Source organism: Gobio gobio, assembly GCF_949357685.1.
Source record: "Gobio gobio genome assembly, chromosome: 5".
Classification (NCBI taxonomy): Eukaryota; Metazoa; Chordata; class Actinopteri; order Cypriniformes; family Gobionidae; genus Gobio; species Gobio gobio.
Window position 1 is genome coordinate 7,548,104 of NC_137101.1, and position 144,179 is coordinate 7,692,282.

General features: G+C 38.5%; 8 protein-coding genes across 21 annotated transcripts in view; 2 read left to right on the top strand and 6 right to left on the bottom strand.

Annotated features, from left to right (window-relative positions):
* Positions 1 to 2,693, bottom strand: part of dgki (diacylglycerol kinase, iota) — a 90,310-nt gene extending 87,617 nt beyond the window's left edge. For 3 of the 10 annotated variants that reach the window (XM_079817981.1, XM_079817985.1, XM_079817980.1), the window contains exon 1: positions 2,018 to 2,375. In XM_079817981.1, coding sequence (XP_079674107.1) covers positions 2,018 to 2,229 — 212 coding nt within the window. In that variant the 5' untranslated portion in view covers positions 2,230 to 2,375. Of the gene's footprint in view, positions 1 to 2,017 lie in introns of all 10 variants that reach the window. The other 7 variants (XM_079817988.1, XM_079817984.1, XM_079817982.1 and 4 more) reach the window with 7 other exon arrangements.
* A 1,881-nt stretch (positions 2,694 to 4,574) lies between these two features.
* Positions 4,575 to 38,768, bottom strand: creb3l2 (cAMP responsive element binding protein 3-like 2). Its single transcript, XM_079817450.1, has 12 exons — positions 38,236 to 38,768; positions 19,346 to 19,574; positions 17,262 to 17,467; positions 17,098 to 17,182; positions 13,837 to 14,018; positions 13,599 to 13,745; positions 13,455 to 13,513; positions 12,344 to 12,412; positions 12,075 to 12,174; positions 11,788 to 11,911; positions 9,007 to 9,250; positions 4,575 to 5,822 (listed from the first exon to the last, which is right to left on the bottom strand). Exons 1-12 carry the CDS (start codon positions 38,329 to 38,331, stop codon positions 5,753 to 5,755), a joined length of 1,611 nt encoding a protein of 536 aa, XP_079673576.1. The 5' UTR covers positions 38,332 to 38,768; the 3' UTR covers positions 4,575 to 5,752.
* Positions 38,769 to 39,280: 512 nt separating this feature from the next.
* Positions 39,281 to 52,988, bottom strand: ssbp1 (single-stranded DNA binding protein 1). Its single transcript, XM_079816997.1, has 7 exons — positions 52,936 to 52,988; positions 52,476 to 52,550; positions 52,337 to 52,394; positions 46,274 to 46,414; positions 40,738 to 40,825; positions 40,573 to 40,661; positions 39,281 to 40,466 (listed from the first exon to the last, which is right to left on the bottom strand). Exons 2-7 carry the CDS (start codon positions 52,497 to 52,499, stop codon positions 40,426 to 40,428), a joined length of 441 nt encoding a protein of 146 aa, XP_079673123.1. The 5' UTR covers positions 52,500 to 52,550; positions 52,936 to 52,988; the 3' UTR covers positions 39,281 to 40,425.
* An 884-nt stretch (positions 52,989 to 53,872) lies between these two features.
* On the bottom strand, positions 53,873 to 76,776 carry cUnh12orf56 (chromosome Un C12orf56 homolog). The gene is made up of 13 exons (XM_079817991.1): positions 76,326 to 76,776; positions 71,945 to 72,119; positions 67,844 to 67,922; positions 61,612 to 61,945; positions 59,007 to 59,095; positions 58,775 to 58,919; positions 58,595 to 58,683; positions 58,268 to 58,357; positions 58,090 to 58,186; positions 57,887 to 57,961; positions 56,071 to 56,148; positions 55,752 to 55,930; positions 53,873 to 55,667 (listed from the first exon to the last, which is right to left on the bottom strand). The coding sequence occupies exons 1-13, from the start codon at positions 76,620 to 76,622 to the stop codon at positions 55,553 to 55,555; spliced, it is 1,842 nt and encodes a 613-aa protein (XP_079674117.1). The 5' UTR covers positions 76,623 to 76,776; the 3' UTR covers positions 53,873 to 55,552.
* Positions 76,777 to 78,999: 2,223 nt separating this feature from the next.
* LOC307127047 (uncharacterized protein) lies at positions 79,000 to 89,473 on the bottom strand. Of its 2 annotated transcripts, none has more exons than XM_079817992.1 (6): positions 88,805 to 89,473; positions 86,641 to 86,827; positions 81,642 to 81,833; positions 81,372 to 81,528; positions 81,112 to 81,291; positions 79,000 to 79,729 (listed from the first exon to the last, which is right to left on the bottom strand). In XM_079817992.1, exons 1-6 carry the CDS (start codon positions 88,844 to 88,846, stop codon positions 79,501 to 79,503), a joined length of 987 nt encoding a protein of 328 aa, XP_079674118.1. In that variant the 5' UTR covers positions 88,847 to 89,473; the 3' UTR covers positions 79,000 to 79,500. The 2 variants fall into 2 exon arrangements, with proteins under 2 accessions (XP_079674118.1, XP_079674119.1); XM_079817993.1 differs by having other exon boundaries at positions 79,000 to 79,726; positions 88,805 to 89,470.
* A 2,216-nt stretch (positions 89,474 to 91,689) lies between these two features.
* slc13a4 (solute carrier family 13 member 4) lies at positions 91,690 to 114,645 on the top strand. 4 transcript variants are annotated; one of them, XR_013816476.1, is made up of 17 exons: positions 91,697 to 92,484; positions 98,389 to 98,517; positions 99,455 to 99,591; positions 99,680 to 99,855; positions 99,950 to 100,010; positions 102,474 to 102,504; positions 103,059 to 103,133; positions 103,214 to 103,398; positions 106,583 to 106,702; positions 106,790 to 106,891; positions 107,760 to 107,861; positions 107,976 to 108,082; positions 108,289 to 108,425; positions 109,531 to 109,692; positions 109,843 to 109,980; positions 113,515 to 114,309; positions 114,359 to 114,642. XR_013816476.1 is itself a non-coding variant. In XM_079816849.1 (16 exons), exons 1-16 carry the CDS (start codon positions 92,365 to 92,367, stop codon positions 113,650 to 113,652), a joined length of 1,920 nt encoding a protein of 639 aa, XP_079672975.1. In that variant the 5' UTR covers positions 91,690 to 92,364; the 3' UTR covers positions 113,653 to 114,645. The 4 variants fall into 4 exon arrangements, 1 of the variants encoding a protein (XP_079672975.1); XR_013816477.1 differs by having other exon boundaries at positions 91,700 to 92,484; positions 113,515 to 114,294; positions 114,344 to 114,643; XR_013816478.1 differs by having other exon boundaries at positions 91,700 to 92,484; positions 113,515 to 114,298.
* coa6 (cytochrome c oxidase assembly factor 6) lies at positions 114,645 to 117,024 on the bottom strand. The gene is made up of 3 exons (XM_079816850.1): positions 116,890 to 117,024; positions 116,586 to 116,744; positions 114,645 to 114,879 (listed from the first exon to the last, which is right to left on the bottom strand). Exons 2-3 carry the CDS (start codon positions 116,727 to 116,729, stop codon positions 114,784 to 114,786), a joined length of 240 nt encoding a protein of 79 aa, XP_079672976.1. The 5' UTR covers positions 116,730 to 116,744; positions 116,890 to 117,024; the 3' UTR covers positions 114,645 to 114,783.
* Positions 117,025 to 127,332: 10,308 nt separating this feature from the next.
* ptprz1b (protein tyrosine phosphatase receptor type Z1b) overlaps positions 127,333 to 144,179 on the top strand; it is a 65,560-nt gene continuing 48,713 nt past the window's right edge. The window contains exon 1 of the mRNA XM_079816848.1: positions 127,333 to 127,532. Coding sequence (XP_079672974.1) covers positions 127,466 to 127,532 — 67 coding nt within the window. The 5' untranslated portion in view covers positions 127,333 to 127,465. The remainder of the gene's footprint in view (positions 127,533 to 144,179) is intronic.

Below are 144,179 nucleotides of genomic sequence, written 5' to 3' on the forward strand. Positions count from 1 at the left end.
TTTATTGTCTCTTATCACAAAAATATATATTTGAACCCATGAAACTGCAGATCCTGTTGTAAATAACAGAAAGAAAAAAAAAATCACTTTTTAAAACTGTTGTTCCATTTTAACCCCTAAGCAGATTTTGGCTCAAATCCCAATATATAAAGAGCTGGCCGATACTTACATTCTGGGAAGAAATAATCAAGCAGTTGAGATTTGCTATAAAGCCATTTGCTATAAACTCAACTGAAATCACATTGAAATCAATTGTGAGTTGAGTTTCCTGTGCGTTTCGTGTGAGGAACGCTATTTGTGTGATGCACAAAGTTGCTGTCCATAAATCACCTATGAGGTTCATTACAGCTAGGATGCCGCCTATGTAGACGGTAAACCCCAAGGCAGCTCACTAGGTCTTGGAACAGTGCCCGTTTGTGTCTTTGGCAACTTCAAAGCTTCCGTTTTTAGAGCATTTGCTTAAAAAAGCTGAACAAGACACATTTATCTAAGACACATCGCATTTTAGGCCACGTTTGTTTGTTTTACTGATGGTGTGGCTGGGTTTCATGGGACTTATCTGAATTGGAGATTGATATAGATCGCTTCTACCAAAGAAAGGACAGCTTTGATCATTTCTTCAGAGACTTGTCTTAATTGTGAGCGGAGGATTGATCTGCTCGCAGGAGGTTGACCTTAAGTCTCTGAAGGAGCAGTGACCCTCCTCCACTGACAGGTGGAAAACAGAGGAGGGGGAGGTCAAATCTGGGGTCCCTGAGGAGAGACGAACAGGCAAGTTCTCATGTCCCTGCTTAAATCACATCAGTTACAACCCTTCGGGTATCAAAAGGTATCAGGTACATTACAAAGTGAGGATGATGAGGCCAGATCAGCTGATGTGTTGTCGATACTCAATCCTTACACGGTTCAGGAATGTCCAATCTTGTCAAACATGATCAATGCATCCAATAAAAGATTAAATTGAGATGTTTTCAACAGCTTCACAAGGTCTAGAACAGTTTCAAGGAAGATAAAACAAGATAAGCACCATTGCACAAGCAAAAGTAACGGATCAATTCCAATAAGGGGGCTTTGGGATGCACTAGATAGTGTCGAAATGACCTTTAAAGGGTTAGTTCAACCAAAAATGAAAAAAGTCAATTACTCACCCTCATGTCCTTTCTATATCTACAAAACACAAATCAAGATTTCTCTCCCTTCATTGACAGTCTACGCAACTACCTTGTCACTTCAGAATATTTGAATACCATATAGATTTGTTTTATGATCTCTTTATGACCCCTTTGAGGCTTCAATGTGGTATTTGCATAGCTGTCAATGGAGAGACAGAAATCTCTCAGATTTCATTTAAAATATCTTCATCTGTGTTCCGAAGATGAACGAAGTCTTATGGGTTTGGAACGGCATGAGGGTGAGGAAATGATTTTTGGGTGAACTAGCCCTTTAATATGACTATGGATATGCACCTGAAATTGGGGGATCTGTCTCTCTACCATGGCGGATGTCAAATGCATCACCAGACAGCTATGCATCGCTCTGTTCGTTTCATTTTTAATGTGGTCAAATGTCAAGTAAATAATCCAATACAAGTGCCTGTCTGATTGCCCAAGGGTGCAAGAGGAAAACACAATTTAATCATGCTAGCAAATCAATAACAGGCCAAACGACAACATACAGTTATCATGTGCAACAAAACGTTTACCACATACTGATACTGCAATTCATTTGCCAACACTACCCCTAATGCACGTACTGTTCTCATACTAATGCACAAAATCTCCAGTGGTGTTCCTTTCACAGAGACATCCTATAGCACAAACCGCGATGTATAGGCTATTTATTATTTTCTGTTATTTAGCTGGGTGGGTGTTGCGTTGCACAACAAATGGGGTTTGCATTGTTAAACACAAACGCACAACACAAACAAACCCATCTGACATGTTTACCGCTCCATATGGTGGACAAATACATGCACAAATATGCAAACGCGTAGGTATGAATTAAACTGCATATTTACCTATAGGAGATCTGTTTCCTGAACGCCAGACCTTTGAGCTTCTCCTCCAGCGAGTCTTCCATGTCGGCGAAGCTGTTCAGACTGTCGCTGCCGCCTATCGCCGCGTTTCTCCCGCAGCCGCGTGTCTGATCGTCCGCTGATTCCCCACCGGCAGCTCCTCTGCTGCTGCGCTCCGCCTGTGAAGCGCGTATGCTGGACAGGGGGTCCATCATGCTCCGGTCGGCACTGAGTGGACCCCCTCTCTCCTCCGGTGCTTATAAGTCCTTCCAAATGTGTCCTTCGATGTCCCTCATGGGATGAATAATATCTATCTGTCTATCAATAATCTATATATCTGTCTATATTTCTATCTATCTATCTATCTATCTATCTATCTATCTATCTATCTATCTATCTATCTATAGATTCACTCACGCGCACTCACGCACGACTCTATACAGCGGAACTACAACAACAGCTGCATCCATCCGCGAGGACATTCTGGGATTTGCCTCCTCATCCTCCACGCGCAGCAGCATCAGGCATTAAAAGTAGGACAGAGGGTCTCCGACTGGACACACTCAGGCGCGCACACGCGTGTAAATGCGCGGTGATCTCTGACGTGTCCACTGTGACTGTGATAGAGTCTGAGAGCCCAACCGACTGAGACGAGGTTGATTTTCACGAGGTTGATTGTGATTACAAACCTCTTTGTTCAGGCAGGAAGAGACACCGCGGAAAAAAATCAATTTTAAAATATATTTTTAAATATATATAGATAATTTAGATTTCTGGGGCTTGTATTTTTTACTTAAAAAAAACTTCAATAAACAATTATTATTCATATTATTATAATATTATATTATCACATTGACCACGCCCCCTTACATTTGTTCCGACGGGAAAGCTAATATTACCACATTAATTCCTATATTAATATTATATCGGTCAGGCCCTAAGTATTTGATTAGACAGAAAAGCTAGTGTTATTATAATATTATTACATTAAATCAAAGGCTATAAATATTATCATAGTGGCCACGCCCTCTAACTTTTGTTACAATGGCAAATGTATCACAACAATTCGTTTATTAAACTTATATTGGTCAGGCCCTACGTATTTGATTTGACAGAAAAGCACTGGATGCTATTGTTATTATAATATTATCACAACAAATCATAGGCTACCGGTTTACATATTATCATAGTGGCCACGCCCCCTGACATTTGTTACAACGGCAAATTTATCACATTCATTTGTTTATTAATATTATCCTATATTGGCCTGGCCCTACGTATTTGATTTGACAGGAAAACACTGGATGCTAGTGTTCTTATAATATTATCACATTAAATCATAGGCTACCGGTTTACATATTATCATAGTGGCCACGCCCACTGACATTTGTTACAACGGCAAATTTATCACATTCATTTGTTTATTAATATTATATTGGTCAGGCCCCAAGAATTTGATTAGACAGAAAAGCACTGGATGCTAGTGTTATTATAATATTATCACATTAATTCATAGGCTATACATATTATCATAGTGGCCACGCCCCCTGACATTTGTTACAACGGCAAATTTATCACATTCATTTGTTTATTAATTTTAGCCTATATTGGCAAGGCCCCAAGTATTTGATTTGACAGAGAAGCACTGGATGATAGTGTTATTATAATATAATCACATTAAATCATAGGATATAAATATGATCATATTGGCCACGCCCCCTAAAATGTGTATAACGGTAAATTTATCACATTAATTTGTTTATTAATATTATATTGGTCAGGCCCCAAGTATTTGATTTGACAGAAAATCACTGGATGCTAGTGTTATTATAATATAATCACATTAAATCATATGGCCACACATTTCATATGACTGAAGAACGCAAGGCGTTACATTTTTAACTCCATTTGAGGTTGATTTTGGTAAAATAAAAAAAGGATAATACAATGATACACGAAAGTGTCTGACCATATAAAGCCACAATATTTTTTTTTACAATGCGGTGTTAAATTATTAAAAAACAAACAAAAAATTCAGGTTTTTTCTATTTCCTGAAAAGAGTTTCTGCCTGACAGCGACAATATGTTCAGTACACAGGACAGCACATGATTTATGTAAAGGTTAACACAATTTTTGATTCTAAAAAGACTCCAAACCAGACACTACAGACCTTCAGCGCTCTGTAAATGGAGCAACATGAGTTTCACGGCAAGATATGAAATAAGAAGTCACGAGAGTGCATGCATTTTTCTTCTAATACAATTTGGCTAATGTGATTTAAGGTATGAAGAGGATCATCTGAACTCTCTGATGTGGAGAAAACACCTTTCTTTTGCATTAAACCCTCAAGGACAGGAAAATTGTAGAGCAGATCCAGTCTTAATAAAAAATAATTAATAGTCAAGCATCAGAGTAGTCATATGATGACATAAAATCATCTCTCTAGAGATACTTTATTCCACTCAATGTCCTAGCAAGACACCAATAAATCTGGCTAATTTAATATTTTAATTTAGACATGGATAAAAGCAGCAAAATGACGGCTCAGACACGTGATTTATAATGCGTTTACTAAGGAAAATATTTATTTGCTTTGCAAAAAACAGGACAGAAACAAGGCAGTGATTTCAGAAAGATCATTTTAAGAGCCTGAAATTGTATTGTGATGCAAAGAAAGTGTAACATAATTAAGACTGCAGTCATATAACACTCATTACACCAAATACAGGGGAAACGCACCAAGCATCTGAATGCATCACATCAGGACCAAACAATCTCCTTCAAAATGCTCTTGTTTCCAGGATAAAAGGATCACAGGCATGCTAAAAAAAAAACAATAAATAAGAGATCGATTCAACAGGGGACACAGTGCAAGGGAGTCCACCACATGCCCGGATGCAGATCGCTCAGGACTCAGGTTGTCACAACCGTTCATATCTGGGCATGAGAACGCTAGAATTGCAGACGAGCATCCTTTACTCCCAGAAGAGCGCAGATGGGATTTGGATGGTGGCCAGCCAGAGACAAAAAGAGCCATCTGTCCTTTAAAGACCTTAAACCAAATAAAAGAGGGCAACGTCATACGAGAGAGCGTCCGTCCTTTTCACGTCATGTCCATATTGTCCCTCTTTTATTGCCCTCGATGACAAACATTTCCACTGATATCAATCACATTAATTCATATCTCTCCCAACATACTTCCTCCATATTACAATAGAGGATACTGCAAATATTTACATATTCAGACAGAGCGTTTTTTTCTTCTTTAAATGCTTTGGAAATTTGCCATCTTCATACTGTAAACACCGCCTATTATTTTAATTCAATGGAATTCAATTATTATTTATGAATCTTTGGATGCCTGAAGAGAACGTGGTTTTGTAAATCTTTGATTGCCATGCTACATGATGCATCGTCGTGTGAATATGCAAAAAGACGCAAATTCAATATATTATTACTACACAATTTTCAGTAGCATGGGGCAAGTAGGCAAAAAAGGTAAAAAATATCACAACCAAAATTCAAAGCATATTCAAAAATATAATGCGAAACAGTGTACTTGAAGTATCAAAATTTGATATACTGCTGGAATGGAATAAAAATACATTTTTGGGTTTTTTCGTAGTTATTTAAAAAAAAAAAAAGGACATCTAAGTAAAACAATACTTAAAGTATATCTATATAAATACAGAGCCTATCGCCCCGTCACTGCAGGGGAGAGGAGGACCAGCCGGATCTCACGACGTCTCGTTGACGGTCCTCTCCAACTGTATGACTTTAGCGGTCTCGTTTGACCACTTATCGGACCTGCAGAAACAAAACAGATGCTTTACATCCGCACCAAAGATGTACAAAGATCTCTGCCCTCGGCATTACTGGGAGCGCCCACAAAACGTCATATCCACCATATGCCGTGGGGGAAACAAGCCATTAGAATGAATGCACGTAGACCTTGTTAGACGCTTTATCTTTATTCTTTGTAATGATTATGGTTTATTTTTTAAATAAGTTGCCATGTGGCGTTCTGCACCTCTAGTAAGTTAAAAAACCCTGATCTGAAGTTTTATACTGACAAATAAACAGACGGAGCCGTTCGTCAATTCCGAAAGCCTGCAATACATCCATTACAATGAAACATTTGCACTACATGATGCTGGTATTATTGTAAAGATGAAAAAAAAAAAGAGATTTCATTAATTGCAATGGCAAATGTTTGTTGAATAAAACGCCAATAAAGTCATACTTGTTGTCACGGGACTCGTAATAGGGTTAGTTCACCCAAAAATGAAAATTCTGTCATTAATTACTTACCCTCATGTCGTTCGACAGCCGTAAGACCTCCGTTCATCTTCGGAACAGAAATGAAGATATTTTAGTGTAAATCTGATGGCTCTGAAAGGCCTCCATTGGCTCAATGCACGGTTCACTCTCAAGACCCATAAAAGGTACTAAAGACGTCGTTACAAAGTCCATCTCACTACAGTGGTTCTACAATAACTTTATGAATTGGCGAGAATAATTTTTGTGCGCAAAAAACCCCTAAATAACGACTTATATAGTGATGCCGATTTCAAAACACGGAATCATGAAGCTTCGAAGCGTTATGAATCAGTGAGTCGAATCAGCGGTTTGAATCGCCAAATTTCAGCAGTTTGGCGGTTTGACACCCGATCCGAATCATGATTCGACTCACTGATTCACAACGCTTCGAAGCTTCATGAGGCCGTGTTTTGAAATCGTCATCACTATGTATATCGTTATTTAGGGTTTTTTTGTGCACAAAAACTATTCTCGCCGATTCATAAAGTTATTGTAGAACCACTGTAGTGAGATGGACTTTGTAACGACGTCTTTAGTACCTTTTATGGGTCTTGAGAGTGTAAAGTGCCATTGTGCCAATGGAGGCCTTTCTGAGCCATCGGATTTCAACTAAAATATCTTCATTTCTGTTCCGAAGATGAACGGAGGTCTTACGGGTGTCGAACGACATGAGGGTAAGTAATTAATGACAGAATTTTCATTTTTGGGTGAACTAACCCTTTAAAGCAGTTTTTCACGATGCCACATAATGCGTGAGGTTATTAATGTACAAAACATTGAAAAATATTCTTTATTTCATGATGGGAAGGGCTGGGCTCATGCTTGTGCTTCAACACTTGTACATTTTCTCGTCAAAATGCAGCTGCTCCCACAAATATTACACGACATAATAGCTAGGCGACTTTATAAATCACTCAGTCTTAATTCTGATAATATTGTGACACTGACATGTCAATTTCATAGCACAAGACATGTTTTATGATCATTTTAAAACGTTAAATGTATGTAATACATACTTTTAATCCATTAAAGTCAGAAACACTGAATTAACGTCTTCATGGAAAGACTGGGTGATTAATAAAGTAGGCATGTCATACCTATATGGGGGTTGGCGGAGCAGCATGTATTTTGATGAGAAAATTACACCTCTGGCCATTGATTCCGTTGGGTCGTTTATCAGTCAGATACAGTACGGACAATCGGACCCAATGCGGCTCAGTTTTTATATATATCTTGCTCTGTCGAGCGGCAAAAGTGATTCTACACCGGCTGTACTGGGTTAACCCATAGACTGTAAAAAAAATGTTAACATAGTGTCCGTGACGTCACCCATAGGATTCTGATGAGCAGTTTTGAAGCGTGAAATAGCGTCAAGCACCCCCGGATAACAGAAAATGGGCAAAAAGGCGGGACGTGGGCAGAGCTGAAGTGATGCGATGACAGACAGACAGCAGATAAATGGGTATCCACCTGTCACCCGAAGTGGCCACGCCACTAATTATGCAGAACTCTAATGCTTTATATAATGTAAACGAATGAGTTATAAAAAAATTCACCCCCCTCACAGTTGTCATGAAGGGCAAAATAAGCCGTATAGACCAAAACCACAATTTGTACCAGACTGTAAACATGTTTTATTCTCTTGTAAAGTTGGGCATTTTCACATGGGGCTAAATGAGGTTCTGCTCCCTTCTGGAGCCCCTAGTGGCCAGTCTATAAATTGCAGTTTATGTCACTTCCGTATTGGCTTCAAGAGAAACTGCGGGAGGTTGCTGCTTGGGGTTAACCCCATTCGTTTACATTGAGGGAGAATGGACTGTTTTCCCCCACGTCGACTCCACACCCACGCCACGCCCCCAGCTATGACACGACGCAGACCAAGTCTATATTAGCCTACTATTGCTGCGTTCCAGTTCATTTTTATTATGCCCTTCACTCGTTAACTTCCCTCCGTCTCGTTCACTCGGATGTGCGTCATTGCTTACGTTGCATGAGTACCCACTACTGGAGGAACATTTGCAATGGGCTGAACTGAAGCCCTTGATCACTTCGAATCCACAATGGAGTTGATTTATTATTCTTTTTTTTTCCTTGACGAAATTGTTTAATGCAGCATTATATATGTATACAGGTATATTTGGGTTGTTTGAAACATTTTTTTAAATAATAAAAATATCATAGAGTTGTTTGTGGTGGGGTAAATTAAACGCAATATGCGGTGACGTCACAATCGTGTTGCATTGTGGTATATAAAGCTGCCTGAAGTGTACATATGAAGTAGACTCGCCCTTGCTCCCTCGGTCAAAATCGAGGGAGCAAGGGTCTGGCCATATAAACTTCCCTTGTCCACTTCACGAAGTGAAATGCACTTCAAAATGGTGGCGGGGATTCCCCCAAGGGGAAGTGCTTAGGGAAGTTCACAAGTGCGTATATAAAACTGGAGTGGAACGCAGCACTAGAATGGGAGAAAGTGCAACGTGCAATATGGCGAAATAAGTCCCGCCTTCTAAATAAAAGAGCCAATTGCCATTCATTGGAGAATTCAATATTTCCCCATTTAAATAGATACGACCTGAGAGGCGTATCAAAGATGGCCGCCGAGCGAAATATCTTGCTTTACAGGGACTTCATAGCTCATCAAATCAAGCGGCCATAAAGGGAAGTGCATTACCTGTGAGAATGCAGGTCTATAAGAATCGCCTTTTGCGAGTGTGTTTCATTAGTGTTGAGTAAAAGTGGGAGGGGCTCCGCTTCACTCAGCTCCGCCTGTTCCTGTTTGTGCTGCTGTTCTAAGCGCCAAGCCGCCATGACATCAGCCTGTTGGTCCCATTCAGGATATTCCCCGCCCAATCCGATAAGATGGGGGTCGTCCAGACCGCCGTGCTCCTGAATGCTCAGCAGGTTCCGGGATTTCACTGTGGAAATGAACAAACATTCTCATGTTTCACAAATGGAGGTGCATTTCACAAAGGCCATGCACTGGTCCGATACGTTTTGTGGTCCGCGCCGACTCGCGCATATGATCCGCTATGATTACACTGTCTGTTCCCTATCCCCTATATAGTGTCAGAAAATAGTAAATATGTGAACAAGTGACCGATTTTAGCCGCAACTTCTGCAACTCGTTGTTCTTAGTCTGTTTATAATGTAGGGGGCGGAGCTTCAGATTCTAGAGAGCATTTGATTGGACAGAAAATCTGAGAGTGCAGCGTGATCAAAATCATTCATCCATAATGGCGGAAGTGAGAGACTGTAGGTTTTGAATGCTTACATCTTCTAAATGCGAATTTTGTCATTGTTTTGGAGCACAATATTTTTGATTTCATGGGGACTTTAATACCAGACGCGAATGCTAAAGTGTCTCAAGCTGAGCATTTGTGATCGGATCACCTGAGATGGATATTAATATCAAGGCTTGAAATCAAAAGAGGACATCTCTTTTATTAGTGCTGGTCTTTAGACAGTGGCGTTTTGTTCGAGCGGTGCATTAACTGAATAACATGCGTGGGAGAAACTTGATGGAGAGAGATCAGAGATCAGCGATGATGAACCGATCGCTCTGCTTTTAAAGGCATGATAATTACTGCCCCACTCAACCACTGATAATGACTCTCAGAAGCTCAAGAGTGGGGCGCAGCCGACTATAGCCTCTTAATATGGATCCGAATACAGTCATTCCTCCATTCATTAGTCAGCAGAGACAGAGAATAATGAGCAAATTACAGGAGGGATTGCAATGGACACAAGCGGCGCGTGCGTATTAGGGCTGGATCGATTTGAAACTGTTGGCTTCGGTATAATATCAGCTGTAGTACCTCAGGAATGAAGCGAACGAAACTTTAGTCAACAAATTAACAGCTTTAGACAACTGATATGTTGATAAGATTTGTATATCATTGTACATTTTAAAAAACTTGAAATGTTCAGATGATTATTGATTTTTATTGATAATAAATAACAATTTAATATAATAAAACCAGAGCTTTCCCTATCCGATCCGGAATATCTGCGTACACACGAGAGCAATGAAAACGACTCAAAACGATGTAGTATACACAACGGGGCCAGTATTTGGCGCTGTAATTCTGCCACAGAAATACACTAAAAACTGAGAAGAGTTGTGGCTAGGGGTACAGCAATGGTAGTAAATACACTACTTACCAGATGTGTTTTATTAACGCCTACACCCTAATTCCCACCCTTACAAAAATGCAAATACAGTGATTTAAATGACACAATATTGATGTGCGCATGCCCAGTGCCCGTAGTTGTATCCCACGCGCGGGACGTGGTGTGATGACATCGCCGTTTCACAAAATACACGGATTGGCTGTACAGACGAGAACGCAAGGGTGTCGTTTTCAGATTTATCCACTCTGGGACCCGGTTTCAAAAAAATATCGGTTTCATGCTCCCAAAACGCCGGATCCGTGTGGACGACACGCTGATATGGAACCAAATTTTAACGTATGCAGCTAAACGTTTCTCCGTGCGGACGGGGCCTCAGTGTGTGTACTGTGTATAATTATTATGTATATTTCAATACACACACATGCATGTATATATTTAAGAAATATTTGCATGATATATATATATAATTAAATAATGTATCATATATAAATATGATACATTTTCCTAAATATATACATGCATGTGTGTGCATTTATACTGTATATACATAATAATTATACACAGTACACACACACATATATTATGTAAACACAAACTTTTATTTTGGATTTATTTTGGAAACTTTTATTATCACGATTAATTAGATTTATATATAAAATATTAATAATTATTAGGGCTGTCAAAAGATTAATTGCGATTAATCGCATCCAAAATAAAAGTTTGTGTTTACATAATATATGTGTGTGTACTCTGTTAATTATTATTTATATATAAATACACACACAAGCATGTATATATTTAAGTAAAAATATTATTTTTATATATAAAACATTTATATTTATATATATTATAGATTATATAAATGTATATACAGTATATACATGCAAATATTTCTTAAATATATACATGAATGTGTGTGTATTTATATATAAATAATAATTAACAGAGTACACACACATATATTATGTAAACACAAACTTTTATTTTGGATGCGATTAATCGCGATTAATCTTTTGACAGCCCTAATAATTATATATAATATATATTATATTATACATATATCATGTTCATTTGTGTAATAAGTCTCAAATTAATACAATTTTGTTTGAATTAAATTATTTAAATTATTATTCAAATTAAATGACTGTAGGCAACAAATGAACAGCCTCAACTGTGTATGCGTAAACGTTTTGCATATCATTATACATCAAAAAAGTTGAAATGTTCAGGCAAAAGGCACATTTTTATTTTATTTATATTAAATAAGTTAATGTAGTTTGTTAATTTATTTAAAATATTGGCACAATCCTAGCATGCGCACCTGTAGCAGTGTATGACTCCTGTATGGAGATCTCTCTGGTCAGGCCTGTTTTGGTGATGGAGGAGCAGGGGCTCAGGCCTTGGTAGAAACTCCCCAAGAACACAGAGAAACACAGAACCACCACCTGCACAAGAACAAAAACCAACACTTCATTTAAACATAGCAATGTTTCTGTTTGTGTTCGCACACACACCCACACACATCTATAATAAGGTGCATCAGTCCACTGAGCAGAGGATCTGAGCGTCCAGCAGGGCGGTGACAGAGGAGGGGCAGGAAGCTCTCACCATGAGGCACGTGGAGGTCTGGGTGCCCGTCACCCGGCAGGACCGCGGGACCTTTCCTGCCACCACCGCCTGCAGCGAGTGCAGCTGCTGCAGCAGAGACCTGAGAGACGCACATTTACATAATCAATACAAATCAGTTTGCATAAGATGTATAATTAATCACTGAAAAGTCCACCAGCAAATGAAACAATGTGCGAGAATAAAGTACTAGGGAATCATTTCATTATCACCTTGTAGTGTGTATAAATGGAAAGGTTCGAGGGTCTTACTTGTTGGTGCACTCGAGTGTTTCAACTTTCCTGCGCAACTCGTTGTTCTCGCTGGAGCATGTCTCCACCCTGTGGACGAAGAGGGTATTGCAATGTCACATGAGTTTCATCAAAGTCCCTTTCAAGGAAAGCCGAAAGCCATTTTTGCAACATCTACTGGAAGCTATTTCAAGCATCCAAGACCAAGTCCAGAATCCTGAAATCTCAAAAACCACTTGCTGAACTCACAATTAAATAACATATTTTATATCAGCAACAAAATCTGACATAAACTGCTAAAATAGCGTTAAAAAGCATACTTTTTAGGCTAGACCAGCCTATGCACATGTGCACGTGTCTCACAACACTGACTGTTTCTATAGCAAAACGTTCCAATGGCAGATGCAGTGATGCGATGACTTTACCAATCAGCGATTGGCTGTTTTATTTAGAAGGCGGGACTTATTCCGCCATGTTGCATCATGTTGCACTTTCTCCCATTCATGGTAATATGAGTGCACCATCTTTTTATATCTATATATTAAGTCTTTTTCATTTCATGCAGCTACTAAAAATATTTCACTTGTTAATCCCTGTAACATGAAACTAGATTTGCAACCCATTTTACTTTTTTTATTTTTGTTGGTTTCAGAAGTGGAGCGAGATATACTTTATACTTTCATTAATAGAAATAGGAGGTATATTGAGGTATATTTATATATGCTTATATGCATATGTGAGAATGCACGCGTACTGTATTTATGCATATACAGTACATATATATTGTATGGTATTTACTTGTCTTGTTATGTATGTTTTTATGGGGACAAATATGATTTATGTGCTTTCTTATGTGATATTGTGGATATATAGTGTTGCCAGCATCAAAGATGAATTTCTGTCAGACAATAAAGTTAAACATAAACATAGGAATAATGTGCACAGATGAATAATTTACAATAGTATATTCATTATGTATTTTTTTCATTTCACGTCACTGAGCGACATCAAAGCCTTTTACGCTTGATCAGCTCGATATTTAAACAGGATGAGGGCGGAAAGTGATAATTTGTACTTCATAAATGCCACAATTATGTGACGATGATCAAACCATTATATTTATCGGACTTACTTCTTTTCTAAAGCATCCATGTACTCTTTCTTTTTCCTGCGGCTCTCTTGTGCTGAAATCTGACGGGGAAATTCACGAGTATTAGTGTATCGGACATTAAACTCAGTACTCGTATTTACATATTTACACAAGTTTGACACCAACCTTGTTCTTGATCTTTCTGCGAATCTTCTTCAACGCTTTCTCCTCGGCCTTGGACAGCGGCAGCTTGTTGGGCACCGGGTATCCTTCAGCAATGAGCGTGCGTTTCTCCTCCTCAGTGAGCAGGAGAGGACCTGAGCCCTGCAGTTTCTGTCAGAAGACACAAGAGGAGGTCACTTGACCATCTTCTTTCAGAAATTCGAACACATATGGTGAATTAGCCAGATTTCTTGGTACTCACATGGGGTGCCGTCAGCAGAGGAGAGTTGGAGAGGGAAGAAGGGGCTCTTGGCGCCACCTTGAGGACAGCGGGTGTCTGTGTGGGGCTGGCGGGGGCGCAGGGGTGCACAGGACTCTGACTTCCCTCCGAATCGCTGCCATGAGAGCTGGGAGGAGTGGGTGGCATGTGCAGAGACTCCAGGCCTGGCGAAAAGCATCACAGATCGATTCTCATTGGTCAATCATAGCATTCTGAGGGCAAATATTTGTAATATCCAAATTTTCTGTATAGCTGTGCTACATTTGTGTCTCTTGTATCACTTTCTTCTCAAATAATATAATCATAAAATAAATTATTTCATGTCCAATGTTTATTGGAAAGTACATGTTTAATAAGTATTTTTCTACTCAAATGATAAGATAAACTATTTAAATTATTAAATGATTAAATTATCATTTAAATAAAAATATTAAATTATTAAAATGTAATTATATTAAAAAAAATCTGTAAGTACACATGCAATGTCTTGTTATTCTCAAATAAATAAAAGTAAAATTGAATCATTTAAAATTATGAAATACATTTAAATCATTTAAAATTAAAATCACTTAATTATTTTTGTCAAGCATATATGTAATGTATTTCTTCATAACTAAATTATTAATAAATACATTATTTAAATTATTAAATGATTTAACTTAAATGATTTTAAATTAGTACAATTAAATTATTTGAAACTAAAATCAATATTTCATGTTTATTGTTTTGGTAAGTATGTGTAATACATTTTTCTTATCAAATAAATCAATTATTTAAATTATTAAAATTAATTTAAAACGGAAATCAAAAACCTTTTTGGAAGTGTGATAATGTGTGATAATGTAAAGTCAGCTGGTCATTATTGAAAAATATCACTTTGTTTATGATAATGACCATGTGACTGTACACTTTAAAAATAAAAATAAATCAGACCTCTCGAGCTTAGTGTCTCCAATGACTTTTTTAGTGACTGGTCACATCAACAACCAAAAAAAAAAAAATTAGCCTAATTAAATATCTATGAATTGAATTTTATCAATTGTGGCGATAATCTGTTAACATGGGCTCAATGTCCCAAAAGAAAAAATTTATGGAAAAGCATAAACACAAAAGTAAAACACAGAACACAGACAGGGTTGACAGTTTATTACATCACTTTATTAACAAGTCAATTCCAACACATGATATTTGGTGAAAATATCTTATTTTAAATAAGGGAAAACAATGAATACATTATAGAAGTCTTCTGCATAACAGGATGTCTTGATGTGGTGAAGAAAACTTTCCAAAGCGGCACTGCAGATGTTAAACACCTGCGAATAAAAATAAAAACTAACATTAATGACAAAGTTCCCCTGCATCACATCTGGCAAGTGACAGAACAGAAGTTACTTATAGAATGAGGATGAGACTCTTGTCAGTCGATGTAGATTTTGCTTTATCGTTTATTTCATGGTATGTAAATATTCCCAGATTTCCCAGACAAGCGTAAAAAAATGAATGGATGAATAAGGAAATCACAAGCTTGACGTGTTTGATGTATAAAGGCTTATTGCCTCAAAAGAGGTTGATGGCAACTGCAATCTAACGGCACTGTGTTCGGATGGCGCACATATCACACAAATGACAACTCACAAGTCCATTAAACAGTATTTGAACACAGCAGTAGCATGAGATAATAATTACGAGGTACTCGCGATTGTACAAAATGCCTTTTAAACTTCATACCGAGAATCATTTCAGTGTTCAATACTCACCATAACGTCTTGAAACTTGTGACGATGAATATTTGTATCCTCTTGGGAATGTTTGCTTCGGTCTTCAGCACCGGCTGGTTCGGCTCCTCCCGTTCGGCTCCGGCTCGGCTCGGCTCCTCCCGTGCATCCGTATTTGAATTCTCGGTTACACTTTATTTTAAGGTGCCATTGTTACAGTGCAATTACATATTTAAGCACTGAGTAATATTTAGTAAGTACATGTACTTACTATAGGGTTAGGGAAGGATTAGGGTTTGGTTGAGGGTTAGTTATGCCTAAGTCACTGTTATTACTATGTTAAGTACATGTAACAAGGACACTGTAAAATAAAGTGTTACCGAATTCTGCAAATTAACAGTTTTCCTCAGGCGCATTTTGCACATGCGTATGCAGTTTTTTGGATGTAGGACTTCACTTCGACTTGACTGAGCACAATTAAATATGTATTGGTGATCAGTGTTGGGAAAAGTTACTGTAAGTAAGTAAAGTAATGCATTACAATATTGCGTTACTCCCTTAAAAAGTAACTAATTGAGTTACTTAGTTACTTTTTAAGAAAAGTAATGAGTTACATTACTTTTGCGTTTCCTTTGCGTTACTTTTTCTCACCTGGGCTGGGCTTGTTTTGTTTGTTTTCTTTACAACAAAAAAAGTTATATTTTTGTGCAAATGTAAAGACCTCTTCATACCAAAATTGAAATAATAAGCCTCAGGATGAGGTAAAAATGCAAATTCATGCATTAACAGTAGAGGACACAGCTCTGCTGTGCTTCCATAATGGAAAAATAGGACGCAGAAGAAAAAAAGTTTTACCAATAAAAACAAAAAAATCTAGTAATTTTTGCTCATGGCATTGGTCAATAAAGATAGATTAAATGCATACAAATATTTGTTTTATTTAACATTTCATTATTGGAGGTTTGCATAGTAGGCTACTCTGATTTTTGCATTTGACTGATTTGATTCATTTTGAGGAGTACTGAATCTTTATTGTGCAAGTGAGATGAATAAATTCTCACATTTAGTCAAGAACTACAATAGCCATCATGTTTACACACAACGCCTCTGCACTTACTCTCAACATGGGGACAAGAGAGCTGTCAGTCAAATAAATGTAAAAAAGTAACTCAGATATTTTGTTGTAAATGTGAAAAGTAATCTGTTATTTTACTAGTTACTTGAAAAAGTAATCTGATTACGTAACTCAAGTTACTTGTAATGCGTTACGCCCAAAACTTTGACAATTTAATTGAATATAAATATTACATTTTAAGTTCAGACCTCAAGCTATGATTAGTACAATGCATATTTTTGCATGGGGGTAATTATTTGGAAGTCATTTATTGAGCCAATATGTAATTGTCAGTTTTCAAACTTTTGTATTTTACAGGGTACATTATTTCTTGTGCTTAAATGGACTTGATACTATTAACAGTGATCTTTATTTTCTGTGCAACAGCACAAAATGGCTGAAACGGTGTTTTACCTTTGGGTGAGAGGTTTAAGAACTGATCCACCTCGTGTGGCTCCAGCTTAATCTGAGGACTGAAACTCTCACTGTCCTTCTTCACCTGCAACAACGCACGTCAATCAGCACTTCAATCAATCCCACTCATTCAAGCACTGATATACGGGTGTTATCATGCTCACATTGATGGGCTTGACCTGTGCGGCCTGAGGGAGGGTCCGAGAGATGGTGGGGTCACTGGTCTTAGTCACAGGCTCAGTGGCGGGGCCCTCGGGGGTCAGAGCCAGGGTCAGGGTGGGCAGCAGGACGGGCGGGTCACACAGGAGAGGTTCCATCTTCAGCCCTTTATCTTCCTGCTCCATGGGCCACTCGTCATTGTCTGAATCACCTAATAAAACAGGAGTTCAATTACAGATGCAATACATTTGAAATGATTTGCATTTAAAGGGATAGTTCAGCCAAAAATGAAAATTGCGTCATCATTTACTCACCCTGAAGTTGTTCCAACCCTGTATGAGTTTATTTGTTCTACTGAACACAAAAGAAGATATTTTGAAGAATGTTTGTAACCAAGCAGATAGAGCAACCATTGACTACCATAGTAGGGGAAAAAAATACTATGGTAGTCAATGGTTGCTCTCTCTGCTTGGTTACAAACATTCTTCTAAATATCTTCTTTTGTGTTCAGCAGAACAAAGAAACTCATACAGGTTTGGAACATCATGAGGGTGAGTAAATGATGACAGAACTATCCCTTTAAAGCATCACTATGCAACTTTTGGCGCTCTAGCGGTTAATGAACAAAACTGCACGCATCTTGCGGAAGAACATTGTAGTCGGAGCTACTTCTCTCTGTTTATGTCTATGTCGAGTCACGCAGGTACTGGATTACTCCGCAGCGGTGCCGACCTGTACCAGACTAAAATAGTCTGAATATAAACCCTTATTATAAGTGTACCATAATGATTCAGGATAAGACCAAAACCCGGTTTGAAAAACGGATTCATTATATACTCACTCAAATTGAGCAGAAGAAAGCTACATAGTGCAGCTTTAAAGGGCACCTATTGCACTGTTATTTGATTTGACCTGAGTAGTATAAGCTGTTTGTGCATGTGATCGATCTGCAAAGTTACAAAGCACAAAGTCCACGCCATCTCTCCAACAGAAAACACTTGAAATGCCTCGTTTGTAGTTTGTAGCATTATTTCGGAGACTTCATCATGTTACACATTTGCACAACTGGTTTTAGTTTTTTGGTTACACCTTATTTGGACCCACTTTATATTAGGTGGCCTTAACTACTATGTACTAACATTTTAATTAATCATTTGATACAATGCACTTATTGTGTACATACATGTTTTTACATTGTACTTACAGACCTGCATGTAATTACGTCTGTAATTAATTTCTGTAGTTACATTTGTAATTACACAGTTGGGACTTCCCTTACACCTAACCCTACCCTTAAACTTACCCATCCCACCACACCTGTCCCTAACCCTACCCGTATCCCACCTCAATATCAGCCAAGGTGTTTTGCATTACAATGTGAACACAGTAAGTACATTGTACTTATTTTTTTTATGTAAGTACATAGTACTTAAGGCCACCTAATATAAAGTGGGGCCCTATAGGGTTAGGATTAGGTTTGGTTTCGGGTTAGTTGCATGTAATTATGCTTTTTTTTTATTAATAACTAAAGAAACTACATGTACCGTGTAACAAAGACACTAAATAAAAGTGTACTTACCCAAAAATTTAATAAACGGATATGAAATATGAATTTTAGTTTTAATAATTGGCCCTCCCTCATTGAACAGCAAGCGATTTCGTTGATTTCGCTGTTTTTTTTTCCCGCTGCGAAGGACTTTTATTCGTTGTATAAACTTCCAATACCGATGCGATTTACCATATATATAATATTGTTTACAGCTGCTCATGAGCCGATTATGATAAGGGGTGTTACATTTCCGACACACGCTCCAAGTAGTTGACCAATCACAACAGACTGGGCCAGCTGACCAATCAGAAAGTTGGGCTTTAAAGAGACATGAACTAAAACAGAGCATTTCAGGCAGAGGGTGAAAAGAGGTGCTGCAGAAAAGTACAGTATGAGAAACATAATGCGTTTTTTGAACTTTAAAATCGTGTATATGTATTCCAACAGATGCCAAAAATAAAATTATGAACTTGTAAATGAGCATAATATGGGCCCTTTAAGACTAAATTAAACTAGTTTCTCATTTTGGCCAAAGATTACCTGCATCACTGCCAGGTTCCCCGGGCAGATGGGAAAGGGGCGACTGCGGGCGTGAGTCTCCACACAGCGAGTAACTGTGTTCGGCTTGAATGTGTGGCGGCACTGGAGATGCAGGGGTCAGTTCCTCCTCGGTGTCCATAGCATCTCCACGCCCGGACAGGAACGGGTCGCTTAACAACTGCCCCAGCAAAGCCTCTTGGGACAGATCATCTAGAAGCTCGGTGAAGTGCTGCACAGGAAGAACAGGAATCTGAGTTGAAACGAAGTGCTCATTAAACCACAGCTTGTTAAATAGACCTTAATTGCAAGAAAACATAAAACATCAGCAAGTTTCTTTGAACATTAGACCCCATAGCCTGAAGAAACAGACTAAACATGAGAACAAGAGCCCACAGGGTAACCCGCTCCACCAATCAGAGGGGATCACGCCTTCTCCCGTCCAATCAGACGGCTCGTTCCTTGGCATTCTTTTCGGTGCATTCCAGCCCATCTTACCGCACCTCAACATGGTCCCCAACTCCTCAAACAGGTTTGGACAGGCTGAAACCCTTCCAGACATTCACTTTATCGCTTAAAATCGCTTAAAATGCAGCACTTGTGCTAACTCGTGCCATTTCCTCCATATTCTAACAGCACCAGAACTTCTCATATTCTCTCCTCAGGGGCTGTTTGAAGGAATGTTCTGAATTCAACACATTCTGCATTTTTGACTCGCTGTAGATCACCACAACAAACAAACAAAAACATGTTTAATGCACTTACAATGAACCACAGATAAGCGTTCAAATTCACAATGGTTTCAAAAGTCTAGCCACAAGACAAGAATTGCTTACAAATCAATCGTGTCTGTGCAAAGTTATAGCAATTGAATTTGAAGCTATTCTATCACAACAGACTCGTCTCCATCTGCATAGATGAGTCAGAGTCCCGGCTGCTCATCCACAGGATGAAGAGGGTCAATGCAGCTCTGAGATGCAGATATTCAAACAACTGCTGCCTCCTTTATGTGCATCTGTTCATGTGAACGACCAGCAGGATCCATAGTACAGTCACGCATGGTGCAATATGCAGGTCTTTGGGTTCAGCCAACAAAGGCAGATTATAAGATCAAACAATGCTGCTTTGACTAGCACAAACTTATACAGCAGGATATGATGCTTGGTGCTGCTGACTGATAGTAATACAGCACACAACAGACCGACACCGTGTGAAATTGCATACTTTTATAGTCGGTACATTTGGTTTGAAACTTGCTTTGCGACTGTTAGAAAAGTATCATCTTGTATATAGTATGAATGTGTTGCCTGGCTATCACCAGACCAAGCTCAATTTAAGATTGAACATTGGTCTGGGGATATGCATTTTCTACTGCACAAGAGGCGTGATAAACGAGCATAATTCAAATGACTTTGTATGCAATTGGATAGTCCTCCAACCAATTAGACCACAAGAGGCGTGATCAACGAGCATAATTCAAATGACTATGCAATTGGATAGTCCTTCAACCAATCAGACCACAAGAAGCGTGATCAACGAGCATAGTTGAAATGACTCTGTACGCAATTGGATAGTCCTTCAACCAATCAGAACACAAGAGGCGTGAACAACGGGCATAGTTCAAATGACTATGTATGCAATTTGATAGTCCTTCAAACAATCAGACAACAAGAGGCGTGATCAACGGGCATCAACCCATCGCTTCTCTATCCGTCATCGCGTTAAACCCGCCAATAGCGTGCCAGGTGGATAAGCCAGTCTGTGATTGGTTCCCGCAAAAGTGTAACAGAAGCAATAGAAATGAATGTACAGGTTTCCAGGGCGAAATCAAATCGCCGGCAGATCAGGCTGGGTTTACCCAGGCTAATGAATGTGTTTAGTATGAATGAAATTTGAACGTACTACATCCGCCATGTTGTCATTGTCATGTGACCAACGGGTCAGTTGCGTCGCTTCACTGCCATTCACAAATCCTCTCCCGTCCCCTCATGGGAAAGTAAAGTGTCCATCAAATGCAAACTTCAGAATCTTGTCTTTAGTAGGTGGTCATTCGGGTACTTTCGACGTTTTTTTTCAAAAAACTGTGTATTCCGTCATATATTCTTTTGCTGTGCTGTTTTTCGCATACTTGTTTTTGCATTTTTTGGGGGTTATTCGATTTTTGGATGCAGCGCAAGTCTCTGAATGTTTCCGGCACAGATTAGTATATGTCCAAGAATGCATTACAGTAGATGCCTACAATTAGTTTTTTTTTTTGGCAGAATCTAGTAGTAGCTGAAATGCATACATGTTGAAGTGCATAGTGCACAGTGTACTTTTCAAGGTCGCCTAGCAGATAGATCCGTTTGGCTAACACTAAATATAAACAGAACGGCCTGTCAACATTATGTCTATTGAGGGGTCATGTCCATAGTGGGACAAAACAAAACTAAGGATCTTTTCAAGAAAGAAAAAAAAGCAGAGTTGCTTTGCAAAACCTAGCCTGATGTCTCAATATGCAACTTCCTTTAAACCCTAACTGAAAAAGAAGACATTAGTGATTATTTGTAATGCTCTTCATAGAAATGTGCAGTTAATTGCACAATAAGTGCCCCACACAAAGTGTTTGTATGAATCTAATAAGCATAAAAATGTGATGTCTGCCCAAGCAAGGTGCACAGTTATGGAAATACATACACTGACAGGCAGTCGGACCGAATGCAATGATTGGATGAGCATTTTTTGGTCCTACACCTTCCACAGATGCTTTCAGGATGTGAAGAGACACTCAACAAGCATAACAAAAAAAAAATACCCTGCCTTTAAGCCCAAAGCATACTTCGGTTTTTACGCGAATGCGAAGGTCCACGTACAGTGCATGTGATGCAAATTTCATCACCAGAATAATACGCACACCGTCCGATTTTTTTCTTTATACGCGCAGGATGCATATGTGCATTACTTTTGCACTAATCAGTTGTTCCACAAGGTGGTAACACTGGCCTGGGCCGTTGTTTCACAGTACAAAACAAAACTAAAGACACTAAACAACAAAATACCAGAGACTGCAACAACAACAGATGCGAGCATTGACAAGCGTTTTTATTGGTCATAACGTCTGGAGAAAAATAGCTTAGACACCGGAGAAACATTCTAGAGAGCTTGTGTCGAACGCCTGCCTTCACACATGCTATCTGATGGAGTGCATTACATGTTCAACTATATAGTTGATTCTTTACTGTTGTTTGTGAATTCCCAAGAGCGAAATCCAGTCATTTTAATAGGAATCAACACTGGAATCTGCATGATTTCCACATGCAGATTTCACAATGGCTCAAGTTGGTCTTTGCCACATTCACCAACAGCAAGCTGCTTTGAAAGTGACTTCTGTGCTTCATACATCGCACACTATTGACAACAGAAAATGGGCCTGTGAAATGCAAAGGCTTTGAGTGACGCCTAAAAATGCTGTCTAGGGGCAGCTCACAAGGTTTAGGAAAAGAGCCTCCAGCAAACATGTTAGAGAAATGAGCTAAACAGGCAAACTGAGCAAACTAGGAAGGAAAGCCGTGGAGTTGGGGATCAAAATGGAGAGAAGCCAGCGTATGGGATCAATTACAGACTGACTCAGATCCAGAGGTTAGCCAAGTCAAAAAACAGACAAACACACAGAGAGAAAAGAAAACAGCTAAATATGCACACAAGGAGAAGGAGAGAACAAGAGAAAGCATGGGTGTCAGGACTGACAAAGTCGTTCTGGAATGCCTTGTGTCCTACATTTTCCACTTTTGTTACTCAACAGCAGCTCTGTCTGGACAGCCGACCTGGGTGAGAAAACGTCTGGACGTGCATGAGAATTGCATGCAGGTGTTCCTACAGAGCCTGCCGCCCACCCCAAACACACATTAAGTATGTGTTCATATAAGCAGTTCTCTTTTGAACTTGCTTGAACTCCATATTTGGCAAAGAACCGCTTTTGTGGAATGTCTTCTTAGACCCAAAAATATCTAAAGCAAGCGTTTCCAAAGTCACTTAAGGTGAATGCACCATGCAGAATACAGCAGAGCGCCATTGAGCAGCAGTTCAAATCAGGCCAAGAGTGGGTGAAGTTATCAAGATGTGATCTAACAAAGTTGTCATCTTCTAGATGCATTAGCAGCAGTCATTTCCATTTCAATGCAAAATTGATGAATTCACACATGGTGGAGTTATGACTGTACACCGTCACCATATTATTATGCCATTCCTGCATCCGTCACGGGCATCTGACACTCTTGAGTGTGTGATAAGATGATTATGATGATTGCTGAAAATTGCTGGGTGTCGACTGCTCTATAAGAGGAATATAAGAGACCGCTCGCTCTGTCTCTGAAGAGGACAGACGTGAGGTTTCAAAAGGTTCAAGAATAGAAATAATCACTTCTAAGTGCCTGTTTGGGATCAGTTCATTCACCATATGGAGTGCACGGTCTATACTTAATTTAAATACCATCACTGTAAACCCTAACGCTCAAAAATAATTCATTGGTTTGAGTAGAGCCAACTCAAATTAAACAAATTAGAATACACTCTAAAAAATGCTGGGTTAAAAATAACCCAAGTTGGTTTGAAAATGGACTAACCCAGCGATTGGGTTGTTTAACATTTAACCCAACCGCTGGGTTAGTCCATTTTCACTCCAACTTGGGTTATTTTTAACCCAGCATTTTTTAGAGTATAGTATTTAAAACTTTCTTTTTCTTTTGAGTTCACAAAACTGACGCATTTTAAGTAATCTGAATTGTTTCATTGTTTTGAGTTTTATGAACTTATTTTAATTTAGACAAACTTCAATTGAACTGAAACTGGGCCGGGATTTCCATTTCCCAGCATGCTTTGCCATGACATTCAAAAGGGAGAGTAAACGCTAAAATTAAGTGTTATCTAATTATAATTTTTTTGCAAGATTAAATGTTAAGTGGGATATTTAGTAGTTTAATGTTTTGCTATGTTAGTTATGGAAAAAAAATGTTATGTTTGGTTTTTGGGAGGTTTCCATCATGGAGTGGAGCAAGAGCTTAGTTTGAGAACAGGTTGAGAACAGGAGAACAGTGTCAAATGTTTTATTTTGCTGTACTCATTCATTGCTAATGCTATTAAAGCATTGTGTTACCAATTAGCAAGGTAGCATTTATTGAATTATCTAGTTAAAAGCTAGCCGTTTCCACTACTAAAAATATTTAAGTTGAGATTACATAATACTTTTAAGTTATATGTATGAATTAGCTTACTCAAATATTTCATGTTAGGCACTACACTGAAAAAAATTATTATGGCCCGATTAAATTAATTATAATTAATTTGTGCTCGTTTAAATAATTTAAATTTAGTTTTTTGATTTTAATTTAAAAAAAATTATTGGTTTTATGGGAATTGCATGTGTTTTTGTTTAAACTGAGATAAAATAAATTGATTGCGACCACTTACGATACAATTTTTTTGGTAAATTCAACGAATAATTTTTTTCAGTGTATGCACGATACTGGATTTTTGCCGATATTTTTCAACAAATTTTGGCCGATGCACTTTTTTTTTTTTTTTTTTTGAAAACACCATTTTGAGCAAAAACTATATTTTTTCATTCTGGTATAAATTTTCTGAGGTCTCCTTACTAAAAGGATACTTGTTAAAAATAAATAAATGTTAATTAAGTTCTTTTTTATAATGAGTATATTAAAAGATCTGAAAATAACTAATAAAGTCAGTGATTTTTCATCATTTTATAACATCCGATGGCGATTTTTATATTTTAAGCAGAAATCAACCAATTCCGATGTCGTACCAATAATATTGTGTATCCCTATTAAGCGCTTTAAAATGTATGAGTACTGCTTCTAAACTTAAATGTAACTGATTACCTCAATTTTTTTGAGTTTTGCCAACTTATTCAGGTTTAGTGTCTAATTGTGAGATGGTCAATTAGTGGTGTGAGATGGTGGTCCAGTGGGTTAAACCATGGAACTGAAGGTTGCTGGTTTGATCCCAGCGGTCACCACCAGTGTGTCCTTGAGCAAGGCCCTTTACTCCATGTTGCTCCAGGGGGATTGTCTCTGTAATAAGGGCACTGTTAGTCGCTTTGGATAAAAGTGTCTGCCAAATGCATGAATGTAATTGAGCAGTTTATATTTCAATCACTTTTGTGCACAATACACATACAGCATACTTATGAAATAGTTGGCAGTATGCTGTTTGAGTAAGACACACCCTGTTTCATCATTATATATGCCTGCATCCAGTTGGGTGGATTCTAGGAGTGAAGGCTTCTTTGTCCGTAGTTTGGATGGGTGTAGTAGTACATGTGGTTTCAGTTGGGGGCAGGGAGACGCAATTTGACCATTTCTGAGTTTTTGCCCAGCTGGAGAGTCGAATAGTGGTTGAAGCCGCTCCTCCAGTGATGACAGAGACATCGGGGGTGGATTCAGACAGCGGTCTGTAATTTTTTCCTCCTTAAGGGGGTCGTGAATATCCGTGCAGGAAGAGGAAGTTTACTAGCCAACCCTTCAAGCAGCAAAACAGATGTGCGGAAAGCTGAACCTGCAGGAGACAAAGATCAGCGCTCGCGAGGCTGGACCTTGTCCTTTACACACAGTTGGATCTGACTCACTGATATTAGCCACTAAAAATCAATTTACTTTGGACTGAAGGGCTTCAGACTTATCTCAGGCTTGAGGAAAGTCAAAATGTCCTCTTAAACAAAACACTCCAGGACGGTTGGAAAGTCTCTTTGAATGCTGTTATACAAGTAGGACAAGAGCCAATGTCGAGTGACATTAAACTGGTGGCCTTGTTTGACTGGATGGGACTTTTTGACTCAAGTTCAGAGTTAACCTGTCTTACTGGACGTTTGTTCAGAGTTTACTGACTGCCTACACTGCTGACGTGAATCAAAACAGCTCAAATCCCAGTAAAATACATCACAAAGTAGAGTAAAGTTGCATGATGAAGTTACTTTGAGGAGAAACTGGTGTTCCTGTCTTAATCAGATCATAAATAATTAATGTGAAAGAGTGAAATTCAGATTGCATAAATTGTTGTGAGAGTTGTAAAACTAATCGAAAGTGATACTAATACTGTAAAGGCACTTGCTTTAAAGCAATGTATTGTATAAAATGCTATATAAATAAATGTGACTTTTGTGGGAAAAGTTGTGTATCTTATCCTAAAGTTCACATTGCAAATCTTGTTTGTGCCAAAGACAAATCCCACCAGAAGTCCATCACTTTTTCCATGATTCACTCTTCCCTCTCTGAGAGTGTTTTGACGTCGCTTGGCTCGTGTTCAAGCTCCTTGTGTGCAACTGTTAGGGTTGAGCGTGAAATGTGTGCCGTCGCAGCTGCGGCTTCAGTTTATATAAGGGAAGAGGCCTTGATAGCGACTGTGCTGTAAATTCACAGCAAGACGAACACACCCTGCATATTCAGGGACGTCCCGTCCTCCCTTCCCCCAGGGGAGAGTGATGCGCTGGAACTGCAGCGGGTGTCGGCGACTTCTGTAACTCCAGGGGTCCAGGAAACGGCTCCTCTGCAATCAACATCTGGTCAATATTGACCTTAAAGGTCCCATGGCATGGCATTTTTCTATTATTTTATAGTGTTTCCTGAGGTGTACTTATATTGTTAGTATGATTTTTACATCATAAAATGTCATAATTTAGAAATAAAAGGCATTTTTTCTATACTGCTGTTTGCCCTGTGGCTGACTGCCCTGCTTCAAGAGGCGTGTCTGCTGTGAGACTTCAGGAAAAACGCCCACTGTTGTGATTGGCTGACATCTTTGCATTTTAAATGAGCGGAGGGGGCGTGGTTTAACGAGGCACGAGCAGGCACGAGTCTGCCAGAGACAGATGGACCTGTGTTCACTTCACATCAGTTCTCTCAGCATGTCTCAGTTCAGGGTGAACTGTTGTAGTTACTAGAATATACTTCAGGTTATTAGTTTATTTCTAGTCAGAGGGGCTGTCACTCATGTCAGAAAGTTAGTAAATTATGGATCAGCGCTGACTCGAGACGCGAACCGTTTAGAACGATTCAGTCCGATTTGGTGAACTGGTTCGGTTCACTAAAAAGAACCGATTCAAAAGAATGATTCGTTCGCGAACAGAACATCACGGAGACGGAGCGATTGCTAACAAAGTTATTTATAGTAACTACTGAGTTATGAGAGCGTTGTCTGTCAGCGCGAGTTTATTGTGTTTGTATCTGAGAGTTCTGAATAAACACGAGTCCCAGTCACACCGAGTCCTCTTCATCATTATTCTACCAACTTTGTAACACATGCAATGTACCATTACAGCGAGATGAACGAGTTAGTAAGTTTGATTAAAGCATTATTTCTAGATATGTTCCAATCATATGAATAGCGTCAGTGATGCGCATTGAGTAACTTACACAGCGCAAACAAAGACACAACAGCAGTAATCGAATGTAATCCAGTTTATTGTGGGGAAAGCTGGCTAGCCTAGCCCAGATACCCTCACGCTTACCCCCCTTCTGCTTAATCTCACGCCGCGTTTGGTGCCTCCGCTGTGGGCCAGATGCAGTACTGGGGGTCGGGGATGTTGAAGGCCGAGCTTCGGCGTGTGTGAGGTTTATCTCTAAAGATGTTACTGCTGATGTTAAACAGAAAAGACTGTATGCACATTTTAGAACAGATAGACGCGACGAGGACGTACAAAACACTGACTCACAAGATAGAAAACACGAAAACACCGTTCTGTCGGGAGAGAGAAAAGCCGCAGCGTGTGCACGAATAATAAATAATTAGCTACACATCAGAAATCAATGATCACAGATCAGAAGGAACTGAAGAAAGACTTCTGTTTTCATTTGTACATCCAAACACTGAGAAACTGCCAGTTCACTCGTTCACAAGTAACGTTAATGATCTCGAGTGTTTGCATCGGTGTGGCAGATTCTCTGGGCGGGGGAAAGGGAGGAAACCGTTCCTGCTTGGACGTCAAACCAGGAGACTTCAGGATTGGCTCGTCTGGCCTGTCATTTTCTCAAAGGCAGAGAGAGACAGCCAGAACTCGGGTTTACGCCGATCAACATTTCTATCCACTTGGGGACAATATTCAGGCTAGGGGAACTCATATTAATGTTGAAATACCTCATAAAATGAAAATTTCATGCCATGGGACCTTTAAAGCGCACTGGATGTAAACAATCAGTGACGGAGGATAACAAAAATCCAATCTGGATTGAATGGAAACACTTGATCAACCACTCTTTGCTCTTTTAGAGGAGGAACAGTAACTCAGACTGAAGCAGTGAAACATCCTGTTTGTCCAATACACAAGTAGCAACGGCGTAAACAATTTTCAACATTAAATATTTTAGGTTTAAAAGATATACATATAACAGCAAATGCCTTTTTAAATAGCTGGTCATCATATCTTTTTTTCAACCTTTTTAGAAACATATATTAATAAGTATAAACTAATATGTTTCAGCCTGTATTTTATATATATATATATTAGTTTTACTTAATTTTTGCAGTAAAATATCCAAAAACCTCTAGGCCAGTGTTATATATTTGGTTCATTTGAGTACTGTCCCAATATCCCAAATGTTCGCAACTATTTGTAAATCGTGAGAAATTGCTATTTTAACTAAGGAACCGGGACGTGTGAGGAAGTCGCCTGTCGATTGCGTCATTTCTACGTTCCCCTCGTTTTCTGGTTTTATTTTGCAGAAACGCTTTACTCTCACTGCAGTGTGAACAAGTGTCACAGCAGCCACCGAGTGAACTCACAGAGTAACGTCAGAACAATTTTCAACACTCAGGTGGATCTAATATGATAAACAGAGCTGCGTTACCTCATACTCATGACCAGAAAAGCGGAACTGTCATAATAAAAGTCCTGCTGCTCGCGAGGCGTGTGTTGCGTTCATCTTATTAACAATCGCTCCAGCGGCCTTGCTCAGCTCCACAATACTCGCTCCTGCTCTGCTTCACACTACAGTAATGTTAATAATCGTATCCATGAACATGATTTCTGCCCGAGTCCTATCCCGATTCTTTTCCACCGGCTGTGAGGTGAAGACCACATGTCCCAAGATTCTGCGCTCAAAGCTGGGGTCATCAAACGACGCCTTTGTTTTGAATAGGCGACCTCTAGCGGACTGAAAAGTTACATAGTGCACCTTTAATAATGTGAGGCATGTCAGACTTACCATTTATTTAATAATCTGAACGATTCGATTTATTTGCATCACATTAAAAATTATGAGCTTGAACCGCCTTTTATTTGTAACGCATTTTATTCACTTGATTATACAAAATAGGCTTAACTACAGGGTTGGTTTATTAAATTAAATGTTTTAAAATTGTATAAAACAACTGTTTGAATAACAATGTGGTAAAGCCTATTTTATTTATAAAATAAAAAATATATATATAATTTTTTACATTTTATTTTATATATAATATAGGCTTTACCACATTGCTATTTAAACAGTTGTTTAATGTAATTTTAATATTTGATATTATGTTTGAAATATTTTAATCTATATCTTATAAGATATAAACATTATATCATATATAAATATAATATAGTAAAATATATTTTATAATATACAATATAAAAATATTATAAATAGGCAAAAAATGTAATGCTCTGGATCTAGGAGTTGTGTACTCAATTTCAATTCCCCTTTTATTTTGCAAAACAACTGATAAAATGACTGGGGGAAGAAAAAGAAAAACACTGTGCTTACAATTACAATGGCAAACTTGCAGCTCACTAACAAAATCAGTGGCTTTGTTCTCACGGAAAATAGAGGTTCTCATGCAATGTTATACTCCCAAAGCTAATAACCTTTCCCGCATCCCAGCACCTCCATTACAACCCCCTCCACCCTCCCACCAAAATACATTGTTTGAATCAAAGCAAGATCGGACTCCAAGGGACACTTAGACAAGGCCGAGTGAAACCACAAGATCACGATGAAGAGACTGAATGTGTAATGAGTGCGCGTGCGCTCTGAGAAGGTTCAGGCTCAAGTTGCAGCTTATACAAGCCATCCATTCAGAGCAAAATAGCAAGAATGTGCATCGCAGAATGATGCAACTTGCAAGAAAGACGGACGCCAGGCCGCCTCAGAAAACTCTGCCCTCTTGGAGAACAGTCCAAGCCTGTGTCCACCCGGCCCAGAGAGAGCAGAGAGAAGGCGGCCTGCTCATGCCGGAGGACAGAGGGTTTCTCACTACAGAACGCATGCCAGCAGACTTGCTCCCCCCCCCATCCCGTCCCACACGACCACCCCACTAAAGCTTGAGTCATCAAAGAATACCACGTGACTCCTGAGTGACAAATGTTATCAAAATGTCAGAGAGCTCAGGGCTGCAAGATCAGTCTGTCCTGACATGCTATCCAATGTACACACACATTTTAAGCACCAGGATGCCGTCAATAATCTGCCCTGCCCTAAATCATCATACGGTCTATTTATGTGTACAAAAATTACACATTCAAAAAGAGTTTTGCAATTAGTTAAAAAGAAAGTCGCTGTTTGGATTTAAATAGGCAATGCTTAAGAGTCTTCGATTGGATCATTATTGCAGTGATTATTATGATTCTATGTTATATGTTTGGCAACAGTTCTTCTAACCATAATTGATGGAGTGTGTAGCTTTTCATTTCTTAAACAACCTTGCAGGAAGACACATCATGGCCATATTCCAGGATGACAATGTCAAGATTCATCAGGCTCAAATTTTTAACGAATTGTTGGGAGGGAGCATAAAGAATCATTTTCAGACAGGAATTGGCACCTCTGAGTCCAGATCTTAAATGCATTGAAAGTCTTTGGGATGTGCTGGAGGAGACTTTACAGAGTGCAGGACTCTTGCATTGTCTCTTGACCAAAAATTGATGCACCTCTTGATGGAAATAAACATTGTGATGTTAGTCACAAGTTGGCCACTGAAGCCTCTTGGTCTGTTCCAGTCACACGGGATCTTAAAGGGTTAGTTTACCCAAAAATGAAAATTAGCCCATGATTTACTCACCCTCAAGTCAACCTACGTGTGTATGACATTCTTCTTTCAGACAAATACAATCAGAGTTATATTAAAATATGTCCTGGCTCTTCCAAGCTTTATAATGGCAGCCCAAAATTTGAAGCCCCCCAAAAAAGTGTATCCATATCCATTATAAAAGTAATCAAAACGGCTCCGGGGGGTTAATAAAGGCCTTCTGAAGCGAATCAATGGGTTTGTGTAAGAAAAATGACCATATTTAAAACTTTATAAAGTAAAATATCTAGCTTCTGGCGAATCTCTTTTCGTATTCGAAAAAAAGCGCAACTGACGTGACGATGAAGTCTCAAAAAGACGCGAATAGACATTCTGTGGCGCGATTCGCGCGAATGAGGCGGCACAAATTGAACGTTTACGCAATTGAGACGCGTAACTACTCATTCACACGAATCGTGCAAGTTGAAAAATCAGAACTTCGCCGGATATTCGCGCTGCGCTAACCAATTAGGAGCTTGTAGTGACAACAATGAGGTCAAAATCATATGTGGATACCCGGAGCTGTACAATACACCTTCGTACTTTATAGAAACAGGAATAAAAAGGATCTTGCTTGGAAGAAAGTGAGTGAGGAGGTCAAGCTAGCTAAAGCCGGCAAATTGAGCTTATTCGCCGTATTTTAAAACAATCTATGTCAGCCATTTCACAACAAGACTGGAGTTGCCTGGCAGAAGCCCCTTCCATGACGCGACTTTGCGTCTGTTGTCAAGTGAATGTCACGTGCGAATGAAGCGAGTAAACTCTAAATGTTCAAGCATCCAACTACACGCGAATAGCGAGATTTATTTGCGCAAGTCGTGTCTGGTTAGACTGGGTAAACCCAGCCTGATCTGCTGGCGAATTGATTTCGCCCGGCAACTCAGTCTGGAAACCTGTACATTCATTTTTACTGCTTCTGTCACTGTGCGTTCACACCGCCGCCGGCGAGAGCGTCAAACTTCGCTCCGGCCGCCCTGCCATCGACGCTGTAGAAAGATTCGTGGACGCGCTGCCGCTCTGACGTAGATCGAAATGCTTGGTCTTTTTTAAAACTGCATTTAAAGGGGCTGCAAAGCAAACATTCATGTTGATTGGCGTTCGTGCTGACTGACCACAAGTAGGGTATAACCGTATAATATAACCTCATGAAATCATTTAAATGTGAAAGTTAAAAAAAGCAGGTCGATAGAAAGAACTTAACAATTATAGTTACATGTTTTCTAACGAAATAAACCAATTAAAAGCCATTTGTGCGGTGTATAAATAATGTTGCACATCTTCTTATCAAACCCGCCGCACCAGCAGTGATCAACCTCTCCTCTATTTTGCTTGGGAACTAATGTGGTCGGAACCAAAGTTTACAGCAATGCGTTCTGGAATCCTCTCAAGCGGAGCACTTCTACATTCCCATTGGTTGCCGCCGGCTGCCGCCGAAGCGCGTCGTAGCTCATTACCATAAAGTTGACCTGATTTCAACTCTCCTCGACGCCCAAATCGTCCAAGACGCGCCGCGCTGCTCTGGCCGGAGCTCACCGCCGGGCTCCCATTGACAATGAATGACTTCCGGCCACTTTGACGCTCTCGCCGGCGGCGGTGTGAACGCACAGTTACACTTTTGAGGGAACCAATCACAGACTGACTTATCCACCTGGCCCGCTATTGGAGAGATTATCTCGATGACGGATAGAGAAGCGATGGATCGTTGCCCGTTGATCACGCCTCTTGTGGTCTGATTGGTTGAAGGACTATCCAATTGCGTACAGAGTCATTTAATTTATGCGCGTTTATGCTCGCGTGTGCAGTTTTAATTTGAGCTTGGTCTGGTGATAGCCAGACAAGCGCCTGGTGTGAATGCACAGTAAGCGTTTTGAACTGCGAGAGCCGTTACACTTTCTTTGTAAGTTGAATATGGAAAGCGGTCCGGCGGAAGCTAGATATTTTACTTTATAATTTTATGTGTTAAATATGGATATTTTTCTAACAAAAACCCATCGATTCGCTTTAGAAGGCCTTTATTAACCCCCTGGAGCTGTGTGGAGTACGTTAGCACTTTTTCTGGTCTTCAAATTTTGGGCTGTCATTATAAAGCTTGGAAGAGCCAGGATTTTTTTTTTTTACATAACTCCTATTGTATTATTCTGAAAGAAGAATGTCATATACACCTAGAATGGCTTGAGGGTGAGTAAATCATGGGGTCATTTTCATTTTTGGCCGAACTATTCCTTTAAAAACATAACGTCAGCAGCACAAACCAGATGTGAGGCCAGACTCCTGTGCTGGTGTTTACAATCAGACACGGCCTCTACGGTCGAGACAGACAACTTATTTTCTTAAGATATCCTCGTCAGTCCAGTGTTTAACATCACAGATTGTGTGTGTGTGACCTCAGAGAGGGAGTGCTGCAATATAAATGTGTGTGTATGATGCATTTAATATCATATTAAATGTAATACTTAAATTAAAGGTACGTCATTTCATTCATAACAAAAGAAAGATAAGTGGTATTAATGCAAAAACAGCTTCACAATATGAAAGATGAAAACTACTTAAATTAAGATCTATAAAATTGATTCTGATCGCATGAGCCGGTATAACCGGTATTACAAAATCACTAACAGTTGACATTTCTATTGTATAACAAATCACCCAGTTCTAACTGGAATTAAGCCGTGCACAGATTTCACCATCTTGCTTTAATGCAGATGCTGGTTTCATATAGAAAAGAGCTTTTATAACATATCATTCTTGGTATTTAAAAAAAAATATAGATAAGGCTGAATTAAAATTCATTGCATATTCTTTCTATGGAATCCTACTTCCTTAAACAATTGAACTAATAGAGCTATCAGCAGATCAAAACATCAACACATCAGGTGAGACAGAGATCATCTGATACAGAAGTTATGCAAGTAACCAAGAACTGGGTGATTACGATTGTCATTAGTACTACTAGTAAACAGGCTAGTGCACAAGCTCTTGTTAAAGCATGCCTTTCCTCATATTTGCCGTGAACCAGGAATGGCTTTCGAGAGCGGGTCAGGAAGTACATCTGGTTGCCACAAGGCCTCAGTCTGCATAAGATAATGTGCTATCCAGGCTAATCGTGTCGGTGTGATTATCAGCACTAAGAAATGCTGAGCCTGACGCCTGAACTGCTCCCCTCAGCATCTCCTTAACCCCTGTCTTAAAGGGGGGAATGAGACATAGGTTATTTTTACTCTTTTAAATCACCTGAAATATGACAACAACTGAGTCTTTGCTTATAGAGTAGGTGACATGAAGGTAAAAACACATATCCTTTATACAACACATATCCTTTAAACCTTTATACAAGTTCTTCCCATTTGACAATGAAGACATAATCACAACCAGTGTTGGGGAAAGATACTATGAAAAGTAATGCAATACAATATTGCATTACTCCCTTTAAAAGTAACTACTGCTTTACTTAGTTACTTTTTAAGAAAAGTAATGTTACATTACTTTTTTTTTCTTTTTATAACAAAAAAGTTGTATTTTTTGGCAAATGTAAAGACCCTTACACACCAAAATTGAAATAATAAGCCTCAGGCTGAAAGAAATGCAAATTCATGTGTGTACAGTAGAGGATGCAGCTCAAACAAACCTTTCAGCTGTGCCATTCCTCTGGAGAAAAACGTTTAAAGGGTTTCTTCAGCGATTAGCATTAAGCTTTGTATCAGTAGAGACCCGGTAGTATATTCGAATGATCGTGCTCCCCCCCCCCCCCCCCCACTCATATCCCCTTGAGACGAAAGATTTGTGTATTTTATGTCTGGAAAAAAGCCTCTGATGACGCAAATATCGTCATTTTGTGTCATCTGAGGCTTTTTTTGGCCAAAGGCTAGAGACTACAGCCAGTAGAAGGAGCTAGTTCCGCATTTTTTAAACCCGCCCATAGGGGTGGGATCTCACTCACAGAATGTAAAAGTGCACGGCCGCTTGGGCATTCATAACGGAGCGGTGCCCATGCAGCCGTGAATGAATGCCCATGCCGTGCTCATTTTAGTTTCAGTTTAAAATTAGCGCCAATTCAGGGGCGGGTTGCTTGAATTGTGAGTTCATTACACTGTGTCCTAACTAGACGCGATGCGATAAGATTCCAGCGACAAGCAACTTGTCTGTCCACACCAGACGCGACTCCGAGATGCGACAAATCAATCAAAAGCCACAGCCAATCAGAAAAGCGTGTGGGCGGGCTCTCGCGGCAAGTGCACAGAGCCAGAGATGAATCTTGACGCCACTCTCAAGGAAATGGATAATTTAAAAATTACTAAAATACATACTGAGTTACCAAAACAATCTTTGTCATAGAATGTACTTGTTTGTTCACAGTTTGAACATTCTTGTTTCCATTTGTTTAATATTTCAAGATCTGAGGTGAATTATCCATTGTTGCTTTTAGTCCGACTACGTTACAAAGCTGGGAGCACTAAATTATATTCAATGACATATTACACGCTTTTAACATTAAATAAAGCACATAAACACTACCTAAGATTATCATTGCCATGTTTTATGTTGGTATTCCAGTCGCAACGTCGCAGAAATAGAAACTTAAATTCTGAAATAGAATTATTGTGTGTCGCCGTCACGGCTGGTTAGGACAAAAACTCTAATTAACATGGAAAGGATACCTTTTATTGCGCCGGCGCGGCGCGTGTAGTTACGACACGGTGTTAGCCTGCTATTCTTAATGAAAAACACAACAACAAAACGGAAACAATGACGAACTCACTTAAATAGGCGCTTTTACATTTCGCTTTGAAACTAAATCTTCCGCGATCGTCTTGTCTGTCAACTGTTTGCTCTCGTGATGAATGAGATCTGACTTCTTCTGCGTTTGTCCTGCGACTCATGCTGTATTGAGCAGACACGTTCAGTTTTTACTTGTAGTGTCTGTTCTCTAAAACTAAATTATTTTATAATTATAAAAATTAAAACGACAGTGGGGCGGTGCCGCGGTGGGCAAGTGATGTAACCGGTAGACGGGGCTTGGGAGTGACCTCGTAGGCAGTGAAGCAAGTGCATTCTGGGAGTTGTTGTCCTTCATCCATATGAGCCAAAAATACATTGTCTGGCTTTTCTCAGTCTAGAAGACATCAACTTCTAAAATAATTTCACATTTTCACTCTTAAAAATAAAGGTTATTTGGCAGAGTGTATGGTTCCATGAAGAACCTTTAATATCCAAAGAACCTTTCCATTGCACAAAAGGTTCTTTGTAGCGCAGAAAGGTTATTTAGACTATAAAACAGTTTGTAAAAATGGTTCTTTAAAGAACCTTTCACAAAACGGTTCCTCAGGGAACCAAAAATGGTTCTTATATGGCATAGCCGTGAAAACCCCTTTTTGGTTCTTCCTGGCACCTTTATTTCACTACATAAATGACCCAATTTAAAGCTGCAGTCCGTAACTTTTGACTTGGAAAAGTAATCTGATTACGTAACTCAAGTTACTTATCAATGCGTAATGGCTGTATAATGTAAAGTAATGCATTACCCCCAATACTGATTACTATCAGTAATGGTAGACAATAACTGTGCCTATTAAGTCATAAAAAGGGCATGTTTGCATTCCTCAAATATTATATTGTCAGATGATTGGCTCCAGATATGCATAAATGCAAATCAGAAAGTCAACCGGCATGCCTTGGCTTATGCAGCTGACTCATAATGCAGAAGGACACGGCGCAGATGCATAATGATACCAGACGTATGCAACCGGCCGAGTCCACAACAAAAAGGAAGCTTCAGGGGAGCCTAGAGCTCCAACTAAAACCAGTTTGAGTTGTTGTGTGGAATTCCATGTCAACAAACCCTGGGGAGCAAGAGTGAAAGTGAGGAGAACTGGCACTGAGACCCATGAGGTGGGGGAGCGTGTATGTGTTTGGAGGGGGGGGGGGGGGGGGGGGGGGGGCTTAAACAAAGACCCCGTTCTGTTCTAAAGGTGAAGGAGAATGTGAACCATTCCTCGACTTTCACAAAGCATATATAGTTCTCATGGAAGTGTATGTTACCGCCCTGATCCTGTCAGCTTCTGAATCCCAGACTGTTGCACCTCCAACGCTGGCTTTGATGCTGTCTGGAAAAGCATAACGTGCCTTGTCTGGCAATTTAATTGGGATGTGACTGCTTGTAACTTAACACATGTGCAATTAACTTCCTTCAAAGTGTTGTTATATCTATACATTTGAGTAGTAGACATGAAATGGGTTACTTTCGCAACGTAGACGTGCATATTTTTGAATTATTGTGAGTTCATAACAGTTAAAAGATGGTTATAAAATTATATGATTTTTTGTATTAATTCACACCATCAGGACTGTTTAAAATGCACTTTCCCTTATGCATTTTAACCTAAAATCTTGATGTTGAATAAAAAAAAAGTGCATGCACCAACCACCCACTGTGAACCCCCTAATTACCCCTCAAGTAGAGGCCACTTTGAGCAGAAGTTGGAACACAAAACCTATGATTACATAACCTGCAACACCTCTTTAAACAATCCAGCACTATAGTCTGACTTTATCCAAATGGGCTGAACCTATTACTTTGTGTAGCTCTGTACAATACATGATACATTCACTTGATAACTGCACCATCTGAACTTTATCCCTGGGAGCCAAGTGGAACCCATGGCACATTAGTAACCTTATAGATCTCATTTAAAGTGATCAAGTCAGAAAAAAACAATTTTTATGACAAAATTTTGTAAATGATAAGGTTTAGAGCTATTTGAATGCATTCTGGATGATCTGACACCAGTTGCAACACATCAAAACATGCGAAGTGAAAGATGGCAATCATGCCACGGCATCGTAAGAAGATTCCCACTTACAGTGCTGTACAAAATGTCGTTATCCCCGGATTCGGACAATTCGCTGAGATTTTTGTCCCATTGTAAAAACGGTTCCCCGCAATCCATTATTTCCATGCCTCGACCTGCGTCTGTAACCGTCACGGAGGCTTCAACGACTCCACAAACGACTAGTACGCGTTAGCGATAGCGTATCTATCAAATGGCTCGTCCGACCGTGATTCAAAGTGAATGTTTTACTGTCAACGGAAAGTTGAGTGTAAGTTGTACGTCTGTCTCCACTGATCACCGAACTTTCCTCTCAGCTTCCTTGAGAAATGTCGCCCCTTCACAGGCGAGCAGGAATTTGGGGCGGGGAAAATGATGATGGGAATGGCGAAATTTGTTTACAAAAGACAGTTTGTGGACTATACTACTTCCAGGGAATGTTTTGGGTGTTTCCAAACAAATAATAAAATATGGGGTTTGTATTTTGTTTCGTTGGTGGAAAACACAACGCATAAATTTGCCTTAAAACACCAAACTTTCCTATCTGAGGTCCCGCCCTTGGAATCAATGCGTCAGCCAATAAGATGAGCCGTTACGTTTAAAGCTCACCTCACACTGAGAATGCGAAAATCACGGAAGACGGACAACCCGTTTGACCAATAGGAGAGCGCTACTGTATGATTGACGTGAAATTACTCCAATTAAGGGTGACTCCGCATTATCGCTCAACAAACCGTGTAAAGCCAAGAGTACCAAACTGTGTGCACCGCCTCAACTCATATTTCTTTCAATGGATTCCTACTAAGGGGTAAATATCTTGAAATGGGAATTTACTCTTACTTTAAAGCGCACTTAAGCTCATTTTACTATATTCTGGTGGCTAAATAGAACTAAATGACGGCACATAATGGGAAAACATGCACCTAAACAAATGGAAATGTCTGAAAAACAAAAGGAAGAAATGAAACTGCTGTTCTCTCAGTTTCAGACAGCTAACTTTTTTTTATAGTTTCTGAAACCAGAAGGTGTTTTACATGTGCTTTACGTGGATGGCTTGAGTATTCACAACAAACCCTTTACTGACAAACTACATTTATTCACGAACATTAAGCAAGACAGTACAGTATAACAAATTGAAAGTGATTTTCAACATATATGTTATGTTGCAGAAGTCAGAAAGGAAAAGTTAACAGTTTTGTTTCTTTTACAAAGAGTCAAACCCAGTTCATCGGACTGGAACGTGTGTTTACATGTCAAAGTGGATCCCGCTAGCGCCCTCTGTCGGCAATAAGACAGCATGACACAATCATACCAACAACATTACTTCTTTTGCCAATGTATGACTGTTAAAGGGTTAGTTCACCCCCCCCCCCCCAAAAAAATCTGTCATTAATTACTTGCCCTCATGTCATTCCAAACCCGTAAGACCGTCGTTCACCTTCAGAACACAAGATATTTTTCGATGAAATCCGAGAGCTCTCCAACCCCTCCATAGACCAATTTAATCACACTTTCAATGTCCAGAAAGGTTAAAGGTATTGTTAAAATAGTCCATGTGACTCCAGTGGTTCAACCTTAATTATATGAAGTGACGGGAATACTTTTTGTGCGCAAAAAACAAACAAAAATAACTTTATTCAACAATTTCTTCACGTCTGTGCCAGACTCCTACACAGTTTACGTTGGCTAGCTCCTGCGTCAACATCACATGCATGTGTTGTGGTGCTCACAGCGTCGGCCAATGGTAAGCCGGCGTTCTGACGTAGCGTTTCGAAAGCGCTGCACTGTATTTACTACGTCAACGGCATAGGAGACTGGCACAGACAAGAAGAGATTTTTGAATAAAGTCGTGTTTTTGCATACAAAAAGTATTCTCGTCACTTCATAACATTAAGGTTGAGCCACTGGAGTCCCATGGACTATTTTAATGATGTCTTTCCTACCTTTCTGGACCTTAAAAGTGTTAATTACATTGCCGTCTGTGGAGGGGTCAGAGAGCTCTCGGATTTCATCAAAAAAATCTTAATTTTGTTCTGAAGAACGAAGGTCTAACAGGTTTGATACGACATGAGGGTGAATAATTAATGACAGAATTTATATTTTATGGTGAACTAACCCTTTAAGGGCAGGCACAAAGATACTCAAAGAGTTGATGTCAGTGAGCAGAATAACGCTTTACACAATATCTTCTTTTGGTTCCTAAAGTCTGGTAAGGCGTCTTCACTACTGGTCCCGCAGATTTTCACTTAAAAACACAATATTATCTGTGGAAAAAGAAAGACAAATGATGTTTGGTTAATTTTTTGGATCGTTAAAGCTAAAACAACAACAAAAAAAGTTTTAATATTTAGGGTCTGTGGTAAATCCGACCTGCGATAATAGTTGTCGCCTGTCGCCTGACGTTGTTTTTATCCATGTACTCTCCATAATCAAGCTTTCCTTCCACAAGAATTCGAGACCTGAAAATAATTGGATCCAAGGTTAATAGCAGTAGGTTTTATTTTTATATTCATAAATGCTTAAAAAAAAACACACCCTTTCTTCACATACTGATACGCCACGTCTCTGAGACCTGGTTTGAATACGGAAATTCTGTGCCATGTTGTTTTCTGGGTGACATCTCCTGCAAAAAAGATAAATAATAATAATCTTTCTTAGTTTATTAAAGGAACACGGCAACTTTTTGGGACTTTAGCTTATTCACCGTATCCCCCAGAGTTAGATAAGTCCATAGATACCATTCTCATCTCCGTGCGTGCCATAACTCTGTCTGACGCACCACCGCTAGCCTAGCTTAGCAAAAAGACTAGAGGTAAATGGCTCCAGCTAGCCTACTGCTCAACAAGTGACAAAATAACGCCAACATTTTCCTATTTACATGTTGTGATGTGTGTAGTTACATCGTGTATGAAGACCGACGGAAAATGAAAAGTTGCGATTTTCTAGACTGATGTGGCTAGGAACTATACTCTCATTCCTGTGTAATGATCAAGGAACTTTGAGCCGTACCATGAGTGCAGCGGCGCAATGATATTACACAGCGCCTGAAAATAGTCCCCAGCGCTCTCTGTGCAAGCAGATTGTCACGTTGTGTAGCGGACCCTGCCCGAATGATGGCCAGACTTTACTGATGTTTCATGGAGTTTATTGAAAACGTTTGATCTCCAACAAATCACTGTAAGAGCTGAACAAATAAAGCAAAGAAGTGCGCATTAACACCTTGTACACAAACTCTATCTCTTCATAGCATTATCTTTAACATACAGCGAAATACACAAAAATACTCATTACAGATGACAGTAAACAAGAACATACACACCTTATGCCTTTTCGGGGGGTGCTTAACAAACTGCAAACTTTAAATCTGCCTAACCACTACGATGAACCGCGAGCTCTCACTAGCTTTCCATAGACTACAACATCCGTCAAAATAAAAGTCTCTACTTATTAAGACAGATAATGCAGACCTTAAACCTATTTAAACACACAGAAATGTCCAAAATGTACACAAAAAACAAATTATAAAGATAAATCACAATGAAGTCTGTTACACGTTGGTTATGTTGATGGAAGTTAGCCTATTTTCAGGTGCTGCGTAATATCATTGCGCCGCTGCACTCATATATGACAGTAAAATTCCTTGATCATTACGCTGGAATGAGAGTATAGTTCCTAGTCATATCGGTCTAGAAAATCACAACTTTTAATTTTCCGTCGGTCTTAGTACACAATGTAACTATACAGATCACAACATGTAAATAGGAAAATGTTGGCGTTATTTTGACAATTATTGAGCAGTAGGCTAGCTGGAGCCATTTACCTCCAGTCTTTGTGCTAAGCTAGGCTAGTGGTGGGTGCGTCAGACAGAGTTATGGCACGCACAAAGATGAGAATGGTGTGTATGGACTTATCTAACTCTGGGGGATATGGGAAATAAGATAAAGTGTCAAAAAGTCGGCGTGTTCCTTTAAAGTCAGCATGAAATCAAAATGGACAATTGTTATTTTTTATGGAATATTGCAGTGTTTATTATAGACGGTTTCATCGGACACACGCGCGTTGCCACGGTTACCCGCCTGGCCCAAAGTTAACTTCCGGTCTGTGTTTGTTTATCGGTCTGGCAAGGGGATAGTATGGCGCACTACTCAGTAGAAAGACATTTTTGACGTACTATTCTTGTATAACATGATATAAATATTAACGATCAAGCAGAAAGAATATGACACCAGCTCAAAAACAGTGTGTGCGACTCACCGAAAAGCTGTTCATGTTTCATAAATATCCAGTCATACGAGAGCAGCGTCTAATGTAATTTACTTATTTATGTTGCTTGTTATCAGAAATAATCTACTCTAGAGGTAACTTATTCTGGCTGCGTTTACACTTGGCATTAACATGCGATCACCGTGATCATCAGTCAATCAGGACACGGCGAGTTTACATTTGTTCACATCAAGTGGTCGCCATCTGGATAAATGATCGGATTTATGTTTCCTGCAAAATATTTAAATGTACCTTATCACGGAGAGCAAAACAACTTTCGCTTTGTCCTCTATTAATGGCAGTGCCCATAGAGCACAGGATTTTTTGTGATGCATTCATATACAATCAATTAGAGCCCGACCGATAAAGGATTTTTAAGGCCGATACCGATACAAATATTTGGTCATTTAAAAATCCGATATTCCGTATTTCCGATATATCAGCCGATATATATTAAAAAATAAATAAATAAAATAACAGAAACGCGTAAAAAACACTTAAACAGATTTCCCTTACATTAGTTATTTGTAGTTATTCATGATAACTCAGCCTCTCTAAAATAATATGAAAATGCAGTTTAAAAATAAACTTGTTTGTTTTATTGTCACAACAGAACAGAGGAACATAAAAATATATTAAAGTTCTGATAAATAAAATGTATAAAAATACAAACTTAAGATATGAAACTTAGTCGTTCGGACGAAAACACAATAACTAACCTGGGTGAACTAACCCTTTAAGGGGGGCGTTTCCCCCACTCTATATTGCAGACAGAAATGGGAGATTATTTATAATAAACATGCTGAAACAATAAAAACATGTAAATTAAGAAAATGTTGCCCAATGAAAATTAAAGACGATAGCGCATAAGAAAGATAACGCAGCCTCTGTTATTATCAGGTTGTTATTGATTCTTTGTGGACGTCTACCGGAAGTTAAGTTTGGGCCACAAAAGCGTGCATGCGCAGTAACGTTTGTTTATGTTGTTGCCGTTGAAACAGTCTATAAATTATTCATCCTTACTGTGCGTTCACAACGCCACCGGCGAGAGCGTCAAAGTTCGCTCTGGCCGCCCTGCCAACGACGCTGTAGAAAGATTTGTGGACGCACTGCCGCTCTGACGTAGATCGAACGCTTGGTCTTTATTTAAACTTTATTGAAAGGGGCTGCAAAGCAAACAATCATGTTCTTCGGCCTTTGTGCAAACTGAGCACAGGTAGGGTATAACCGTATAAAGGGTCTTTCACACCGGACGCGTAACGAAAAAGCAAAGCGGAAAAAACGAATATTTCGTGTGCGAATAGTTCGCGTCAAAACCATTCACATCAGCCGTGACGCGAGTTCCTGTAAAAAAAGTTCCTGGTACAAATTGTTCCGGGTAATTTCGGTGGAAACGCGGCTATAGACTATTAACTTAAAGCTTTTACTCTTAAACATAAAATGCACGTCAACTTTAATAAAAAAGGAATATTTATTAAACAAGCCAGATCAAGAGCAGAAACCAAAAGTGCAACTCAAAACAGACGGGGCAATCTAACGCAGAAAAGTTAGCGTACCTATTTTAGGTGATATGACGTGTTTGTCGTCGAGCTGTGATATGCAAACTGTTGCTTGCAAAATTGGCATTTGACTTTTTTCCCATTTTCTATTTTTTAAAAAATGCTGTCACACTGCTGATGTCTTTGTTGACATGGTAGAAGAGGACTGACTAGGAAAACGCTCTCACAATTAAATAAATAATAGGCCTATACAGCAAAGTAGCGTACTTCAATCTGTCTCTTCTCCAGCGGGTTGGGCTAATCCAAAAGAAGTGAAAACAAGGTGGCTGTTCTGAAGACAGACTGTTACCTGTGAAACAGGGGTGCTCTGAAAACACCCCCATTAGCAATTAGTGCTTTCCACACGATGAATTGAACGCGGCCAAACTGATGAAATGAACGCGACAAAACTAATGAAATGAACGCTGCAAAAAAATCGAAGATCAGAATTTTGGTTGAGCCAGAACGTATCGACTAATAATCGACTGGGAGATTACAGCCCTAGTAAACACAACTACAATCTCGTGAGAAATGTGATACCTGGCAAAGGTTCACGTTGATTGAATAGCTAAAGACATCAACTGGACATTTCGTGACCTTTGTTTCCTTGTATGTGATTGGTTTAAGCCTTTTCTGTCACTGCGAGTGTTAACAAAAATCGACATCGAAGCGGAAAAAATAAACATCCGTTTTTTTTCGCCACAGCACATTCACGTTCGGTGTGGAAGCACTCATTGCACAAACAGCTGATCAAAAAATAAAACCTTTGCTGGTCAAAAAAAAAATAAAACCTTTGCTGGTCAAAATCGCGCCCAGTGTGAAAGGACCTTAAAGGGGCTATATGCAACTTTTTCCCCAAAATAAACGTAACAATAGCCTTTTTATTTTACCATTTATGACTCAAACATCTCCTGATGAGCATACTGACACCTTGTCCGCTCACAGTGGGTGCACCTATAAGCCTGTATCCTATTTTTCCTATTTTCTGGCGGGTCGTCTTTTCCCGCGCTGTCTGCGGATGTGACGTCACAACCGCTGCGAGAGCGAGCAGAAAATGAGAGCAGTTCTGTTTTTTGGCCACAGGTGTCAGTCACGAGTTTAAATTTCAGAAAAACGCATATAGCCCCTTTAAGATAACCTCATGAAATCATTTAAAATGTGAAAGTAAAAAAAAAAAAAAGATTGATTGAAAGAACAACATGTTTGCTAATGAAATAAACCAATTAAAAGCCATTTGTGTGGTGTGGCTTTTGTGTTCATGGTTAAGTGCTAGTCTAATTTCAACATGCAGTTTATAGGAGACGTTTACTAGCATTGGTCTATAATTAACTTTAATTTGTGTATAGCCTACATTACAAGAACGGTCCTGGTTGAAGTGCAGAAATCGGTGTTGTTTTTTGCAAATCAATTGTATTCCCGCTGAAAAACAAGCGTTCTAGAGAAAATGTTGCCTATAAACAGTGTCGCGCATCTTCTTATCAAACCTGCCACCGCAATGATCAACCACTCCTCCATTTTGCTTGGGAACGAATGTGGTCGGAACCAAAGTTTCCAGGACAGCGTTCTCTGGGATAATCTCAAGCGGAGCACTTCTACATTCCGATTGGTTGCCACCGAACCGCGTCATGGCTCATTACCATAAAGTTGAGAAATTTCAATTCTGCTCCACGCCCAAATCGTCTAAGACGTGCCACGCCACGGTGTGAATGCACAGTTACACATCATAACTTCACCTCCCTCTTGCACCGACATCTCTTCTCTGATGATGCGTTTATTGGCGTGAGGGCGGGGCAAACTGTCACTCACATGACATCAGCCAATAAGAAACCACAACCATCCAATCAATTCCCCATGAACAAACTCAAGCCCCGCCCTACAGTGGTTCTTGTTCGAGAAGCCGTTTCACTCACTCAGATATACATCACAATAGGGAAAAGACATTGCCAACTTCTGTTTCATGCTGACTTTAGGATCACTGACTGACTGGTGATGAATTAGGAAAATATCTTGTTTAAATAGACCACATATTTGCACCATGAAGACAATTCTCTCATATAAAGCATATCTGAAAACTAGTTAATTTGTTTGTCACACACTTACTTTAATATCTCTTCATCTAACAAAAAAATTTATCATATCTTATAGATTAAAAATGTGTATTTGTCTCATACACGTTATAGAGGATACAAACAGCAGTGAAACATCCCATAGACTGTTCATAAAATATGTTAAGAATAAACAGAGTACACAGACTCATTTTAAACTCTCACCTGTACTTGTGGGTTCTCCCTCCCCGGACCGCCACATCTCATTTGTTGCCATAGAGAAGATGGTGACGGGGTTTTTGCCCTCCACCTGTCTCATGACGGGGTCTTGCCCCACCCGCCCAAGAAGCTGCACCTTGTTAATAGCTGTTAAAAGACGAAGCAATGACGAAAGACATTGGCTTTCAGCAAAGAGAGCCAAAGGAAAATGGCTTAAATGTACACAAACAACATTTATCCTTTTATAAACAAAACGGAACCGTTTATTCTGGTAGAAGAGTTAATAGTTTTTCATTAAAATATTGCTTGCTTGCCGAATGCCTCAAACAAAACATGTCAATAATATGGCACACATTTTTGAATAATACAGTGATTAGTTCTTCCTGTAAAATTTGGAAGATATTGCATGATATAAACTTGCAATTTTGAGTTCTAAAGTAAGAATTTCAAGTTTATATCACGCAAATCAGACTTTAGAATTCGCAATTCTGGCTTTAGAACTCGCCATTCTGACTTTAGAACACGCAATTCTGACTTTAGAACACGCAATTCTGACTGTAGAACTCGCCATTCTGACTTTAGAACACGCCATTCTGACTTTAGAACACGCCATTCTGACTTTAGAACACGCCATTCTGACTGTAGAACACGCAATTCTGATTGTAGAACACGCCATACTGACTGTAGAACACGCCATTCTGACTGTAGAACACGCCATTCTGACTGTAGAACACGCCATTCTGACTGTAGAACACGCCATTCTGACTGTAGAACTCGCCATTCTGACTGTAGAACTCGCCATTCTGACTTTAGAACTCGCCATTCTGACTTTAGAACACGCAATTCTGACTGTAGAACACGCAATTCTGACTGTAGAACACGCAATTCTGACTTTACAACATGCAATTCAGACTTTAGAACACGCCATTCTGACTTTAGAACACGCCATTCTGACTTTAGAACACGCAATTCTGACTGTAGAACACGCAATTCTGACTGTAGAACACGCAATTCTGACTTTAGAACACGCAATTCTGACTTTAGAACACGCAATTCTGACTTTAGAACACGCAATTCTGACTGTAGAACACGCAATTCAGACTTTAGAACACGCAACTCTGACTGTAGAACTCGCCATTCTGACTTTAGAACACGCAATTCTGACTGTAGAACACGCAATTCTGACTTTAGAACACGCAATTCTGACTTTAGAACACGCAATTCTGACTTTAGAACACGCCATTCTGACTTTAGAACACGCAATTCTGACTTTAGAACACGCAATTCTGACTGTAGAACTCGCCATTCTGACTTTAGAACACGCAATTCTGACTGTAGAACACGCAATTCTGACTTTACAACATGCAATTCTGACTTTACAACATGCAATTCTGACTTTAGAACACAGATTTAGGACTCGCCATTCTGACTGTAGAACTCGCCATTCTGACTTTAGAACACGCAATTCTGACTTTAGAACACGCAATTCTGACTTTAGAACACGCCATTCTGACTTTAGAACACGCAATTCTGACTTTAGAACACGCCATTCTGACTTTATAACACGCAATTCTGACTGTAGAACTCGCCATTCTGACTTTAGAACACGCAATTCTGACTGTAAAACACGCAATTCTGACTTTACAACATGCAATTCTGACTTTACAACATGCAATTCTGACTTTAGAACACAGATTTAGAACACGCCATTCTGACTTTATAACACGCAATTCTGACTGTAGAACTCGCCATTCTGACTTTAGAACACGCAATTCTGACTTTAGAACACGCCATTCTTACTTTAGAACTCGCCATTCTGACTTTAGAACTCGCCATTCTGACTTTAGAACTCGCCATTCTGACTTTAGAACACGCAATTCTGACTGTAGAACACGCAATTCTGACTGTAGAACACGCAATTCTGACTTTACAACATGCAATTCAGACTTTAGAACACGCAATTCTGACTTTAGAACACGCAATTCTGACTGTAGAACACGCAATTCTGACTGTAGAACACGCAATTCTGACTTTACAACATGCAATTCAGACTTTAGAACACGCAATTCTGACTTTAGAACACGCAATTCTGACTGTAGAACACGCAATTCTGACTGTAGAACACGCAATTCTGACTTTACAACATGCAATTCAGACTTTAGAACACGCAATTCTGACTGTAGAACACGCAATTCTGACTTTAGAACACGCAATTCTGACTTTAGAACACGCAATTCTGACTGTAGAACACGCAATTCTGACTGTAGAACACGCAATTCTGACTGTAGAACACGCAATTCTGACTGTAGAACACGCAATTCAGACTTTAGAACACGCAATTCTGACTTTAGAACACGCCATTCTGACTTTAGAACACGCCATTCTGACTTTAGAACACGCAATTCTGACTGTAGAACACGCAATTCTGACTTTACAACATGCAATTCTGACTTTAGAACACGCAATTCTGACTGTAGAACTCGCCATTCTGACTGTAGAACTCGCCATTCTGACTTTAGAACACGCCATTCTGACATTAGAACACGCCATTCTGACTTTAGAACACGCCATTCTGACTGTAGAACACGCAATTCTGACTGTAGAACACGCAATTCTGACTTTACAACATGCAATTCAGACTTTAGAACACGCAATTCTGACTTTAGAACACGCAATTCTGACTGTAGAACACGCAATTCTGACTGTAGAACACGCAATTCTGACTTTACAACATGCAATTCAGACTTTAGAACACGCAATTCTGACTTTAGAACACGCCATTCTGACTTTAGAACACGCAATTCTGACTGTAGAACACGCAATTCTGACTTTACAACATGCAATTCTGACTTTAGAACACGCAATTCTGACTTTAGAACACGCAATTCTGACTTTACAACATGCAATTCTGACTTTAGAACACGCAATTCTGACTGTAGAACACGCAATTCTGACTTTACAACACGCAATTCTGACTTTAGAACACGCAATTCTGACTTTACAACACGCAATTCAGACTTTAGAACACGCAATTCTGACTTTAGAACACGCAATTCTGACTTTAGAACACGCAATTCTGACTTTAGAACACGCCATTCTGACTTTAGAACACGCAATTCTGACTGTAGAACACGCAATTCTGACTTTACAACATGCAATTCTGACTTTACAACATGCAATTCTGACTTTAGAACACGCCATTCTGACTTTAGAACACGCCATTCTGACTTTAGAACTCGCCATTCTGACTTTAGAACTCGCCATTCTGACTTTAGAACTCGCCATTCTGACTTTAGAACACGCAATTCTGACTGTAGAACACGCAATTCTGACTTTACAACATGCAATTCAGACTTTAGAACACGCAATTCTGACTTTAGAACACGCAATTCTGACTTTAGAACACGCCATTCTGACTTTAGAACTCGCCATTCTGACTTTAGAACTCGCCATTCTGACTTTAGAACTCGCCATTCTGACTTTAGAACACGCAATTCTGACTGTAGAACACGCAATTCTGACTTTACAACATGCAATTCTGACTTTAGAACACGCAATTCTGACTTTAGAACACGCCATTCTGACTTTAGAACACGCCATTCTGACTTTAGAACACGCAATTCTGACTGTAGAACACGCAGTTCTGACTTTACAACACGCAATTCTGACTTTAGAACACGCAATTCTGACTTTAGAACACGTCATTCTGACTTTAGAACACGCCATTCTGACTGTAGAACTCGCCCTTCTGACTTTAGAACACGCCATTCTGACTTTAGAACACGCAATTCTGACTGTAGAACACGCAATTTTGACTGTAGAACACGCAATTTTGACTGTAGAACTCGCCATTCTGACTTTAGAACACGCAATTCTGACTGTAGAACACGCAATTCTGACTGTAGAACACGCAATTCTGACTTTAGAACACGCAATTCTGACTTTAGAACACGCAATTCTGACTGTAGAACACGCAATTCTGACTGTAGAACACGCAATTCTGACTGTAGAACACGCAATTCTGACTGTAGAACACGCAATTCTGACTTTACAACACGCAATTCAGACTTTAGAACACGCAATTCTGACTTTAGAACACGCCATTCTGACTTTAGAACACGCAATTCTGACTGTAGAACACGCAATTCTGACTTTACAACATGCAATTCTGACTTTAGAACACGCAATTCTGACTTTAGAACACGCCATTCTGACTTTAGAACACGCCATTCTGACTGTAGAACTCGCCATTCTGACTGTAGAACTCGCCATTCTGACTGTAGAACACGCAATTCTGACTGTAGAACACGCCATTCTGACATTAGAACTCGCCATTCTGACTGTAGAACTCGCCATTCTGACTGTAGAACTCGCCATTCTGACTGTAGAACACGCCATTCTGACTTTAGAACACGCCATTCTGACTGTAGAACACGCAATTCTGACTGTAGAACACGCAATTCTGACTTTACAACATGCAATTCAGACTTTAGAACACGCAATTCTGACTTTAGAACACGCCATTCTGGATTTAGAACACGCAATTCTGACTGTAGAACACGCAATTCTGACTTTACAACATGCAATTCTGACTTTAGAACACGCAATTCTGACTTTAGAACACGCAATTCTGACTTTACAACATGCAATTCAGACTTTAGAACACGCAATTCTGACTTTAGAACACGCAATTCTGACTGTAGAACACGCAATTCTGACTTTACAACATGCAATTCAGACTTTAGAACACGCAATTCTGACTGTAGAACACGCAATTCTGACTTTACAACATGCAATTCTGACTTTAGAACACGCAATTCTGACTTTAGAACACGCAATTCTGACTTTACAACATGCAATTCTGACTTTAGAACACGCCATTCTGACTTTAGAACACGCAATTCTGACTTTAGAACACGCAATTCTGACTTTACAACATGCAATTCTGACTTTACAACATGCAATTCTGACTTTACAACATGCAATTCTGACTTTAGAACACGCAATTCTGACTTTACAACATGCAATTCTGACTTTAGAACACGCAATTCTGACTGTAGAACTCGCCATTCTGACTTTAGAACACGCCATTCTGACTTTAGAACACGCCATTCTGACTGTAGAACACGCAATTCTGACTGTAGAACACGCAATTCTGACTGTAGAACACGCAATTCTGACTGTAGAACACGCAACTCTGACTGTAGAACACGCCATTCTGACTGTAGAACACGCAATTCTGACTGTAGAACACGCAATTCTGACTTTACAACATGCAATTCTGACTTTAGAACACGCAATTTTGACTTTAGAACACAGATTTAGGACTCGCCATTCTGACTTTAGAACAAGCAATTCTGACTTTAGAGCTCGCCATTCTGGCTTAGAACGCGCAATAGAGCAAAGAGAACCTAAGCAAAATGGCTTAAATATACACAAAAACATTTATCCTTCTATACACAAAACTGTGCTGTTTATTATGGTAGAAGACTTAACGGTTTTTCATTAAAATATTGTTTGATTGCCGAATGCCTCAAACAAAACGTGTCAATAATATGGCACAAATTTTTGGTTAAAAATACAGCGATTAGTTCTACCTGTAAAATAAAAAAAGTTTAAATCTCGCACTTCAGACTTCGGGACTTGCACTTCAGACTCCGGGACTCGCAATTACGTCGGTTCTACCGAGTACCGATTCACATTCAATCAATAGGTACCAAATTTCGGTACCTGAGAATGCCTCTGGTGATATAGACTAGTGTCTGTGAATATTAAACCGCAAAAAAACGAATTTAAATACAAATCCTGCGTGTCTCTTTGCGAATGAATGCCGCAGACGTAAACTACCGTAATGTCATAAACACACAGAAACTCAAAGGTCTTGACAGCAACCCGTCAAAATAAAAGTTCGCTTTAACTTGACAAATATATTACTATTGTACAGTAGAATTTAGATACGTCTCAATGTAATAATAATACTAACAGTTATACCCAGCCATAGTATTTATATAAATAACTTTTCCACAGACCCCTGCTGTAGTGACAATACAATGATTGACAGATACTCACATCTCTCCAAGATCAGGCTTGCATCTGTGGTCCTGTGTCGGACAAACTGTTTAAGTATCTGTCAGGACAGAGTAAAAACAGTCAGCCTATAGACATCCTCATAAGCAAAACTGAACCCATATACATGTTCTTTCATTACCTGTGCAGAGGCATTTCTCAACATCTTCTCTACTAGCTGGATGGTGCTGTGATGTTTGCTGAAAGCTCATTCACTCTGTGAAGGGAAAGAAATGCCATTATCAGAGTAATAAAGGTAACGTTATAACTTAACTACGTAAGAAAGTAATGTTGAAAAATATGTAATTTGCCTTATTCACATTCCACCTATGTATGATGCAGATCAAGGTGCACATTCTTTACAGTATTACAGCTCATTATCAATTTATACTTTAATTATTTAAGATTTGTTCTGTATTCTACTTTCAGCAAATCCAATCAAGAAACACATGTTAATCTCCCGCCATTCACTTTCACCAACTAGTCACGTTTAGAAGACACATGCAATGGCGGTTGTACGCTTTATATCTGCGATGTATAATCTATATCTATGTCTTCGCAGTTTATATTAAAGACAAGTGAAAAGATAAACTTCGACTTACAAGTTCAAAAGATCTTGAGAACGCTTCAATAACCCCACGCTGTTTCCGGTGCGTCATGGAAAACATTCCCCAGCTGCAACAAGAACGAACAACGTCCGTTCCCGTTTTGTATAAATCATATTTATTTGTTATTTGTATATTATATATATTTTGTATTTGTATATGCCTTCAATTGTAATATATTTAAACTGGTTTGTTTGTGTTAAATTAATGCTACATTAAAATTAATAGTAGGACTATACAATATTTTCCTATACAAATATGAAAATCCATAATAAAAAAGTTTGAATTACATCCTTGAAATTATGATAACAAAGGAAATAAACACAAAAATTTATGTAATTTATACCAGTTTATAGCGAAATTTCAACACCCAAGAAACAATTTTGCCCCAAAATAATTTATTTTATAATTTTTTTAACTGAGGTTTGTACCATCAAGTTGGCTACAACAATATATCTTTGCATTAGAACAGTAATATCAGGTGCACTTTAAATAAAAATATTAAATCATATTTGTCTATTATTGTTATAATTTTTATTTTTCATTACCTTTAGGATTTTGTATTAGAAATACACAAAACAGGGTAAATATCACAAAATATTATAATTGTGTCATCACAGTCAAACTTAAATTGTCAATTTTTGCAAAAATATCTATAAAATAATGATTTGTTTAAATTGTATTTTTCGTACATATTATGAAATTAGTCAGCCATTTATTTTCCAAAAGAAATAATAATCATAGCATCCATTTAAATACAATACATAATTTTAAACGTGATGGAAGTGGTATTGTAGTGAACGCTTAATTTCAAAATATGACAAAAGTTACATAATCATGTTATGCATTTATATACAATATTGCAATTTATGTATTACGTCTACAGGGCCGAAAGTGCTCATATATAGTTACAGAAACACACATTCAACAATTTGGGTTTATAAAAATATTTTTTATTTGAGGCCTTGAGGTACATAGAGTTCCTGAAAATTAGTACAGTCTTATAGAGAGAGAGCATCCAAACAAAAAAGCGAACCAAAATAAAGAAGTGCATTCGTACCAGTAGCTTTACTCACAGTAAATGTATGAAGAAGATTCATATTTAGATGATAATACTGTGTCTCATATATTAGAGTGGTCTGCCAAACCTGAATTTGTTCATTAAAAAGTGCCATTAGATATCCATCTTTTTATATTTTTATATAATAAATAGTTCCATATATTAAATGTTCTGTGACGTTCGTGTATTATATGTTGACTTCCCATTAAATCTTTGATATTGTACAGATATTACAGTGATTATAATCCTGAGTGTAGACAAAGGCGATATGCTAAACAGAGTGGAATCCTGCAGTCTCTGTTCAACACACAGTAAGACACAATACAAGACTTGAGTTCAATCTTAAAGTGCAGCATATTTGTTCAAAGGCATACTCGCATATCAGAACACCTGTGCGTCTTTTTTATGGAAGCTTTTTTCCGCCACGGGATAAAAAAATACGAGAAATAAAGCCATAATTGCGAGATATAAACTCGGAATTGCAAGAAAAAAGTCAATATTGTGAGAAAAAAAGTCAGAATCGCAAGATATAAACTTGGATTTGCGAGATATAAACTCGGAATTATGAGATATAAAGTCAGAATTGTGAGATATAAACTCGGAATTGCATCATATAAAGTCAGAATTCGGAGATATAAACTTGGATTTGCGTGATATCAACTCGGAATTATGAGATATAAAGTCAAAATTCTGAGATATAAACTCGGATTTGCGTGATATCATCTCGGAATTGTGAGATATAAAATCAGAATTCTGAGATATAAACTCGGAATTGCAAGAAATAAAGTCAGAATTGCAAGATATCAACTTGGAATTGGGAGATATAAAATCAGAATTGTGAAATATCAACTCGGAATTGCGAGAAATAAAGTCAGAATTGCAAGATATTAACTCGGAATTGGGAGATATAAAATCCGAATTGTGAAATATAAACTCGAAATTGCGAGATATAAACTCGGATTTGCGAGATATCAACTCGAAATTGCGAGATATAAACTCGGATTTGTGAGATATAAAATCAGAATTGCTAGAAATAAAGTCAGAATTGTGAGATATAAACTCGGAATTGTGAATTAAAAACTCTGAATTGCGAGAAATAAAGTCAGAATTGTGAGATATAAACTCGGAATTGTGAATTAAAAACTCTGAATTGCGAGAAATAAAGTCAGAATTGTGAGATATCAACACGGAATTGCGAAATAAAAATTCTGAATTGCGAGAAATAAAGTCAGAATTGTGACAAAAACTGAATTGCGAGATATAAACTCGGATTTGCGAGAAATAAAGTCAGAATTGCAAGATATCAACTCGGAATTGCGAGATATAAACTCGGATTTGCGAGATATCAACTCGGAATTCCGAAATAAAAACTCGGAATTGTGAGATATAAAATCAGAATTGCAAGATGTCAACTCGGAATTGGGAGATATAAAATTCTGAATTGCGATTTTTTTAAATAAACGGAAACAAGCTTCCATAGTTTTTATAATGCAGAAATAATAAATTCAATCTTAGAGGGACAGAGAGAAAAAGAGAGAGCCAGATGCACAGAGCTCAGGGTTTTTGGAGAACCAGACTGAGGAGCTGAGAAAGAAGACGCTGGGCGGGCTGACTGATGGGGTAGTGATGGGGCAGTTTGTCCTCCAGCCCTGATGTCTTCACGTAGTACCTATAAAAACAGATACATTTTTTAAATATGACAGCCCTGTCTTAGCCTGGAAAAAAACTGGTCTTGATGAAGCTCATGAAGAACCTGAACTCCTCCTTGAATCCTGTCCTGATGTACTTGCTCAAACAGGTGCTGTGCTGCAGACAGGCTAACAGAACATGGAATCGCTGGTACAGAAGAACCGCCTGAGACGGGCTAACCGGATACTGCGGGCCTGAGAGAACCAGAACCACCTGCTGGGCCTGATATCCAACAAACGGGAGCTATGATAGAGATGATGGAAAGACTCAACAGGAGGCCCACATTAGTTGGGAGGTACGTTTAAATATTCCTTCTGATATGGGCATGCTAATCATGTGGATTTATGCAAATGTGCATGAAAATGAAGAGGTTCTATACTTACTAAGAATGGGTGAGGCTTAAGCAATCGAAACACCCAGCCAATAGTAAGGAAATGTCCCAGAGAAGTTGTGCGACTAGCCTTTGAAACACAAATGAGACAAGTAAAGCTGATTAGTGAGTGTGTATATATATATATATATATATATATATATATATATATATATATATATATATATATATATATATATATATATATATATATATATATATATATATATATATATACAGTATGTAGTGTATATAGAGATATTGAGCCTATGAAAAATGACATCTTCACCCTTATTTAAATATTGCTAAAATAATATCGTTGTGCTTGGAGTCAATTGTTTTTATTTGTGATAACGCAAAGAAATGTGCCAAAAAAATTGACACTTTTTGGCCAGGCTGTCTTACAAAGAAGTTATGCATTTATGTTTTAGTCAATGTATGCTTTTTCCTGTGAGCATTTTGTTTTCCTATGCATTTTTTTTGCATAGTAAATTAAAACTGTAGTTTGGCTTTTTAGGTCAAATAATTTTGTCAGATAAATACCTTAACCATGATTAATATTTTGTTCCTCACTCATATTTAAATATTTCCCTCATATTTTGATGGTTTAAACAAACATGTAGTGTCATTAAAAACAAATATCCCCTCCGGTTTTGACCGGTAGTGTGTATATACTGTACACAGATCAGACCTAACATTTTTGACCACCTTCCTAATATTGTGTTGGTCCCCCTTTTGCTGCCAAAACAGCCCTGACCCATCGAGGCATGGACTCCACTAGACCCCTGGAGGTGTGCTGTGGGATCTGGCACCAAGATGTTAGCAGCAGATCCTTTAAGTCCTGTAGGTTGTGAGGTGTGGCCTCCATGGATCGGACTTGTTTGTTCAGCACATCCCACAGATGATCGATTGGATTGAGATCTGGGGAATTTGGAGGCCAAGTCAACACCTCAAACCATTCCTGAACCATTTGTGCTTTGTGTCAGGGCGCATTATCTGCTGAAAGAGCCACAGCCACCAGGGAATACCGTTTCCATGAAAGGGTGTACATGGTCTGCTACAAAGCATAGGTAGGTGGTACGTGTCAAAGTAACATCCACATGGATGGCAGGACCCAAGGTTTCCCAGCAGAACATTGCCCAAAGCATCACTGCTTCAGCCGGCTTGCCTTCTTCCCATAGTGCATCCTGTGCCATGTGTTCCCCAGGTAAGTGACGCACACACACCCGGCCATCCACAAGATGTAAAAGAAAACGTGATTCATCAGACCAGGCCACCTTCTTCCATTGCTCCGTGGTCCAGTTCTGATGCTCACGTGCCACTGTTGGCACTTTAGACGGTGGAAAGGGGTCAGCATGGGCACCCTGACTGGCCTGCGGCTATGCCGCCCCATACACAACAAACTGTGATGCACTGTGTATTCTGACACCTTCCTATCAGAACCAGAATTAACTTCTTGAGCAATTTGAGCCTTCTCTCCCCACGTGCATCAATGACCCTGTCACCGGTTCACTACTGTTCCTTCCTTGGAGCACTTTTGATAGATCCTGACCACTGCAGACCGGGAACACCCCACAAGAGCTGCAGTTTAGGAGATGCTCTGACCCAGTCGTCTAGCCATCACAATTTGGTCCTTGTCAAACTCGCTTGCCCATTTTTCCTGCTTCTAACACATCAAACTTTGAGGACAAAATGTTCACTTCCTAATATATCCCACCCACTAACAGGAGCCGTGATGAAGAGATAATCAGTGTTATACACTTCACCTGTCATAATGTTATGCCTGATCGGTGTATAAATTTGCATATGCATGTGAAAATGCTACTCACCTCCTGACAGAGCACAACCACCTCAAACAGTAACGCAGATGCCGCGTCCAGATAGTCCGCCTGCAGACGGTGCATCTGTGATTTAATTATCATAAATTAAATGTAATTATCATAAATGAATTAATCATAAACAAATCTGTTCCTCACACTGGGAAGCCAGGAGTAAATGACGACAAAATATGACATTGTTCCGTCTTTTATACCTTAGTAATTGAAGATTTGGAGTCCTTCGTAGAGTCTGGCAGCTGAAGATCCGGATCACACACTAAAGCTAGCAGCATGTCCGCCGTAAGAGCCCCTCTGCATCAAACAGCAACCACGTCTCATTTAAATAAGCTTTAATGAGCAGTCTGATATTATTGCCAAGGTAGAATTACTTACTGTTTGGACATAAGCATGCTAAGTCTTGTCGGCTCAATCTCTGTTTCCCTGAACATCAGGCTCAATATCTGAACCACTAAAGTGCAAAGCCTGCAGAACATAAGACACATCGTCTTTATCTTAAATGTCCCCAAGAGAAGCAGCGACTTCAGGCATTACAGAAAACCCACAGCACCGATCATTAAAACATGCTTGTAAAATGCCAACCTGAGGTCATTGCAAAGTTGTTTAAATTATAAACATGGATAGTTTAGCTTGTGGCATGTACCTAAAGTTACATGTGCACGTGTTACATGACAAGTCTGCTTTTCTTATTACGAGGCTTACAGAAGTCTGTCAGCTGTGTGAACTCCTTCCTGGTCCCCCTGAGAGCTTTCAGCCAGAGTTTTCACCAGGAAAGGGTAAAGGTCAGGCGACTGAGGAGCAAATGAGAGAGGAATTTTCATTTTTGGATGAACCGTTCCTTTAAAGTGCATGTAAACACTAATGCATGGAGCGGCGTCTTACCCTCCAGAAGAGTTTTTTGATGGTGGGGTTGCGGTATGTGGCCGTGTGCAGCTCCTGCAGTAGTAAATACAGACTCTCCAGACGGATGTTCTCCTGTAGCAGCTCTCCACTCAACTGACCGAACAAGTGACATGTCCGCTCCCAGCTGCAAACACATTAGCAGACGCTTTCTTAGCCTGTGCATTTATATACACTGCATCCGTTCGGTCAGATAGATACAGCATAGCAGTACCCGATCTTGTGATATTTCTGTTTCCGAGGAGAAAAGGAGGATATGCCGCATCTCCTCCTGTACACTGGGTCCAGCATCAAAGTTGATCTCTACAAAAAACAAAAAACGACATTTCAGATGTTTTAAAAGTGGAATAAGCTGCTTAAAAAATGTAACCCTCCTATTGCATTCGGCTCCATTTTGACCTGGAAGGGGTACATAAATCCTTAGTTTTTGTATGAAAATTAAACTTTGGATATGTGTTAAGGCTGTCAAAATACACATTTATTTTATTCATATTTTTAGAAAATGTAAGAGATATAAAGTAAATTGTTACACCTTTTGTGCTCAGGTCCAGAAGTGAACTATGGCTTTACACATGAAATTCTGCTGATTTTATTTCAGTTAGATTTGTCTAAAATTACTTCTGTAGAATACATTTAGCCTATTTTCCACACACACACACACACACACACACACACACACACACACACACACACACACACACACACACACACACACACACACACACACACACACACACACACACACACACACACACGTTTGTTTTTGTGAAATGTGAGGACATTCCATAGGCGTAATGGTTTTTATACCGTACAAACCGTATTTTCTATCCCCTTACACTGCCCCTGCCCCTAAACCTAGCCCTCACAGGAGACTGTGCAGTTCACTTTCTGTGAAAAAAAACTTGTTCTGTATGATTTATAAGCATTTTGAAAAGTGAGGACATGGGTAACGTCCTCATATTTCACCCTCTTTTTGTAATACCTGTGTCATACCCATGTCATTATACACATTTGTGTCCTGATATTTCACAAAAACATGCCCACACACACACACATTTTTTCCTTCCTACTAGGGCTGAATTCTGTTTATAAACATGCTTGCGCATGCTCACACACACAATTATTCTAAAAATAAAATAAATTGACAAATTAAATGAATGTCTCTAGATCAAAAGTTCATAGACCAAATAGTATACATTTAAAAAAGGAAAGAAATGTAAAAAATAAAAAGTCAACATTTCACTCTTCTGCCATTGTTGAACCATAAAAAAGAAGATTCGGGCTGTTTATCATCTCATTTCTTCATCTGAAAGTAAAAGAGTATGCAAGTAACATGAACTTGTCGTTAGAAAAATAATTTGTGTTTATTTGGGACATTTAAGTGGCTTTTATAAACGTGCCTTAGAAAGAAAAAAAAACATTACAGCTGTGCATTCTGAAACAAAACAATGGCATTGACATATTTTAAGATATGCCAGTGCAAGTTGCTTTCCGATAAAACAGCTCGAACATGCATTTTAGTCCGGGTCTAGGCTTAAAAAGATTCAGATTTAAAAAACTAAAAAAAAAAAATGTTTTCATCATCTTATACTTCCTTATTTGTCACAGAAAATGTGTGTTATTTGATAATACTTTTTATAAAATCATCCTTTTAGCAGTACTTTTGCGCTCTACTTTCAAAATACGGGACCCACTTTATATTAGGTGGCCTTAACTACTATGTACTAACATTTTAATTAATAATTTGATACAAAGCACTTATTGTGTACATACATGTTTTTACATTGTACTTACATTTTAGTAATTACGTCTGTAATTAATTTCTGTAGTTACATTTGTAATTACACAGTTGACACTTCCCTTACACCTAACCCTACCCTTAAACCACCACACCTGTCCCTAACTCTACCCGTATCCCACCTCTATATCAGCCAAGGTGTTTTGCAATACAATATGAACACAGTAAGTACATTGTACCAAAATACGTGTGTATTTTAATCTTTGTATCATTGCAATGCCTTGCATAGACTTTCAAAAAATGCAATTATATTCTGTGAAAAATGGCCAACATACGAGATTGACTTGCATGTTGACACACACACAAACACACACACACGATGATGACTTCTTCTATGATTTGTGCGTTCTTTGATGACTGTATAGTCCGATGCGGGAAGCATGCTGTCTTTTACAGACAGGGCATTTCAAAATTTCTCCGGATTGTCTTGGGGGGGGCGGAACAAGCATGGCCTGCTTACTCTGATGTCTTTTAGACAGGCGAAGTTCAATTCTCCTGCATTCATAGCTTTGTACTTCATTCTGACAGAGCTACTTTCCAGGGATGTGGGGTTAAGAAGGGTTTTTAGTTGGTCTTTCTGTCTCTTTTTTTGACCTCCTGCAGGACGGCAACCAAGATGTAATTGACCGTACAATACCTTACGTGGAAAGCGACTTGTTTGCATTCTCACAACATGACCAAACCATCTAAGTGTGTAGAGCATTAGGGTTGCTTCTATACTCCAACAGTTAGCTTTTTGCAGGATCTAAATATGTGGCACTCGATCTTGCCATGTCACTTTGAGGATGCGCTGCAGGCATCTAATGTGGAAAGATTCCAACATTTTCAGATGTCTAGCATAAATAGCCCATGTTTCAAAGATATTTAAAGTGGCACTATGGTAAGTGGGGAAACATGAACAGGTTTTTTTGGAGGATCCGATGACCATTGACAAAGGACTTCTGTTTTCTTGATATTCACAGCTAGGCCCATCCTGCTGCATGCTCTAACAACACACACACACACACACACACGTACGTACTATGATATAGCTGTTCCAGGAGCTCTGTAGGTGAAGGAATATTCGGGACGATGGAGATACAGCATAAAGGTGCAGCTCTTCCTCTTTCTCATCTTCCTCCTTCTGCTTCTCTGTTATAGTTCGCCTCATCTCTCTTGTCAGGTCTGAACCCCTGTGACTGAAGGCTAAGGGTCGCTGGTCAGTTGTGATGCTGGGGAGAAGAGCTACACTGGGGCTGGAGCTGGAGGAGTGGGTGGGCGAGGTATTAAACAGACCCAATACATCCGGGTTTGGACAGGAAGCTGAACGTCTTTTCGGAATAACGCTGCCCTCTTCTTCCTCCAGCACACCATCACTATAACAGACAAAGATATTGTTTTTTGTTACGGCCAGTCAAAGATTTCAAGGTGATTTAAAGGGTTAGTTCACCCAAAAATGAAATTTCTTCCATTAATGACTCACCCCAATGTTGTTCCACACCCGTAAGACCACTGTTCATCCTCGGAACACAGTTTAAGATATTTTAGATTTAGTCCGAGGGCTTTCAGTCCTTTGAATGTAAGTGTATGCACACTTTGCTGTCCACGTCCAGAAAGGTAATGAAAACATCATCAAATGATGTCCATATGTGACATCATTTGGTTAGTTAGACTCTTTTGAAGCGTCGACAATACATTTTGGTCCAAAAATAACAAAAACTAAGACTTTATTAAGTATTGTCTTCTCTTCCGGTTTTGTTTGAATCCGCGTTCACGACGCCACAGTGACGCTGATGACGTAAGACGCTGTGACGTGTTATCTGGTGCGACAGAGCTTCGTTTGTAGTCTGAGGGAGACGCACGCTGTAAACAAGCTGTTCTACATTGTTTGTATTGCTTTATATTTTTTTAAAATGGTGCGTAAGTGTGCATGTCCCGGATGCCCTAATCACCAAAAAAGAACACGACGACGTAAGACTGTGACTGACGTCACTGTGGCGTCGTGAACGCGGATTCAAACTAAACCGGAAGAGAAGACACTGCTTAATAAAGTCTTAGTTTTTGTTATTTTTGGACCAAAATGTATTGTCAACGCTTCAAAAGAGTCTAACTAACCAAATGATGTCCCATATGGACTACTTTGATGATGTTTTCATTACCTTTCTGGACGTGGACAGCAAAGTGTGCATACACTTACATTCAAAGGACTGAAAGCCCTCGGACTAAATCTAAAATATCTTAAACTGTGTTCCGAGGATGAACGGAGGTCTTACGGGTGTGGAACAACATTGGGGTGAGTCATTAATGGAAGAAATTTCATTTTTGGGTGAACTAACCCTTTAAGATCTGAAGATTGTCTTTAAAAAAAAGTCTGGTCAAAAGACTTGTTTTTTTATATAACCTTTTATCTATTTTAGATAAAAAGTATGGAACTATATAATAATGATTCATATTTTAAAACCCTTATGACATGGCAAGTAGGGTTATTATAGTTAACTAAAAGTAAAACTAGAACTATAACCATCAAATAAAACACTTGTTACTTGAAATAAAATAAACAGAAATAACTGAAATAAATGATATATTATATAAAATTACATAATAAAATATATTATTATTTATATAATTAATTATATAAAATATTATAACAAACATTTCAGATATAGGAAACGTTTATCATTTTCATTTAGTTTAACTTGTATAAATAAAATAACTCTAATAAATAAATTAATAAAGACAATATAAACATTCATTTTCCTTCACTTTTATTAGTTTATATATATATATACACACACATAATATATAAAAACAAATTCAAAACTATTAATAAAAACAATTGTATCTCAGTGATATTAAAATAACACTGATGGGAAGGCATTTCAGGATGTCAGATGGTAGATGCCCAATAAAATGTTATGATATTCAAAGTTTTAAAATGATATTACATTAAAAATGTGTTTTTAAATTTTAACAAAATAAGATGGCCTAATGTGTCCAAGGAAAATATTAAACTAGACTTTTTAACCATCTTTTATTTGTCACACAGATTTGCCTAATGACAAAAAACCCTTGATAATAAGCTGATCTAAGATAGAACTTTTTATAATCAAAACAGGCCTCTTCAAAGAGGTCCTCTGAACTGTTTCATTCACAAGCGCCTTTGATAAAGCATAAAAGCTACGTGTTGCAGCGCCACTGACAGACCATATCCATGAGGAGGCGCTGGCGAGTGACATGTTCACTGGCACAGAACTTCAAGGTTTGGATGCCAGACAAGGTCCTTCACGCGCCATCATCATCCTCTCCTTTCAATCTCCTCTAATAGGATGCAGGATAAAGAGAAAATCTTTCCATGTGCCCCAACATTCACACAATTTCCTTTTTTACGAGACTTTTTTTAGGTGCACTGACCTACTTTTCGTCACAACCGCACACCACTGATTCAATAAACCCTTCAAATGATGCTTAAACTGTGGAAAAGCTGGCTTTAAATAACGCTTTTAGTACTTCCCATGTGGTTACACCGACACGTGTGTCTCTTCAGACAATGGCAAGCGCTCACAAATATGTGCTGAACGTGAACTAATGGTCTCCCTCGGGTAGGATTCGACTGGAGCTGAGAGGCACGTTACAGTGCTACTGAGAGAAGTCACACGTTCACACTGTTCTCAGAACAGTCTCAGAGAGGTTTGATGAAAGCAAACACAGTAGCAGCGAGGGCCGGCGTCTCCTGCTCTTCGTCAAACCCATAAACACGTGTTGTTAAGCTGGCATGTTTTGCTGAGACAAACAAGGTCTTTTAATTGGACATTTATTGCTTGGCGGTTTCCGTCTCATCTTGTGCCCTGGCAACAGTGTGGATGACGCCAATGGCCTCCCCCTCTGCGTCCCCTGCTCGCTGCTGTAAAGTCAGGGGCCGTCAACACTGTACAATGCATGACTTCACATCATGTTTGCAAATGATGTCAGTTTTGGAAACCATGTTAAAGTGGTTTGAGCAGCAGTGTTATCGTCAACTAAAACCATTTGTCATTTGAAAAAGGCTGAAATAAAATACGTAATGTGTAATATGCTGCGAGTGGTTTCTAATGTACAAGACCCGTCTTTCCTTTTTCTGCGCTCATTAAACATGTATATGTAATGCAACCTCTCTTCTCTCTTCTCTCTTCTCGCCTCATTTCCTGTTCAGGGGCTCATGTTGCAAATGAGAGCAACATGCTCTGCAGATTGTGACAGAAAAGTTGCCTTTAATGTTACGGAAAATAGTCCCAGATGTTCCAGTATGTTTTCAGTACGCCCCTGTTATGCTATTTTAAAGGTTTTCTAATTTTGTTTCAGAGTCTCCTACTGTAGATTTACATGCGTCCAAGGTAATAAAACACTTTAATTTTCTGATTGGTCTACTCTACTCAGATTGGTCAAATGGCCCAGTCTGTTCTGATTGGCCTACTCTACTCAGATTGGTCAGATGGCCCAGTCTGTTTTGATTGGCCTACTCTACTCGGATAGGTCAGATGGCCCAGTCTGTTTTGATTGGCCTACTCTACTCGGATAGGTCAGATGGCCCAGTCTGTTTTGATTGGCCTACTCTACTCAGATTGGTCAGATGGCCCAGTCTGTTTTGATTGGCCTACTCTACTCGGATAGGTCAGATGGCCCAGTCTGTTTTGATTGGCCTACTCTACTCGGATAGGTCAGATGGCCCAGTCTGTTGTGATTGGTCTACTCTACTCAGATTGGTCAGATGGCCCAGTCTGTTGTGATTGGTCTACTCTGCTCAGATTGGTCAGATGGCCCAGTCTGTTGTGATTGGTCTACTCTACTCAGATTGGTCAGATGGCCCAGTCTGTTGTGATTGGTCTACTCTACTCAGATTGGTCAGATGGCCCAGTCTGTTGTGATTGGTCTACTCTACTCAGATTGGTCAGATGGCCCAGTCTGTTGTGATTGGTCTACTCTGCTCAGATTGGTCAGATGGCCCAGTCTGTTGTGATTGGTCTACTCTGCTCAGATTGGTCAGATGGCCCAGTCTGTTGTGATTGGTCTACTCTACTCAGATTGGTCAGATGGCCCAGTCTGTTGTGATTGGTCTACTCTACTCAGATTGGTCAGATGGCCCAGTCTGTTGTGATTGGTCTACTCTACTCAGATTGGTCAGATGGCCCAGTCTGTTGTGATTGGTCTACTCTACTCAGATTGGTCAGATGGCCCAGTCTGTTGTGATTGGTCTACTCTACTCAGATTGGTCAAATGGCCCAGTCTGTTCTGATTGGCCTACTCTACTCGGATAGGTCAGATGGCCCAGTCTGTTGTGATTGGTCTACTCTACTCTGGTTGCTCAGACGGCCCAGTCTGTTGTGATTGGTCTACTCTACTCAGATTGGTCAGATGGCCCAGTCTGTTGTGATTGGTCTACTCTGCTCAGATTGGTCAGATGGCCCAGTCTGTTGTGATTGGTCTACTCTACTCAGATTGGTCAGATGGCCCAGTCTGTTGTGATTGGTCTACTCTACTCAGATTGGTCAGATGGCCCAGTCTGTTGTGATTGGTCTACTCTACTCTGGTTGCTCAGACGGCCCAGTCTGTTGGGATTGGTCTACTCTACTCAGATTGGTCAGATGACCCAGTCTGTTGTGATTGGTCTACTCTACTCAGATTGGTCAGATGGCCCAGTCTGTTGTGATTGGTCTACTCTACTCAGATTGGTCAGATGGCCCAGTCTGTTGTGATTGGTCTACTCTGCTCAGATTGGTCAGATGGCCCAGTCTGTTGTGATTGGTCTACTCTACTCAGATTGGTCAGATGGCCCAGTCTGTTGTGATTGGTCTACTCTTCTCAGATTGGTCAGATGGCCCAGTATGTTGTGATTGGTCTACTCTATTCAGATTGGTCAAATGGCCCTGTTTGTTGAGATTGGCCTACTCTACTCAGATTGGTCAGATGGCCCAGTCTGTTGTGATTGGTCTATTCTACTCAGATTGGTCAGATGGCCCAGTCTGTTGTGATTGGTCTACTCTACTCAGATTGGTCAGATGGCCCAGTCTGTTGTGATTGGTCTACTCTACTCAGATTGGTCAGATGGCCCAGTCTGTTGTGATTGGTCTACTCTATTCAGATTGGTCAAATGGCCCTGTTTGTTGAGATTGGCCTACTCTGCTCTGATTGGTCAGATGGCCCAGTCTGTTGTGATTGGTCTATTCTACTCAGATTGGTCAGATGGCCCAGTCTGTTGTGATTGGTCTACTCTATTCAGATTGGTCAAATGGCCCTGTTTGTTGAGATTGGCCTACTCTACTCAGATTGGTCAGATGGCCCAGTCTGTTGTGATTGGTCTACTCTACTCAGATTGGTCAGATGGCCCAGTCTGTTGTGATTGGTATACTCTACTCAGATTGGTCAGATGGCCCAGTCTGTTGTGATTGGTCTACTCTATTCAGATTGGTCAAATGGCCCTGTTTGTTGAGATTGGCCTACTCTGCTCTGATTGGTCAGATGGCCCAGTCTGTTGTGATTGGTCTATTCTACTCAGATTGGTCAGATGGCCCAGTCTGTTGTGATTGGTCTACTCTATTCAGATTGGTCAGATGACCCAGTCTGTTGGGATTGGTCTACTCTACTCAGATTGGTCAGATGGCCCAGTCTGTTGTGATTGGTCTACTCTACTCAGATTGGTCAGATGGCCTCTTCTCTAGTGAGTTTTTAGGCCAATGATCCCTCTCTGTCAGAGTTGGAGCGGGTGGAGTATGTTTCTGAGAAACCGGCCATGAGCTTAATAGTGCTAAACTATTGTGTAGTGCTAGACACTGACTACGGTGAAATAAAAAAGTCAGCTTATTATTCATTCATTTTCTACTTTTATTCCATTAAATTGCTCCAATTAATGATTTTTGTTGCAAGTCACTGGATAGTTAAACAATTTAGCTTGATAACCTTTGAACCTTTAAATCATTAATAGTTTAGCACAGACAGAAACGTAATCAATTTAGTTTCTAAGCAACAAAGCACAACACACACAGATCTTGTGCGCCCCGTGAGATATAGAGCAGTGGGATTCAGAATATCTCCACATTTATTACTGCAGTGGTTTGTTTAATATGATCGCTATAGCTCGAGTTGCTAAGCAAAGTCTGTTCGTTCTGAGCATTGTAGAGTCAGAGGCAGTAAAAAGCTGCGTGGTGGAGATAAAGCACTTTGAATGGGTCATTGTGATGGTCACAAATACACAGCAGTTGTGTTGGTTAAAAGTGAGGCCGTTAACACTGAGAGGGCTTTACCTCATTGATGTGGGAGAGATTCTCCAGCTGGAGGACTCAGACGGCGCTGAGCGTGTCGACAGGAGAATGTGACTCATTCCTGCAGGATCATAGGAAAACAGTTATTTCATTTGGATCAATTTTGACACTTAGTGAGTTGAAGTTGATCTGAGATGACAAACTGAAATCTTAATGAAATTATCTACTTAACAAGATTCATAATGGTGTTTAATTTTAAAACAACAAACAATGTTACATTAAATGTTTTTTTTTTGTGCAGATCTATTGATTATTTTAATCGCTGCAACTTATACAGCAATTACTTGAATATGCTAGCCTAGAAATCTAGACGCACCCTAGCGGCAGCAAATCTAATTTGCAGTCAGGGTCGTCTAGCAATTCTCCGTTGGCTTGTGAGCTGGAAAAACCAAACTCTGGTCAGGCCAATCACATCGTGTATAGAGTCGGTGGGCGGGATTAACAATGAGGGCAGAGTTGCGCCGGTTCCACGTGCTACTTGAAAACAAAGAAGCTGGCGAACAGCGGTCTTTCGAATCGGCTTTGAAAGACTAGGAGTTAAGCTTTTCTTTGAGGAAAGAACAAAGAACAGCACTGAAGTCATTCTCAAGAAAGGAAGATTTGTTCAGAGTTTTGCAAAGTTTAATCTATCAACTAGCTCCGCTTCACCTTCTTCGTTGCTCTGATTGGTTGTAGCGCTACCCTATTGTGTGCAGAGGGAATTTGAAAGACAACCGTTTATCCCGCCCCTGACGGATTGAGCCCTGCCAATGGTGTGTTCCCAGACCCAAAATCTTGATGTGGGTCTTGCTTGTCAGGCTATGAATATGCAGTAGTGGACATACATTTTGTCCAGAGGCGATATTTGTTTTTAAAGACTGTACAAGGTTGATTAAACCATCAAAATATGAGGTAAATATTATATGTTTTTAAAATATTTTAAATATGAGGGAAGAACAAAACACTAACTTTGGTATAAATGGCCTATTATGCTATTTTAATGGTTCTTAATTTTGTTTTGGAGTCTCCTGCAATGGGTTTACATGTATCCAAGGTCATAATATTTATTACAGCATCTCCTCATTTCTCATAGCGTGTGAAAATGGTTCGGTCAGACGCCCCAGCCTGTTGTGATTGGTCGACCGTTTATAGCGTGTCGGAAACCAAACGCTTATTACCATATCTGAATTTCAGCTTCTTCAGCACTTGATATACAGTGATATGATATGAACAGTAACGATGGTGCCGGTTTTCGAGCTCAACGATTTGAGCTCAAGCTTTTGAAGTGCATGCAAAGTGGATTTGCTTTGGCAGGGCAGAAAACAGCATCTTCTCGACAACATAAACCAAACTCTTCCCGGCCTCAGCTACAACTTAAGTGTTTGAGGGTGGGTCAAAGTAGACGTATTTCACTGGCAGCCAATGAAGACCATAGGCTGGCATTATGCAAATGTGTTACATTGTTGTGTAGGTATGTAACAGGAAGTGAAACTGATGGCTCGTTTCATGCAGTTCAAAATCGATTCTTCTTTTAGTAGACTTTATTTGTCGTGCACTTTGATCTTTAAAACTTTGCAGACCTTTTACATTCACAAAGAGCCATATTACACACTGCATGAAAGGTAATATTCGAAAAATCATAATAGGGGCACTGAAAGGTATTCATCTGACAAAATTAATTGGCATAAAATGCAAACTGAAAGTCAAATGTCATTACTCAAAAAAATCTGATTTGTCTTTTTTTAAATATTACCTTGAAAAATGTGTTTAACTTAAAATAGACTTTTTACTTTTTTAGTTTTAAAAAAGAATTTGCCATGTGTGACTTTGAGCCATATCATACACCCGGTGCAATGCGACGCCAGGCGTGATGCAAGTGTTTTTTTGCTAGTTTCAGCCGGACGCAGTTATCATTTTCATCATTATAATTGCTGGTCTGAAAACCAGGTGTGTTCAGGCGCATTGTTGGTGCGTTGCTATTTTGAGGAACTGAAAACGACTGCACCATTGATCAACAGAAACCTGGTCTAGTCAATACCGCAGTATTTTTGTGTTATTTAAAGGGCACATTGCGTGCCTATAGGCGGTGCAAAACGCAAGTACACTCGGCTTATTACACACACAGAGCACACAGACATTTTTAAATATTAAAAATAAAAGGATTCCTCTCTAGAGAAGCGTTCAGTCTTTCCGCTTTTGGCTTTTAAAGGGAATGGGAGATGACACTCTGATTGGTTTATTGCATGTTATGCCCAAAACACACCCATGACTCATTAAGAGACTACTAGGGACAACCCTTTTGGACCATGCGCCTGGCGAACAGACCGTTTCCATCATTAAACTAGCAAACGTGTATTCGGACACGTCCTAAGCAGTAATGGGAATAACGGTGTTATAGATAAACGGCGTTACTAACGGAATTATTTTTTTCAGTAACGAGTAATCAAACAATTACTGTTTCTCCCTTTACAACGCTGTTAGCGTTACAGAGAATAAAATGCGGCGTTACTATAATTGAGCTCACTGAAGGGGTTTTCATCCGAACAGGCTCTCTGTGAAGTCGGACCTGCAACGTTTTTTTCCCCCTCTGGTTGGTTGGTGTGTGTGTGTGTGTGTGTGTGTGTGTGTGTGTGTGTGTGTGTGTGTGCGGGCGGGCGTGCGTGCGTGCATGCCATGCGTGTTGGGGGGTGGGTGGGGTGTTACACATAACTGAGGATGATTGGTAGGTGGGAGACAAGGTTGAGGTTGATAGGTTGAGTTCACACACACGCACACGCATATATCAGAGCGATGGCAAGTCCAACGACTTTAAAGGTAGCTTTCGCAAACTGGAAGTATAAGCGCTACTTTTCCCTCGTTGAGATGAAAGGTAAGAATGTTTATGTAACGTGCAACTTATGCCCAGGAAGAAAGAGTCTCTCCACGTCAGTGGCAAGTAATTCTAATCTAATGAAGCGCCTCACATCATCACATGCCGCCACAAAATGAGTGGCTAAAAACCCAGGTGATAACGTGAGCTCCACTACCAAAAGAGTAGTATAGTACTGATAATATTTACACAATATTTACACTTTAGTAGCCTAGGTCTACTGATAATATTTACAATAATGTATTGAATTTGATAGGTGTCTCTCACATTGTCCCACAGCAACATTACAATAGTGTACATTAATGTACAATGTTTTATAATAATAATTTTTTTTCTATTTAGTGTCCAATTCATTCATTTAACATATTTAATATTGGGGGCATCCAAGTTATTTGACATATTTGAACATTTGAAAAAGAAAAAAAAATAACACAGTAGTTACTTTCCCAGGTAATTAGTTACTTCTATAATGATGTAACTCAGTTACTAACTCAGTTACTATTTGTAAGAAGTAACTAGTAACTATAACTAATTACTTTTATAAAGTAACGTGCCCAACACTGGTCCTAAGTGCGCCTGCGCCATGCGCTTCAGACCATGCACTCAGATTGTTAAAATAGGGCCCTATGTCTCTGTTGTTTGTTTATAAGGTTCAGAATATGTATGCTTAATTTTGTTGCTTGTTTGCTAATAAGAACAACGAATAAACTATAAATCGTATAAAAAATTTAACTGACCCATTAAAGTTCTAGAACAAGTTTCACAATGAGTGAATGCTCTTCATTCACAGATTAACTCAAATGATGTATAACTGCCGAGTGTCCTTGTCCACAGTGCCGTTTCTCTGAGATAACCTCATTTATCTGTTCATCCTGAACTGGTTAAGCAGCTTTACTGCACTGCCTGTGTGCAGGCAGAGTAAATCTCAATGCCGTAGTGTCAGGCGCAGTTAAGATGGACTCACAGCTGACCCATACACACAAGTCAATGTGGGTCAGGCAGGTGTCAGTACTGCTGCTTCATCTGGACAGGTGAAAGAGCTTGTGTATTAACACACATAGCTGCTGCGCAGGTCAGGGACTTGACTAATGCGATTACAGGTTTATCACACTGTCGAGGGAAAAATGGGCTGAATCCTGGGATTCTAATAATAGCCATGCAGTCATGCTTGCAAACAGTTAATGGATTCCTGATTAATTATTCATTCTTGATTTAATTAAATAGTTTTTTTTTACCCTCCAGAGAATGACGGGCACTCGAGTTGAGTCCTTGCGTTGGAGATGGCTTATTCTTGCTGGATCCTTTGGGTCTTTTGCTCTTTTTCCCAGTATCCTTTGCAGTATAAACAACACGAATATGCAGGGATCGCTCACGCTCCTGTCCACTGAGGAAATCAGGCAAATCGTTGATCTGTGAGGAAAGATTGAGATTTGTTTTGACATCGGGCTAACATAGACCTAATACCATTAAAAGGGTTAGTTCACCCAAAAATTGAAATGATCCCATAATTGACCTCAAGCCATCCTAGGTGTATATGACTTTCTTCTTTCAGCCAAACACAATCAGAGAGTTATATTAAATAATATCCTTGCTCTTCCCAGCTTTATAATAGGAGCGTATAAACGTCGGGTCAGAGGTCATTTTTCCACAGGAACTCAACTCACGTACGACCGTTACCGAAAGCCAGTGATTATAGTTTATAAATATGGATAAACCTTTGGATAAACTCTGGAGCCGTATGGTTTACATTTATGATGGATGGATGCACTTTTTTGAGCTTCAGAATCTCAGGTCACTCCCATTGTAAAGCTGGGAAGAGCCAGGATATTATTTAATATAACTCTGATTGTGTTTGGCTGAAAGAAGAAAGTCATATACACCAAGGATGGCTTGTGGGTGAGTAAATCATGGGATCATTTTTTCATTTTTGGGTGAATCCCTTTAAGGCCCGTTCACACCAATAACTAAAGATAACTTTATTAGCGTTGACACCAGCAGTGTTCGGTTTTGTCGTCTGCCGCTCTAAATGCTCAAGCTCTTTAAAGTCAGGTGGATTCTGATTGGCTGTCAAATGTTTTCATCGTTCATCAGCTGGAAGAAAAACACTCTCAAAGAGATTCCAATGATATTGTTTGTCTGTGCCGTCATCGTTATATTTGTGGTGTGGACTCTGCTATTCTTTTATATTTAGAATGATTTTTACAACTATATCGTTATCGTTGAACAGGCCTTAAGTGTAAGCCGCTTGAAGTGGGAATGAATGAACTTTTAATTACATCTAATCACCAATAATCTGCTGTCCGTAACTTTTTTTGTGTTCAAGATTTACAAAAAATATATCATGAGAATGTACAACATGAATCAATTTTCATGTGTTTTTGTCTTACCCTGAATCATTATGGTACACTTATAATAAGCGTCTATATTGGGACTATTTCAGACCGGTCTAGTAGGAACCGCTGTGGAGGAGCACAGTCCCTGCGTGACTCGCCATAGACATAAACAGAGAGAAGTAGATCCGGCTGCAATGTTCTTCTGCAAGACGCATGCAGTTCTGTTTATTAACCGCTAGAGCACATAAAGTTACGGACTGCAGCTTTAATATGTATATATTTATGTATAAAATGTGCATATATTGTATTCCCAGCCAGCAGCAAGCTAGAGATCGTGCAGTTGCTCCTAAGAGATCAATTGCCTTTCCTTGTTAATTCTGCCTCTGTGACATTTACATGCTTCATCCGTCTGTCTTTTACAGTCTTCCAGTGCTGAAACGTTCCATGACTCATGCTTTGAGCTGTGTAAGTGCATAAGCTTACCAAACAAACCTTCTTTAAGCAGTTTACCATGACAGGATAAGTAAACGTCCTCACTATTATTAGCGTTGTCTTGTTGTCACCACTGCTTAGTAGACAGTCGTGCTTTATCTGACATTTAGAATACACTGACTCAACGGTGAGTGATGTATGATTTAAAACTGATCAACAAATACACTCACCTAAATGATTATTAGGAACACATACTAATACTGTGTTTGACCCCCTTTTGCCTTCAGAACTGCCTTAATTCTACGTTGCATTGATTCAACAAGGTGCTGAAAGCATTCTTTAGAAATGTTGGCCCATATTGATAGGATAGCATCTTGCAGTCGATGGAGATTTGTGGGATGCACATCCAGGGCACGAAGCTCCCGTTCCACCACATCCCAAAGATGCTCTATTGGGTTGAGATCTGGTGACTGTGGGGGCCATTTTAGTACAGTGAACTCATTGTCATGTTCAAGAAACCAATTTGAAATGTTTCGAGCTTTGTGACATGGTGCATTATCCTGCTGGAAGTAGCCATCAGAGGATGGGTACATGGTGGTCATAAAGGGATGGACATGGTCAGAAACAATGCTCAGGTAGGCCGTGGCATTTAAACAATGCCCAATTGGCACTAAGGGGCCTAAAGTGTGCCAAGAAAACATCCCCCACACCATTACACCACCACCACCAGCCTGCACAGTGGTAACAAGGCATGATGGATCCATGTTCTCATTCTGTTTACGCCAAATTCTGACTCTACCATCTGAATGCCTCAGCAGAAATCGAGACTCATCAGACCAGGCAACATTTTTCCAGTCTTCAACTGTCCAATTTTGGTGAGCTCGTGCAAAATTGTAGCCTCTTTTTCCTATTTGTAGTGGAGATGAGTGGTACCCGGTGGGGTCTTCTGCTGTTGTAGCCCATCCGCCTCAAGGTTGTGCGTGTTGTGGCTTCACAAATGCTTTGCTGCATACCTCGGTTGTAACGAGTGGTTATTTCAGTCAAAGTTGCTCTTCTATCAGCTTGAATCAGTCGGCCCATTCTCCTCTGACCTCTAGCATCAACAAGGCATTAATTCCGTCCACAGGACTGCCGCATACTGAATGTTTTTCACTTTTCACACCATTATTTGTAAACCCTAGAAACGGTTGTGCGTGAAAATCCCAGTAACTGAGCAGATTGTGAAATACTCAGACCGGCCCGTCTGGCACCAACAACCATGCCACGCTCAAAATTGCTTAAATCACCTTTCTTTCCCATTCTGACATTCAGTTTGGAGTTCAGGAGATTGTCTTGACCAGGACCACACCCCTAAATGCATTGAAGCAACTGCCATGTGATTGGTTGATTAGATAATTGCATTCATGAGAAATTGAACAGGTGTTCCTAATAATCCTTTAGGCGAGTGTAAGTACGTAATATTACATTATTATTAATGGCAAGCAATTGTTTGAGGGAATGAGTCATTTTTAAGTTTAATAAAAAAGTCCATTGCCATGTCAAATTCTTCAAACAGGGATCCCACATTTGTGGGCTGATTCATTTCCATGATTTTCCAAGACTTTTCCAATCGTTTGTGATGACTGAATAAGGAGATCGCTCTCACAAAGAGTAATTTCTAGATTCAAAATGGGTAACGCTTTGTTTTACAGTGTCCTTGTTACACGTTACATAGTAATAACTATAAATTATGCATATTTACACGCAACTAACCCTACTCAGTACTAATTACACTGTAACATGAACGCTTTAAAATAAAGGGTTACACTTTATTTTAAGGTGTCATTGTTACAGTGTAATTATATATTTAAGCACTGAGACATTAATTAACAAAATGTACAGTAACACTTTATTTTTACAGTGTTGCATGCAGTTACTATAGTAATAACAATAATTATGCATAATTATGTGCAACTAACCCTAAACCAAACCAAACCCTCATCTGGTTATACTTTATTATACTTAAGGTGTCATTGTTACAGTGTAATTATATTTAAGTACTGAGTAATATTTAGCAACTATATGTGCTTACTATAGGGTTAGGGAAGGATTAGAGTTTGGTTGAGGGTTAGTTGCATGTTATTATGCATAAATTACTGTTATTACTATGTTAAGTACATGTAACAAGGACACTGTAAAATAAAGTGTTACCCCCTAATGCTAACCCTATAGTATGTGAAGTTACTTATTATTACTCAGTACTTAAATTTATAATTACAGTGTAACAAAGACACCTTAAAATAAAGTGTAACCACATGTACTTACTATAGGGTTAGGGTAGATTAGGGTTTGGTTGAGAGTTAGTTTCATGTAATTATACTTAATTTACCGTTATTACTAAGTGCATGTAACATATGCAACAAGGACATTGTAAACTAAAGTAAGATTTTATTCATTTTAATGAGTTCTCCAGGACTTTTTAAATTGACCTGTAATTTCCAGGTTTTTTCATAACTGTGTGAACCCTGTTCTGAAGAGTAGTATGGCCAAGATAAATTATGACTATAAATTTATATTAATTTGGCAATAAAGATTTTTAATTTGTGCACATTCAAATAACACAGCAAAATATCCAATTGTGCAAATGCACAAAGCAGGGTGGTTATATAGTGTCTATATTGCTTTCTTTTATTGCTAATATACTACTGATTTGCATATTGCATTGCACTAAATTGTGTTATACTGTATTATGCGCTTGCTTGTGTTGTTTGAGTAAATGCATTGATCAATCTACATGCAATTGTGGCAATAAAGCACTCTATATCAATAGATGATATGACAGCATTAATATTTCTATTTATCTTGCTCTCACCAGCTCGATGCTCGTGACGTGTCTGAAGCTGAGCGCCTCTCGCAGCGCGCGCGGAGGAAACTCGCTCAGATACACGCGCTCATCGGTCAAGATCACATGCATGAACACCTTCTTCACCGACTCCGAGACCACCACACACGGCTCGTACACCCGGATCCGCTCGTACACATCCCGACTGGTGTTTCTCTTGAGGAAAGAGTCCAGTTTGCTGTTGTTCTGGCAGAGCAGCCCGTCCGCGCTGGTTCTGGCCATGGGAATGTCACCTTTAACACCACGCTCCCTCACTCTGCGTCCCATAGTATCCCGGGCATGCTGTCATGTTAAATCATGCGTAAGTTATCAACACATTCATTCATTCCGTCCCTTGCCTGTTGTCTGTAAGGTGTATTCTCGCTCTCTATGCCTGTGGAGCGGAGGTGCGCTCTCGTTGCGCATGCGCAGCCACCCTTATAAATAGTGCAGCATGGCTTGGCTCTTTGTTGAAGAGGTACAACGTGCAACAATAACAAAAGATTACAAAAAAGGACAATTAAATAAATCTAAAACATCACACCTGGTTAAATTGATAAAATGTGTTGTGACAAACTGTTACATTTATGCTTTTATCTGTGTTCCAGGTGGGGAAAAGGGTTTGGAAAGACTTGTCGGTGAGTAATAAAGAATACTATTTTTTGACTGAGCTATTCCGTTTATAACTTGTTGTATATTAATGTAGAAACCCTTTTCATTTAAGGAGGAAAGATGGGTGTCTAAGATTGGATTGCGGTTTAATTGTAATGGATGAAATGATTAATTATTAATTAATGAAATGATTGTAGAACAATTGCGACACCTTGTGGACATAGAGGCAAGCCAGTTTTTGAGCAAATGTTTCCATTTCTGTGGAGTGAACCTGAGAGAGCAATTAACTAAACTGTTAGACATTATGCCACACATTACAGCTTTCTTATGTGCTTAAAGGGATAGTTCACCCAAAAATGAAAATTAGCCCATAATTTACTCACCCTCAAGTCATCCTAGGTGTATATGACGTTCTTCTTTCAGACGAATAAAATCTGAGTTATATTAGAAAAGTCCAGGCTAATCCAAGCATTAGAATTGGATGCTCTGTTTTTGAAGTCCATAAAAGTGCATCTGCCCATCAAATAACATGCTCCACGCGGCTCCGGCCTTCTGAAGCGAATCGATGCGTTTGTGTAAGAAAAATATCCATATTTAAAACTTTATCAAGTAAACTTTCGGCCAACCGCCTTCCCTGTTTAATTTATGGAAAAATTGTTGAAAGAAGAGATGGACGTATCAATATCAAGTATTGATATATCGATACTGATGTTAGCATTGAAAAGTATCGATACTAAAATAAAAATATCGATACTAAGGTGTTTTTTGTTTGTTTTTTTTGTTTAAAAATATTATTTATTGCATACAATACGAATAACCACGGTTTATGTTTTACTAGAGTGACCATAGTTCAACTAGTATTTGTAGATTTCCATGGTTATCACTACAAGTAAACATATTTTAACCATGTGTAAACAAAAATATGATCTAATTAGTTGCAATTAAAGCATATTGAATGTTAAAATACCTTTCAAATGTAATGTTAAGTGGGTATCTTTACCCGTTTTACTCTTAGTAATTTTAATAATTTAACTAATTTAATAATATAAAAGTTCAGTTTAGAAGTATCGTATCTGGCCATGAAAGTATCGGTATCGTATCGAAAACAAAATAAGTGGTATCGCCCATCCCTAGTTGAAAGTTCCCCTGCTGATCGAAAGACTAACGCGACCAGGTACGCTCGCTTTTTATGGACTTCGTAAACAGGGCAACTATGAATCAAATGCTTGGACAATGCTTGCTTAACTCCGATTGTATTCATCTGAAAGAAGAATGTCATATATGACATGGGGTTGAGTAAATTATGGGCTAATTTTCATTTTTGGGTGAACTATCCCTTTGAGTCGTCAAAAGTGATAATTGTAATGTGCAAAAAAAAGCGGCATTTTGTATTGTTAAAATGGAGTATATAACAATAGATTTTTTTCAAACTTGTCAAGATTTTATTACATGAAGATTTGTTACGTACCGTACTTTAAATAATAAAAAGCAATCCAGAAAGTAATTTTGCATTTAAAAGACGTAGACGTCTAAACACAACGCTGACGTCTAGGCTAAAACAAGGCAAAATTTGGGCTGTCAGTGTAAATGTAATAGACGTCTAACCATAGCCTAAGAATAGAACATGAACATGTCAAAGAAATGAAACCAAACCCCTTGTTATCACTGTTGCTTACATGATGGAATATCAAACATCTTGCAAGTTATTTTGGCAAAAACGGCATGTAACCAAATTCAAGGTATAGTTAACTATATAGTTATAGTTGCTGGGATTCTTCCTGTTTAACCTGCAATAGACAGGACAAAGCTGGAAAAGATGAGCTAAATAATTTGACAGTCGGCTAATTGGAAAGCTTCAGCACAAGTAGGTCAGTTTGATTGGTCCCAGAAAGTCAGATCCTAAGATTAAACATACATGGGAATTATCAGTGAAGCAAAAAAAATTTACTCTATTACTCTAAAAGTACTCTATATACATTTATATTAAGACATTGTAGGCAATAAAAAAGACAAGACAGATAATAATTTTAATATTTTTATTTGTTTTGTTTTTAACCAAATCATAGGTTTATGAGATTCCCACAATCAGGACATCAATCTCCTATACCTCCATACAAAAAACCATACAAATATTAAAATGATGCTAGTGAGTTAGTGAGTGCAAATAGTCTGAACCTTTGACACAAAAATAACAAGTACTAGCTGAAAATAAAACCTGGAGCGGATCACAGCACCAGTATGGAGTAACTTTCCTCTCCAAGAAACGACACAAAGGGCCTGCTTGTCGTTCAGAAATGATCTTACATAGATTCAAGAGTTTTATTTGTCACATATGCAACATACTAAATGTAACTACCCCACAGAGACCCACACTTGGCCCAACGTCTAGATCTAGTGCTGTGCAGAGATAGATCTAGGTGGCTCTCGCTTGAGTCCATCATTTCTCCTGCCTTTCTGAACCCCAGTCACCCCACTGGAGACGTTTGCATGTAGGGGCCGTAATCCGTGGCCATGGTGACAGTTGTAAAAGTTCTGAATAGTCAGAAATGTGTTGCTATGGCCACAGACGCTGTGGAGTGGCACTGGGGTACAGCGGCTGAGCGGGCTGTTCGCCGGGGCTTTCTGTGGGCGGAGGGGTGGAGAGGCGGAGGTAGATGGGCGCGCTGGGTGCAGTCGGTACAGTGGGTGTGGGCACCCTCTGCAAGACCACATGAGGATACATCTGACTTTCAGTGCGGTAAAGCCCAGGGAGAGGAGCTTTCATGAGGTTTTCTTGACTCCTGCTAAACAAACACAGTTTGAGGTCAGAGAGATTTGTTTTTTTGTTGAAAACGAATACTTATCAAATAGAACAGAATAGAAAAGAAAATAATAGAATACAACTTATTGCTACCACTTTCGTGATTGGACTAAATCAATAATCAAATAGAATAGAACTTGTTGGTTTTGCTTGTTCAAATAGAAATAGCATAGAAGAGAAAATAATAGAATACAACTTATTGCTACCACTTTCATGATTGGACTAAATCAATAATAGAATAGAATAGAATAGAATAGAATAGAATAGAATAGAATAGAATAGAATAGAATAGAATAGAATAGAATAGAATTTGTTGGTTTTGCTTTTTCATGATTGGACTAAATCAAACAGAATAGCATAGAAAAGAAAATGATAGAATACAATTTGTTGCTACCACTTTCGTGATTGGACTAAATCAATCATTGAATAGAATAGAATAGAATAGAATAGAATAGAATAGAATAGAATAGAATAGAACTTGTTGGTTTTGCTTGTTCAAATAGAAATAGCATAGAAGAGAAAATAATATAATACAACTTATTGCTACCACTTTCATGATTGGACTAAATCAATAATGAATAGAATAGAACTTGTTGGTTTCTCTTTTTCATGATTGGACTAAATAGAATAGAATAGAATAGAATAGAATAGAATAGAACTTGTTGGTTTTGCTTTTCATGATTGGACTAAATCAAATAGAATAGGATAGAAAAGAAAAAAATAGAATACAATTTGTTGCTACCACTTTCATGATTGGACTAAATCAAACACAGAATATAATAGAATAGAATAGCAATAGTTGGTTTCGCTTTTTCATGATTGGGCTAAATCAAATAGAACAGCATAGAAAAGAAAATAGAGTACAACTTTTTGCCACCACTTTCATAATTGGACTAAATCAATCATAGAATAGAATATAATATAATAGAACTTGTTGGTTTAGCTTTTTCATGATTAGAATAGAATATAATAGAATAGAATAGAATTTGTTGGTTTAGCTTTTTCATGATTAGAATAGAATAGAACTTGGTTTTGCTTTTTCATGATTCAACTACATCAAATAGAATAGCATAGAAAAGAAAATAATAGAATACAACTTGTTGCTACCACTTTCATGATTGGACTAAATCAAACACAGAATAGAATAGAATAAAATAGAACCTGTTGGTTTCACTTTGATTGACTTTGATTTGATTGACTTTCATGATTGGACTAAACCAAATAGAATAGAGTAGAATGGAATAGAATCCAACTTGTTAACATATAACTTGTTTCTTCCTAAATGATGGCAGAATGTTCATTTTCGGGTGATTTATTCTGCTAATAAACACAATCAAGCTAAGTTAACAATTCAGCATTTCTCACCTCTGATACCCGCGGTTATCATAACCAGCCATTCCCCCCAAATAGACCGGGCTCTCGGAGGTCACATGGGGGTCAAGGTTCTGGGACAGATTGTAAATTTTAGGTGGAGGAAAAGCTTCCCAGTCTCCTTCATCTCTCTCCAGCCAGCACTCACTCCTCCAGGATGATTTGCCTCTCATCCTGGAAAGTCAGAAAAACCATTAGCATCCTATTTTAGGTTGCCTTGTCTCTTCTTCTCCAGTGTGTATGAGCGGTCATACCTGCCCCGTCCCACTGTCCGTCCTGCCCTCTCTTTGCTCATGCGCTCCTGCAGGCAGCAGATAATGAAGGACACGGACATGGCAAAGATGACGATGCTGCTCACTATCGATGCCAGCACGGCCACTCTCAGCCCGCGGTCCTCTGGTTTGGGAATGGCTACCACATTTACACAATAGTCCACATTGAAAATCTGGGATTGAATTAGCAGGAGTGTATTTCTGAACTGTTTTTATCTCTTTAAAACAGAAATGATGGCAGTGAACACAGACCCTCGCAGTCAGGCTGGTAGTTGCTCCACTGAGCGGTGCTGCTCCGCTGGACACAGGTGATTTTCTCGCTGCCCACCAGCTGGTACCCCTCGAGGCACCAGAACGCCAACACCGTGCCCACAGACATCCCGGTGCCCTTCTCTACATAGAAAGAACCTCGCCGAGGGGGCAGCAGCGACTCGCAGCTCAGGACTGCAAAAGAAACAAACAGATGGTTAGAACCAACTTTTAAATAGGCTAAGACTTCAATATACACTTAGAATATAAAATCAAACACAGAATAGAATAGAATATATCTTGTTGGATTCGCTTTTTCATGATTAGACTAAATAAAATTGAATAGAAAAAAATACAACTTGTTGCTACCCCTTTTTCATGATTGGATTGGACTGAATATAATAGAATAGAACATTTTACTATCACTTGTTTCATGATTGTACTAAATAGAATAGAATAGAATGCAACCTGTTGCAACCACTTTTTCTTGATTGGACTGAATATAATAGAAAATAATGCGACTTATTGCTACCACTTTTTCCTGATTGGACGAAATCAAACACAGCATAGAATATAATATAATATAATATAATATAATAGAATAGAATAGAATAGAATAGAATAGAATAGAATAGAATAGAATAGAATAGAATAGAATAGAATAGAATAGAATAGAATAGAATAGAATAGAATAGAATGCAACCTGTTGCAACCACTTTTTCGTGATTGGACTGAATAGAATAGAAAAAAATGCAACTTTTTGCTACCACTTTTTCCTGATTGGACAAAATCAAACACAGCATAGAATAGAATAGAATATAATATAATAGAATGCAACATGTTGCTATCACCTTTTTCATGATTGGACTAAATTGAATAGAATGCAACCTGTTGCCACCACTTTTTCGTGATTTGACTGAAAAAAATTGCATAGAATAGAATGCAACATGTTGCTATCACCTTTTTCATGATTGGACTAAATCAAATAGAATAGAATAGAATAGAATAGAATAGAATAGAATAGAATAGAATAGAATAGAATGTAACTTGTTGCTATCACTTTTTCGTGATTGTACTGAATAGATGATTGGACTAAATCAAATAGAATAGAGTGCAACATTTTGCTATCACCTTTTTCATGATTGGACTGAATAGAATAGAATAGAATAGAATAGAATAGAATAGAATAGAATAGAATAGAATAGAATAGAATAGAATAGAATAGAATAGAATAGAATAGAATAGAATAGAATAGAATAGAATGCAACATGTTGTAACCACTTTTTCATGACTGGACTGAATAGAATACAATACAATACAATAGAATGGAATAGAATAGAATAGAAAAGAATGCAACATGTTGCTATCACTTTTTCGTGATTGTACTGAATAGATGATTGGCCTAAATCATATAGAATAGAATAGAATAGAATAGAATAGAATAGAACTTGTGGGGGGCAGGATGCATTTAATCAATGTACATGCAGTTCACAAACTGAATTGTGGTTACTTAATTTAATTGTCAAATATTGTCAAAAAAGTTAGAAAACAAGCTGTTTAATTACATCATTAAATAATTACAGAATAAATACAGGAAATACTTTAATAAATATGATTTATTTATTTGTATTTAATAAATAATAAGTATAAATAAGTATAAATATCAATAATCACAATATCAACGCTCATGTTTTCCATCAAAATGACAGCTTTAAGTCTGTGTGTGTGTGTGTGTGTGTGTGTGTGCGCGTGCAAGAATGTTTTCCCTGGGACTTAGTGAACAGTATAATCATCCTCAAGGGTTCAGATGAAAGCATTTTGTCTTCTCTCCTTCCATCAGTACCCGCGGCTTGTTTTCTCCCTCACTCTATCCCATAATCCACCTCTCCTCCAGCCTCTGTGCATTCCCACAGAGGATTCAGCGTCTTCTCCTGCCGAGTCTTCATCATTGCACTGTCAATATACAGTAAAATGGAGCTCATATTGACTGTGCTGGAGTCAGTGTGATTACGCTGGCAGGCTCCACTCGATGGTGTTTATTGTTCACACCAGTCCTGTGCTGCTCTCATTAAGCCCGGCTTAACTGGCATGGCGATGCTGCTCACACCAGAGCCCATTGCTAGCATTAAGCAATCCGACTCCATGGCAAAATAAATAAATAACTCAACTGTCACTTTTGTTTCTCCCCTCCCTCCCGTCTCACTCGCAATCCCATGCTCCCCAAGAGTCACACCAGAGAGGCTCTCTTAGAATAGAACACGATTAAATAAAGCATAGGGCCGTGCATTAAAAATGCATCACCCACAAGTCCCTGCAGCTGATGCAGACTAACCACACGCTCCTGAAACTGCACTGCCATTCTCCAGTGGGACGAGTGGATCCGTTTCTCAATACATGAAGTCGTGTAACTTCAAGAACGGTGTGGAGCAACTTTAACGGTGCTATTTCTGTGTGTGTGCACTGGCTTCCCTCTTCAACACATTAGTAATCCCTTTAAAGAAGTGACGTGGACGCCTCTGTGTTTGTGCTGCAGGTAAATGGGTGATGGAGTGAACGGGACAACTTCACGCGTGTCCTGGTTTTTATCGTTTTCATAACGGAAATGCATTAGGCATTGCGATCATTTGCATTATAATATATGTGTGTACTGTGTATAATTATATATATATATATTAGGGCTGTCAAAAGATTAATCGCATCCAAAATAAAAGTTTGTGTTTACATAATATATGTGTGTGTACTCTGTTAATTATTATTTATATATAAATACACACACAAGCATGTATATATTTAAGAAAAAAATATTATTTTTATATATAAAACATTTATATGTATATATATTATAGATTATATAAATGTGTATACAGTATATACATGCAAATATTTCTTAAATATATACATGAATGTGTGTGTATTTATATATAAATAATAATTAACAGAGTACACACACATATATTATGTAAACACAATCTTTTATTTTGGATGCGATTAACCGCGATTAATCTTTTGACAGCCCTAATATATATATATAAATACTCACATGCATGTATATATTTAAGAAAAATCTGTTATATTTACACTCTAAAAAATGCTGGGTTAAAAATAACCCAAGTTGGGTTGAAAATGGACTAACCCAGTAATTGGGTTGTTTGAACCCAGCGGTTGGGTTAAATGTTTGCTTAAAACAACCCAATCACTGGATTAAAACAACTCAACTGCTGGGTTAGTCCATTTTCATTTTTTTGGAGTGTATAAATTATATAAATATTTATACAGTATACATTATTATCACTGCAATAATTTTTTCTCCTAAATTCTTATAACTCTTAATAATTTATAATGTGCTCAGATTTTTGGTTATGATTTTTAATGTTATGTTTATTTTTGTTGTCTTTGTTTTTATGTTCTTTATTCTACAATGAAAAATTAAATCATTGCAATGATTTTTTATTATTATTTAAAATCAGGATGTATTAAAGGCAAATTACCAGAGGGGTGGCGCAGAATGACATAAATGTATTTAAATAAAAAATATATATTAATAATATATTAAAATGCAAATTTAATCTAAATTCAAATGCTAAAAACACTATAAAATCTATAATTGAAGAACAAATAACTTTCATTTATTCAAAGTACATACAGTTCACAAATTGAATCATGGGTTATTAATTTATTATAACAGTATTGTCAATTTCTGCTAACAATGCTCTTTATTATACAATATGTTTTTTAAATTATATTAAAAAACATTACAATTATTGTTTAAAATCTGGATATATTAAAGGCAGTATAATAATAACTACCATGGTTTATAAATAATTTACAGTTTATGTATTATATAATCGTTTTAAAATCTTTTTTATGTAAGAATATGGTAATTTTTGCATTATAGTACTTGTTTATTGTTGGAAAAATGTGTTCTAGGATAACTAAGATTGCTTTGCACTGACAATTTTTCATTATTGTATTACAGTAGTACAATAAATAAAATACCACTCTAATACTATTTTCTCAAAACATGCACACACACACTACCATATGCATAAAAATGAATATCATAGATCTTTTTTGTTTCACTTTACAGTAATGAGAATTTTTGGTTGTTGCATTATGTCAATAAAAATAAGAATTTTGGAGACAAATGTGCAAAATTGTCTTTAAAAAGAATGCCTTAATGTCCTTAAAATAGCTGTTGCCTCTTTTTCTTCCTCATTTCTATAGGATGAAACACGACCCGTGCATGCTCTTATACAACAGAGCTCTACTCAAGTCTCCTTCAGGTTTGCGGTGCACTGAAAGCTGAAAGCAGGGCAAAGTCTGCCATGGCCACGGTGGTGATAAACCCCCTCCATTTCACTTTCAAAGCTGGCAACCCTGAGACGGAACTGACAAACTGCCAAGGACTATCCCACAGCTCGCCATTGCCACGTGGCAAAAGGCGTCCTTTGTTTCACCTGTGGAATAAACCTCAAGGTAACTGACCACCTGTGGACGGTTTGGGTACGTCGGTGTCTTTTCCTCCACAGAGAAATCAACTGCAATCAAACTAATACAGTGCACATTACAGCTTGATAATGTCCTTTTTCTAGTCCCACAAATCCGTCACACATATTGACTTTAGGTCAGGAGACATCAATAGACTATTTGCAAAGTATGCGTGCATGGAGAGCTTGCCAGCATACTTTACATGTTCTCCAATCATATTAAACCTCTGAGTTATATACAGTTCAGGCTGATCTGATTTGCTCTGTTGATCCATTATGAAAGCTCTGTTTGTATGTAAACCCTTAAGAAGATTGTATTATATGTATTATATATTAGTGTGTTTTTGCAGGTTGAACGGAGACGTGTACTGCGAATGCTGCACGGTGAGTCTGCCCTTCATGAAAAAGTTTCTCTTTCTCATTATGAACATGCACTACAACTTTTTGCACAGTGCATTTGCTCATTTGTGCACGATTATCAGAGGATTACGAAAGAACACTGTTGTCGTACGCACCTGTGTAATTGTTGGTGGGAGCCTCAGTGCTGTTCATCCCCGTCCCGGTGGCAGGTGGAGCGGTTCGATGAAAAATGGGACTGACCGAAGACCCTTCATGTGGCGTAAAAGTCCGAGCCAAGCTCCACGTCATCGGCCACAGCAGGAAACCCCAGGTGAGGAGGCTCTCTTTCAAAGCCATTGAAGTCTGGGGTTAAAAACGAGAAAGAAAGTGTGAATGTCAGTCGGTCATATCTGCCGGTTCTTGGTGACTCCAGAGACTCTCCTGCGCTTCCAACAGCAGGCAGATCGCTCCTCCAGAGGATCAGGCACAGAGAGGAGGGGAGGGAGGAGGAGGAGGAGGGAGTTACGCCGACTCCATCCCCTCTCATGCAGCACAGCTGTGTGTTTCTCCTCCGTAAGCCGCTTGTCACTGCGCTCAGTGCTGCAGCTCCGCTGCTGATTATGATCCTCTTGCGTAATGCAACACACGGCAGAGCTGCAGTCATTTATGTGCTCGCTCATCCTCATGTACATATGCACCGCTCTCTCTCTCTCTCTCTCTCTCTCTCTCTCTCTCTCTCTCTCTCTCTCTCTCTCTCTCTCACTCTCACTCTCACATGATTACAAGACTAGTGGTTTTAAAGTGGTGGCATATTGTTAGTTTTACTTCAAAATCATTTTGGTGAATTGAATCCTCCAAACGGAAATTCCAGTTATATTATATTTCTCAAAAACAGAAATGTGTTCCACATTTTCTACATTTTTATAATACTAGTATTAGTGCTGTCGAATCGATTAATCGCGATTAATCACATCTAAAAAAAATAAACGTTTGTGTTTACATAATATATACGTGTGTAATGTGTATAATTATGTATATATAAATGCACACACATGCATGTATATATTTAAGAAAAATCTGTTATGTATAATATAAATTATATAAATATATATACAGTATATACATACATGAGTGTGTATTTATATATGCATAATTAAACACAATACACACATTTTATTTTGGATGCGATTAATCGGGATTAATCGATTCGACAGCACTAATACTACACTCTAAAAAATGCCAAGTTGGGTTGAAAATGGACTAACCCAGCAATTGGGTTGTTTTAACCCAGTGAATGGGTCGTTTTGACCCAGCAATTGGGTTGTTTTAACCCAGTGAATGGGTCGTTTTAACCCAGTGGTTGGGTTAAATGTTTGCTTAAAACAACCCAATCGCTGGGTAATCACTATAGTATAAACTAATCAAAATTAATTTCAAACATTTTGACGTTTTGAAGGAGCTGCACATCTGTTGATGCTTTTAACATCACACTCCAAAAATGCTGGGTTAAAAATAACCCAAGTTGGGTTGAAAATGGACTAACCCAGCAATTGGGTTGTTTTAAGCAAACATTTAACCCAACTGCTGGGTTAAAACAACCCAATTGCTGGGTTAGTCCATTTTCAACCCAACTTGGGTTATTTTTAACACAGCATTTTTTAGAGTGTGATGTTAGAAGCATCATCAGATGTCCTATATATATAAATATGTATTAAGTGGTGTCAAACGATCCAAAATAAAAGTTTGTATTTACATGATATATGTGTGTGTACTGTGTATAATTATTATATATATTTGAATACACACATACATGTATTTAAGGAATATTTCATGTATGTACTGTGTATGTATATATATAAAAAAATGTCTTAAATATATATGTGCATGTGTGTGTATTTATATAGGCTATGCATAATAATTACACTCAGAATACATATATTACGTAAACACAAACTTTTATTTTGGATGTGATTAATCATTTGACAGCACCCACACACACACTTTAAAGGTTTAATTACTAATTTTTCCTTTTTTATTTGTTTACATTTTTTATTTAATTAGTAATTAGTAAGATGTTTTTGAAAGGTTCTCTTATGCTCACAAAGGCTGCATTTATTTGATTAAAAAATACAAAAATATATATATATATATATATTGTGAAATATTATTACAATTTAAAATAACTGTATTCCACTGTAATATATGTTCAAATGTAATTTATTCCTGTGATGCAAAGCTGAAATTTCCAGCACCATTACTCCAGCGTCACATGATCCTTCATTCTAATACGCTGATTTGCCGCTCAACAAACATTTCTTATTATTCCCCGTAATGCGCTACCTCCCGTCCACCTAATGATGTCTGATCTGGATATGATGGCATTCTTGTACTTCACGTTCTCCTCATGCATGCCTTAATCTCTCAGCATCTGGCTGCTCGCCAGACTGAAATGCAGCAGGATGTGCAAGTCATTTCAGGTCAAAAGTGTCTGTTTTGTCTCAATCCACCATATTCTTTCATTCCTTCTTGTTGTTGTCCATGTTGGGTTATAAGCACTGTTAGTGCAGCATGTCACTCACTCACAGCTGTAAGCTAATAACATCCCCTTCAGAGCTGACAGTGCCCGTGATGTTGGTGACAGACTCCTCTTTCTCTGTGTGTGTTTTCCCAGAGAGGGAAACAATCAGACTCTCAACTCATCCGAGCGAATGTCTTAATGTCCCACACCACACTCTTTGTGAGTTTTTGCCCTCAACGCTCTTCGGCATGAATAACGGATTGTCCCGTTGATTAATCAAACACCTCGGTCGGTCTTTTAAGTCTCTGTAATGCTTTGAGATCCTCGGCCATATAAACCTGATCTTAATGGCTCCTCTCTCCCCCATCAGGCCCTTATAACTCGGTCCAAGAGGAGGACAGCACTTAATCTTCAGCATTGTGTCTTGAAGAACATGGTCTTTTCACAGCCTCATGCAGGAGCGGCGCTTCTCCTGACTGCTCGTTCGCAGTGTTTGAAGATTTAAGCGTTACTGACATTCATCCCCTGCTAAAACCCTAAAGAGGTTTACAGGTAACTTAGGCAACATTGATTAGGTTATGCAACACTGTATTCTGCGTTTCCTCCCCACTGACTGTATGGAGAGCAGAGCTTTGATTTAAATGTAGACAAATGCAGAACATGTTCAAGCGATTACACTCAGGAACCCTGAAGAGAATTAAAACGAATCAAAGAAAAGCACTCAAACGGCTTTGCCCTCCACCCCGGCGCATTCATTTTTACCAAACAAAGCTTTGGTTTAGCACAGCATTTTCTCAGATTAGGTTTTCTTGTTCAGAAAAGAAATTACAAAGACTTAGGCCGCATTACGCAAGAGAAAAGCAGCAGATTTGTATTTGTTGTTGCAGATATTCTCCTGTAACAACACTTCACAGCACTGCCTTCAGAAGTAATACTTGAAAAGTGGTCATTTGGTGCGGCAACTGCTTCTGTTCTCCACTAGGTGGCGTGTTATGCACACAACGGTCATTTTAAAATGTATTGAACTGATTGTGTTTTACCATTAGTGGGGTTTTTTCGTACAAAAACTGACAAAGACGCTGCTAGACATTTGTGTAATTGTTATGTACTGTATATAACAATATCAAGTCCAAAGAATTAAGGTAATATACAATTAATGAATTATATTTATTTATAATAAACATTAAAGGTTATGAATAAATTAACATATTAATTATAATTGTGTGTGTATATATATATATATATATATATATATATATATATATATATATATATATAATAAGATTATATATGAATTAATAATAAATAGGCCTACTATAATTTTATTATATGGTATAGTTAAAATTAATGGTTTTATATATATATATATATATATATATATATATATATATATATATATATATATATATATATATATATATATATATATATATATATAAATTAAAATACGTTTTATATTAATTAGTATCTAATTAGTATACATATATATTATCTATTTTTTATAAAACATTTAAGTTAATTTAACAATATATATATATATATATATATATATATATATATATATATATATATATATATATATATATATATATATATATAAATTTAAATACGTTGTTATAATAATTAGTATCTAATTAGTATACATATATTATCTATTTTTTATAAAACATATTTAAGTTAATTTAACAATTGTGTGTATATATATATATATATATATATATATATATATATATATATATATATATATATATATATATATATATATATAATATTATTGTTAAATTAATTTAAATATGTTTTATAAAAAATAGATAATTATATTAATTATAATAATTAATAAATAAATAAATAATCAAATGAATGCTTATATTAATAATAAATACTATATTTTTTATGATATAGTTAAAATGAATGGTTAATATAGATTATTTTTATTATATATATATATATATATATATATATATATATATATATATATATATATATATATATATATATATATATATATATATTATAACTAATTAAATTATTTTAAAAATGTTTTATAACAAAATTATATATATATATGTAATTAAATATTAATATATTGAATAATATGAATTCATAATAAATACTATAATTTTTATTACATGGTATAGTATAGGCATAATAATTTATATATGTATACTAATTAATATTAATAGAATTAATAATATGAATTAATAATAAATACTATCATTTTTATTACATAGTATAGTATAGGCATAATAATTTATATATGTATACTAATTAATATAATTCATAATATGAATTAATAATAAATACTATAATTTTATTCGAATTAAAATTAGACACATCTTTCTGAATTTTCGAGTTGTTTAAAAAAAAACTTTTGATCGAAAGGCATTTTCCTAAATGCTTATTTTTGTTGGTAATCAAATATATTGTGCCGTTACAAAATGTATTTATTTTATTTTTAACACGAGTTGGAGCTTATAATGAAGGCAACCATTAAGTGTCCAATGACTCCAATGCTGTTTACAAAGCCTCTCATGATGCATCATGCTACAATGTGGAACTGTCATAATAAATATAGAGTATTGACTAGTTATTGACTAGTGCGCATACAGTCATACATGAATCATGACACACATGCTGTGTTCTGTGATCACTGGCTGCTGTCGCGAGCTTTTGTGCCTGTATTAATGCAGTTTGTCCAGCGGTCTTTATATTCTGACAGTCTCAACAGCGTGTTCTCTGATCCCTGTTGGGTTTGTTCTAAGAAACTGACGGTGTTGCATGTAAACGGTTCAATTTGGCCCAGGAGCATCGCAACCTCACGACCCCACATCCATTCATAAACTCCACTCATTCAACTCTGATTGGTCCGGCTTCAAACTGGGAGGAGATGTGGTTAGATTAAAGAAAAATGTGCTTTACCGCGCAGTCACACATTTCGTATTCATCCTGGGAAATGTGTTTATAACGCACACAGAGAATAAGTTTATTAAGAGGGCAGTTCGTGCAGACTCGTAGGCTATAAGGACGCATGGCTAATCACAGATAGACGCATTTACAGGTGGAGACAGGAAGCCGTCGGTGTGCTTTTCATCAATACACCCTGAACGCGGTATAAGAGGGTCTGCTCATCAGGACTACATGGCCAGGCATATTCAAACAGGACCCAAAGCTCACAACCCATGCAACTAGACCGACTTTTCTAAGAAGGCGCGGAGCGCGTAAAACGCACGAAAAAGGGGAACAGAAGTCTGCGCGGACAACAGCTACTTCACAAATGCAACTATAATTTATGTGAAAACTGAAAGGGGAGTAAAGTGACTGGTGAAGTGTTTCTTGAAGATCCCTGAACTTCTGCGAGCTGACTTGAGCCAAGCGTTCTCCCATGAGGCTGGAAGGCGCCAGAATGGACTTAATCAAAAAAATATGGACGGCTCGGAAACTCATTCTCGTGGTCATGATTCCGTTATCCCTGCTGCCTCTGCCTCTCATCCATCCGTGCAGTGTAAGTAGACCGTCATTCAGTTCTACAGTCGCAGTGCGCGGTGTCCGTGCGCTTTTACGCGCTAATGCGCGTTGAGTTTTCGCACTAAATTAGGCATTTAACATTCACTTTTTTTTAACATTACCGCTTTTTACGCGATATTAAGTAGATTTAGATTAGTTTATTCATCAGAATCCATTTTCATATAGTTGCAGACACATGACACATTTGGGTAGAGATAAATAATACGCTGTTTTAGAGGCAGACATACAGATTCTAAACCATGTAACGCCTCAAAAAAAAAAAAAAAGATAATTTATCATGGTGTCCTGTGGGGTCTTTGAGGTTTCTCGAGGCGCGGCGACCTCTCACCTGGTTGGTAGTTTTCCAGGTGCGCAATCAGAGCACGTTCAGTGCCGCGATGCTTCAAGTCGTGTGCTGTTCTGTTGGGAATTGTTTGTTTAAAACATCGGCCGTTTTTACAGATGTTGTTTGTTTATGTAGCATGTGGGATCTTTGATTCAGTCCAAAATCATCAAATCCTGCAGAGAGGCATTGTGCTAATCTCACATGACCTGCCATCTTGAGCCAAATCGTTTTAGCGCATTTCATATGCGCTGCATTTGTAGTGTCATTCTTTGGTTAAATGCTTTTAGAGATAATGAGTATAAATCACTTTCAGATTTTAGATTTTACTACTTTTAGATTTCAGATTTACGGTAGAGGGTGCACTTTATTTTAAGGTGTCCTTGTTAAAGTGTAGATATACATTTAAGTACTGAGTAATATTAATGAAATACGTGCACTTACTATAGGGTTATGGTTAGGATTAAGTTTGTTGTAGGGTTAGGTGCATGTAATTATGCATAATTTATAGTTATTACTATAGTTACTAGATATAACGTGTAACAGACACTGTAAAAAAAAAAGGTTTTATAGGACTAATTAAAATGTAAATGCTTGTATTTATTGCAATCCAGAGCCATTTAAAATGTACGGTTACAACTGGTGATCGGATCTAAGAAATTTGTTTTATACATGTAATTTGTAACCTAAAATCTTGATCTTGAAACCAAATTGATCTCCACAGCTGCAAAGTCAGTAGACAAACAGGGAAACAGCGCATAGATCAGGAAATGTCAGTATCTGTTGCCTTGACAGCATTTTTTTTGCAAAACATCTTTAAGATTAGATCACTTGCACAGGTTTTGTGTGCTTATCTCTCTCTTTACTTTTCATCAAGAGTCAGAAATAACGGCATGATCAGTTCACAGTAGTTGACTAATCCCATCTCACCCGCTGACTGAAAGCAAATATTCACACAAAGTGTTCTGCCAGAAATATAACAAAACAAAGTAAAGTTGAAAAGATGGGCTGGATGTGTAATCCTGTGAATACACTATTCATGCTAATCAGAGGAAATGGTCAGGGTTTTTTTTATCATCTGTAAGTGCCTGACACATCAGTGCCCCATTAGACCTTTCATCAGAAATCAATTCAATCTGAATGGACTGATTTCTTGAGCAATGACGAGATTAGAGCAGAACAAAAACAATGTGCCAATGGACTCTTAATCTGCTAGAGTGGCACATAACTGGAAGTCCTTCAGCTGAGTTGGGAGCTAATAAGAAAGCAGAAAGGTGGGAGTTTCTGAACACAGGCACACGCTGAGTGATAATCTGCTTTGGCAAGAACACTGAGGGATAGAAGAAAAGCAAAAAATGTGATAGTGGCTAATGGAAACCAGAAGTTTGCTGGTTTGAGTCCCATTACGTACAAGCCATGAATCATTGTTTCCCTTGCAAAATGAATACACTGTAAAAAAAATGGTCGTGATTTTAACGGTAAAAGACTGTAAAAGTGCTACGGTTAGAAACAGTTAACTGGTTAACAGAAAGTTTCCGTACTATATACGGTGAATAACTGTAATAGATCTAACCTTACATTTAATGCAATTTTACAGTAAAATACTGTTAAATGTACCATTTTTGGAAGTGAAAAAGAACAAGCCATTGTGTAATTTACAGTGAAAAAACGTAAATTAACAATCCCAGAATTCCCTGCATGCGTGACACTTCGCATTTGATGTATTTTCTTTGAAATAACTGGTTCTTCTTAGTTCTAACTCTAATACATTAGGGTTTTATTTCACATCTACTGTAATGTTGTTAAATCAATGTTTATTGCATTTTTTAAATTTCATGTGTGTTACCATGATGGTGTTAGTGTTTGTGTGAATGACACTGTGCACCTTCTATATATTATTATTGTCCGTTTAAAAGCTGCTTGTGATGAGCTTTGATTCATCATGTGACTCTCATCTCCACTGTGATTGGTGGTTGTCAGTATATATCAAAGGTAGATAACAGATATTAGTATTTCAATTGGTTGGTAATTTAACATTATTTCAGTTAATGACATGACGTAATTTTTTTATAGTGCACATGTAATTATTACAATATAAACCTTTAACTTATACGGGTTTGAACTGTAAAATAAACGTTTCTTTAACCATAATTATTACATTATAAACTTTAAATTATATGGTGCTGTCCCGTAAAACCTAAAATGCTACTGCCGTATTTTTTATGGTAAAGTTCTGGCAACCACAGCTGCCGTTTTTTTACCGTAAATTTTACAGGGATTTTTTTTTACAGTGTACTTACAATTATTTGGGGCATGTCAAATGACGGATGTTTTGAGAATTATGAAATGGTGACAAAATAAGGTCCCATTAGTTAATGTTAGTTCAATCATGACAACTCCTAGTTTTAGCATGTTATTGAATATGGCAATGTTAATGTATTTGGTCTTGGCAGACTAGATCTGCTACACTGATTCTGGACCTGCTACTGCTAAGATACACAGGCACGCTGATGTGAGCATGTAAGATTTGCTGCTGCAGCATAAATAGGCATATATAAATCCTGTAGCAGATCTAGACAGGTGGAGCTGGGGGAGGTGGAGGGTTTCAGAGGAACTCTGATAGCGCTAACACTGAACCTGACTATTTAAATGTTGAGCAAGCAATCTCAATGGCTGCAGGATTAGCAGAGCCAATTAGCTTGTGCCATGCGGTGATGATGTGATTGCTTGCCGATTGCATGTAAAGGACCGATCAGCCTGCTCCCTCTAGAGTTTCATGGCATAACTTGATATTTAATGCATTAACTAACATTGCAAAATATATTTGTTACAGTATTTATTAATTATTGTTAATGTTAGTTAATAAAAATACAATTGTTCACTGTTAGTTATTGCATTGTTGTGCATTAGATAATATTAACAGATACAAAATTAGATTTTTATAATGCATTAGTAAATATTGAAATTAACATTAATATTAACATATTAACTGAAATTGATGAGTGCTTTTGAAGTATGTTTATTGTTCATTGCTAAAAAAATGGAACTTTATTGTGAAGTGTTACTAATGAAATATAATGAAACAACACTGTATAGGCAAATCAGATGCACAGAAAATGGCTGAAATTAGTTAAAAAATAAACTTAAAAAGTAATTTCATTTAGATTCATTGGCTGATCATCACAAAATATCAATGCCTTTCTACGTCCTCCTCATTAGCTTGATGTATTTATTGTGTCTGGAATGTGTGAGCATGTATTAACTTTGCTTGGGTGTTATGAAATCTGATTAATTATGAAATATGAGTCACCTGACAAATGCTCAGTCTGTCAGCTTAAGCTCCGCACAGACTTTGTATTTTGCTCATTATTTGTTGTTTGGTGGACCCACGGGCTGGGCACCCAGGTCAAAATAATTGGCAGGGAAAACCGGATTTGGATTTTTGTTCTGATTTGCACACTGACATGCTTTCCTGCTGTTTTGTTGAGAAAATAAAGTCATAATTAGTTGAAGAACTGATTTACTCCTGCATTTTAGGGGCGGCTGGTACATGCAAATCCTCTCTCCTGTTTATATAGCTGTGCATGTAATCAGCTCTTTGTTGTATTTAAATGTTTTTTTAATCAATTATCAACTGCATAAATACTATTGATTGCCACAAAAGGGATCTTGCTATAGTTCATATAGTTGCTATATTAAATAGTCTGGTAGTGTTTGCTGTCCTGCAGAGTTCCTCTGAAACCCTCCACCTCCCCCAGCTCCACCTGTCTAGATCTGCAACGGGATTTATATATGTCTATTTATGCAGCAGCAGCAAATCTTACATGCTCACGGCAGTGTCTGTGTATCTGTTAGCAGTAAAAAGTCCATAATTGCTCTGCAGCAGCATCAGTTAAGCAAATCTAGGGTGCTATTTTAGGGCTTGTCCGAATCCACTTTTGCTAGTTTAACGAGGGAAAAAACGGTCTGCGTACCAGGCGCATGGTCCAAAAGGGTTGTTCCTAGTCTCTTAATGAGTAATGGGTGTGTTTTGGGCGTAAAGTGCAATAAACCAATCAGAGTCTCATCTCCAATACCCTTTAAAATCCAGTTGCGCTTGCACCATGGCAGATTTGCTATTTACACTGTGTAATTTGGAATTTGTAAAGACTGAACGCTTCTCCAGAGAGGAATCCTTTTATTTTTAACATTTAAAAATGTTTGTGTTCTGCTGCGCGTCAATGTGTGTGTAATAAGTAGAGTGTACACCCTCCTACACTGGGTTAAAAACAACCCAAGTTGGGTTGAAAATGGACAAACCCAGTAAATGGGTTGTTTTAACCCAGCGGATGGGTTAAATGTTTGCTTAACACAACCCAATTGCTGGGTTAAAACAACCCAATTTCTGACTTAAAACAACCCAATCAGTAGGTTAAAACAACCCAATCGCTGGCTTAAAACAACCCAATCGCTGACTTTAAACAACCCATTCACTAGGTTATAACAACCCAATTGCTGGGTTAAAACAACCCAATCGCTGGCTTAAAACAACCTAATCGCTGACTTAAAACAACCCAATCGCTGGCTTAAAACAACCCAATCGCTGACTTTAAACAACCCATTCACTAGGTTATAACAACCCAATCGCTGGCTTAAAACAACCCAATCGATGGCTTAAAACAACCTAATCGCTGACTTAAAACAACCCAATCGCTGGCTTAAAACAACCCAATCACTGGGTTAAAACAACCCAATCACTGACTTAAAACAACCCAATCGCTGGCTTAAAACAACCTAATCGCTGACTTAAAACAACCCAATCGCTGACTTAAAACAACCCAATCACTGACTTAAAACAACCCAATCGCTGACTTAAAACAACCCAGTCGCTGGCTTAAAACAACCCAATCACTAGGTTAAAACAACCCAATCGCTGGCTTAAAACAACCCAATCACTGGGTTAAAACAACCCAATCGCTGACTTAAAACAACCCAATCACTGACTTAAAACAACCCAATCGCTGACTTAAAACAACCCAATCACTAGGTTAAAACAACCCAATCGCTGGCTTAAAACAACCCAATCACTGGGTTAAAACAACCCAATCGCTGACTTAAAACAACCCAATTGCTGGGTTTGTCCATTTTCAACCCAACCTGGGTTGTTTTTAACCCAGCATTTTTAGAGTGTATAGGTGCATATTACTAACGTGCCCTTTAAATAACACAAAAAATACTACGCTATTGACTTTAGAGCAGGTTTCTGTTGGTCGGTGGCGCAGTCGTTTTCAGTTCCTCAAAATAGCAACAGGCCAACAATGCGCCTGAACACACCTGGTTTTCAGACCAGACCTATTTAAACAACGTGGCGCTGGACATGAAAATGATAACTGCGTCGGGCTGAAACTAGCAAAAAACACTTGCGTCGCGGCTGGTGGCGCATTGCGCCGGGTGTATGATAGGGCCCCTATCATTTAAATTGCCATATTCAATAACATGCTAAAAAATCCATCCAGTGTTTAGATCACATTACATGATGTTCATAATGATGAGTTGATCCCTGTTCGGTCTTTTCTGCAGGAATCATCGTGTGCTTATGTCCTGATTGTGACGGCGGTGTATTGGGTATCTGAAGCTGTGCCGCTGGGAGCCGCTGCACTGGTGCCAGCCTTCCTGTACCCGCTGTTTGGGGTCCTAAAATCCAGTGAGGTAAGATGTTTTTCTGGGCGCTTTTTCAGTATGCAGCATCCCACAATAGGATTTTTTGTGCAACATGCTCAGGCTGGAATACTGTAGGTTAAATATTTAACATACAGTACTTACATTGCAGGACTTTGCATTTCTGCCAAAGCCAGTTTATGTAATATACGACCCGTTTTCTGGGGGAAATGCCTGGTTATATTCGTCACGACCGCAATAAACTGCCAAGATATTACGTAAAACAAAATGCTGCATCATGTGACTAAATCCCATTGACAAACTTGACAAAGCAACCTGTTATCTTAAATACTTGTGATCGTGTTTGTTAATATTGCCCTTTTTTACGCAATGGTTTTTGCTCTAGTCTGCTGACCGCAGGGATTTTGGTTTGTCTGATGTAGGCCTACTACCATTCAAAAGTTTACACATAATTTATTATGTTTCTTGAGCAGCAAATCAGCATATTAGAATGATTTCTGAAGGGTCATGTGACACCGAGGACTGGAGTAATGATGCTGAAAATTCAGCTTTGCAGCACAGGAATGAAATTACATTTTTACAATTTAGTCAAATAGAAAACTTTCAATCTAACAGAACCCAAACTTATAAATAATGTTCAACAGCATCAAACCAGCACTAAACATGATGTTGCAGTTCTTTAGATCAGTGATAGTAAAGGCTTGAACTGCATATGGTGGGCATAGGTCAAAAAATAAGTCACAAGGGATGGCAATAAAAGCTCATTTACCACGAACAACATTCATACCGAATCTTCTGTCATAATTACAATGTATTCATGTGTGTAAGTTCCAGTAAGAGCCGTGTGGCTTAAATGAAGGAAATATTATTAAGGAAGACCTATTGTGATTTTGTTTTTGGGGTCTACTAGAATAGGTTTTCATGCTTGAATGTTGTAACATGTAAAAAAAACTCTGTGTGTGCGCAGGTGGCCTCTGAATATTTTAAGGACACCACCCTGTTGCTGATGGGGGTCATATGTCTGGCCGCATCCATCGAGAAGTGGAACCTGCACAAACGCATCGCCCTCCGAATGGTCATGATCGCTGGGGCCAAACCTGGCATGTACGTATTTTAGCACCTTTAACACGCACTTACTGTTAGAAACTGACTCTGTGAGCTGCATGTGTTCTTTACGCTCTTTGTGTTGTAGGCTGGTGTTGGGGTTCATGTGCTGCACGGTTTTTCTCTCCATGTGGCTGAGCAACACGTCCACCACGGCCATGGTGATGCCGATCGCTGACGCTGTGCTACAGCAACTTGTCTGCACCGGGTTAGCCGATGCCCTCGATGACTCTGGGACCATAGATACACAGGACGAGGAGACTGGTGAGTCCAAGCGTCAATTGGAGAATGTGTGCATGGTGGTTATGCATGAATGTTCATTATGACTTTTAAATTGAATTCTTCTGTTCTTTCACAGACAAAGAGCAAAACCAAAAATCAAGCAATAATCACCTTCAGCTGCTGGACCGCAAAGACAAGTAAGACGAGGGCCCTATCATACACCCGGTGCAATGCAGCGCTATAGGCGTGATGCAAGTGTTTTTTGCTAGTTTCAGCCTGACGCAGTTATCATTTTCACGTCCTGCGCCCATCTGTTCGCCCATGGGCGTGCTGGTCTGAAAATTAGGTGTGTATAGGCGCATTGTTGGCGTGTTGCTATTTTGAGGAACTGAAAAAGACTGCGCCATTGACCAACAAACACCTGGTCTAAAGTCAATAGCGCAGTATTTTTTTGTGTTATTTAAAGGGGGCGTTAGTAATATGTGCCTATAGGACAACGCGTGTACACTCTGCTTATTACACACACAGGGATGCGCAGCAGCACACAGACATTTTTAAATATTAAAAATAAAAGGATTCCTCTCTAGAGAAGCGTTCAGTTTTTCCGCTTGCAAATTATGCCGTGTAAACAGGGCCGTTTCTAGCCATTTTGACGCCCTATGCGAAATCCTTATTGGCACCCCCCAGACAAATCTTAAAAAGCAACATGGTATTACTGGTCTTAATTTGAATCCTTATTAACAAATACATACACACATACCATTTTGGAACTGTAATCCTTATTAACAAATATATACAAATACAATTTGGAAACTACGTATAAAAGCTGGACCAGTCACATGAAAGTAACAAGAATAAATATTGATTCAGTGCGGTCTTTGTTTCTCTTTGACGCTTGAACTTCCCCTTTAAAAAACGCAACGCTATGCCCTGTACGACACTATTAGAACTGAAAGAATCGATTCAGCATTCAACACCATCCGTAAAGATGCATTCAATTCGACAAAGCGGTTTAATAAAGGAAGTAATTAATATTGTGAATTAGCACATTTTATTATACTATCTTTAAATTGGCCGTTAAAGTTTTATATAGGTAGGGTGACCACCTGTCCCGCTTTGCGTTGTACCGCACAGCATTTTCACCCCTTGTCCCGCATGTCGCATATTGAGAAAATGTCACGCACTTTCATCAGTCTGTTGATTTTTAATGATCATATTGAGAAAACATGCATGCGTTCTTTTGCCTTTTTTAAGAAAGCATTTTATTTATTATTTTTGCGGCATCGTTTTTCACCTATATTTAACAACGCTTCGTCAGCAGTAACATCCCGCCTTACACAAATACAAAAGCATTTTTTTAAATCATATCCAATGGTTGAAAAGAAAGGAGTAAACACGGCCACTAGTAGGTTGTGACGGCTGTCAATCAAAATGTGGAGTGGTGATTCGTTCCATGTGATCCTTGTCAGAAAGCGAATGGATAGTTCTGTATATAAATTAATATATAAGATTAACTAATTTCATGTTGTTTTATGTTTTATTTGTTTCATTATTTATTTAGTTGGATTTTAGTTGCACTTGGTCAGAACTGTTTAAAAAATAGTTATCTGTATGATGCCTGCTGCCTTTGGGCTCAGTGATGTTGAATTTAAGATTATACAAGTTTCAGGTTATGTTTAGTGTTGGTAACATGTCCCACACAAACTTAGTAATCGTCCCACATTTGATGGTGGTCATCCTATATATGGGACAATTACACACTGATCCTTTAACAATGCATTGTCGCAAAAACACACACCTTTTGGAGGTGCAAGTAAGAGAAGAAAGCTTCATAGAGTCAAAATATAATAATATCATGAAATGCTAAAGTGAGTGTGGTTAGCCTATATCTTGCCTCTAAAATACACACCGAGCAATATTACACTATCTGCCCATTTCACAGCGTGATTTCTCGACTGCCACAAATACGGCCCTAACAAAATACAGATTTGTGCTCTTTTTATTGTACCTGTTTTTTTTAATTGGCCTTTGAATTGCGCTTTATTGTGTGGTTAAAGAAAGCGTTACCTTGCCAAAGCTTTGACCGAGCTCTTTGATCTAATGGTGTTGAGCGCTCCAAATGCAAACTTTACATGCAACAGTAAAGTAATTGACAGTACTCTGATCCAATATAGGAATCGTCTTATTGACAGTCCTCTATCCCAATAATGTTAGGGGAACCAGTGAGGGCGGCAATCATATTTCAGGGTGGCCGTGACACCCTTTACACACACCCCTGATATGCGTTCATTGGCGCCCCTTCAGCTGATGGCGCCCTAGTCGCCTATGCCTAAAAACGGCCCTGCGTGTAAATAGTGAATCCGCCATGGTGCGAGCACAACTGGCTTTTAAAGGGAATGGGAGATGAGACTCTGATTGGTTTATTGCACGTTTACACCTAAAACACACCCACTACTCATTTAGAGACTAGGTACAACCCTTTTGGACTATGCGCCGGGCACCCCAAAAATTTTTCCCTTCGTTAAACTAGCAAAAGTGGATTCGGACACGCCCTAAATGCACTTGCGCCTTGCGCTTTAGACCATGCGCTCAGATTGTTAAAATAAACTCCACCTGTAATAAACTCAAGTTTATTCATTGTATTTTCTTTTTGATTGCAGTGAAAAACATGAAGTCTGTATGCTGAGTGAGGTAAGATGAAATCTGTCATTTTATCCAAAATGCTACTCAAGCGGCCATTAAAATGGCCATCAAATCTGGAAAAAATATGGCCGTCAGAAAGTAGAAAGAAAATGAATTGAATAAATACAGTTAAATACAAGAATAAATACAATTAATTTAACTATTTTTAAAAAAAATTATAATTTATGTGAATGTGAACATGCCACATATAACATGCCATTTACTGTCATTAAATTTGATGTATTTTAGCTATTTTTCGAAAATGTTTAATGCGATTAGTTGATTGATTTTATGTTATAGATTTCAATTGAAATGACAATTTGTACCTTTTCCCCCACGATTATCATATTTACGTCATCTTTTAAAATTTCAACGCTAAATACCATAAGTTAAAAGTTTAAAATCACTCAAAAATAAGTACATTGTCTCATTAAAGTCTTAATTTAGGATTTTTGGGGGTAAATACAGGCTATCTAATTTAACCAGCATTCGTTTTATTTAAAAAATTGGACAAAGTTATTGATGAAGAATAGATTTTTGAAATGTGTTTTTTGGTACTGTAGGAGTTGAATGGTCTAACATTAAAGCCTGGTTTCGGCCCAGAGTTTTCTAGAGAGTCAAATGGATATCTGCCAGAGGTGAGACCTTCGTCTAGCTCACAATAACGGCAGAATCTGCTTCTTACATTTCTAAAATGATTCGAATTGTTCCAAAACAGGCTCCAATTAGCGTTCCGGTGCCAAAGAAACCCAAAATCCGAAGGGATTCGCTGTACCCCACCAAGAGAGACCACATGATCTGCAAGTGCCTGACTCTGAGCATCACGTACGCGGCCACCATCGGCGGCCTCATCACCATAACCGGCACGTCCACCAACCTCATCTTTGCCGAACAATTCAACAAGTATGTTATCACCATGCCCGATCCATTCGATAAAAGGCACATTCACACAATGTTGGGCACTGCTGGGATTTGTTTAAGCACCTGATTAAATCCACTCAATCTCATTTCCTGCACATTGTAAAGACGCTAAGCAGAGAAAAATAACCCTTTCCTTATGCAACATTTCTTGGGCAAAGGTGACTCTATATTGTAACCTGGTTTTTGGCTGGAAGTCTGCTGCTGATTTAAAGAGATGCAGTAATGGCCAAAAGTGGTGTTCGGAGCGAATATTTAATTTTTAATGACCCTATAACCATCAAAATATGAGGGAAATATTTTAAATATGAGGCACAAAACACTAAACTTAAGGTTAATGTATTTACCTGACAAAATTATTTGGTAAAAAAAAGTTAATAAATGCATAGAAAAAGCAAAAACGCTCACAGGGATAAGCATACATTGACTACTACATAATCAGTTATTCAATTTCATAGGTTCAAATTGGTAAATTTTCCTATGCCAGGCATCACTACTGTAAATCACAGTGAAAAGAGGGCATTAAGCGGGTCAGTGGGGTTTGTAATGACGCTCTTTTCAGGCAAATTGCCGCATTGACAGTAACTATCACAAGTTCTGCTATAATCTGTGTTCACTGGAATATTATTATCACTGACTTGACATTTTGCCAGAAATAGTCAATGTAAAGTGCTAATTGGCCTAAAGTGGGGCAGCTAAAATCTTTGCACCACATTGATTGGCTCTCAGTATCTTGAGGATTTCAAACGCTGTGTAAACAGAACATTGTCCTTTACTTCCACACTGGAATGAAGTAAATGAGACATTTGACCCCTGAACGCAGGGTCTCAAGGAGGAACTACATTACGTGTAACTAGATTACGTAATTTAATTACAAAATAAATGTAACTGTAATCAGTTACAGTTACTTAGAAAAATGTGTAATTCAATTAGTTACTTTTGGATATGTGAATGATTACAATGGGGGTTATGACTGAATATTTTTGTAAAAAGCTAGGATATGTTGAATACAACGCTATCTCACGACCAATTTGTACGTATTTTACGAGGTGGCTAATTCGTACGAATTTGTACGTTTTGTCTAAACCCCAGTGACGGGTAGGTTTAGGGGCGGGGTTTGAGGTAGGTAATTCGTACGAATTCATACGAATTCAACAACTCTTGGCAACTTGTCAAATGCGTACGAATTAGCAAAAATCGTACACATTCGTACGAGTGAGGTCGTACAAATTCGTACGAATTAGCCTCCTCGTAAAATATGTACGAATTACCATGAGATCGGGTTGGTTGAATAATATTCATTTGTTGCTTTGCCTGTTTTTGATGTGCACGATGCCTCCTGACATTTAAAGGCCGTTTAGTAAAGCGATGCTATTCTGATGCTTTTGATTGGCTCTCTTTTGGATTTGCAGCGCACCACGTCTGCCATTTACATCAATCCACATTGCCGCTGAAAGCTTTAGGCTACAACCTGTCTAGAGTTGCCAAAAAGGCGTTACATTACATCAGTTACATTACCTTAATAAAGTAATTGAAATAGTTACACTACTGATTACATTTTACATAGGAACATTCATTAGATGTATGTACAGTGATAATCAAATGCACTTTAACTGACTTCTTTAATGATCATTTTAATTATATCAACACTGTAAATCATGTTTGTTGCAATTGACCGTTCGCAAAGACCCGCCCCCTTTAGTTACTGTTGCTATGTCCGACAAGACATGGCGCTCTCACACCACACACACATGTTCTCACGTAGAGAAAATACATCGCGGAGCGAAGAGGACACTGACAACACGCCGACAGACAGGACAGAGCAAGTTACTTTTGAAATGAAACAGTCTCAACTTTAAAATTGTCTTTTTTTTTAAAGAAATCTAAACAATAAATACTGTTTTGTGGCTCTTTAATGTGTCGTGATCGCTGTAGCGCCTCAGTTAAAGCTGCTTGTGAACCGATTATCTCTTCCTTCTAGTTCATTGATAAGCACGAAATAAACATGAATGAACACTGAAAGAAATGTTGTTTCAACCGCGGAAAGACGTCAGTACACACCGCTTTTCCAAGTTCAAGTCCACCAACGTTTATCTACTAACTCTCCTGACTGCTTTGTCGGACAAAACGGCAGATTCGGCGATGTGATTGGTCAGATCGCCTGTCAATCAAACTTGCGGCGAAGGGGGAATTAGCTACCACAACTTAAAATTTAGCGTTAGAATAACTTTCACAGATTTGATTTAAGATAATTTGAATATCACTTTATACAACATCACATTTAAAGTTGATTAAACTTAAAAATGAAGGCAGCACGAACACTTTTTTAACGCTTATGTTGTGTTCAGGTCATTTTGACCCGGAGAGGATTTTCTTAAAAATGTTAGTTAATGATTTCGCATTGGACTAAAACATAATGACTGCGCTCACACTTTGCTTAACTACTTCCCAACATTTTTGGGATAATCTTTGTATTTTTGGGGGATTTTTTTCCCACCTTGAAATGACCGGCCTACAAAAAATAGCTTATAAATCTCTCTCGTTTTGCTATATTATCAACAAATATTGGATTCAATCTTTTGGTCAACTTGTTTTCTTTCAATGAGGACAGGTTTTGTATTCATTTTTGAAACTGACTGACTTTAGGCCTCATTGATCTGAGCTTATATTGGTCAAAAATGACCATCCATTGAAAATGATTGGGAGAAATTGAAAATATCATGATCTGAATATCTTGAATATCATGTTAATCATGCTCATGTTCACATATGTACATGTGAACTTGCAAAGATAAAGGCCTCTGACCTGTGCATGCATGGATACATGCACACTCGCGCTACTGCACACACACACACACACACACATGTTCAAGTACACAAATAAACTATAACTTGAGCATTGCATGCTTTCTTTTTCACAAAAGATGAACTTTATCCCCAGATCAATGAGGTCTACGATCAATCAGTTTCAAAATTAATGCAAAGAAAACAAATTGACTAAACGATTAAATCCAATATTTGGTGATAATATATATAGAGCGATTTATAAGCAATTTTTAAAAGTCTTAAACATCAACAGTGTTACAGGGTTTATAACACAGAGTAAAGGTTAATAGTTAAGTTTGTATGTGTTAGCAACACTAAGCTTTGTTATAAAATGTCTTTTTCAGTCGTTACCCAGAAGCAAAAGTCATCAACTTTGGCACCTGGTTCATCTTCAGTTTGCCGATCGCTCTGATCATGCTGATACTCACCTGGATCTGGCTGCACTTTTTATTTCTGGGATGCAAGTAAGAATAAAATACTTTTTTTTTTTTTCATTTTGATTTTTTTTTTTCTGAAACTTGCTGAACTCAGAAGCTGTTATCTCTTCACAGTTTCAGAGAGACTTGCTCTCTCAGCAAGAAACGCAAAACCAGACGAGAAATCCTGTCCGAGAAACGCATTCATGAGGAGTACCAGAAACTCGGCCCCATTAGGTACACTGTAAAAAAATGTTTTACATACTATTTCAGTCTTTCTAGCTCTAAATTTCACATTTGATTCAATGTTAGTTGCCATTTCTTGTACTAGTAGTTTGTACTTTACTAGCAGTTTCTGAGTGAATTTTTTTTCAAAGTATTTCATACACTCATTTTCTTTAGTGTACGATAGATAGACAGATAGATAGATAGATAGAGATAGATAGATAGATAGATAGATAGATAGATAGATAGATAGATAGATAGATAGATAGATAGATAGATAGATAGATAGATAGATAGATAGATAGATAGATAGATAGATAGATAGATAGATAGATAGATAGATAGATAGATAGATAGATAGATAAACAGACAGACAGACAGACAGGTACACATGGATGGATGGATGGATGGATGGATGGATGGATGGATGGATGGATGGATGGATGGATGGATGGATGGATGGATGGATGGATGAACGGATGGACAGACGGGTCGGACAGTCTGACAGACTGACACACAGACAGACAGACAGATATATAGATTGATAGACAGACAGACAGACAGACAGACAGACAGACAGATAGATAGATAGATAGATAGATAGATAGATAGATAGATAGATAGATAGATAGATAGATAGATAGATAGATAGATAGATAGATAGATAGATAGATAGATAGATAGATAGATAGATAGATAGATAGATAGATAGATAGATAGATAGATAGATAGATAGATAGATAGATAGATAGATAGATAGATAGATAGATAGATAGATAGATAGATAGATAGATAGATAGATAGATAGTTTTCTGATTTCAGATTTTTTTGACTGTTTTGATATTGTGACTAATATCAGTTTTGTTCTCCTGGTGCACAGCTATCCTGAAGTCGTGACTGGCATCTTTTTTGTTCTGATGACCGTACTTTGGTTCACCAGGGAGCCTGGATTTGTCCCCGGCTGGACGTCACTTTTTGAGAAGTATGAGAACATCTTATGTCAATTCTTTTTCTAGAAGAGCCATTTTCTGGCTTTGATGCAAAATAAAGCCTCTAACATATACGGAAGATTCACTAAACGCCATTGATTTCGCAGGAAGGGCTACAGGACTGATGCCACGGTGTCGGTGTTGCTCGGCTTCCTCCTCTTCCTCATCCCCGCTCGAAAGCCTTGGCCATCTGCATTCTCCAGCGAGAGCAAAGGTCAGATCCCACGCTGCCCGCAGCAGGGCCGCTCCACACTTCAATACATTCGCTCAGCAGGCCCGCTGCTGTACTACGGACCGCCAGGGTCTAGTTGTACAACCAGTACATTCGAGTTGAGGACATGAGAGCAAAGGTGAATGTTCTCGACGGCGCACCCTGTTGGCCGGGTTTGGTAAGTGCTCTTGTCTCTGTTATCTGTGCAGGTGATGATGATGATGACGATGAGGAGGAAGAGGACCCTCTGGCCCCGATGATCACGTGGAAAGACTTCCAGAGACTGATGCCGTGGGAAATTGTTATTCTGGTTGGAGGAGGATATGCACTGGCTGCCGGATGCAAGGTGAGCGTGTCTCAAAGGTTGTATTTCAGGGGACTAGTGTAAATCAGTAAAACTCATTAATGTGTAAAAAATTGCCAGGTAATATTTTGTCCCCGAATCAATTTTGGATAAAAGAAATATGGCCGTTTTTTATGACCATTATGATTTTTATATTATAAATATATCATAATTGTCACTGGTCTACTGTAATGTGAAACCAATTTATTCTCATTACTGTAATATATGTGATGTATAAGTATGATTAAAGTATGATTGTGAAAAGATTTTGACAATGCAGCATTAACGGTCTTCCTTATAATTCCTTTCTATTTTATTTCATTTTAATCATTTAATTTTATCATTGTATTCCTTTATGAAACAATTTTATAATTGTTTATTTTACTTTAATATTACATTATTAATGTTATTTTATTTTAATATTACAGTGTAATATCACCCAAACATTATTTGATTTTATATCATTTAATAATTTAATTGTATTATTGTATTCCTTTATGAAACATGTACATTTATACATATTTTTTTTTTACTTTAATATTACATTATTTATGTAATTTTATTTTAATATTACAGTGTAATATTACCCAAACATTATTTTATAATTTTTTTTTCTTTTATTATATTTTATTTTAATTTGAAAAAATATATATATTTATTTGTATTTTTTATTGTATTCATTCATTTATTTATATATATATATTTTTTTATTACAGTGTAATATGAACAGTGTAAAACATTTCTTTGCAAGATTAACCAACAAAGTTGCACTGGATAAAAGTGTCAACTAAAAGTCAAAATAATATTCTATTTTAATATATTATAAATCAATAATATATAATATTTTATATAATTTATTTTTATTTAGTTTTATATTTAAGATTTCAAGTTGACTTGGATAAAAGTGTCTCCTAAGAGTCAAAATATTAAGAAGTAGCATTTCCCCTAAAATCATACCTAAAATGAAGAATATTGTATTAAATCATAATTTTACTTCACTATTTTATTACAGAAGTGCTGTGAGATCAGTCAGAATCTTCTCTAGAAACAAACATGCCACATACATTAACTCAACTTGTAAATGAACCATGTGACTTCTCTCGGGCAGGTGTCTGGGCTCTCCATGTGGATTGGTCGGCAGCTGGAGCCAATGAGTGGTCTTCCTCCGTGGGCCGTCACGCTGCTGGCGTGTCTACTCGTGTCCGCTGTCACTGAGTTCGCCAGCAACCCCGCCACGCTCACAGTGTTTCTGCCCATCCTCTCCGCCTTGGTCAGAACACGCTAACACACACGACTGACATCACACCTGAAAGACAGACCAGTCTCACATAAACATATTCATGAAAGTGTATTGTTTCACAGTGGTGTTCTGTCCTGAATGACCCTAATGAGCGACCCTGTGTGTCCTGTTCCCTCACAGTCAGAGACGCTGCAGATCAACCCTCTACACACACTCATCCCTGCCACCATGTGCGTGTCCTTCGGCGTCATGCTGCCTGTTGGAAACCCGCCGAACGCCATTGTGTTCAGTTATGGACACGTGAAGATCAGCGACATGGTATGAAACAACATTATCCTGTTATATCACCTCTGTCACGTCTCACAGCTGTGCCAGGAACGCAATGTCGAAAGGCCACTAATCATTTGTTTTTCATAAGCACGTCTCTGAAATGCACACAAACTGAGGGCCATTTGGAGAAACACATGCCTGGTCTGTGTTCAAAAATGTTAAAAAGAGAAATTGAATTGTGCCATCTGAAGCTAAGTTATTAAAGGGGTCATGAACTGGCTTTTAAAAAAAATATATACTGTTGTCTGAGGTCAACTTATTGCGTTCGCATTGTTTTTAGATTCAAAAACATCATAATGAATAAGTAATAGGCTATTTTCTGACTTGGTTTTGAGGCTCTCTCAAGAAACGCTCAGTTTTGATGGGCGTGCCGCACTGAAGACTTGGAAGTAAACGCCCACGGCTAGGATTGGATAAGATTTGCATATTTAATGAGCTTCTGCTCCCCTGTCAGTGACAGTGTATGGCAAACGGCAACCGGAATGAATCGCCCAGCCCACATCCAGGGCTCGCAAAATATCTTTATCAAACAAACACAATGATTCATCTCTCATCAATCGCGATTGATGGGAAAAATATTTTTTTATTAATGTTACTTGGCCCGCCCGATCCATCAATGAATATGGCCGCAAACCACACACACGCCCTTCAAATATCGAGTCAAGAGAGTGAACAACACACATCAAGACAGTAATGAACCGCAAATAAAATATTCTCCAGCCTGTGACAGTGTGCTACGGTATGTTCTGTTAGACACGTACACATAATCCATAGATATTAAACGATCTGCAACAATGCAATACTATCACATAAAAATTGTTTTTTACTCACATTAGTGTGTTGCTTCATTTGTTCATGCAATCTCATCCTGTCTGCAAATTCAGTCTCTTGTTTACAAACGAATCCGTGGTTAAATGAAGGAACAAACGTGCAATGTCTTCCCCACATGAGCTGGATATTCATTCAAAATAAAGTTCACCCATGCATTCATAATACTGGAATCCGAATGCTTAAAGGGTTAGTTCACCCAAAAATGAAAATTCTGTCATTAATTACTCACCCTCATGTCGTTCGACACCCGTAAGACCTCCGTTCATATTCGGAACACAAATGAAGATATTTTTGTTGAAAGCTGATGCTGAGAAAGGCTTCAGATAGGCCTCCATTGGCATTCAGTACATTTACACTCACAAGACCCATAAAAGGCACTTAAAACGTCGTTACAAAGTCCATCTCACCACAGTGACTCTACAATAATTTTACAATGCGAAGACAATAGTTTTTGTGCGCAAAAAAAAAATCAAAATAACACCTTTATCCAACTTGTTCTTGTCTTCCGTGTATGCCTCCACGACGCATGCGTGAGAATATGACGCAGATCCGGCGTTCGGACACATGACCCAGAAGCGATTTGTTTACAAGCAGAGGAAGACGCGCGTATCTAAGCTGTTGGATTCTACATTGATCGTGCTTTAGATCTCGGCGTAGTTCTCAAAATGGGGCTAAAGTGTGCATTTCATGGATTCCCGAACCCCGGATCTGCGTCATATTCTCGCGCATGTGTCGTGGAGACACAAACGGAGGACAAGAACAAGTTGGATAAAGGTGTTATTTTGATTTTTTTTGCGCACAAAAACTATTGTCGTCGCATCGTAAGATTATTGTAGAGTCACTGTGGTGAGATGGACTTTGTAACGACGTTTTAAGTGCCTTTTATGGGTCTTGTGAGTGTAAATGTTCTGAATGCCCATGCAGGCCTATCTGAAGCCTTTCTCAGCCATCAGCTTTCAACAAAAATATCTTAATTTGTGTTCCGAATATGAACGGAGGTCTTACGGGTGTCGAACGACATGAGGGTGAGTAATTAATGACAGAATTTTCATTTTTGGGTGAACTAACCCTTTAAAAATCAGAATCCGAAAAGCGTATGTGGTATGTTTACTGCTTAGAAATGCGATGCGGTTTAGCTCTATGCTGCTCGTAGCTGTCATGTTAGCGGCACGAGTCGGTGGGCGGGGCTACAGAATCAGGCGTTGATCTTCTTCTGTTGAGGCGGTGCTTCACTACACTCTGATGTCATAGCCGGGGACATTCTGAGATCCAGCGTTTTCTGCGCCTAGTGTCTATAAAAGCTTTTCTTTGACTAACAAGGAAGTTTTCAGCTCTGAAACTTACAGGATATTCTTATATTACCTTGACCTTTTATATATCAAAAGCTCAAGGGAAAGTTGATTTCTCAATTCATCACCCCTTTAACATTTCAGTATATTTTAGGATTCCAAAAAATAACAGGGCTGATGGTAAACAGTCATTGCACTTTTAGCATGACATTTTAAGATGATCCACTACTGATTAATATAGCAAAATTGAGTAAGAAAAAAAGCAATAAAAAAGAGGAGACAGTAGCTTTAAAAAGTTTTTTTTTTGTTTACTTTAAAAAGAGGAGAACGTGGAAAATATATATATAAAAAAAAAAATATATATATATATATATATATATAAAAAGTAAGGGGGAAATATTAAAAAGGCTATTTCAATTATTTTTAATAAACTATCATTTAAACTGTTATTTTAATAATACAATTTCTTTTACGTATTCTATATAAAAATGCATATTCAAAAAAGAAAAAGTAAAAAAAAAAAAAAAAAAGATTTTTGGTGATGTGTTTTGAAAGCATTTTAAAATATATTAAAAGTGTGCATCAGCTAAAAGGGAAACTATTTGATTATATTATTTTAATGTTTATTATATTATATTAAAAATAAAGCATTTATATTGTGGAAACAGGGGCCAAAATGCATGTTCATAATAAAATAAATATTGTGTTAAATCTATTTTAACATATATTGAATGTCTGTATTACCTATCTATTATTAAATTAGTTTTTAAATCATACAGTATGTACAGTAGTGGCCCAATGTGTTTTCCAGGGGGCATATTTGTTTTATAGGAAAATATTTTTTTTAAATATGAGGGAGGAACAAAACACTAAATGAGTATTATTTCGATATGTATCTGACAAAGTTATCTGGCAAACTACACCTACAGGCTTCATAATCAGTTATTAATATTCTTGTTTTTGTTCTTGACATTTTTCATTGCGTTATCACAAATAAAACAAATGACTCCAAGCACAACTACCCAATTTGCTTACAAAATCTTTAACCCATTTTTAATATTTGCATAAAGGATAAAGATGTCAATTTTCTTAGGCCAGACAAAACTTTGGGCCACTGAGAACACACATTTTTGCAACTGTTTTGTAGAAAAACTCGTATAAAACCACTTACTAGGGACAGAAAACGTCTAATTTATAGTATTAACTATATTACTGACTATTTGTTTTTGCCTAAATAAATGGGACAATAAGCATGTTCCCCTAGTGCAGGGGTGTCCAATTGTTGAGGCAAGTTGGAGCTAAACTCTGCAGGACAGTGGCCCTCCAGGACCGACTTTGGACATCCCTGCCCTAGTGTAAGCTCATCATCTGACAAAGTTTGCCTTCTCCTTGTGATTCGCAGGTCAAGGCCGGGTTCGGAGTGAATCTGATTGGAGTTTTTGTGGTCATGTTGGCCATAATGACATGGGGAGAGCCTCTCTTCCATCTGAGCGAGTTCCCCACCTGGGCCGTAATGCGTAACGTCACGGGCAGCTTGTAGCCGGAGGTGGGCGGCACAGGCGTGAGTGTTTGACATGTAGGGACTGAGGACACTGGATATACACTGAAGGAGGCATTTAAATGTGATTAAGGCCTTATTTCCCCCCCGTCCATGGAGTAAGAGAGTGTCCGTGACACCTCCGTCGGAGGATGCAGAACTGCTCACTGTGACTGAATGAACGACACAAACGGTGGAAATTATTCTTACACTTCTATATCAATGTTGCCTTAAAGTATTAGCCGTAGATTAACATCTTTACAGCTGAACGCACAAGTTTATGTGCCTGCAAAACACAATCAGCAATGCTTGTGTGCGCGCCCACTGAATGTAACATGTCTGTATGCTTTATTTTCTGATGTCTAACAAATGTTGATACATTTGCATTATTTACTTGAGAGGTTTGAGGGAGATTCTGCGTCAGGCCTATTTTGCAGTTGAAGTCGCTGCTGAAATCAGACATAGTATCTAACATGCTCTTACCAAAATGTTACATAGCTCATGTGGTCAGGTCATTTCAAATCCTTTGTTATTCTCACGGTCTTTCAGTTGAACAAACCTCTGTGCTTTTTGAAGGTGGCCATTAAAGGGATTGTTCACCCCAAAAATAAAAACTCTCATCATATACTCACCCTCAAGCCTAATGTCGGCAACCAGACAGTTTCTGGTCCCCATTGACTTCCTTTCTATTTAGGTCAATGGGGACCAGCAACCGTTTGGTTACCGACATTCTTCAAAATATCTTCTTATGTGTTCAACACATAGACCGTAAAACAAAGAAACTCGTACAGGTTTAGAACAACTTGAGGTTGAGTAAATGACAGAATTTTCCTTTTTGGGTGGACTATCCCTTTAATCGTTGTACATACAGGAAACAAACATTTTGTTATTGTCTGCCTTGTCACGAGCGAATCATTGTAATATGTTCTGTGATCGATTTATTTCACCTGACATCTCTGAAACATAATAAAACGCTGTATTTTTGCTTCATTTATTTATTTCGCACTTGAAATATTACATTGAAGCTCCATACAGCACAGAATCATTAATCATGATAAATAAGACAAAACAACAATGTTTTATATATTAGAAAAATCCATTGTTATCATTCCCTCCGATGATCATCATTGCTGGCTATAATTTTGATGCTCCTTCAGTTGGTTCATAGCCCTCATGTTGTATTTTCTCCTTGTACTTCAAGAAGTCCCTCCGTTTGACGAAATACTTCACCTGCCGTTGAATTACAACAATCAGTTCATGTACACGTACTGTGAAATTCAACAGAATACACTATTGCCATGAAAACAAGGGTGCTTAATTGTATTGAATGTGCACTTGTAGTGTACTTCAGATCCTAAAGGTAGATTTCTAAAAACTGCACTAATATTAATAAAAAGCTCAAAAGAGAGCATCCATCCATCATAAACGTACTCCACACGGCTCCGAGGGGTTAATAAAGGCCTTCTGAAGCAAATTGATGCATTTGTGTAAGAACAATATCCATATTCAACACTTTATAAATTAAAATATCTAGCTTCCGCCAGACTGCCTCCCGTATTCAACTTACGGAAAAAGCGTAACTGGCGTAACGATGACGTAGCGTAAGCGTTTTGAACTGCGAGAGCCGTTATACTTTCTTCGTTGAATACGGAAGGCGGTCTGGCGGAAGCTAGATATTTTAATTTATAACGTGTTAAATATGTTTATTTTTCTTACAAAAACCCATCGCTTCACTTCAGAAGTGCTTTATTAACCCCCTGGAGCCGTGTGGAACACTTTTATAATGGATGGGAGCAGTTTTCTGAGCTTCAAACTCGTTCACTCCCAACCCATTATCAAGCTTAAGAGCCAGGTTATTTATTAATATAACACTGATTGTGTTCATCAGAAAGAAGAAAGTCATATACACCTAAGGATGGCTTGAGGGTGAGCAAATCATGGGGTAATTTTTATTTTAAAGTTAACTTATCCTTTAAGTAGAGAGTATACTTTTATCACTGCAATGCAATTAAAGTCCCCCCTGTAGTCAATAATTTTATCCCTTAAAACTCATCTTTGATCACTAAAATTACATATTTAAACGCTTTTTCATTTCTAGATGCCTTAAAATAACTTAAACGTAACTACACCCTTGCTTTATTTAGTATACGCGGATCCGTTAATATGCAAATTAGCCTTGCCTCCACTCGCATGAGCTCAGAAACAGTCACCAACTTACTGAGGTAAATGCCGCAGAAAGGTATCAACATCGGACACATATAATGGTAACTAATATGATTAGCCTTTTGCTTGACTACATTATCAAACAGATAATAATGTGTTGCTAATGTTACACAAATGTTCCGGTTTGCCATCTCAATCTGCCTTCTAAAATCCTTAGAAACACTTTGAACATCAAAGGATGTCAGTGAGAATGGCTAGTTCATCATAACATTGTGATATACATAATTCACTTGCTTGCTAAATGTACCCGATATCTATATCATATATATATATATATATATATATATATTAATGATATGCTAAAACTCGCACACACATTGACGTGATTGGTTACAAGGTAGTTTGTGACGTCAGGAAAAAACAGCGGACATCACATAGACATGATATAAACAACATTAAAAACTTGATTTGGTGTTCAAAAGCAATTTATACTCGCACTAAAGCATATTACTCCCCGAAAAAATATGCAACAGTGTGTACTTTTTGAGAGGGGAATATTAGTGTACTTATTAGTAAATATTGACTACAAGTCTAAATATAAAGGAATGTAAATCAAATGTTTTAGGGTTTTTTTTTTCTCAACAAAAGAAATAATACGTTAAAAATGCTCGAAGAAATCTCAATATTCATGACAGCTGCAGCAAATAAATATTTGTTTAAGACATCCGTATGTTTCTGCACTCAGAACTATTGAATCAGTACTATGGACAGACCCACTGGGCAGGACACTTGTCTTCAAACTCCTGCTGGTGTTTCTCGCAGGCAGATGTGCTGTCTCGGTGGACATCTAGACACTTCCAGAGCTCGTCTCTCGCGCCCCAGCAGGCCTTGCGTTCACTGGCGTTAGGAGCGCTCATCTCTCCTCAGTCATTCTGCAGGTTTGTCAACAACTTTTAACACTCGTACTGGTCGGTATAAGTGTTGCAAACAAATGTCATTAACATTGAGAACACGTTTAACCTTCGGTGAACAGTCATAGACACAGTCATTGTACTAGAGATAACAAGTGTGGCTTACCAAATACGATTCATCACTTCATATCATTTCTGTAATTATTATGAACCGAATAAAAGTGTTAATCAGTCATATTCTGAAGCGATGAGAGACCCAAGGACGCGATGGGCATGCAGGAAGTCGCGCGACTAAACAACATGTCGCCTTCTGATGAGGTAAAAAGTAGTTCGGTCAGTGACCGCTGGATGGTGCACTTAAAACATTTTAGTCCCACGTCTAATATATAAATACTTTTCCTCTTATCAGATATGTTGGTCCTCGTTACTTGCCCAAGTTAGTGTCCACAATATGTTTCGCAACAGTTCAAACTCAAGGGTAAACTGATGTCAAATAAAATCTTCTGAGGCTTTTCAGTTTGTCTTTGATTTGATCTCATCCCATAAGTCTGTCATAAGTCAGTACTAAGAAAGAACATCCTTTTTGCTGCTCTTTTCATAAGTTTCTCCCCATGTTTTGTAGTCCTCGTGCTGCTGATCCCAGTGACTCATCGTGGCCATTAACAAACAGGAATTAATTGTGTGTGGGAATGCTATTGAAAATGAGCCCTTTTGTCGGGACAGAGAGAGAGAGTGTCCATTGTTCAGGGTTGAATGTTAAAGAGAAAGACGAGCACAAACATTTGTGGTCTCGGATAAACCCTGAACGATTCAAAAGATAGTTTTTTCCCCCTTCTCCATTATTACTAATTCACAACAGAGCTTGATCAAGAGATCCCAGTGAAAAATATGAAAATGAAATGTGGTCTGATTTTTATGGGAGCCCATTTCCACCACATAAGAAAATAAATCATGCTATTTAAAATTATACTTATGACATAAATCGAAATTACAAATTAATACAGTCATATTTATGGCTTGAAAAGTCCAAATTATGACAGATAGTAATATAATTTGGACTTTATATCTTTATAACTTAGATGAGCTTAAACTTTGAATGTCATAAATGTTACTTTTTATCTCATAATGACTTTTATCAATTTTTTTAAACATTTCATCATTTAAACTTTATATCGTATAATCACGACTTTTTATCTTATAATTTTGGCTTTTTGTCTCATAATTTCGACTTTGTCTCATAATTTTAAATGTATCTCATAATTCCAACTATTTATCTCATAATTGACTTTTTATCTTAAAAAATTGACTTGTCTCATAATTATTACTTAGTATGTCATAATTATGACTTTTAATCTAATTTTGACTTTTTATCATAATGATGACAATATGTCATAATTATTACTTTATATCTCATAATTTTGACTTTTTATATCATATTTATGTATCTTTTATCTGACAAATTTGTCTTGTCTCATATTTACTGCTTTTTATCATAATTATTAAATAATGTCTTTTTATCTCATAATTTCGACTTTATCTCATAATTATGACATAGTCATAATTATGAGATCAAAAGTTGAAATTATGATGACTTTTTATCTTAAAATTTTGACTTATAGTATGTCATAATTGGGACTTTTTATCTCATATTTTGACTTTTTATCATAATGATGACAATATGTCATAATTATTACTTTTTATCTCACAATTTTTACTTTTTATCGCATATTTATGTATCTTTTATCTTACAATTTTGACTCGTCTCATAATTATTGCTTTTTATCATAATTATGAAAGTGTCTTTTTATCTCATAATTTCGACTTTATCTCATAATTATGACTTAGTTTGTCATAATTGGGACTTTTTTATCTCATATTTTGACTTACAATTATCCCGTTTTGTCTCATATTTCGACTTTTTATCATAATTAACTTAATATGTCATAATTATGATTTCATGTGTCATAATTATGACCGTGTAATTATTATGACTATTTATCTTACAATTTTGACTTTATCTCATAATTATGACTAAGTATGTCATAATTTCGATTTTTTTAATCTCATCATTTCAACTTGATATGTAAAATGAAGATTTACCAAATCATTTTTCCCCCCTAATGTGTCAGAAATGGGCTTCCATATATTTGGTCTGCTGTAGATGATATAATCTGACTGTAAGAGAGCACTTGAAGTGTTTATAAGGACAGTCATGTTTTCATGTTTCCTCCCGACCTGAGCACTTTTGTCTTTCACTTTAGTTCACTTTGAAGTGCTGCTTCTTTCATCTCTCCCTGTGTTTCTGATTGTCAGTGTGATTATGGGTCAGCGCTGGGCTGTTTGATTTCTTCCCTGTCTGCTCTCTCTCTCTCTCTCTCTCTCTCTCTCTCTCTCAGTTGCTAAGGAACTGAGATGTGGCATAAGTTGCAGTCATGCTTCTGAGTTTCGACACCTATTAGCGATCAAAGTGATTTCAGTAACCCGGAGTGTTTTAATAGATTAATAAGTACGCCATGGGGACCGGCGAACCAAATCGTCAAATTAGCATTCCATAAAGACCCACGTCAGGACAGAGTAAAAGCATGATGAATGAGTTTAAAACACTGCAGCTCGTGAGGATCACAGCAGTAAACCTCATTACTTACTGTATCATGTGTCAAAACATTCATTAATACCAGAGCAATCCTTCATGCCACTGGCATGCCAAGCTCATCAAATCAATCTATATACAGTGAGGAAAATAAGTATTTGAACACCCTGCTATTTTGCAAGTTCTCCCACTTAGAAATCATGGAGGGGTCTGAAATTGTCATCGTAGGTGCATGTCCACTGTGAGAGACATAATCTAAAAAAAGAAATCCAGAAATCACAATGTATGATTTTTAAACTATTTATTTGTATGATACAGCTGCAAATAAGTATTTGAACACCTGAGAAAATCAATGTTAATATTTGGTACAGTAGCCTTTGTTTGCAATTACAGAGGTCAAACGTTTCCTGTAGTTTTTCACCAGGTTTGCACACACTGCAGGAGGGATTTTGGCCCACTCCTCCACACAGATCTTCTCTAGATCAGTCAGGTTTCTGGCCTGTCGCTGAGAAACACGGAGTTTGAGCTCCCTCCAAAGATCCTCTATTGGGTTTAGGTCTGGAGACTGGCTAGGCCACGCCAGAACCTTGATATGCTTCTTACAGAGCCACTCCTTGGTTATCCTGGCTGTGTGCTTTGGGTCATTGTCATGTTGGAAGACCCAGCCTCGACCCATCTTCAATGCTCTAACTGAGGGAAGGAGGTTGTTCCCCAAAATCTCGCAATACATGGCCCCGGTCATCCTCTCCTTAATACAGTGCAGTCGCCCTGTCCCATGTGCAGAAAAAACACCCCCAAAGCATGATGCTACCACCCCCATGCTTCACAGTAGGGATGGTGTTCTTGGGATGGTACTCATCATTCTTCTTCCTCCAAACACGTTTAGTGGAATTATGACCATAAAGTTCTATTGTGGTCTCATCTGACCACATGACTTTCTCCCATGACTCCTCTGGATCATGCAAATGGTCATTGGCAAACTTAAGACGGGCCTGGACATGTGCTGGTTTAAGCAGGGGAACCTTCCGTGCCATGCATGATTTCAAACCATGACGTCTTAGTGTATTACCAACAGTAACCTTGGAAACGGTGGTCCCAGCTCTTTTCAGGTCATTGACCAGCTCCTCCCGTGTAGTTCTGGGCTGATTTCTCACCTTTCTTAGGATCATTGAGACCCCACGAGGTGAGATCTTGCATGGTGCCCCAGTCTGAGGGAGATTGACAGTCATGTTTATCTTCTTCCATTTTCTAATGATTGCTCCAACAGTGGACCTTTTTTCACCAAGCTGCTTGGCAATTTAACCCGTAGCCCTTTCCAGCCTTGTGGAGGTGTACAATTTTGTCTCTAGTGTCTTTGGACAGCTCTTTGGTCTTGGCCATGTTAGTAGTTGGATTCTTACTGATTGTCTGGGGTGGACAGGTGTCTTTATGCAGCTAACGACCTCAAACAGGTGCATCTAATTTAGGATAATAAATGGAGTGGAGGTGGACATTTTAAAGGCAGACTAACAGGTCTCTGAGGGTCAGAATTCTAGCTGATAGACAGGTGTTCAAATACTTATTTGCAGCTGTATCATACAAATAAATAGTGATTTCTGGATTTTTTTTTTTAGATTATGTCTCACAGTGGACATGCACCTACGACGACAATTTCAGACCCCTCCATGATTTCTAAGTGGGAGAACTTGCAAAATAGCAGGGTGTTCAAATACTTATTTTCCTCACTGTAAGTGCTTCTGTGCATTATTTGTGCTCCAAAGCAAAGTTAAGGACAAACTTCAAATGTTGCCATAACGTATGAAGTTTAAATACTTTGGAATTTTGAAAGTTCTGAGTGGTTGTGAGATTGAGTGATAAATAGTCAAGCAAATATAATGATATAGAAAAACATATACACTGCTTGTTGTTTTCTTTTTTTCCCCTGTTCTCTGGATTCTGAAGGCAGAGGGATTATGGGTTATTCAACCAATGTTGGAGCTTTTTCTTTTCTTGTGCGATTAGAAGTCACACACCGCTGTCCTCTTTTCAGCATGTGTGATGTGTTTTGATTTTTCATCTCTCTGAGGGGGATAGAGAGACAGTGGGCTGTGTTGTCCTGGCATTACGCTTCAGATGAAAAGCCCCCAACGCTCTTCCTTTGGGCCCCTCTCTCTTTTGGACTCAAGGAGCCCCGATGTCACATTTTAGAGACTTATTTCAATGCCATGTTGTGTGGTGGAGGGACGGAGTTAGCTTTATGAATGGCTTTTATCACACCCCAGGGATGCTCATCAGCACACTGTTCCTGGAGAATAAACCTTCACGGGACTCGCCACAGTGTATACACAGCGCAGAAATAGTGCTATTTGTCCAGTGTTTACTGTTTTTATGTGTGTGCATTGGTTGAAAGAAGTGCACAAACAATGCAGCTTATTAAGGGGAAAAGGGGATTATCTAAGCAATCATAATTTTTGCCTTGTGGATGTTGAAACTTGTGAAAAATCCCACAACACCTTAGCAATCACCATAATAAGCACTTAGTAATGCCTTAGCAGCCACCAACACACAGCAACCACAAAGCACACTAGTACCTAGAAACGCCTTAGCAACCACAAAAGCACCCTGGTAACCACCTAGTAATGCCTTAGCAACTATAAATACACCCTAGTGACCACAAAGGCACCTTGGTAACACCAAGTGATGCCTTAGCAAACACCAATACAACCTAGTAACCTCAAAGCAAGCACCCTAGTAACCACCTAGCAGCGCCTTTAGCAACCACCAAAGAACCCTAGTAAACACACAGCAACTACCAAAGCACCCTGGCAACCACCTAGTAATGCCTTAGCAACCATAAATACACCCTAGTAACCACATAACAACCACAAAACACACTAGTACCCACTTAGAAACACCCTGGTAACCACCAAGTGATGCCTTAAAGGGTTAGTTCACCCAAAAATGAAAATTCTGTCATTAATTACTCACCCTTATGTCGTTCGAGACCCGTAAGACCTCCATTCATCTTCGGAACACAAATGAAGATATTTTTGTTGAAAGCTGATGGCTGAGAAAGGCTTCAGTTAGGCCTCCATTGGCATTCAGTACACTTATACTCCCAAGACCGATAAAAGGCACTTAAAATGTCATTACAAAGTCCATCTCACCACAGTGACTCTACAATAATCTTACGATGCGACGACAATAGTTTTTGTGCGCAAAAAAAAAATCAAAATAACACCTTTATCCAGCTTGTTATTGCCTTCCGCGTGTGCCTCCACGACGCATGCGCGAGAATATGACGTAGCGCCGGGGTTCGGGAATCCATGAAATGCACACTCTAACCCCATTTTGAGCACTACGCCGAGACCTAAAGCACGATCAATGTAGAATCCAACAGCTGAGATACGCGCGTCTTCCTCTGATTGTAAACAAATCACTTCTGGGTCATCTGTCCGAACGCCGGATCTGCGTCATATTCTCGCGCATGCGTCGTGGAGGCACACACGGAAGGCAGTAACAAGTTGGAAAAAGGTGTTATTTTGATTTTTTTTGCGCACAAAAACTATTGTCGTCGCATCGTAAGATTATTGTAGAGTCACTGTGGTGAGATGGACTTTGTAACGATGTTTTGAGTGTCTTTTATCCGTCTTGGGAGTATAAGTGTACTGAATGCCAATGGAGGCCTTTCTCAGCCATCAGCTTTCAACAAAAATATCTTCATTTGTGTTCCGAATATGAACGGAGGTCTTACGGGTCTCGAACGACGTGAGGGTGAGTAATTAATGACAGAATTTTCATTTTTGGGTGAACTAACCCTTTAACAAACACGAATACAACCTAGTAACCACAAAGCACCCTGGCAACCACTAAGTAATGCTTTAGCATCCACCAAAACACCTTAGTAATGACAAGGCAACCACAAAAGCAACACCCTAGCAACCTACTAAAGCATCCTGGTAGTTAGTTTGTGATGCCTTAGCAACCACCAAAGCACCCTGGCAACAATGTTTTAGCAACCATAGTAACTATATAGTAACTATAAAAGCACCCTAGCAATGCCCTAGCAACCACCAAAGCACCCTGACAATCACCTAGTAATGCCTTAGCAATCATAAATACACCTTAGTAACCACATAGCACCCTGGTAACCACACAGTAACCTTTAGCAACCACCAATACACTTTAGTAACCACCTAGCAACACCCTAGCAATCATCAAAAGCACTCTGGCAACCAGTTAGCAATGCCTTAGCAATCTCTAATATGCCATATAAACCACATAGCAACCACAAAGCACCCTACTACCACCTAGAAATGCCTTAGCAAACACAAATACAACCTAGTAACCACAAAACACCCTATTAACCACCTAGAAACCACCAACACACCCTGGTAACACCTAGAAATGTTTGGCAACCACCAATACACCCTAGTAACTACCTAGAAACACCCTAGCAACCACCAATGCACCCTGGTAAACACCTAGAAATGTTTAGCAACCACCAATACACCTTAGTAACTACCTAGTAACACCCTAGCAACCACCAAAAGCAGCCTGGCAAACACTTAATAATTCCTAAACAACCACCAATATACCCTATAGTGACCACATAGCAACCACAAAAGCACCCTGGTAACCACCAAGTAATGCTTTAGCAAACACAAATACCACATAGTAACCACAAAACACCCTATTAACCACCTAGAAACCACCAACGCACCCTGGTAACCACCTAGAAATGTTTAGCAACCACCAATACACCATAGTAACTACCTAGCAACACCCTAGCAACCATCAAAAGCAGCCTGGCAAACACTTAATAATTCCCAAACAACCACCAATATACCCTATAGTGACCACATAGTAACCACAAAAGCACCCTGGTAACCACCAAGTAATGCTTTAGCAAACACAAATACCACATAGTAACCACAAAACACCCTATTAACCACCTAGAAACCACCAACGCACCCTGGTAACCACCTAGAAATGTTTAGCAACCACCAATACACCCTAGTAACTACCTAGCAACACCCTAGCAACCACCAAAAGCAGCCTGGCAAACACTTAATAATTCCTAAACAACCACCAATATACCCTATAGTGACCTCATAGCAACCACAAAGCACCCTGGTAACCACCAAGTAATGCTTTAGCAAACACAAATACAACATAGTAACCAAAAAACACCCTATTAACCACCTAGAAACCACCAACACACCCTGGTAACCACCTAGAGATGTTTAGCAACCACCAATACACCCTAGTAACTACCTAGCAACACCCTAGCAACCACTAAAAGCAGCCTGGCAAACACTTAATAATTCCTAAAAAACCACCAATATACCCTTTAGTGACCACATAGCAACCACAAAGCACCCTGGTGACCACCTAGAAATGTTGTAGCAACCACAAAAGCACCCTAGTAACCAACTGCAACAAGTTTTACATGGACAAACCCATTCTAATTCTAGTTTAAACCACAGTGTGCCATTATTAGCATGTTTTAAGTGATTTTTATGGTTGCATAATGCGAAACTGAGATGGCTGTTCATAATATGTAGATACTGAACCCCCCGCAGATAAATAAGCCAGGGGGATTTACATTCGAACACCCCCTGTAGTGATCGGCATTGATTTGCCGCGCACGGCAGGATGCCAGGAATATTGAAGCTAGAGCAGCACAGCTGGTTGTCGATATTGTTGATATCAGTCTCTCCACATCCAACCGTGGACAAATCATCAGTTTGATCCAGCCAATGCAACTGCACAGAGAAACCAACCAAGCTAGAAGAAGCCCGAGGTCACGTGATGCTAATGAGTTGCTCTTTCTCCCATAGTGCAGATGCTTATCTAGAGTAATTCAATCCTCATGTGTGAAGGGAGGACCCTGTGAGGTTGTTGTTACGCCATTTACGGCACCTTCAGTTGTGATGCTCCTCGGTGTAAACCGATCTGCCTCTTTCACTAAAGCAAGATTCTAGATGCATCTGACAAAAAAAAAAAAACCTAAAAGATGCTGTTGATTCAAAGTTGTCTGGGTGTTTCGTGTCAGTGGAACTAATCTGGACGTCGTGATTGGCTCAAGTTTCAACACGCCTTCTTCCTCTTCACTTTTACGACCGGTACAATCCCCAGTGCCGCGTTCCCTCGGTGTGACCCCTAACTCTTTCCGTCTTTCACAGAGTCTCTCTTTTGGTGGCTTTTGTCCACCTCCCAGTGTATTATTGTCATCCAAACGTTCCCAATTAACAATGCCGCTGCTTTTTCTGAAAAGATTAGACCTGGATCTCCATCACAGGGTCACTGTTTTTCTTAAGAGCCCTGAATGGCGGAGCATTGAAGAATAAAGGAGCTGTACTGTTTACCAGTCAAAAACAACGCAGCATTGTTGACATATATAAGTGTAATTGAAAGGATTGCAAAGTGCCTGCATATTTCGACCACTGAGCCCAGAGGAAGCGTATATTTCTAGCACACCATCAACAGGTTTTGTTGAGTCTAAACTGAGCGGTGGAGACGTGTACAATGTGCTTCTCTGAATGCTGAAGGAGCTGTATCAAGCTCCCCCTTATAAAAGCCATCCAGCTAGTGAAGTAGGTGCCCTGAATAAATTATGCAAATTTGTCAGAAAGGATAACAACAGGGAGTGAGGAAACAGTGATTGTGTGAGGTTTAGCACAGGCACATGATGTAACCACATGCTTTTCAGAGTGAAAGAATCAATTATTTTTTTAGTGATACAATATAAGACCTAATCCAGGTACTGAAATTAATATGAAATTTAAATATAAATGTATGTTGATCCTTAAATTCTGAGTTGGGTGCATTCGGGGCATTCTTGTTATGTATACACTGTAAAAAAAAATTAATTAACTGAAATAATGTTAAATTACCAACCTATTGAAATACTAATATCTGTTATGTACCTTTGATATATACAGACAACCACCAATCACAGTGGAGATGAGAATCACATGATGAATCAAAGCTCATCACAAGTAGATTTTAAGAGGACAATACTAATATTTAGAAGGTGCACAGTGTCATTCACACAAACACTAACACCATCATGGTGACACACATGAAATTTAAACAATGCAATAAACATTAATTTAACAACATCAGATGTAACAGTAAACCCTAATGTACATAACTGATTAGAAAAAACAAAGAAGAAACAGTTATTGCAATGAAAATGCATCAAATGCGAAGTGTCACGCAGGGAATTCTGGGAATGTCAATTTACAGGTTTTCATTGTAAATTACACAATGACTTGTTCTTTTTCACTTCCAAAAACTGTAAATGTAACGGTAGTTTACTGTAAAATTAAATGAAATGAAATGTAAGGTTAGATCTATCACAGTTATTCACCGTATATAGTACGGAAACTTTCTGTTAACCAATTAAAAGTTTTTCACCGTAGCATTTTTACAGTAAAATACCGTTAAAATCACAATCATTTTTTACAGTGGATGTATATTAAGGGAAAACGCAATAAATCGGTCACAAATTTATCACAGATTTATCATGTTTTCTATAAAAACCATTTGACCAGAGCATTAAATATTTCTGCATAAATTACCAGATTTATGTTAGACGATTGCAGCACCTGGAGACATTGTAAAATACTTAAATCAAAGTGCATTGAATTAAAAAAACGTCCTAACTTTCACTTTAAAAGAACATTGATTGACTGCCCAATATTTAATACGGTATATTACAGCATAACGTGAATAACTCTTTTGTTCAAAACAGTCCGACAGGTGTCAACAGTCAGCTTTCGAATCATTTATAATGCAATGCATACACCATCAAACACACACATTGCATGTTGTTTAAATCTCACAAAGCCCTCCGCGTATTATAAAAGGTGACCCTTGCATTAAATACCACGCTTCATGTCACTAGCACTGTTTCTTGACCATGCACGTCCGGTTATTCGGACCGTGAACCTACGATTGATTATGCGCGAGGCTGTGGGCGGCGCGTTAACGCAGTGTCTCTCCTCTCGCGCGCTGCGCTCGTACAGTGAATGAAGCTCTAGCGTGGGAAAGACGAACAGGATACGCGAACCACTGGCATGGATCCACTGTAACGCCGCTGCAGTCGCGGTTATTGCGTTATCAACAGATCAGCGTTCACTCTGCGTTCACCTCGAGTCTGAAGATGATGCGTCTGATCACAGCCAAATCACATCTGTTCATCGCGCAGCTGTGGCTCATCTGTCACACAGGTAACAAGTCAATACGGATGCGTCCTCATAGATGGATGCGTTGATGCGTAAAGTTGCGTGTGTCCAAGAGCTTTGTTTCCACAGGTTGTTGGTGCATTTATGAATTTATTATTGATGTCTATTTTTTGCGTGTGCTGAAAGTATCTCAGTCCTATCGGATAAAAAGCATAGCAATAAATGTGTTCTGAAAACATTACGATGTCTGTTGAATGAACGGATCAAAGGTTTATGGATCAGATTTAGATGAGCTGCATCATTAATCATTCATTTCATATGTTTAGCCTATGTGTGTGTGTGTGTGTGTGTGTGTAAAAGTTTCGGTTTTTGTATTTCATCTCAGTCTTATAGGACAAAACATGGAAATGAATTGCTGTTAATCATTAAAGCGCTACTTTTTTAGTGCTTTATTTGCGGTTATATAAGTTACTTTATGGTTGTTACAAGGTATGCTTTATATCTGCATAGAAGAATACAATATCATATTTTTGTGGATGCCAGAGTGTGCAAGAGTGTATTAATAAATATGAAGTGTGTTGGTTCATTATGCAGAATGTGAATCGCCTAAATGTTTTATTTTTCTCACAGTGAAATTAGATTTTTTTATGAATGCTGAGCTTAATATTTATTTGAGTTTCAAGGAGGTTTCAGCTGCAGGACAGACTTTGGCTCGTTGCTCTTGGCACTCAGTCATCAATATGATGGTCTTTTAATCTCTCTGTCTCTGCTCATCCTGCTGAATTAAATGTAATTTGACATGGTGGGGAAATATAAAGCAATGTGATTTTGACTGCATGTGTCCTGAGCCATCTGCATCTCTGATGCCCTCACACACACACACACACACACACACACACACACACACACACACACACACACACACACACACACACACACACACACACACACACACACACACACACACACACACACACACAATAACACTCACTCGCTCACATTCACTAACTCACACACACACACACACACACACACACACAATAACACTCACTCGCTCACATTCACTCGCTCACACACACACACACACACACACACACACACACACACACACACACACACACACACACACACACACACACACACACACGATAACACTCACTATCACACTCTTACTCACTCACACACACACACACACACACACACACACACACACACACACACACACGATAACACTCACTATCACACTCTTACTCACTCACACACACACACACACACACACACACACATACACACACACAATAATACTCACTCATTTAGATTCACTCGCTCACATTCACTCACTCACTCACACACACACACACACACACACACACACACACACACACACACACACACACACACACAATAACACTCACTCGTTTAGATTCACTCGCTCACATTCACTCACTCACACATACACGCACACACACACACTATAACACACACGATAACACTCACTCACTCACAATCACTCTCTTAGTCACTCACTCACTCACTCACTCTCACACACACACACACACACACACACACACACACACACACACACACAATAACACTCACTCGCTCACATTCACTCACACACTATAACACACATGATAACACTATAACACACACAATACAAACTCACACTCTTACTCACTCACTCACTCACTCACTCACACACACACACACACACACACACACACACACACACTCTCTTCTCCTCAGAGTTGACAATACACCATTGTCCTGCTACATCAGTCTAAAATGCTGCTGCTTTTGCTGAGAAGCATTAGTTATTTCTTGTTCAGGTCAGGAGTTACACAGGCAGCTGTGCTGACACTTTATGTGTGTGTTGGAGATATGCAGAGTGCTGGCGCATGTTACACCCTGCTTTTGGATGTGATGGCAGGGGAAGCCCGTTTTGCGCTGCTTTTGTCTCAGTGACGCTCATTCACCATTAATGCCAGCAGCAGGAAGAGAGAGAGAGATTCTGCCCACCAAACACATGATTGATCGAATCACACCAGGGTCACCCTGCCATGTCCAAACAAAATAACCACAGCATGGGTGGTGGTGGTGGTGGAAAAAAGCACTTTAGTTTCTCTTGATCAAACGACTGACAGTGAAAGATTGATTTTCATTGTTTCACCCCCACAATCCAAAGGCAGTTCATTAGTCGACATTATCTGACAGTGACAGGCATCACCAATCAATTGTCACACTTTGTGACACACAACACAAACTGGAATATTTAATATAACATTCCATATTAGATTTTGTTCCGATTCATTATCACTCATAAAATTTGTGATCTGCAATTTCTCAGTTTGCATTGAGTGATTTGAACCCATCTCCGTTTATATATATATATATAGGCTGTATAAAGAGTTATTGGAGATGCTTCATAAAAAGCTTTTGTTCAGATCTTCATGGACTTTGCTTTAGTGGTATTTGGCACCTGAAGAATGAACCTTTCCAAGGTTACATGATACCAAAGAGGGGTCAGAGAGGACAATTTTTTTTTATGTCTCAGAGAGGAGATTTTTAATACCTGCACAGTGCACATTTGTACATAAGTTTTAATACAGGATATTGTCTCGATCAATTGGTTCTCAACTGGTAGCGTGACCATAAAATGTAACTGAAATGTAAATGAAACACTTTATTTTATAGTGTCCCTGTTGCACATGCACTTACTTTCGTAATACCAGTAAATGTATGCATAATTACAAGCAACTAACCCTAAACCAAATTATATAGGTACATGTACTTAATTAATATTACTCCGTACATAAAATAAAGTGTTAACCATATTGTAAAATGCAACAAATTATGAAATCATGCATAGCTAACTGCAAAAATAAATAGGCTTATCGGTGTCTAAAAGAACCAGAAAACATTTTTGTTATTTATGTCACAGGCTATGCATCCAAATCATTTAGGAGAAATCAGTCTGTCATTTGGTTGAAGCTTGTCAAGTTTGACAGGACAGGTCGTATGACCGAAAAACCAACAAAACTAGACAACGGAAAAGAAAACACAACCCATAATGCATTTAAATACAGGTTCACTCACAATGGGGATAAATACAGTTTGCCAACCACAGTATGTTGAAGTGCTGTCATATCGATTAATCGCAACCAAAATAAGTTTGTGTTTACATAATATGTGTGTGTGTACTAGGGGGTGTAACGGTACACAAAACTGACGGTTCGGTACATACCTCGGTTTTGAAGTCACGGTTCGGTACAGCAGTTTTACGGCAGTGGCTCAGTGGTTCATGTAGGTTGTCTACAAACCGGAAGGTTGGTGGTTCAATCCCCGCTTCCACCTGACCAAGTGTCGAGGTGTCCATGAGCATGACACCTAACCCCAGCTGCTCCCGACGAGCTGGATGGCGCCTTGCATGGCTGACACCGCCGTCTGTGTGTGAACGGGTGAATGTGAGGCAATATGTGAAGCGCTTTGGATGGCCATGGGTCTGTTGAAAGTGCTATATAAATGCAGTCCATTTACCATTTTACAAAATTGCTTTTTATTTAATTTTTATTAAATAGTGGTTTACTGAAAAAAATATCTGTCCTTAAATAAATTCAATTATAACTAAAAGTTTCTTAAAGATAATGCTGTAAACAATATAGGGACATATAGTTACTTGCACATTACTATGGACAGAGCCCAAACTATTAGCCTAAATTCAGTTGCTATTTGTTTTTAGATGTAATAATCAACACTCATAACATATTGTATGCAAACATGTAAACTTCACACAAGGCAGTTTTTGCATTAACTTATACATCTAATTTTAAAATAGTTTTTTCTCCAATTCATTGTTGAAATATAATAGGCTAATTTATACAGTGGCTGTCATTTTCATGACAGATTCATTGAAACATACATTAAAAAATCAAGACATCACTAAAAGGTTAAGTAGAATATAATTCATATATAGGCTAATATAGTTCATCTCTCGTGAACTAACAGCTGTGGACACTGAATGACTTCTGAGGTAAATGTAATGCTATGTGACGTTGTTTACAAGCTGTTTTATTGACGTCTTTCCGTCGTTGAAACACAGACATTGACATTTGAATAAGTTGTAATGTATCCTCAACATACCTTCATGTTTATTCTTCAGGAAGAGACGATCGCGTTCACTCGTGCCACGTCACATTAAAGAGCGTCAAAACGACATTTATCGTTTGAATTCCGTGATAAATTGGCCTGAATACTTAATATGTTCGTGTTGGAACTCGGATTGAAGTGTGTTCCACTATGGTTATGGTAAGAGGCGTGATCTCTCCGGGCAACGTGTGCTAAGCTGCTGTCGAATCACAACATGGGAACCGCTGGCACAATCAGAACTCGTTACGTGTTTCTAAAGGAGGGACTTCATAGAACGAGGAAGTTCTCAGGCTGTTTTGAGGACAGTGAAAACAGCAGTATACAGATAAGTAAATTGTGTGAAAAATACTGTGTTTTTTTACACGCGAAACATGAACACATGTTATATTGCACACTGTAAACACAATCAAAGCTTCAAAAAAACACGAAAAACGGGACCTTTAAAGATTGCATTCGGAAACCCTGTACCGAAACGGTTCGATACGACTACATTATACCCCTAGTGTGTACTGTTTAGACATATGCCGGTAAACGGTAATACGATATACCGCAATAATGAACATGCACAATATTGTTATCGTGGGCACTTCAAAATACCGTGAATAATTATTTATTACGAATTATTCAGATTTTTAGAATGAATTTTAAGAATACTTTACCCATCAACCATTTAAAATGAACAACATGTCAAAGAGGAACACGCACTGATGTAAATAGACCGTGCATGAGCCGAGCACATGGCGGAATGAGGAGATGCGCTGAAGTGCACATTCATTCTTCGACAGCAGAGGGCGCTGACGGAACAGCAGAAATGCAGCCGTTTCCCCAGTAATCACATAACCTAATACATAATACTTAAAGACTTAAGGGTATTCATTTTCAAACTTGCATTTTATATTTTAAACTGGACTAAATTACATGCCCTAGATATTGTTTGAATATGTTCTGACTGTTGTCCAATCACACACTCTACAAGGCTCCAGTATTTAACATTAGTTCCTTCATTAACAAACTGACAATGAAAAATACTTCTAAAGCATGTATTAATCTTAGTTAAATGTACATTTCAGCATACCTATTGTTCTTTATAATTCTTTTGCACTTTAATCTGTTTTAAATATTTGTTTACTTTATACATTTTTGTGTATTGCTTTATTGTATTTAAATGTTTGGTTCTTTTGTTATAAGAAAGTGATTTAACCTGTTGTAGTATGACACCACTTTTTTTTGCAACTTATTTCAATATCGTGATAATACCCTATACCGTGATAAAAGCTTCAGCAATTAATCGCAACATGAAAATTTGATACCGGCACATGACTAGTACTGTGTATAATTATTATGTATATATAAATACACACACATACATTAATATATTTAAGAAATATGTGCATGTTTATACTGTATGTATATATTTATATTATGTATAAATATAGCACATTTTTCTTAAATATATACATGCATGTGTGTGTATTCATACATACATAATAATTATACACAGTACACACACACATTTTATGTAAACACAAACTTTTATTTTGGAAGCGATTAATCACGATTAATCGATTTGACAGCACAATTGGTGATGAATCGATGTCATGTTAATCATTTTCATACTGTTGGGTCAAACCCAGTGAGAACGACTGCTCTGTATAACCTTTATCATCAATAAATAAATCCATGTCAAATCCACATGAATTATTGATGACAATGGCCTATTTAAAACTCAGCAGTTGTACCCTATTTAATTGAGAAAAAAAAACAACTCCACTGAGTTTTGTTTGAGACACGAAGAGATTGCCCGGAGTGTGCGATGTTAAATCGTGAACTTCTGTGAATCCACCTTAGACTCAAAGGGCAAAGTGTGCATCAGTGTCCAGCCGGATAATGAGTATCACCAGTGCAGGCTTGTGTCTCCGGGTGTCATCAGCTCCGCTGAGCATCTCCAGTCGACTTCCAGCGCCCGTCTGTGTCTAACACAGCCTGAGGCAATATTGCTTGTATCGTTATGTCATCCTAAAAATGAAGACTTACATAATCAACAGAGATGTGCTAGATATTAAATGCCCATGGATTTCAATCAACCTGAAATGTGTGGAGCTGAACCTGATGCCTGATGATTTTTATAGTGCTTTGTTGATAGTCGTATCAGTGCTGTATCTCAATTAACCTGCCGCGAAACAACATGCTAGCTGTTTGTTTTTGGCCCAAAACATTCCCCAGAGAAAAGCCATTCAGCGTTGCAGAAATACAATCTCCTCGCATTCAGAACAAATCTGGACAGGCACTGAGATGGCCAGCCGTCTTGATTTCACTCAATTTCCGTTGCGTTTTCCAGTGGTCGTATTGCTTTCCAATGTGTGTGATTAGATTAAAGTCATCTGGATATTTACAGGTTCGCAGAGTATCGTTTTCCACTGACTGAGGTTGTGTGTTTGTGCATGTGGAAGTGGAGTTAAAGAGCTTTAGACGTCAAATGAATTGCCTGCTCGTCTCATGTGGCACTGAAAAAAAAGGGATGCACATGTTTATTTGTGAAACTCACTAGCGATTTCTACGAAATGTAATTTGGATATTGAAATATGTCTTTATAGTGTGTAATTTTCACTTAGAAATAGAAAGACATTTTTTTTACAGTGTATGAGACCCATCTTCTGAGATATGAATGCTTTTAAACATTTATTAATGAGATTTATGCAGAAATTTCATGCTACATGCTTAACTTAAGCAGATTTCTTTCTTTTTTTCCCCCACTCCTTAATAGTGTTGAAATTCTGAGAGGAGATTGTTTTTTAAAGCCCGCTTCTTGATTCTCTCTGTCAGCACTCGCTGACGTTCTACAGATTTTCTGTTTATCTATAGTGTAAATGTTTAGAGAGGAGGCATAGAACTGGAGAAAGCGTGAAATTGAGGCTGAACGCTGGAAAAAAAAAAGAGAAAAGCGGTCTTCCTCCTGACCTCAGGATGTGGAGCTGGAGCTCTAGTGAAGCACTGGCAGAATTCTGGCTTTGGCTCGGTCCAGCGGACGGACAGTGAGGCGAGGAAGGAAAGCTTTTCACCTGTTAAAGAAATATGTAGGATTTGGTTCCCTTTCCGAATCGGATCTGACCTGGTGTCTGTGGCGATAGGGAGGAAGTCCTAGTGGCTGAACGCCACCGGAGGTTCTGTCTGTTGTCAAGGAGTTTTCTCTGGCATGTCCTAAGGCTGAATGGAGAGCGTCTCCTGCTCGGATGTGCTGCGACTGGCCCAGAAAAAAGCATTGTGGAGATTATATATTGTCAGACGCCGTGCTTGTTCGCTATAATGATTTGTTTTGCCGTCAAATAGATTTGCTGAGTTCTACCTAAAATTATTTGGGTCACAACAGTCAATGTAGTCCCACAGCACTTTCTCTGGTAATATTTTTGTCCTAGAAAGATGCAGTTATTTATGTTTTGCTACCAACCTTGGTGCAATAGTAGTGATGTTAGAGTTTAGTGATTTGAATAAACCCCTAACTTTAAGTATTACAGTTTTGGGTGCAAAACTTCCCAATTTAGCATTAGTGAGGTTGAGTAGTTTTGATTATTATATAAATACACATTTCTTTTAGTTAACACATCACAAGTAACACGAGTTACGTAATCTGATTACTTTTTTCAAGTCGCTAGTAAGTTAACGCATTACTTTTAAATTTACAACAAAATATCTGAATTTCTTTTTCAAATAAGTAACACAACAGCAAGCAATAGCCGTCCTTTCACCGTCTCGGTTAACTATAGACCCGATATAGTCCGGATATGAGTAACCCACTTCTAGCCAAAATAACCTTGAATTCGGTTACATGTCGCTTTTGCCAAAATAACTTGCGAGATGTTTGATATTCCATCATGTAAGCTAAGTCAACAGTGATTACAAGGTTTAATTTCTTTGACATGTTCATGTTCTAGATGACTAGTCTATTATTAGGCTATGGTTAGACTAAATTTTGCCTGGTTTTTGCCTAGACGTCAGGGCTGTGTTTGGACAGCTGTTAGACATCTTTTAAACGCAAAATTGCTTGCTGGGAAGTTACTTTGTTTTCCCATTTACTGACTGACAGCTCTCCTGTCCCCATGTTGGGAGAAATTGGGAGTAAAATCTAGAGGCGTTGTGTGTAAATTTCATGGTTATTGTAGTTCTAGACTAAATGTGAACATGCATTTACTCATCTCAAGTGCACAAAAACAGATTCAGTATTCCTTAAAATGAATTAAAACAGTGAAACACAAAATCATAATATTATGCTAAACTAACTCTTTTGGCGTTAAAAACTACTGTCAGGATGTACTAAAGACGCTCAGTAAATTAGCGCTGAAAAGGCATGGACAAGGTTATTTTTGTTACATATGAATTTGTAGGAGTTTCCCTTTCAGACGCAAAATTTATGGGAAGAGAGAATTTAAATTAATCATGCAAGGTGATTTACTAAGGTTTGCGCTCGTCAATTTACTGGTGTTTGTGCCATTATTTACCGCCCAAAAAAAGCACGTCTTAAAGGAACACGCCGACTTTTTGGGACTAACTGGGTTAGATAAGTCCATGCATACCATTCTCATCCCGTGCATGCCATAACTCTGTCTGGCGCACCCACCGCTAGCCTAGCTTAGCACAAAGACTGGAGGTAAATGGCTCCAGCTAGCCTACTGCTCAATAAGAGACAAAATAACGCCAACATTTTCCTATTTACATGTTGTGATGTGTATAGTTACATCGTGTACTTAGACCAACGGAAAATTAAAAGTTGCGATTTTGCGCAATGATGTTACGCAGGACCTGAAATAGTCCCCAGCGCTCCCTAAGCAGGATGTCACGTGGGTTATGTTGACGGAAGTTAGCCTATTTTCAGGTGCTGCGTAATATCATTGCACCGCTGCACTCATGATACTGCAGCAAAGGTCCTTGATCATTACGCAGGCCATTATTTACCACCCAAAAAACTATGTCTAAAACTAGAGATGCTAACTGGTAGATTGTGTTGGTCATTATGGAAATGATCCGGCTGCGTCTGTGTTCTTTAATTTGTGCGTCGTCAGTAGATCACGCACACAACTTTCCACTCCCATTGTCGCTTTAAAAAAAAAAAACCCTAACCCGTGTTCTTCCAACCTTCTACCCATGAAAGTGCACTAGGACGGCAGTCAAACCCATGATTCAAGATTCAAGAGTTTTATTTGTCACATACACAGTTATATACACAATATACAACTGGCAGTGAAATGTAAACAGGTCCGCTCCATGGACAGTGCAAATAACAGTTACAAGAAATTAAATAGAAATAGAATAAAATTAGAATAAAAAGTATTAACATAAGTAGAATTATAAATAAATCAAGTAAAAGATAAAAATAGGAAATAAGATAAAAATAAAAATATAAAAAATATGTGGATATGATAAGTGAGATAAACTGTAGACTTAAAAATAAGTGGTTAACATAAAATATATAATATGTATATATAAAGAAGTATAATGTGCAAGGTTTATTACAGGTTGTTACGCAGTAACAATAGGGACGTAAAGTGCAGTGCAATTGCAGTATGTGGATGTTAATGTTAAAAGACTGTATGTTTATGTGTGTGCGGGGGTGAAGTGAGTCACGTGACTGAGTTCAGGAGTCTGATGGCCTGGGGGAAGAAACTCCTCCTGAGTCTTTCAGTCTTTGCCATCAGGCTACGGAAGCGCTTACCAGATGGCAGCAGGGTGAAGTGAGAGTTTGCAGGGTGATTAATGTCTCTGATGATTTTAGTAGCTCTACCTCTGCAGCGTTTGGTGAAGATGTCCTGCAGAGACGGGAGAGCTGAGCCTGAGATGCGCTCGGATAAGCGCACCACTCTTTGCAGGGCTTTGCAGTCGTGACTGGTGCTGTTCCCGTACCACGCTGTGATGCACTGAGTCAGGACACTTTCTATCGCCCCTCGATAGAAAGTTTTCAGGATGGCTGGTGAAACCCTGAATTTCCTCAGCTGGCGCAGGTGGTACAGTCTTTGCCTGGCTTTTTTCACCTGTGTCTGGATGTGTGTAGTCCAGGTCAGATCCTCGGAGATGTTCACACCCAGGTATTTGAAGCTGCTCACTCTCTCTACCGGTGTCCCGCTGATCATGAGAGGGGAGTATGACCGATGCTGTCTCTTCCTGAAGTCCACAATCAGTTCTTTGGTCTTGTTAACATTCAGAGAGAGACAGTTGTCCTGGCACCATGATGTCAGTTGCTCCACTTCGTCCAAGTATGCCGTCTCATTGTTGTTGGAGATGAGACCCAGGACAACAGTATCATCAGCAAACTTGATGATCGAGGTGGAGCTGTGTGTGGACAAACAGTCATGGGTGTAGAGAGAGTAGAGCAGGGGACTCAGCACACAGCCCTGTGGAGCTCCAACACTCAGGGTGATGGAGGTGGAGGTGAACTGGCCTACTCTCACCGCCTGGGGTCTGCCAGTGAGGAAATCTTCAATCCAGAGGCAGAGAGAAGAATTCAGGCCTTTCCACCCGTGAACTCGTACTAGATCGATGTACTCCCAGTTACGAGCTCTGACGTCTCATAGCCCGCGAAACAACAATGGCAGACCCTACGGTCGCTGTGTTTATGAGAGTTGTACATAAATAACGTAAAATAAAAGGTATAACAGCTTCTCTTGCCTTATGCTGCGTTTTTTTCTCCTCCGTTTCCCTCAAATATAATCAAGGAGTTAGCACCTTTGGCAATAGAAATGAATGTAAATGAGCATTAGCCCCATACGGTCCGCCATACTTTGTTTACTTCTAGCTACCGCAATTGCTTGTGCTCAGGCAGTTTGGATTGACTTTGCCTAGAACGCAGCATAATTTGCCCTGTTTAGTAAATCTGGCCCTTGGTGTGAAAGCGTCTTTACATTTTCTAAAAATAGATAAAAATAAAAAAAACAAACAAACAAGGAAGCCAGGTGAGAAAAAGCAATTCGAAAGCAACGTAGCACATCACTTTTCATAGAAAGTAACTAAGTAATGCAGTCAATATTGTAATGCTTTACTTTTAAAAGTAACTTTCCCCAACACTTGTGCTGATAGCATTCTGTCCTTTAGATTTTAGACAGTTTGCACGATACAAGTTGCATTTATCAGCTTCTCCGCTACATTCATAGACATTCAGTTTGATATCTTTGACCATTGACCCTGGGAATCACCTAGCAACAGATTGAAACACCCTAGCAACCATATAATGAGCCACTCACGTTTATATACATTTAGCAGGGGCTTGTATTCTTCAGAAAATGTAAACATATCATATTTATTTATACATTTTTATTTTTCAGATTAACAATTACAACGTGCATTCTCTTCAAAAACCTGCTCAACTGTCTTAAAGAGCACCTATCATGGAATTTTGAAATTTACCTTTCATGTAGTGTGTAACATAGATCTAAGTGAACAAAAACATCCTGTGATAGCTTGAAATATGACAGTGCACCGTATATATAGTTATTTTCTTTCAAAAGTAAGAGTCGACTCGGAGTCATTTTTAAGAATCGTTAGAAGACCGAAGCTTTTTCTCTGACTAGATGACGTCAACTTGTCAAGTTATTTGAATACGATACGCCCACTTATTGCGCTCCAAGACGCCAGTGAAAACTAGAAAACATCATGGCGACGAGACCCCTGTGTTCTGAAGTGCGACTCAAAAGCAAACTTTTTTCATCTGCCCAAGGATGAGCATTTGAAGACTTAAGTGGCTTGAAGACAAACCATACATCGTCGCGATTGAGTGTTTATTAGTCGTCAAATGTATGTTTCGCGATCTCAGGAAGCTTTTATTATGGACTTTTATTATGGCACATGGTATCTTCTTCGTCTGTCTGTACCATATATGGATTACATGTGCTCAGAGCGCCCTCCGGCTGCCAGTATGAATTGAAAACAACACATAAGAGACTCAATCGCTCATGATTAGGCTATTTCTGCCCATTTTGAGGAAGTATTGAATAAAAAATACTCCTCTGTTTAGAAATTTGACACAGACATATGAGAATCTATCAATATGTATCCTCATCTGCACACTTTTGAACTAAAAGCCCTGAGGGATGTTGATTTGTCGCGAGTCTTCGTGAGGAGTTTTTTTATGAATGAGATCAGCTGAGGCTCATATTACAATCAAACAGTACCGACGCGGTTTTCATATTCATAACTCCTGACTAGGGTTGGGAATCGTGAGAAATTTTCCGGTTCCGGTTCTGGTTCCGGTTCCGCCTAACGATTCCGGTTCCGATTCCGGTTCCATTAAAATTATTAAACAAATAGTGGTAAAGGAAAAAGGCACAATACGCAACTCAAAAAATCCATTTTGTGTTTATTACTTGCTCTAAAATTAATTTACAGGTTGGCAATGTCAAAAAAGTCCTGTACTGTACATATATTACAGTATTAATTAAGCCATTCTTGCAACAATTTTTTTTTCAAATGAACACCTCTGAAATTATCTTATTACATTTTATCTCTCTGTCTCTGAATAAAACCAAGTTATAAATTATATTTATTAGTTATATTTATTAATTAGTTGTATATTAATTTAATAGTAATTCAGTTATTCAGTGAACTTGTAAATAATAAATTGCAATTCAGCATTACAAAGGTAATTGTGCCTAAAAGGTAACCATGGTGACTCAACGGTTGACAAATATATATATATATATATATATATATATATATATATATATATATATATATATATATATATATATATATATATATATATATATATATATATATATATATATATATATATATAATATAGGCCTTTCACTATAAATCTGGTATAAGCCCTGTGGCACTCTGTGCTGTAGCAAACGGTTTGTCCAATTGCTATAATGCAGCCTCCTTTGCATGTTATTAACTTTTCACATGTGTTACATTTTGCTTCATTATCAATCATTCTTTGGAAATGAATCCATACTTGTGACTTTCTCTTCGCCATGCTGGTGGTCAACGAGAAAATATCTGACGCAAAACCGTGACTGTGTGTAGCGCGAGGGCTTTCAGTGCTGAACTGCGTTGCACTCCTGGAAGCGGCAGGCAACGTAATTAATATTCATGATGAGGTGAGGGTTGCCACAACAAAACCCGCACAATTGCTTCTCAAAACTAGCCCAAAACAAGCCCAAAACAAGCCCAATCGCGTTTCAGGGGGGCTTCTCCGGTAAAATTCGCATTTCCGGAGCTAAATATCACATAATTGGGGTCGCTTCAACCCGCGGACATGAAACACAGCCCGCGGCAACAGTTTTTAAGTAGCCCAATTCCGCGGGAAAACCACGGACTTGGCAACACTGACTGTCACTCGCTATTAAAGGATACGCTTCCAGCGCTTCGCACACACATTGCAGCACCAGAACCGTTTTCGGAACCGAAACTTAGGAATTTCGCGCGGTTCTGGTATTTTTCAAAAATCAGTTTCGGTTCTGCATAAGAACCGGTTCTCGGTTCCCAACCCTACTCCTGACACATATTAACAAATTACTGTCATTATAAGACTTTGATGGGCGTTCCGTTTCCGAGAATATCTGCACAGACTATACCAATCACAACTGACTGGGTCATCGGACCAATCGCCGCAGATTAGCGTCACGTAAAGGCGGGGTTTTGAAAAGTGAATCACTAAAGGAATCATTTGAGAATCGCTGTCAAAACAGGTAAAAATAAATGCATATTATAAGAAAACTAAAGTCTTTTTTGTCATTGCATGCATGCAAAACTGTTGTTGGGGACTTCTAAAACAATATTTGGAACATTTTAAATGCCATGATAGGTGCTCTTTAAATAATGTGGTCGTTAGGTTAAAATTATTTCTAGTTATACAAGCTGAAAAGAAATTTATTTTTGTTCATCCGCAGTCAATATGGAAACCCCACAACAGGGCCAAGGATGTACGTACAAAAAGTATCCAAAAATAAAAAATAAAGTGATGAGGATAATAACTCCCACAACAGCAGCACAGCCTTGATTTTTTCCCCCTCCAGTGTCCTTCAAAAACAACCTCAGATCTCTGTTTATCTTACAGAGAACTGTGCAGTGATAAAGGCAAATTCATTTGCTCAAAGTTGGATTAGTGAATTTGAGCGTTTCTGTGAATTTTGGAGGCGGGGCAGAGTATGAGAACTGGGCCGGGGTGTCAGTCAGGGAAGGTATAAACCCCCAGCTGTTCACTGGCATTACCTTCAGCTACAGTCACAGCGTTCTCACGCAGACCACATGTCACTTTCCCTCTGACCCCTGCAGCAACAGCTGGCACAGGCTGCTGCACACATGCACCAGGACACGATTCCCATCTCTAAAGCATCAAAAAACAGAAATGTTCACTCTAAAATTGCCTAAATTTAACCAATAATAGCAAAGAAATGGCAAATAACAAACTGAATTAAACATGACATTTTGTAGTAGAAAGGCTAAAATAGTAGCTATTTTCTTATAAAATGTACTCCAATAATCTGTGTTCCCTTTCAGTCGGTCACGTTCGACATTATGTCGGTATTGTGTGTAAACCATAGACTGTAAAAAAATATGGACGTAGTGTCCGTGACGTCACCCATAGGATTCTGATGAGCCGTTCTGAAGCGAAAGTATGGACGAGATGGCCATCCGTTGCCATCTTGGCAGCGCGTCACTCCCGGCTAACAGAAAATGGGCAAAAAGGCGGGACGTGGGCGGAGCTGAAGTGACGCGATGACTAACAGACAGCAGATAAATGGCTATCCACCTGTCACTCGAAGTGGCCACGCCCTTAATTATGCAGAACTTTAATGCTTTATATAATGTAAACAAATGAGTTATACAAAAATTCACCCCCCTCACAGTTATCATGAAGGGAAAAATTAGCTGTATACACCAAAACCACAATTTATACCAGACTGTAAACCATGTTTTAACAAAGTTGGGCATTTTAACATGGGGCTCAATGAGATTCTGCTCCCTTCTGGAGCCTGTCTCTAGCGGCCAGTCGATGAATTGCAGTATATGTCACTTCCGTATTGGCTTCAAGAGAAACTGCGGGAGGTTGCCGCTTGGTGTAAACTTGATGGTTATTGTAGTTCGACACTAAGGGCCAGATTTACTAAACAGGGCAAATAAGCATGAGAGCGCAATTCCAAAAAGGTGCAAATGGGAGTAGAAAGTTCTGTGCGTGATTACTGACAACGCACAAATGAAAGAACACAGACGCAGCCGATCATTTCCATAATGTATAACACAATCTACCAGTTAGCGTCTGGTTTAAAGGAACACGTCGACTTTTTGGGACTTAAGCTTATTCCCCGTATCCCCCAGAGTTAGATAAGTCCATTAGCCTAGATAACCCACCGCTAGCCTAGCTTAGCACAAAGACTGGAAGTAAATGGCTCCAGCTAGCCTACTGCTCGATAAGTGACAAAATAACGGCAACATTTTCCTATTTACATGTTGTGATGTGTATAGTTACATCGTGTACTAAGACAGACAGAAAATGAAAAGTTGTGATTTTCTAGACGGTCTTAGTACACGATGTAACTATACACATCACAACATGTAAATAGGAAAATGTTGCCGTTATTTTGTCACTTATCGAGCAGTAGGCTAGCTGGAGCCATTTACTTCCAGTCTTTGTGCTAAGCTAGGCTAGCGGTGGGTGCGCCAGACAGAGTTATGGCACGCACGGGATGAGAATGGTATGTATGGACTTATCTAACCCATTTAGTCCCAAAAAGTCGGCGTGCTCCTTTAAGACGTGCTTTTTTGGGGCGGTAAATAATGGCACAAACACCAGTAAATTGACGAGTGTAAACCTTAGTAAATCACCATGCGTCATTTAAATACTCTCCTCCCATTCGTTTTGCGTCTGAAAGGGAAACTCCTACAAATGCATTTGCAATAAGATCAGCCGCAAAAATAACCATATCCACGCTTTTTTCAGTGCTAGTTTTTCCACTGCGTGTCTTTCAGTCAGACACGTCTGACATTATGTCGACATCACCGATGTATTGGGATCCCAATACGTAGGTGACGACGATGTAATGTCTCTGTTCCCTCCTTCAAGGAACGAGGGTTACATACGCTTTATTTATAACTTCGGAAAATATTTTTTTTACAGTGTATATCCAATCAAAAATCCTATTCGGGGATTAATACAATTTTTTTTTTTTTTTTTTTGCTGAAGTATTGAACCATTTATGCTTCTTTTCGTTTAGTTTGAGCCCTAAAGGGATATGGTGAAGGAAAAAAATTAGAGGAGGAAAAATTATATGTCAATGCCTTTACATTCTCTCCCCTGAGAAGCTTTAAATTCGCTCGCAAAACTTTTGTGTTCTTTTCGAGAGAATGCAAACACATTGAAATATATTATTTCTCATTTCATATCCCATGTCTCTTTAGGGTAGGTTTGGACCCCTTTGACTTTCATTGTATGGCAAAACAATCAACAACAAAAAAAACTTTTGTATTCCACTGAAGAAACAAAGTCGTACAAGTTTGAAGCAATATAAGAGTGTGTGTGTGTAAATGATGACAGAATTAACATTTTTGGGTGAACTA

What these genes read in the sequence shown, in the direction of transcription:
- cUnh12orf56 (XM_079817991.1), bottom strand. Translation starts at nt 76,622, where the DNA reads ATGGGACGCAGAGTGAGGGAGCGTGGTGTTAAAGGTGACATTCCCATG. An exon ending in TGCCCGTCATTCTCTGGAGG is followed by an intron (nt 67,923 to 71,944) that starts GTAAAAAAAAAC and finishes ATGATCCTGCAG; the next exon opens with GAATGAGTCACATTCTCCTG. An exon ending in GGATTCAAGGAGGAGTTCAG is followed by an intron (nt 55,668 to 55,751) that starts GTTCTTCATGAG and finishes CTGTTTTTATAG; the next exon opens with GTACTACGTGAAGACATCAG.
- LOC307127047 (XM_079817992.1), bottom strand. Translation starts at nt 88,846, where the DNA reads ATGCCATCATATCCAGATCAGACATCATTAGGTGGACGGGAG. An exon ending in CATCATTAGGTGGACGGGAG is followed by an intron (nt 86,828 to 88,804) that starts GTAGCGCATTAC and finishes TTTTAACCCCAG; the next exon opens with ACTTCAATGGCTTTGAAAGA. An exon ending in CTACCAGCCTGACTGCGAGG is followed by an intron (nt 81,529 to 81,641) that starts GTCTGTGTTCAC and finishes TAAATGTGGTAG; the next exon opens with CCATTCCCAAACCAGAGGAC.
- slc13a4 (XM_079816849.1), top strand. Translation starts at nt 92,365, where the DNA reads ATGAGGCTGGAAGGCGCCAGAATGGACTTAATCAAAAAAATATGGACG. An exon ending in AAGTCTGTATGCTGAGTGAG is followed by an intron (nt 102,505 to 103,058) that starts GTAAGATGAAAT and finishes TTGGTACTGTAG; the next exon opens with GAGTTGAATGGTCTAACATT. An exon ending in CAGAAACTCGGCCCCATTAG is followed by an intron (nt 106,892 to 107,759) that starts GTACACTGTAAA and finishes CCTGGTGCACAG; the next exon opens with CTATCCTGAAGTCGTGACTG.
- ssbp1 (XM_079816997.1), bottom strand. Translation starts at nt 52,499, where the DNA reads ATGTTGAGAAATGCCTCTGCACAG. An exon ending in TGAGAAATGCCTCTGCACAG is followed by an intron (nt 52,395 to 52,475) that starts GTAATGAAAGAA and finishes CTGTCCTGACAG; the next exon opens with ATACTTAAACAGTTTGTCCG. An exon ending in GGCGACAACTATTATCGCAG is followed by an intron (nt 40,467 to 40,572) that starts GTCGGATTTACC and finishes CTTTTTCCACAG; the next exon opens with ATAATATTGTGTTTTTAAGT.
- creb3l2 (XM_079817450.1), bottom strand. Translation starts at nt 38,331, where the DNA reads ATGGAAATAATGGATTGCGGGGAACCGTTTTTACAATGGGACAAAAAT. An exon ending in AGACCTCCACGTGCCTCATG is followed by an intron (nt 11,912 to 12,074) that starts GTGAGAGCTTCC and finishes GTTCTTGTGCAG; the next exon opens with GTGGTGGTTCTGTGTTTCTC. An exon ending in ATAGACCTGCATTCTCACAG is followed by an intron (nt 5,823 to 9,006) that starts GTAATGCACTTC and finishes TTGTTTCTGCAG; the next exon opens with GTCCGATAAGTGGTCAAACG.
- coa6 (XM_079816850.1), bottom strand. Translation starts at nt 116,729, where the DNA reads ATGAGCGCTCCTAACGCCAGTGAACGCAAGGCCTGCTGGGGCGCGAGA. An exon ending in ACAAGTGTCCTGCCCAGTGG is followed by an intron (nt 114,880 to 116,585) that starts GTCTGTCCATAG and finishes ATTCAACGGCAG; the next exon opens with GTGAAGTATTTCGTCAAACG.